The sequence below is a fragment of the Pongo abelii genome, chromosome 4 (genome assembly GCF_028885655.2).
Source record: "Pongo abelii isolate AG06213 chromosome 4, NHGRI_mPonAbe1-v2.0_pri, whole genome shotgun sequence".
NCBI lineage: Eukaryota > Metazoa > Chordata > Mammalia > Primates > Hominidae > Pongo > Pongo abelii.
In genome coordinates this window covers 170,708,982-170,853,160 of record NC_071989.2, presented here as the reverse complement: position 1 = coordinate 170,853,160, position 144,179 = coordinate 170,708,982, and the positions used below count along the sequence as shown (strand labels likewise).

At 34.6% G+C, this 144,179-nt stretch overlaps 1 long non-coding RNA gene across 1 annotated transcript; it reads left to right on the top strand.

The window, feature by feature from the left end:
* The first annotated feature begins 45,527 nt into the window (after window positions 1-45,527).
* On the top strand, window positions 45,528-135,389 carry LOC112133355 (uncharacterized). The gene is made up of 3 exons (XR_002915001.2): window positions 45,528-45,604; window positions 122,032-122,279; window positions 135,021-135,389. It is a non-coding gene; the product is annotated as an uncharacterized LOC112133355 (long non-coding RNA).
* The last annotated feature ends 8,790 nt before the right edge of the window (window positions 135,390-144,179 follow it).

Here is a 144,179-nt window from a genome sequence, read left to right as displayed (position 1 = left end):
GGCATTCAAATGGTTGTAATAGCCAGAATCATCCCACACATTTCCAAAATTGCCCCTTTGAAAAATACTCGCTGAGGATTATAATATCAGTTTTACCCCCTTTTTTTTTTCAGTATATTCTGCAAAGGAGGTCTGAAACTCTTCGTATTTTATCAGCTTTGGGACCTCAGCCAGTTTCAAGGAAGATGATTGCTCATATAATATTAACTAGCAAATCAAGGCATAAACCTGGAGTCATCTTTGATAACACTTTCCTTCATCCTTCACATTCAAACACAGTCTTCTCAATTATTGTTTTTAAATTTAACTTTAATCCATACTACTCTCCTTCCCTCTGCAAATCCCCTAATATGGATCCTCGTCATTTTTTCACCTATTATTGTTCAATATCCTTATATATTGACCACATACCCATTGCTGCTCTTAGAATACTTAGTGCGATCTTGTAAAAACACAAGTTGTATGAAATCACATACTTTGCTAAGCTAATTTAATACATCTCCTCTGCTATAGTAAGATAAAATTAAGGACTCTTAACATGCCCAAGTCCCGAATGAGCTAACCCTACCCATCTGTCTATTTTTAGACCTCTTTTGTAATGGCTTTCTCAGACCAATTTTGTAATGGCTTTCTAACCACACTGATACTTTACAGTACAAAAGGCTTTTCTAGGCCCTGGACCTTGGCTCATGCTGTTGTCTCTGCATTATAATGTTTTCCTATTTGCCTGGTTATCTCTTACACACTATGCAGATGTCATCTTAAACATATTTTCTTCAGTGCAGCCTTCCCTCACCCACAAATTAGGTTATGTCTCCATTAAACATGTTTCCTATCATCCTGGATTTATCATCATTTCAAATACAAATGATTATAATTCCATACTTAATTAAATGTTTATTTAATGCTTGTCTCTCCAGTTAAACCATACATTCTGCAAAGGATGGTCTAGTACTGTTTCCTTCGTGGCCTAATAGTTAAATGACTGCGTGACTCATGTCCAAATCTCACTGCTTGTGTTTTCCCCAATTTCTTGATTTTCTGCTCTTATTTGCATATTAAATAAGTTTCAAGTTGATTGCATTTAAAAGATAATGACAAAATATTGTACGATTTATGTGTAGTTATATAAAATAATCTTAAAACATGGAACATTTTAAACCAAGGAACATTATATATCATAGGGTTATAAGTTTTGTGGCAAAATAGTAGAAACTATTTTAATATTCAATTTCTAATAGAAAAACTTTTCAAATCTAGTTCTCCAAAACCTCGGCAAACCAGTATGCTTTCAAGTCAGGTTATCATTCATTCATTCATTCATTTATTCATTCATTTAACAAATACTGTTAATTGTCATTAAGGTGTCAGACACTGCCAGGTGCTACAGAATGCAGAGGTGAGTAAGTCATGATATTTGCCCTCAAGTCCCTTATAATTAAATGAGAAAAGCAGTGTGGTGACAAATTTTTTAGGGTACTGCATTTTATAAAAATGATTTAAGAAGATGAAATATTTATTGGCATTCTAAGAGATTATTCATGGCAGATTGTGGGGATTAGATATTAAATAGAATTGCAACTAAAATTTTTAAAGAAATTCTGGAGTCTATTAATGTAATTCCTATAGAATTTGATAGTTTATCAACTTTCTTACTTTCTGCTCATTTTCCTTAATCAATACCAAATGGATTACTCAGTGTGAAAGTTATCAAATGTAATTCCAGACCTGAACGTGACCTTAGGAAAATGCCTGACCAAAGTTTCTCTGAGAATAAAAAATATATAAATTTGGCCAAGAGAGGATAAATGACTGATTGAAAATTACCCAGATGACTCATAACAGAATTAAGATAGGAAATGCAAATTCACTACCAGGCCTCATTTTGTCTTCACATCCATGTAAACAACTTCAATTTATAGCTTAAGACAAAGGTGAATATTATGGTCATAAAGTATTTGTGATTCAATTCTTGTTACTAAATACTCTGAAATACATAAAATTGTTTCTTGTTTATTTAATTCAGTCTTTAAAGGATGATATGCTTTTAGTTAAGTCATGATATTTAATTATTCAATGTAACAATATTCCATTTATCATTTTACAGTATTGGGGATGAAGAACAAAGGATTGCTTATTAGTGCAATGCATAGGGTGGGGCTTTCAGTTTTGGAGTTTTGCTTGGCTAAGAATTAAGTTTAATGATGGAATTGGTTTTTACCATTGAGCTGGTAGCATTCTTTTACTCATCTCTTCAGAAAGATAGTCTTCATTTTATTTTCGTTTCTTGGAATGTTGATTGCATCTCTTGGAATCTTACTCAAGTGACAACCATTTTATTTTAGCCACATTTTAAACAGTTCTTTATATACCTGAAGTGTACGAAAATATAAGTGGTGATTATAAGTTTTATTTTCATTTGAGAAAAATATGCTTGTTTCAACTAGGCTGGCATAAAGCATTTAGTATGAGCAAAAAAAAAGAAAAACTAAAAAAAAGAAAGAAAAACAAAATGTTCCTTTTCAACACAAAAATTCATTTTTCCAAATATTTTTCATTTTTATTTAGACCATATTAGCCATGTCATCTCCAGTTGCCTTAGGGAGAACCCATTTAGTCATTTAGCATTTTATTTTAGACTTTTGGCTCCAGATTTTAAATGAATAAAAAATTGCTGGAGAATTCAAACTCCAAAGTGATATGTAGCTAATTGAATAGACTTTTTAAATAATAATTAACTCATGAGTACATAATTAAATTCAGGGACACATTTGACTTATTTTATGAAATATTCTTGAGTGAAATGCCATTTTTCTAGGATATTTTTAGGAAGCTAAAAGCTTAAGTTGTGTTAAGATATAGATTAAGTAGCAAGGAAATAAAGATCATTTTTTAAAGAAGGAGGTAGATAGTGTTAAAAACAGAGGGAAATATATGTGTCATTAAAACAATATTAAAATATTTAATGATGTAAAATATGTTGGTGATATATTGCTAAATAAGTAAGCAGGATTTAGAAGATATACCTTATATGATTTTAATTAAGTTACAGATTATAGATAAATGGACTGATGCAGACATAAAGAAGAGATGGATGGACGGGTGGATGGATAGATAGATGGATGGTAGACAGACTGATGCTTAGAATAAATTGTAGCTGCTAGAATTACACTGATTGTTTGAATATTGGCTGAAAATTTACTAGCTCTAGGTTAATTAATTGTGTTACAATTACATAAAGTCTCTCTGAGCCTTATTTTCCCCATTTGTAAAATGTAGGTAATACCAATAACTAGTTCATGGGCTATTATGAATAAAATAAGGTAATTCTAGTCAGGTGCTTAGCACACTGGCAGGTACATAACTAGCCGTATCATAGCAGTAAGTGTTCACTTGTGTATTATTATTACCATCTATATGTATACATGTATAGACATTTTATTTAATACGATTTATATATACATTTTTATACTACATATTTAATTGAGCCTCATTGTAAACATAAAATTTTAAATTTTAAATTTGATTGTTGTTTCAATAAACATCTATTAATCCCCAACTATGTGTAAGTTTGTGAGAGAGATACAGACATCTGCATGTATTGTGATACTTGTAAAGTTACAGAGGAAGGCAAGTTTAATTACAGTGGGTGAAAAGTGCAAACCAGAGAGGGTGAGTACAAATTCAAGAGCTAGATAGTGAAAGATCAAAGAAGAGAAGGTAGAGTCCGGGAGATTTTTCCCTTAATCTCTGCCATTGATCCCAAGAGGACGCAGAGAATGAATTAAGTGAATTGTTTACTGCCTTATTTATCTTCATTTCCCACATGCTGCTCACAATGTGGGCATTCTACCTGGTTTAATGTCAACATATATATCTAAATTTCATGGGCAATTTTGGTATTTTTAAGGTTATTTTAACCATTCTTAAAATTTAACTTACATGCAAAATTGAAAACCTATTATCCCCACAATTAAATAAAATGAATTGTAAAATGTGTACTTTTTTCTCGAATACACCCATACACGATTGTTTGTTGAAGGAATCCTAGTGACAGATAATTCATTTCGATCTTTTTTATTTTACTAAGAAACAACTTGAATTCTGAAAATGCCAAATGATTTGCCAAAGACTACACAATAAAAGCGTGATAGAAGCAAGCAACAGCCTTCTGATTTTTCTCTAATACCGTGCTTTGAGTACCTCTTCTTTGAAGCCATGCCTACTTCCTTCTCATAATTTTAAATTTTCCCTCTTCTGGGACTATACTGCCTCATGGCAGATATCATTCAGATCCCTTTGTCTGTCTGTCTCTCTCATATTAACCTATACATGGAAGTGAAAAATAAGTATCTCTGAACCCTACAGAAAATTCTATTTTATGCATATTTAAATACCTCAGTCTGTAAATCTTCAAGCGGTAATATCAAAGATAACTTTAAAATGTTAGTAATATTAAAAAATAATGTGCCGGGCAAGGTGGTTCACACCTATAATCCCAGGAATTTGAGAGGCCGAGGTGGGTGGATCACTTGAGGTTAGGAGTTCGAGACCAGCCTGACCAACGTGGTGAAAACCTGTCTCTACTAAAAATACAAAATTAGCCGGGTTTGGTGGCGCATGCCTGTAATTCCAGCTACTTGGGAAGCTGAGGCAGAAGAATCACTTGAACCCAGGGGGTGGAGGTTGCAGTGAGCTGAGATCATGCCATTATACTCCAGCCTGGGCAACAAGAATGAAACTTTGCCTCCAAATAATAATAATAATAATAATATGCTTCTGTGACTAGAGAGTTGTGTGTGTGTACATTTGTGTACACATGTGCATGTGTGTGTGAAACGTGAATACACTGTTAAAATTATTCTTAAGAAATACTACTGCATCAATATAGTTTCTCATCTTACTAAGGAAACTTTAAGCTCCTTAAAAATAGGGATTGTACCTTATAGTTTTTAACAATTTTTCATTGTGATAAGAATAGAATTCTCTTTCCTGTATTCAATGTATTTTATCTGAGGTGGTCACATTGCCAGTCATGAGCAAATAGTTCAATATGATACCTTGTTTGTGACCTCAACTATTCACAAGCAATTGTTGTCTTTTACTTAAGAGTATTAAGCCAAAAAAAAAAACACTAAAAATTGTAATTAAATAAAAGTAATAAATATAGATAATGATACTCCTAATCAACCACCACTTATAAAAAGCAAGAATCAGAATGACTCTATATTATACTCACACATTTTTCAGAAAAAATGAATATTATGAAATGTTTTCTCCTAGTGTTGCTGGACAAAATGATGGCAGAAAAAGATGAGCTCAGGGATTCAATTTCCCAGCTTGAGTGTCACATAACTAACCTGAAAGATTCTCTGAGTGCTCTAGAGGAGATCCTCATCTTCTATAGCCACAAGTCTGAGATGACTGAAAATTACATGCAGCATCTCATACTGTGGCTGGCACAGTTACAACTCTTAAGAATCTACTAACCCTCCAGCCCTATGTCCTAATTATTTCACAGAGATGTGGGTCACTTTTTCCTTCTGCAAGATATCACACTGGTCCTTTATATTGATAATATATGCAGATTGGACCTAGAGTGCAAGAAGTAGCAACTATTCTGGACTTATTGGTAAGACATCTGCATGTAAAGAGTAGAAAATAAATCAGACAAAAATTCAGGGGCTTTCTACCTCAGTAAAATTTCTTGGGGTCCAATGACATAGGGCATGCTGAGATAAAAAAAAAAAAAAAGGAACAATGCCTAGGGACCTCTTTGAATTTTTGAACATATTCTACATTTGGGTGTGTTACTCTGGTCAATTTACTAAGTAATCCAAAAAGGTGCTAGTTGTGAGTGGGACCCAGAACAAGAAAAGGCTCTGCAAGAGGTTCACGCTGCTGTGAAAGACGTGTTACTTCTTCGACCTTATGATCTAGCAAATCTAGTAATACTTGAAGTGTCAACGGCTACGGGGAGGCTGTTTTTTAGCAGGCCATTTGAGGCAAATTGCTGTGCATGCCCTTGGGGTTTTGGAAACAGGTAACTAATCTGGTTTCACAGGTTCATGGATGAAGAGGATCTTTGTCTATGGAAGAATTATATGAATTATACTTACCTATATCTGATTTAGATAGTATTTACAAGAGACTTTAGACTTATATCTGATTTAGATAGTATTTACAAGAGACTTTAGACTTTAGAGTTGATGCCGAAATGAGTTAAGACTTTGGGATTGTTGAGATGAAATGAGGGTATTTTGCATGTGAGAAGGAGAGGGTTTATGGATTTATAAGGGCCAGTGGTAAAACGCGATAAACCAAACGCATGTGTCCTCTCAAAATTCTTATGTTAAAGTTTGAATCCCCAATGTGATGGTATTAGGAGGTGGAAAGCTTTTTAAATTTTTTTTTATAAAGTTTTGATCATATTATACATATTGTTTTGTAGTTGTTTTTTTTTTGCCTTAAAAGCACTATTGCTTCATGACAAAATATAGATTTATCTTATTCTAGGTAAGTGCAGACTAATATCCCAAGGAATGGATATATCATAATTTATTTAACTCCTCTTCCCCTAGGTTGTTTTCTATTTTTCACTATGGTAAGCCTCCACAACACGGATATTTGAGTGTTGTCACATAAATATGCGGAGAAAAAAATTGCAAGTAGTTGTTATTTGCAATCTTTCCAAAAGGTATTTTTTTCTATAATCAGAGATAAGGAATAAAGAAATTAAAATACATTTAAAAAGAGATAATAATAGGTTAATAATAGTGCAGTAATTCTCAAATAATTTTTTTAAGCTATAAAGTTAAAAAACTTTTAAACCTTTATTTAAAAAGAATCTTTTTTTTTTCCTGTAGCTGCCAATTTGTTATAAATCCTCTAAGGTGAAAGGAATAAAAGTTTAAAAATAGCCATCTTTTATGTTATTTATTATTTATTCTTTACAAAGGAAAGAAAAGTGAAGGAAAAACATGCAATAGGGAATTAGCTGGGGGATGCATTTAGTCAATTCTCCAGCTTCTGAGATGTTGCTCTTCCAGAATTTTATTTTCATCCTCTTTCTTTCTCATGTCTCACTTCTCAATATCATGTTCTTTAAAACATTAATTTTGTTTGCCACTCTAGACAAAAATATAAATTTGAATATGCACGTGAGAACTGGAACATTTTCTTGGTCTTGTACTACTAGTTGATGTTCTTTTAGTTACAAGCTACAGTAACTAGCATGTACAGCAGTTTTATACTATTAATAATTGAGCCTCTTTGAGTTACAAACTCTTGTTATCTTACTTAAAACAAAATATTAGAAGATCTCTTCTTTTTTAAGAGTTGGGGTCTCTTTCTGTTGCTCAGGCTGGTGTACAATAGTGTGATAATAGCTCACTACAGCTTCCAACTTCTGGGCTCGAGTGACTCCCACCTCGGCCTCCTGAATAGCTGGCACTACAGGTACATGTCACCACACCTGGCCAATATTTTCATTTAATCTATTCACACTGTCTATGCATTAAATAAATGAAAGTTGTAAGATTAAGTGAAATCATCAAGGTGTTTTTGTTTTTTGTTTTGTTTTGTTCATTTTTGTTTTAGACGGAGTCTCGCTCTGTGGCACGATCTCAGCTCACTGCAACCTCCACCTCCCAGATTCAACCAATTCTCTGCCTCAGCCTCCTGAGCAGCTGGGATGACGGGTGCCTGCCACCACGCTCAGCTAATTTTTTTGTAATTTTAGTAGAGATGGGTTTCACCCTTTTGGCCAGGCTGGTCTTGAACTCCTGACCTCATGATCCACCTGCCTCAGCCTCCCAAAGTACTGGGGGGATTACAGGCGTGAGCCACAGCACCTGAACTTATCAAGGTATTTTTTTAATGCTAAGTATACTTAGTACTTTAGATACTTTGCTAGAAATTCCATAAATACTCTTTAGAAAGATACTCATGTGCAAAAGCATTCAGTCAAATAGTCTGATACTTAAGGGGTACCACACATTGTAACAGGGTATTATATTTGAACTCTCCAATCCATATAACAGAAAGACTGGTACACTTAAGATCTTTTACATTTTGACTTTGTGCCCTTTTCAATTAAAAACGTAAGGTCTATATTTGTATAACTACCTCTGCAATGTCTCAGAATGTTTATCTTTATATAAAGATTAACAAGTGTCAAAGATCATTGCTGCTTTACGTTGTTAGAGAATAGAAATAAATACTAGAAAGATACATTTCAGAAGTGAAAACAAAAGGAAGTTGGTCCAGTTCTGATTAGAGGCTTATACCTATGAAGGCCTTCCTTTGTGTTTGGTCTAATATTCACAAATCTTTTAAAATCTAAATAATTGTTTTTTATCTTTATTTTGTGCAAACAAAGGTGAGAAAAACGGAGACATAAATATAATACATATTTTAATTACCCAGAACTATGTGGAATATCTTGAAGAAAATTAATTAAGTGAGTGAAATGTTATTCTCCTTGCTTCTTGTGCCTGCATTTAGACAGGTCTTCATCTGTCTCTCTCTCTCCCTTTCCTTTATTAAATACAGTTATTGAAAGTAGGGTGATAAAAAATCTATATTAAATATCAACCAGATGTGAGAAACAATACCACTCACTGGTCTCACTGGTAGGAGGTTAGGGAGATTTGAGTGAACTGGATGTAGTTGAGTGGGTGGGTAGGAGTGGAAAACAATTACATATAATTCCCTGCTTTAGAGAAACCTGGCTATGCCAGTGTTATTTCTGAGAAATGTGTCTTCATATATTTTACAATATTTACTTTTTACTGATTACAAAAGGAACCCATGATCCAGGTGGAATATTTGGGAAATATAAGGAAAATAAAATTTAAAAATTTTATTATATGCAAACCTTTGATTGTCACTCTACTCATTCCCATAGGATAACTTATTGTTACCAAATTATTGAGTCAAAGGACAAAACCATTTTTATAATTCTCCATTTTTAAGCTGTACTGTCAAACTGCAACAATTTGGCAACTAGGTCTTAGAAAAGGCCTCTCCCAGGAGAATGGCGTGAACCTGGGAAGCGGAGCTTGTAGTGAGCCGAGATGGCGCCACTGCACTCCAGCCTGGCCAGAGTGCAAGACTCCATCTCAAAAAAAAAAAAACAAAAGGCCTCTCCACAGTAGTATCTCCATTCTTGCATTTGCTTGCAATGCAGGGTTCACTGTCCTTTCTTACCTTTCCTCACTTAATTTTCTTTCAATTAATTCATTTCATCACACTATTGAACATTTACTATGCGTTAGGCAACAATCCCTAGCTATCCTGAAGACTGAGCAATGAATAAAGCAAGGTAGTCATTTTCTTCTTTGGGCTAATTTTCTAGTTTGGGAGATAGATATTAAACAGAAAAACACACAGTAGTAAATAAATACGAGCTAAAAATTATTATAAGAACTGTAAATAAACTAAGTTGTAATGAAAACTAGTAACATGGTAGAAGACGTGTTTACATCGAGGTTGGGCTCAGGGAAGGCCTGATTAAATCCTGAACAAATCCTGCTTTCTAATCCTTTATATATCTTGATAAATAATTGCCTAATGCAACTTTCCTCAAATTTATCATAATACTTTTATGTCAAAAGAGATGAAGATCAAAAAATGAATAGCTTAGATTTTACTTGCCCAGTCACAGGAAAATATTTTTATAACTTATGGTTTCTTAAGCAAGACACATATCCGAAATTCATAAAGGAAAATGATGAGATAGAAATCTTCTTCATGAAAAAAAATGTAAAAGAAATCAAAGTCTAACTACAGACTATGAATTTTTGGCAAAATATTTAACACAAAAAGTCTTACAATATTATTCTTCAAAGAGCTCCTATTAATTGACAAGTGTTTCTTTTTAATATAATGATAAAGGGATACAAAAAGACTTTTAACTGAGAAGAATTTATAAAGTCCAATAAATACATGAAAAAAAGGCTCAACTACACTAGTAACCAGGGATATGCATATTAAAACATCTACCATTATGTCCATCATATAGTTATAAATCCTTTCCTCAGGACCAAAAATATCTCTTGAAGACATTGTTGTTTGCCTAACCACAACCAACTACATCATTGTTTCTAAAAACAACCAATTTTGTTCAGTTTTTTTCTCTTCTTAGTATACTCATACACTTTAGAATATGCTGGCCATAGATCTGAATCTGGGTTAAATCTTCATGAGTCATTCTCTTTCCCAGTAATTGGTTTAAGCATGGATTTTTGACATAATTCAGGGAAATGAGAGAGGAGAAATCTGCTAAAAAAAAATTCTGCAGAAGATTTGCACACTCTTAAAAAACAGGTCAAGATGCCCATTTCTGTCTCTGAATGGTGTCAGGCTTAGCATGGACACCAGGAAGAGCTGCAGCTGTCATCTTGAAATCACCTTGGAGAGCTCTATGAGAATAAGAATAACAGGAGGAAAAATAGGCCACAGCACAGTGCTCTTCATCCTCTGAACTTTCTGTTACATGACAAAGTGAATTTTCTCATTTAAATAAACTTAAATTGACATTTTCTTTTATTTGCAACCCAAAGTAACCTGATACAATACCTCAAACACTGGATGGTAATGTAAATTATTGCAACGTTTTTGGATAATTATCAGCAAATAAATATAAGTAAATTGAAGTGTTCATCTCTTTTGACCCAGCTACTAATACTAGGAATCTTAGGAATCTATCCAAATTAAATAGTGCATATAAATAGATAGATGAATATATCTATGTCATATATTTGATACATATACATATATTGCATATATATGGTCTAATTTCACACAACACATGCATACATCAGCCTTACTTGTAAAAGCAAAAAGCAAAAAAAAAAAAAAAACAGAAATAAAACACTGGAAATAATAATAAATACCCTTGTATGGAAGTATATCTAAATAAACTTGAGGCACTGTGGAATACCATGAAATTTTATGAAGCACTATGACATGTTTAAAATAGGTAAGACAGATCTATAATATATAACTTGGAAAGACTTATTTTAATGTCAATGCAAATTTATTTATTTATTTATTCATAGTATGATCCCATTTTACCAAAGAATTATGTATTAGAAGAGTTCTAAAATCATATTCTTAGGCATAAAGGAAAAATGATTATGGAATTTTGAACAGAGCTTAATATAAAAGGGACCTCAAAGATAATAGTTCCTGCCCTTTTATTTTATTAAGGCAGAAAATGAGTTCTGAAAGGGGTATATGACTTGCCCAGTTCTCACAGGTAGAAAAGAATCCAACATTCTGAATTTTACATCTATATATTGCTAAGTTGCTCTGCATTTTGAGATATGTGAGATAAAATGGGAGTGACACACAATTGTCTTTTCAGTTAGTACAAATTAGAATAATACAATTTCAGAGTTTCAGAAAAGTCCTCCTCTACATTATGTGAGGCTTCTCATTTATTTAGGGGCAAAAACCTTAGCACTTAAGACACTGAGATTGCAGCGATGTTCACAATACTCAAAATTTGAAAGCAACCTAGTCTATCAGCAGATGAATGAAAAAAGAAAACGTAGTACTTATACACAATAGAGTACTATTCAGCCATAGAAAAGAATAAGATCCAGTCACCTGCAACAACATGAATGGAACTGGAGGGCTTATTCTAAGTGAAATAAACCAGGCACAGAAAGACAAAAAGACAAATATCACATATTTTCACTTATTTGTGGGATCTAAAATTCAAAACAATTCAACTCATGAAGATAGAGAGTAACAGGATGGTTACTAGGGAGGGTAGTAGGAGGTGGGGGACAGATAGGTATAGTTAATGGGTACAAGAAGTAGCTAGAAAGAATGAATAAGACCTACTATTTTATCACACAACACGGTAGCTATAATCAATAATAACTTAATTGTGCATTTAAAAATAACTTAAAAAGTGTAATTGGATTTTTTGTAACTCAAGGGATAAATGCTTGAGGGGATGGATACCTCATTCTTCATGATGTGCTTATTTCACTGTGAGTGCTCATATCCAAACATTTCAGGTATCCCATAAATATATATACCTACTATGTACCCACATAAATTTTTAAAAAAAAGGTAGTGGGTGTTGTAGTAAGAAACATTTGAATTAGAATTCTGGATTTGCCATTTTTGGTTTGTAAATCTCAGCTACGTTACTTAACCTGTCTCAGATTCGGCTTCCTGTACTACACAATGGGAATAATAGCTTAGAACTGTTTTAAAGGCCTAAAAAACATAAACATATGAAAATATTGGAATGTATTATTCTCCATTTTTATTTTGGCAAAATCCACCCAATCTTTTTAAGAAACACACTTTGTAACCAAAGACTTGCTTCCAGTTTTCACTCTGCAGAGCAGTTTCTGAACAAGCTAAGAAATGGAAACATGTCAGTCCCCTATATTTTTTATACTTTTCTCATCTTGACACCTGATTGTCTGGTGCTCATCTGTACAGACAATTCAAGCAGAAATTGCAATAGACATTATCAAATATCCATGCCAATTGAGGTTAACAGGTGCCTGACATTACCAACAAACTTCATTTACTAAAGATTTTAGAGCACATATTTGGTCTGATGGTGGGTAAGTGACAAGGAGCAATTTTGAGTGTTAGTTTTCCAGTTCTACAAAGTTATCAGTCTTTCCCCATTGATATTCCAGAAATTATTGAATTAAACATTCCAGTTATTGAACCAAAGAAACCAAAAATATTTGCTTGTTTTACATATTGTGTATTTATTTAATCTATTAAGCACCTGCATGCCGTTGTATTTTCGTTCATGCACTGGTAACAGGCAGAATTCTACATACCACTATTGTAGACCAGCAGTGCTCTATCGTCTACCTGTTGCAGGCAAGTAGAGCAGAAGCAATGAACTCCAGCTCAGTCACCCATACTACCATATTTGACCCAAAGATGAATGGTTGATTTAGAAATTAATCAAGGTGTTGAGTGTGGTTAGTATCAAGACTATTCATGAGAAATAACCTTGATGTGTTTGCTGTTGTCATCCTCCTTGATGTTGCTGAAAGCAAGTTGTGACTGGAAGAAATATCTGCACATTATAGAATCCAATAGTGTTAGATCTTGATCAGCTCCTGATATAAATCTAATCCAACTCTCTCACTATATGAATGTCATAGTATTCCTTGTGACTTTATACAGGTAATCTAAATGTTTTGTGTTTTGACATTTCTCATCCCTATGTGGGAAAAATTATAATCCCATAAGTATATGTACAACTTACATAAAGTTTTGGAGGAAAGTGGTATGTGTGAATTAGCGTTGAAACTTCTAAAATCCTATAGGCAATCATAACAACATTATATGTTATGTTTCTCTCATTTTCACACTTAAGGAAAACTTAGTTCCATATGGAGTGTTAGACTCTTTTTATTACATTCCATTCAGAACATTCACCTGACTTTTCTCACCTTTTGGTCTTGTTCTTTTATGGAGACTAAGAATCTAAAAACAACCAAGTAGCATATGGGTCACATGATATTTGTAGAGAAACTTGAGTGAGACCTTCTTCTATAATTAAGGCAAAAATTCTTTGGCCTGATTAAAGAGAAGTTGAATCTAACTAGAATACCATTTTTTTAACCATTAGATGCCAGATTAAGTTTGGGGGATTTAGAACAGGGGAAAAAAGCTACAAGTAAATATTAAAGGCAAAGGCTGTCTTTAATAGTATCCTCAGAGATCATGGGGGAAATTATATTTTATAAAATACTTCTTAAATATTTTATATACTATATATTCAAAGTTTTATATATTTTATAGACTATATATATTTACATATTCAAAGTTTAAATATATATATATATATATAGAGAGAAACTTTTGCTTCAGCTTACTTCTGCTTACTTCTGTCTAAGTCTGTTTTGTGCTGCTATAACAGAATACTTGACACTGGGTAATTCATAATAAACACAAATTTGTTGGTTCATACTTCAGGAGTCTGGGAAGTTCAAGATCAAGATATCTGCATCTGGCTAAGACTTTCATGATGTGCCATCACTTGATGGAGGGCTGAAGGGCAAAAGCCCAAGAGGGGGTTGAACTTTTTTTAAATAATGACATTAATCTATTCATGAGGGTTCTGCCCTCATGACCTAAACACCTCCTCTTAGGCCTCACTTTCCAACACTATTACATTAGGGATTCAGTTTCCAACATATGATTATCTGTGGGACACATTAAAACAATAGCAGCTTCTGTGCCCATTCTGCTACTCCATGATATATGCTAATATTCTATTAACACATCCTGGATTTTCTAATTACTATACCTTTTTAGAGACAGGTACAGAATAGAATAGAATAACTTGTAGCAGCATTTCCCAAAGTCCATTCCACAAAATCACTAGTCCTATGAGGTAGATCTTCGAGGGAGGGGAATAACCATCAAAATCAAATGAATTTGAAAAAAAATGTGTATAATGTTCCCCATTTAATGAAGAATCAAAATACAGTTTATTATTTTACATCCTCTAAATCAGTCGTAAAAGAATCTGTTACCTGTGGTTGACAAGGTATTTCCAAAATTTGTTTGCCCCAGAAAACATGTCTGCAGAATTTGTGTTAGGTGAAATCGATTAGTTAATGAACTGAGCTTGGTTAAATCTCTAGCCTAGGCTAGACATGGAGTGTTGAAGACATAGTGAGGTGGACCTTGGTCATATGACATGTAATACAGAAAGGAGAAACATGAGCGTTTTTGACTTTAATGCTTTCTACTTCCCACAACTCTATTTTGGGGGCCTGTTGGCTTGACTCTTCTTGTGATTGATAATTTACAGTGCAATAGTAGTGATATATTATCAAATAATATGGTTATAATTTATCAAACACATTTCACAGCTTCTGAAGGAAAAAGTGATAGCTCAGATGGATAAAAGTATTGGGCCAATTTCAATGTTATTCCAAGTCCTTGGATGGTACTAGTAGGCAGGTCACATGTGTGCCTGCACAAACACACACATACACACACACACAGATGTGCATCTACTCCCAATGAAACACAGTTTTAGATTTGGCTGGGGATCTAGCTATGTGAGAATCAAAATGGCAGCAATTCTTCTTCTGAACAGGTTTTTAAATGCAGTATATGCCAGAAATAAAATCCAGAGTTAGCCAAATTTTTCTTCATGTCAACTACACTACAAGAGATAAATAGGTCATCGTAGTAGCTAATGCCAGGAGTCCAAAATTATTCTCTTTTTTTATTACTTCTAAAATTTTGTTTGGGGTTTAATTTTTAAATTTATTTTCTTTCTTTTTTATTTCTTCTTCAATGCTTAAGGAGCAATAATATGTTTTAATTTAATCATTATAAATACCTATTTAAAACACAAGTATTACACAATTACCTATCATTTTTCATTAAATGTTGAGTAGATACAAAAGGAAATTTATAAAATATGTGTAAAGGATTACGAATAAATATATGGTGATCCTCTGTGGGCACAACACTCAGTTTATTTAAAAAATTATTAGCTTAAAATTCTTTCTGTGCCCCATCCCTTTCCCATCTCCTTCTCTCCATCTTCAGGGTACTCATCATATTGAGCTATTTATTGTTCCTTTGCTTCTATTTACTTATATATATTTTTATCTCTAAAAGTTTCCTGTTTTATTTGAAATATGCATCAATAGAATTAAGCTGTATATTCTTCTTCAATTTTTCCTTTCGCTTGATTTACATCTTGCAGCTCATCCATGTCATTTCATATAGCTATTATTCAGTTGTTTTCTCTGTTATAGAATAGTCTGTGGAATTAATATGTCAAACATTACTTACCTTTTCTAATGTTGGTGGTCATGCACTATTTATTTAATTACAAACTGTTATTTTATATATAATTTTAAATATCTTAGAGTTCTCTAGAGGGACAGAACAAATAGAATATATATATGTATATAAATATATTTATATATAAAGGGGAGTTTATTTAGTATTAACTCACACTGTCACAAGGTCCCACAGTAGGCTGTCTGCAAGATGAGGAGCAAGGAAAGCCAGTTCAAGTTTCAAAGCTGAAGAACGTGGAGTCTAATACTTGAGGGCAGGAAGCATTCAGCATGGGAGAAAGATGTAGGCTAGGACAGTCTAGTCTTTTCATGTTTTTCTGCCTGCTTTATATTCTAGCCATGCTGGCAGCTGGTTAGATGGTGTCTCCCCAGATTAAGGGTGGATCTGCCTTTCCCAGACCACTGACTCAAATGTTAATCTCTTTTAGCAAGACCCTCACAGGCACACCTAGGATCAATACTTTGCATCCTTCAATCAAATCAAGTTGACACTCAGTATTAACCATTACAAGTCCACCCCTTGTGAACTTGAACCGATACACATCTCCTGAGATCATACATAGTCTTCAAATAAAGACAACAATAAGGTCATAATTACACCTAACATCATACAACTATCCTTTGTACAACTGGAAATGAACCAATCCCCAACCCAAATACTATTACATAAAGATAACAATACTTAAATGCTGATATGAAGTCAAAAATCTTATGTCACATGATAAAGGAGAAAGGAAATAAAATAAAGATATTTTCTTAGTACAAGTGTATACATGCTCAAAAATGTATTTAACAAAACAATGAGGAAATACTCATCACAATTACAGTCCTCATTTCTGCAGCTGGTCATGTGGTCATAGCTTGTATTGATGACTACCTTCTTCTACTACCCATTCTGTATTTCCTTTGCCTTCAGCAAGCACCTCATCAGATCGTGTTTTTTTTTTTGTTTTTTGTTTTTTTTGTTTTTTTTCCTGGTGGAGTGACCCAAGCCTTCATTCCTGAAGTGTCTGGACTATTTGTAGTCCTGCCTGGATTGAGCTGTTGTAGTTTCCCATTGACCTTAATCTCAGAGCATGGTAATAATAAGAGACAACCTAATGGATCTCCTATATTCCATGTATACTCTTCCTTACCTCTGTTGTGTACTAGTAGACTGATTTCATCTTAATAGTCAAGGTCAATCACTCCAGCCAACACTGTAACTTCCTCTTAGCCTGTTGACTGAAAGGTAGGAGGAGCCCAAAGTGTCCAGGTGGCAATCTTAACTTCCTTTAATGGGATCACTGTTGTGTCTCTTGGTGGCAGCGTTCCTCCCTCTGAAGCTAAGACCTCTAGGCCATCAGCACGTAATGTTACGGGAACATATCTCTTCCAGAAGGTTTGAGGATATATATTCATATGCTTAAGAATGAAATTGCTGGGCCATAAGCTGTGTGCAAATTCAACACTATCAGGTCATACTAAATTATTTTTTGAAGTCATTTTACCAATGTACTCTTTCAACCAGAAATATATTTCAGTAACTCCACACCATTCCTGACATTTGATATTACCTACTTAGGAATTTTTAAAAGACATAGTAAGATTACCTCATTAGTGTCTCAAATAATTATTTAAGTACGTAATATTTATAATTTCTGATTTATGATTAAGTACATAATCCTATCTACCATCATTTAGAAAATATTTACATTTGTCCTTTTACATTCCTCACAAATGATTCAAACATAAATAGTTGTGAGTGCAAGGGAGCTAGTTTCCTATAATATATGTATAATCTTTGTTAAATTAATTAATGCATTTATCACATATAATTGATAGCCATTCAGTTATCAATCACTAAATATTACTTGACAATCAGAAGACACAAAATGATGAGTCAAAATGCAAGGTCAACCAGTATGTATAGTTCACACAGAAAAATCACAATCCATAAATATTTCTTTCTATTTGCTGTTAAAATCTCTGCATTCAAATATATTGAAAATTATAATTAAAAAGAAAATACTTATCAAGTTTTAGCCAAAGATATATTTTTAAATGAATTCATGATTCAACTGTAGCTTGTATACATTGTGAATTATTGCATGTTAAGGGTCTCCCTCCCTCACTCCCTCCCTCCCTCCTTCACTCCCTTTCTTCCTTCCTTCCTTCTTTCCTTCCTTCCTCCTATTTTTCTTTCCTTACTTTGGTTAGGATTGCTTTTGCTTTTTTGGTTCCATAAATATTTTAGGTTTTTTTTTTCTAATTCTGTGAAAATGACATTGGTATTTTGATAGAGATTGCATTGAATCTATAGATTAACTTGGACAGTATGTTCATTTTAACAATATTAATTCTTCCAATACATGAACATGGAATGTCTTTCCATTTATTTACCTCCTCTTCAATTTCTTATAACAGTGTTTTGTAGTTTTCCTTGTAGAGATCTTTTATCTCCTTGGTTAAATTTATTCCTAGGTATTTTTTTTAATAACTATTGTGAATAGGTTTGTCTTCTTTGTTTCTTTTCAGCTATTTCATTATTGATGTATGAAATGCAGCTGAAGTTTGTGTGTTGATTTTGTGTTCTGCAACTTTACTGAATTTGTTCATCAGTCCTAAAAGTTTTTTTGTGAAGTCATTTGTTTTTTCCTAGACGTTTTACGTTTGCACCAACTTAATATAAAATTATGCCATCTGAGAAGATGAACAATTTGACTTCTGCTTTTCCAATTTGACTGTGTTTTATTTCTTTTTATTGCCTAATTATTCTTACTAGACTCCCTGTACTTGTTGAATAGGAGTGGTGACAGTGGGCATCCTGTGTTGTTCCAGTTTTTAGATGAAAGCTTTTCAACCTTCCCCTATTCAGTATGGTGTTCGTCATACATGGCCTTTATTACTTTGAGATGTGATTCTTCTATGCTGAGTGTCTTGAGAGTTTTTGTCATAAAGGGATTTTTATTTTTGTCAAATGCTTTTTTTTGCATCTATTGATGGTCATATGTTTTGTCCTTTATTCTGTTAATGTGATGCATCAAGTTTATTGATTTGCAAATATAGAGCCATCCTTGCAACCCTAAGATAAATCTCACTTTATCATGGTGTGTTATCTTTTCTTAACCTGTTGTTGGATTTGGTCTGCTAGTATTTGTTGAGGATTTTCACTTCTGTGTTCATCAGGGATATCAGCCTGTAGTTTTCTTTTTGTTGTGTCCTTCTCTCGTCTTGGTATTAGAGTCATGCTAGCCTCATAGAATGAGTTACAGAGAATTCCCTCCACTTCTGTTTTTTGGAATAGTTTGAGGAAGTTTGATGTTGGTTCTTTTTTACATCTTTAGGAGAATTCAGCAGTGAATTCATCTGGTCCTGAGTTTTTCTTTGTTGGCAGACTTTATTACTGCTTCTTGATACCTGTTATTGGTCTGCTCAGGTTTTCTATTTCTTGCTGATGTAATCTTGGTAGGTTGTAGGTTTCCAGGAAAACTTAATTATTAGAACATTCTCAGGAGGAAAAGCATCACTATTCAACAACATTTCAAAGAGACAGCCAGTTAGAAAAACAGGAAAAATTTATTATTTAAACAACTTTCCCTAATGGAGCTTACAAAGAAAGTCCTAGAGAAAGAGGACTGAACATCTGTGGAACAAAAATTTAGAAAGACATATTGATTGCTCAGACAAGATAACAATAAAAAGTTAACAAAATAAGAGTTTTGGTAACAGAATCTTGCTTTCAGCAAGAGTCCATCGAGTAGGACATCAGTTGTATCATGCCTCTTTTACAGATTCTGAGCTTTCTTTTGGAAATTAGCCCATTGAAAAACCATGTATACAAGCCACAAGGCACTCATATTTTGCCATGTTTAAACAACAGGACCTAGGCTCCAGTGCAGTGAAATTGTTTGCTATAAATCTCCAGTAACACCTTGTCAAAGCCAACACAAACTAATTAAAGGAAGAAGAAAGAGCAGATGGCTCCATTCTCGCATTTAGAGATTATATAGCTTCAATTAATAGGAGGCAAAGTAAAAAAAAAATGTGCTGTACCTTTTTGGTAACAAGAACATAAATATTCTTTTAATCATAGTTTGGCCATAGTGAAACAATATATAAATACAATTTACAATGCTATTTCAGAATTTTAATAGTTGTTGGCTATCTTGTCCTCTAAAAGAAGAATATTATTAAAGTCTTTCTCCTCGGTGATACATTTTCCCCAGTGAAGGATAAGTTTCTAATTGCCTCTATATACAGAGATTTTATTTTGGACTTTCAGATGCTATCAGGAAATATTACAAACAAAAATTTAATTCAGAGATTGCCTTAGTAAAGTGAACAAGCAATAAATATTGTGGTGTGTTATGAAAGTGATAAGAATTTTGTGATTAAAAAAAATTTAGCCTGAATTCTTTTTTGTTATATTTTAAGGTAAACATGAGGGAAGCATTTGGTTCATATGAGTAGTGACAGTTATTCGATTCAGGAAACTAAAAAAAAGATAGTGCCCAAATGACTATTGGATATTATCACTACATTTCCCTCATTCGCCTAGTTGGTTAATACTTTTTCTAACATTAGAAAAGAAAGAAACTCGCTACCATCTCATGAATTGATATGCCTCGTTTACTAAACCAGATTGTTCTTCGCTCACTTATTAGAGCCACCTTTAACAAGACTAACAATGGCAAAAGAGGCCCTTTGAATTGTTAAGTGACAAGTAATGGGAAAAATAATCACTTTTCCTCAAAGTTATACTATTGTAGAAGCTCATTCTTTTCAAAAAATGTTCTTACTATGAAGCAGTAAGTGTGATTAAAAAGAAGAATGTTAGCAACAGAAGGAGGCATTTCCATCTAAGGAGCTCTGTGACTTTTCATCTGAAGTAATTTTAAAGAAATGGAGAGAAAAAATTGAATTTGAATTAATCAAAATTAAGACGACAGAAGTGAAATCTTGTCTTCAAAATGCTGATGGAGGGTTGTGCATTTATAAACTCCAATGTTTCTTCTGCAAAAATGGTCTCACATTACCATTCTAGCTAAATGTAACCCATTTCTATCACATTTTATAATTTTCATAGAACTTAGCACTAACAGAAATTATCTTATTTATTTTTCTTAGTATGCTACTGTCTTCCTTAGTAGAATATAATTTTCATGATACAGGGATTATTTTCTGTCTTGTTTTAAATTTCTAATGCTCAGGGGATCTTCATTAAATAAACATTTGTTAAATGAATTAACAAATGAGTGAATAAAATAATCAACAGAAGTGCTCTCAGGCTTTCTGAGCTTATAGTTTAATTGACTAAAACCCAAAAGAACTAATTTTTCATAACTGTCATGTTAGCTCAGAGGCAAAATGTCAAAGGCATTGAGAGTCTCGGCTTTTAACTGAGAGACCTAGGGTGACACTGCTTTGACACTGACTAGTTTGCAGAATTGCGAGTCACTTGACCATCTTGGGCCCCTAGTCATTTGTACATAATGGACATAACAATTTATAATGTATTGGGAAAGCTAAAAATATAACTTATGTGTAGTGTTTGACACTGTTTTAAGGGTTCAGTAAGTGTTAGTTCTTAGGATTTTTAGAAATAATTCTTGGGGTTCCTGCTGCACAAAGAGAGTCTATCTGTCCATAGGTCATCAGTTGCAACAAACGTCAAATAGAGCTTTCCTCAACGCCTTTAATTTTTCATTCTATATGTTAAAATTTATATTTAGAAGCTGGGCAAGGTTGCTTGTGCCTGTAGTCTCAGCTACTCAGGAGGCTGAGGCAGGAGGATCATTAGAGGCTTGAGGCCAGGAGTTTGAGACAAGCCTGGGTAACATACTGAGACTATCTCTCTAAAAAACATATTAAAATATTTAAAAAGTTCATATTTAGAGTGAGAACGTTAGCTATATGATAAGTAAGGAGTTAGCACCATAATTAGAGAGATTTTAAGTACTTTCTATGGGCAATTTAACCACACTATATTTTGGAATTATTTCAAATCTTTCTTCTACACGCATATATACCTTGAGCAGTTACAGCAAAGAATGTGTCTTTGTAACAATTTAGAATTCTTTACTTCATGTTGGATTTAGTTAACTTGAGGTAAATATAAATCAAGGACATTTCTATGCAAAGAGGTTTGTGATTTTACAAATGCAGTGCTGGTCAATACAAACGACTTGGTGTTATTTTTAGTATTTGCAAACATCACTTCAGGTGGAGTGAAGGATTTGAGCTGAAATATGCTCAGAGTTTGAATACCTACATTACTTGAGACATTAAGTATTGCCTCTAAATAAGTTTTCTGAAGATTTTTCCCCAACTTTTCCTAGCTACTTAGGAAAAAGTATCACTTATTTTCATTTCTTTGGGTTTGAAAAATGTCTTCCTTGAAGAATTTAATTAATACTCAAGAAATTTGAGCCTCAGGTTAAAAACTTTATTAGGTAACTTTTCTTCTTAAGTGACATTATTATTTAAGCTCTAGAATACAACTTTCTCTGAAGGCATTTTGTAATGTATTCCCTTTCACTGTTTTTATTTTTAATTTTTGTGGGCACATAGTAGGTATATATATTTATGGGATACATGAAATGTTTTAATACAGACATGCAAAGTGAAATATGCACATCATGGAGAATAGGGTATCCATCTTCTCAAGCATTTATCCTTTGAGTTACAAACAATCCAATTACACTCTTTAAGTTATTTTAAAAAGCACAATTAAATTATTGTTAACTACAGTTATCCTGCTATGTGATCAAATAGTAGGTCTTATTAATTCTTTCTAATTATTTTTTGTTCCCATTAACTATACCTACTTCCCCGCCACTTTCCACTACCATTCTCAGCCTCTGGTAATTAGCCTTCTATTGTCTTTGTCCATGAGTTGAATTGTTTTGATTTTTAAATCCCACAAATAAGTGAGAACATGCGATGTTTGTCTTTCTGTGCCTGGCTAACTTCACTTAACATGATGATCTCCAGTTCCATCCATGTTGTTGCAAATTACTAAATCTCATCCCTTTTTATGGCTGAACTCCATTGTGTACTTCACTGTGTACGTGTACCACAATTTCTTTATCAATTCATGTGTTGATGGACACTTAGCTTGCTTCCAAATCTTAGCTATTGTAAACAGTGCTGCAACAAACACAGGAGTGCAGATATCTCTTCGATATACTGATTTCCTTTATTTTGGGTAGATACCCAGCAATGGGATTGCTAATTCATATGATAGTTCAGATTTAGTTTATTGAGGAACCTCCCGACTGTTCTTCATAGTGGTTGTACTAATTAACATTTCTACCAAATGTAGAAAAGGGTTCCCTTTTCTCCATATCCTCGCAAATATTTGTTATGGCCTGTCTTTTGTATATAAGTCATTTTACCTGCATGATATGATATATCTCATTGCAGTTTTTGTTTGCATTTCCCTGATGATCAATGATGCTGGGTACCTTTTCATATGGCTGTTTGCTATTTGTATGTCTTCCTTTTGAGACATGTCTATTCAAATCTTTTGCCCCCTTTTTGATCAGAGTGTTAGTTGTTTTTTTTTTTTTTTTTTTTTTTTCCTGTAGGGTTGTTAGAGCTCCTGTTATATTCTTGTTATTAATCCCTTGTCAGATGGGCAGTTTGCAAATATTTTCTCCCATTCTGTGGGTTTTCCCTTCACTTTATTTATTGTATCCTTTGCCATGTAGAAGCTTTTTAACTTGATGTGATCACACTTGTCCCCATTTTTGCTTCGATTGTCTGTATTTGTGGAGTATTGCCATAGAATTCTTGCCCAGACAAGTGTCCTGTAGATTTTCCTGAATATTTTCTTTTCATAGTTTCATAGTTTAAGGTCTTAGATTTAAGTCTTGAATCCATTTTGATTTGATTTTTGTATATGGTGATACATAAAAGTCTAGTTTAATTCTTCTGCCTATGAATATCAAGTTTTCCCAGCACAATTTATTAAAGAGACTGTCTCTTCCCCAGTGTATTTTTTGGTAGCTTTGTCAAAAATGAGTTCACTGTGGATGTGTGTATTGGTTTCTGAGTTCTCTATTCTGTTCCATTCGTCTATGTGTTTGTTTTTTATGTCAGTACCATGCTGTTTTGATTACTATAGCTCTGTAGGATATCTTGAGGTCAGATAATGTTATTCTTCCAGTATGTTTTTTTCTTTTTGCTTAGAAAAACTTTGGCTATTCTGGGTCTTTTGTGATTCCATATAAATTTTAGTATTTGTTTGTTTTTCTCTGAAGAATATGATAGATATTTTGATAGGGATTGCATCAAATCTGTAGATTGCCTTGGGTAGTATGAACATGTTAACAATATCAGTTCTGAAAATCCATGAACATGAAATATATTTCCGTTTTTTGGTGTTTTCTTCAATTTCTTTCATCAGTGTTTTATATGGTTAAGTTAACTCCTAGGTATTTAATTTTATGTGTGGCTATAATAAATGGGATTACTTTTTAAACTTCTTTTTCACATTGTTCATTGTTGGAATATAGTGATGCTACTGACTGTTGCATGTTGATTTTGTATCCTGCAACTTTACTAAATGAATCAGTTCTAAGAGTTTCCTTGTGGAGTCTTTAGGTTTTTCCAAATATAAGATCATTTCTTCTGCAAACAAGATAGTTTGACTTCTTCCTTTCCAACTTGGGTGCCCTTTATTCATTTCTCTTGTCTGATTGCTCTAATTAGGGCTTCCAGTACTATGTTGAATAACAATTGTGACACTGGGCGTCCTTGTCGTGTTCCAGATCTTAGAGGAAAGGCTTTCAGATTTTTCTCATTCAGTATGATACTAGCTGAATGGTCTGTCATATATGGTTTTTATTTTTTTATTAAGTTGAGGTATGTTCTTCCATCCCAGTTTTTTGAGGGCTGTTATAATGAAGGGATGTTGAATTCATGAAGGGATGTTGAATATGATGAAGGATGTTTATCATGAAGGGATGTTGATGTCCTGGAATCAGGGACTCCAAGAGCCTGCTTGGTGCTCTACCCACTGTAGGTCTCCTGATACCTAAGGTGCAAGACAAAGTCCCCTTTACTTTACCCTCTGCTTTTCTTAAGAAGAAGGAGATTTGCACCATTACCACTACAGCTGAGAATGTGCTGAGTCTCACCTGAAGCCAGCAAATCTCAGAGGCTCTTTCAAGGATCTTGATGTAATACCTAGGTATTGCTGCTGATTATTCAGGGCCCAAGAGCTCTCCAGTTAGCAACTGATGAATCCTTCCAGGACTGGGTCCTTCCCTTCAAGGCAGAGAGTTCCCTTCTGGCCAAGAGTGTGTCTCAAAATGTCATCTGCTGGCTAAGGTCTCGAATGGGAGCCTCATGCCTCTGATCATTGCCCTATCCTACTATTGCTGAGCTGGTATCCAAGATGCAAGATTAAATCCTCCCCACATTTCCCTCTCCTCTCCTCTCCTCTCCTGTCCTCTGTCTTCTCCTCTCCAAGTAGAAGGAAGGGGTCTGCTTTGGAGCCATGTGAGCTGTGCAGCCTGGGTTTAGGGAGGGGCAATGCCAGCACTTTCTCAATTGCCCCAGCTGGTGTCTCAGTATGTTGCATGTCACCCAGGTCCACTGTCTCTGGGCGTACTTCAGCCCTAGGACTCATCCAGGTTTTGCCGTCCTTGTGGTCTAGAATGCCTTTCAAATTTATTTGAAAACACAGAACACGGTAGCCCTAGGTGGCAAGGTTTGCTGGCACTCAAGTTTGAACCTCTAGAATCGGCGATTCACCTATCGCTTGGGCTGGTTTAAATGCTCCCTCTGTGGGCAGGCATCACCTCAGGTTGGTCCAGTTTTTCTTTCAGCTCTAACAGGACAGCACTGAGTTCAATCCCTCAAAATTGCTGTATTTTCCATCTCTCAGCATCCAGAGAAGCTCTCTGACCACACAAGTGATGCTGGAGTTCGGGGAGGTATGGTGTTGAGATTCAAGACCATTTTTTCTACCTTCTCAGTGCCTGTTTCAGTGATATGAAGTTAAAACCTAATACTATGAGTACTCACCTGATTTTTGGTTCTTATGAAAGTGTTGTGTGTGTGTGTGTGTAAATGCTTGTTAAATTTGTGTTTTTCTGGGGGTGGAGGTAGGTGATCAGTGGAGAGTTCTATTCCTCCATTTTGCTCTGCCTCGCTCTCTAATGTATTCTTAATGCAGACATTCTTTTATAAAAAAAGATGAAGAGATTCTAACAGCCTCTATCAGTTATATATGTTAATGGAAATGGGAAGTAGTTAAGAGAATTTCAAACTTCAAGCAAGCTTCATATTATCCACATATTGCTCTGAATATTTATGTTTAGCTCTGATCAGAGTATGTGTAAGATTGATGCTAATTAAATGAGAAATGATTCAAAACAAATAAAAGAGCTCTAAGAAAAAGGACATGGTACTTGCTTATATCTTCATCTTTTGAGGCAGGGGGACAGAACTGTACAACTTCTCTGGTTGATCAATACAATGTATGAAAAAGAGCTCACCCACCCTCCCATTGTTTTGTTTTGCCTTCATCCTCACCTTCTACCCTCTCTAAACTTTATGTCTTACATCTATCTTCCTTTGAAGTAATCAGAGAACATGTAGAATTACAGCAGGAGTCATATTTATCTTTTCTTATAATTTAACTACAAACTTTATGTGAAAATAATAAGACCACACAACTGGTTCTATAAAAGATGGCATAATATGACATCAGACCAAATCACTGTAAAACACACACACACACACACACACACACACACACACACACACTTTAAAAAACTATAGAATCCGGCCAGAATATTTCCAAGCAATTAGGTGTCTGTTTTGTATTTTCTGGATAATACGTAAAATTATTGAAATAAGGGAGGTACAAGAGTTGAACTTCACTTTTACTGTGGCTTTTGTCCTGAGAACCCATGAAAACAGGGATCAGCAAACTACATTCCCTAATAAAATATTTGTCAATCCCTGCTCTAAAATGTGGTGTAGGGAAATAGGTTGTTAAGCAGAGAACAGTGGTCTCTGCAGGCAGGGAACGTAGATTTAGTATTGAGAACTGGCCAGACAGTTGGGATCTGGGAAACCTGGTCCTAGAGAGAAGGAAGCAAGGAAGAGGTTCCAAAAATCTTTGTAAACAACCCTTCTTAATGTCTTTACCAACTCTTACACATATACAGAGGAAAACTTCAGGAGGTCTGGAAGGCAGAACCACTGGGAAGCTGGAGATCCAGCCAAACATTTCAGAGCTTATACAGTATTGGGGAGATAGAGCTTACGTTGTTGTTTTTTCTATTTATATGCCTCCATTTTGGATGAGAGAGCTTAAGTTTTGTGCCTAACTAAAGAGACATTGATAGACACTGTGGGGTTCAGTTGAAACTCCAATAAAGGCATAACCTAGGATTAGGATCATGCCATATTTTTAAGAAAAAAAAAATAAAATACTCAACAAAGCCTAAAACCAAAGTTTGATACAAATGATTCGCTTATAATTGTATTGCCTGACTGATCACTGTCCGACAGATCTCTTTTGGAGCCATGTGAGCTGTGCAGCCTGGGTTTAGGGATGGGTGATGCCACCGCTTCCTTGGCTGCCCCAGCTGGTGTCTCAGTATGTCGCACGTCCCGCAGGTCCACTGTCTCTTGGCGTACTTCAGAATGCTCCTTAAATAAAGGTTGTAAAATATATACCCACCACATATCTTCCATGATATCCAATGCAATCAAAAAAATACGAAAGAAATAACAAGCAGCAGGTAATCAAGACAAAAAAAGACAGTAAAATTATAACCCAAGATGTCCAAAACACTGGATATTGTAGACAAAGGCATCAGCATAACTATAATCCTATGTTAGAGACAACTGAGAATCCATTTAAAAAGTCATATGGACATTTTTGGGATGGCAAAATACAACATTTGAACTTAAGAACTTGGGTGGTTTTGAGAGGAGAGTGGAGATAGAAGAAAAAATGATTTGAAAAGTAAAAGACAAAGTAATGGAAGAGATCTAGAGTAGACAGAAAAGAACAAAAAAAAGTTTCTAAGAAATGTGAGGTATGGTCAAATCTATAATATACATTTATTTTTGAGTTCCTAAAAAAGAGAAGGTTAACCCTGAGCATAAATAACATTTGAAAAAATATTGTTCAGTCATTTTCCTAATATGATGAAAACATCAACACACAGATTCAAAAAATTTAGCAAGCCCTGTACAGAATAAATAAATACAAAGAAACCATACCCAAGCATATGATAGTCAAAAAGCTGACATCCTAAATGTAGCCAGATTAAAAAATTTTAAAAAAATGTAAAAGGAAGTAACAATAGACCAATGATAAACCTTTTAAAAAATCTAAAAAAATTCAGATAATCTTTAATGAGATAAAAGAAAAAAAATGCTGCCAACTCAGAATTATATGTGTATAAAATATTCTTTGGTAATTAAAGCTTTTGAAAGGAATTGTGTTTTTCATTAAAAAGCTCATATTTTTCAATAGTTTCTTGCCAGCAGGATGAAATTATTTAAATTAGTTAAAGGGAAAATTATCACAAATGAAAGCACAAAACTCTAAGGAAAAAACAAACACAGAAAGACTAGAAAGTTAAGTACAGTGATAAATATAATTGAATATTAGCTATTTATTAAAAGAAAAATAATAATATCCTATGAAGTTTATAATATATTAAAATTATATTTAGCACAAAGATTAGGAAGTGGTAAATGAAGTTATAATGTTGTAAGTTTCTTACATTCTCTGGGAAGCAGCAAATAAACGAATTTAATGAATAGTGTGAATAAACCTAGGACACATAATTTAATCTATAGAGTAACCATTAAAAGAATAAAATGAGTAACAAAATAAAATGTGATTAAAGAGCTAATAAAGAAATAAAATGAAACAATTAAAATACTTAATCTCAAAGAATGTGACAAAAATGAAAGAAATGAAAACACATATGGAAAAAAGAAAAAAAGAAAAATAGTAGACTTGATTGCAACTTGAGCAGTTGTCCTATTATGTGTATCTGGCAGAGAATTTCCAGTTTCAGTTCCAATATATAGAGTTGAAAGTTGTCACTGCTATCTTGAGAACAAGAAAAATCAAGAGAAACATTTAGCAATAATTTTCTTATGGCCATCACAGAACTAAGTTCACAGAGCAGACTGCCACCTCAAATCAGAGAAGAACAGCTGAGATATGCTCTCCTGGAGTCATAAATTTGTAATCACCTAAGTAGCAATTTTGATAAATGGCTGAAGGTTGAGTGTGAACAAGCTATACGGTGTGAAACTCCCATTGCAATCTTAAGGGACGTCCTACATTATGGTAAGTTTTATCATCAGGATTCCCACCAAGTTCTCATAGTGAAAAGCCAGAGATCCCCTCATATCTCTAGCAGGAAAGGTGACAAGTAACCACTGTAAAATATATCTAGGTAGCCTAACTCATTACTCACATTCAATGTTGTACTGGAAGTACTAACTAATGCGAGTTTAAAGAAGAACCAAGTTGGAAAAGTTACACCACTAGATTTCTGGACTTTACATAAACCTACAGTAATTAAGGCAGTATAAGATTAGGGTAAGGTAGCACAATTAGACCAATGGAATTAAGTAGAAATCCCAGAAATATACCTACATATATGCATACTTGATATCTCATAAATGAGACATTATTATATGTAAAGGGAAAATAACTGGATATTCAATAAATGTTGCTGGGGTAAATGAAAAAAATGGGAAAAATTAACTGATGCCTATCTTATACCATATACAAAAATAATCCAATATGAATTGAAAATGTATATGTGAAAGCTAAAATCTTAAATCTTCTAGGTGAAAATGTTAGAGAATATCTTCACTACTTTGCAAATAAAAATATTTTTATTACACATAACATTAAAAAATAATAACTGTACTAAAGAAGAGAGAAAAATGACAAAGCACTTGTAGCCAGAGATAAAAACATAAAAAAAAAACAAAACCCACTACTTAACAAAAAACAGACAACTCATTTAAAAAAAATTGCCAAAGCCACAAATGGGTTATCATACCAAGTTCATCAGCTGAACAACAAATAAAAAATGAGCAGCATTAATCACCAGAGATACAAATAATTAACAGAATGCCATAAAACTATGCATCAACAGAGTAACTAATATTAAAAAGATTGACAACACCAAGGGTTACCAATATGGTGTCAATTACATCACTAGTACATTTGTACCGTCATTTTGGAAGACAATTGGAAAATTTCTAAGAAAGCTAAAATATGTATACTGTATACTGTATGATTTCATTAACATGGATTTTATAGAGGGAAAACTAAGCTGTTGTGTTAGTGGCCAGAATAGTGATTACATTTAAAAAGGGGATAATATTTCAAAGAGGAATAATAGATACTTTTTGGTCTTGAAAGATGTTTGAAATCTTAATCAAAATAGTAGTTACAGGTACTAATCATATGTAAAAGTTTATAAAGCTATACATCTGAGGTATACACACATTATATGTTATTGCTTAATTTAAAAACAATAAGAAAAACAGTAGCAATTGTAATATAGGTAAGCTGTGTAGGTGATGATAAAAATTGAAATGTGAATTAATGTATGTAAATATCAACGTATATAAGTCAGCTGCTAATGATTCTTTCTATACCTAGGTCTCTGCTTTTATCTCTCATGATTAACTTTTCAGTATAGATACACAGAAGAAAAATAAGGTGAAATGATAAGCATATAGTCACATAAGTAAATTTCTAATTTTGTTCCTTTTATTTTTAGGTGACACATAATAATTGTACATATTCATGGTATACAGTGATATGTTGATAGATGCATACAGTGTATAATGATGAAATCAGGGTAAGTAACATATCCGTCACCTCAAATATTTATCAATCCTTTGTGTTGTGAACATTCAATATCCTCTCTTCTAGCTTTTGAACATATACATTATTGTTCACTATATTCACCATGCAGTGCTATAGAGCACTAGAAATTATTCCTTTCATCTAGCTATAATTTTGTTCCTATTAACCAACCTCTGTCTCTACTCATCATTTTTATGCTTCCCAGCCTACAGTAACCATAATTCTAATCTCCACTTCCATAAACTCAACTTTTTTTTAGTTCTCACATATGAATTATAATATGCAGTATTTTTCTTTTTGTGCTTGACTTCTTTCACTTAACACGATGTCCTTCAGGGTTATCCATGTTGCCATGAATGACTACATTTTATTTTTATTATGACTCAATAGTATTCAATTGTGTATGTATACCACATTTTTTATCTATTCATCTGTTGGTGAACTTTTCGGTTGATTTCATATATTAACTATTGTGAATAGTGTTGCAACAAACATAGGGTTGCAGATATTGCATCAATATACTGATTTTCTTTCCTTTGAATAAATACCCAGCAGTGGGATTGCTGCATCATTTGGTAGTCTGAGTTTTTCAAGAAATCTCCGTACTGTTTTCCATACTGGTTGTACTAATTTACATTCCCACCAACAGTGTGTAAGAATTCCCTTTTCTCTACATCCTCTGCATCATTTGTTATTTTGTCTTATTGATAATAGCCAGTCTAACTGGAGTGATATAAGATCTCTTTGTTTTGATTCTCATTTACTTGATGATTAATTATGGTGAAGATTATTTCATAAATGTGTTGGCCATTTCCATATCTTTTCTTTGAGAAATTCTATGCAAATTCTTTGCCCACTTTTAAATCAGGTTATTCATTTTTTTTCCTGTTAAGTTGTTGGAATTTCTCGCATATGTTGGATATTACTCTCTTGTTGAATGTATAGCCTGCAAACATTTTCTCTTATTCTGTGGGTTGTCTCTTTACTCTGTTGATTGCTTCCTTTGCTATGTAGAAGCTTCTTAGCTTAATATAGTCCCATTTGTTTGTTTTTGCTTTTGTTGCCTGTACTTCTGAAATCTTAGCCATAAAATATTTGCCTAGACCTATGTCTTGAAGAGTTTTTTTCATTTCCCTCTTGTAGTTTTATAGTTCTAAGTTTGACATTTAAGTCTTTAATTCATGTTGAGTTGACTTTTGTATACGATAAGAGAGATAGGTTCAGTTTTATTCTTCAACATATGGTTAGTCAGTTTTCTCAGCACCATTTACTAAAGAAGCTGCTGTTTCTTTAATGTAGGTTCTTGGCAGCTTTGTCAAAAATAATAGGCTGTAAATATGTGGATTTATTTCTGGGCTTTTTATTCTGTTCCACTTGTCTACGTGCCTACTTTTATAGTAATACCACTCTGTTCTGGTTACTATTGCCTTGTAATAAGTTTTGATGTCAGGAGTGTGATCCCTCCAGCTTTGTTCTTTTTGCTCAGTATTGCTTTGACTATTTGGGGTCTTGTGTGGCTCCATACAAATTTTAGGGTTATTTTTTCTAATTCTGGGAAGACTGTCATTGATATTTTGATAAGTATTTCAATGAATTGGTAGATTACTTCGGGTAGAATAGTCATTTTCATGATATTAATTCTTCCAATCCATGAACATGAGATTTTTTGTTGTTGTTTTTGTGTGTGTTCTTCAATTTCTTTCATCAGTATTTTATACTTTTCGTTTTAAAGATTTTTCACCTCCTTGTTTGAATATTTTATTCTATTTGTCTGTAACTACTGTAAATGGCATTGCTTTCTTGATTTCTTTTTCTGTTGGTTTTTTATCTGCACATTGAAATGCTACTGATTTTTTGATGTTGCTTTAGTATCATGCAAATTTACTGTATTAGTCCATTCTCAAGCTGCTAATAAAGACATACCCAAGACTGGGTAATTGATAAAGGAAAGATGTTTAATTGACTCACTGTTCAGCATGACTGGGGAAGCCTCGGGAAACTTACAATCATGGCAGAAGGGGAAGAAAACACATCTTTCTTCACATGGCAGCAGCAAGGGGAAATGTTGATGAAAAGGGAGAAAGCCTGTTATAAAACCATCAGCTCTTTTGAGAACTCACTCACTATCATGAGAACAGCATGAGGGTAATTGCTCCATAATTACATTACCTTCCACTGGGTCCATCCCACAACACGTGGGGATTATGAGAACTACAATTCAAGATGAGATCTGAGTGGGGACACAGCCAAACCATGTCATTTACTGAAATGGTTTTATCAGTTCTGAGAGTTTGTTGGTGGAGTCTTTAGGTTTCTCTATGTATAAGATCATGTCCCTGCGAAGAGAAACAATATTACTATAGCTTTTCCAATTTGGATGCCCTTTTTTTCTTTATCTTCCCTTATTGCTCTGGATAGAACTTTCAATACTGTATTGAATAAGAGTGTTGAAAGTGAGCATTCTTGTCTTGTTCCAATTTAGTATGATGTTAGCCATACATTTGTCTTATATGGCCTTTATTATAATAAAGTATGTTCTTTCATTACCTAATTGGCTGAAACTTTTCATCATGAAGGGATGTTGAATAATAATTTTTTCAATTTACTGATATGATCATGTGGGTTTTGTTCTTCATTTTGTTGACGTTATGGATCACATATATTGATTTGCTTATGTTGAACCATCCTTACATCCCTGTGGTTAATCCCAGTTGATCATGGTGTATTATCTTTTTGATGCGTTTTTGAATTTGGTAAACTTCTTTTTGGGCTCTAGTATCAGAATGTCAGAATTCAAATAAAAGTTCTGCTTCATTTTGGATGAGTGATTTTCTAAGCTGCAGTTTTTCCTTTATCTGTTAAATAGCAACAACAGAGGATAGACTTCCTAAAAATTACTGAAACATTTATTTAGCTTAGACCTGTAACATGTTTGACAAATAGAAAAGTTCCATGCAGATTAACTGTAATTATAATTTGCTAAAAAGAGATCACAATTATCATGCTTTTGATTTGGATAGTAATTTGTTAAATGAATCATTGCTTTTATTTTTTTCTCTGAACAAAGCAACAAATTGAGTAGAAAACTCGATGTCTGAAGTAATTTTCCATTTGATTTGGCTTATCACAAATGCAGAAAAGGGACAATTTTTCCTACTCTGACATCCATCTTTATTCAAAGCATTCTTATATTTCTATTTTATGAATGTTGGTGTATTTATTTATTTATTTGAGACGAAGTCTCACTCTTTATCCCAGTCTGGAGTACAGTGAGTGGTGCAATCTAAGCTTACTACAACCTCCATCTCCCCGGTTCAAGTAATTCTCCTGTCTCAGCTCCCCCAGTAGCTGGGATTGAAGACATGTGCCACACCTGGCTAATTTTTGTATTTGTATTAGACACAGGGTTTTACCATGTTGGCCAGGCCAGTCTTGAACTCCTGACCTCAGGTGATCTGCCAGCCTTGGTCCCCCAAAGTGCTGGGATTATAGGCATGAGCCACTGTTCCTGGCCAGTGTATTCATTATTAATGTATGTTTTGCTAAGTTATGCTTTGTCTTATTCCCTTATTTTGGTAAAAATAAGTGGCATGCAGATTTGATCACAATATCAATATAATATGTCCTGTTTCATAGCAATTTTACTTTTAGTTAGTTATGTGGAAATTAATGAACAGAGATGTAAGCTAATATTTATATATGATAATTGCAGAAAATTTTATGATAACATAAATTGAAAAACTATAACTTAACTATGTAAAAGCATGAGATCGTTTAACTCATTTCCCTGTAACTAAATATTATGAAACTGTTAAAAATCAGAATGTATGAGAATATTTACCACTCAATAAGCTGATTTACCATGTTTAATTAAGAGGGATAAAAAGCAGGCTGGAAAACAGAATTTGCGATATGAATAGATAGATAGATAGATAGATAGATATATAGATAGATAACTTGTATATACACACATACATCTGACAGTGAAAACATCAAAATGTGAATGGTGGCTTATGAATGATTTATGAAAATTAAATTTCAGTATTTTTCCTGTGTTTCTTAAGTTTTCTACAATGAGCAAGTATTACTCTTAAAAATTTGAAAGACACATACAATCCAAAAGATGCTGTTAAAAACAAACAAAAACAATGAAGTGATGTTTTCCTTAGCAAACACTTGACTTGATCAGTTTTCAGAAGAAGACTTTAGGAAACAAGAAATGACACCAAAAAATCACACTTACCCTTACCTTTTAAGACATACAATTGCTGTTTAACTTTGGACAAAATAAAAGACCTGAAAAAATTTTAATACAGATCCTTTCTTTCCTGAAGATAGAAATCCTCAAACCCATTGAATGCTGAGGTATTGATGTCAAGCTATAGTCACCCTAAGTTAGTTTAGATCCATTATTAATCGGTAACTACCAAAATTAGAATCTTTCCTTTGGAGATGACACAGTGACAGCCTGACATGATTTGGCTATGTTCCCACCCAAATCTTATCTTGCACTGTAAGTCCCATAATTCCCATGTGTCACGAGAGGGACCCAGTGGGAGGTAATTGAATCATGGGGCAGGTCTTTCTGTGTTGTTCTTATGGTAGTGAATAAGTCTTATGAGATCTGGTGGTTTTATAAAGGGGAGTTCCCCTGCACACATTCTCTCTTGCCTTCTGCCATGTAAGACATGTCTTTGCCTCCCCTTTGCCTTCCACCAAGATTTTGAGGCCTCCCCAGCCACGTGGAACTGTGAGTTCATTAAACCTCTTTTAGTTATAAATTACCCATTTTTGGGGTATGTCTTACTAGTAGTGTGAGAACAGACTAATACACAGCTTAAGTAAATTTTCCTCCTTCTTGAGAATATTCTGGGCACAAGGTGCCACCTGTTAAGTGTGTATACACATGTCAATGTAGAAGATTTCATCATGTCCTTTTGAGAACAATTAAGTGGCTGCAAAATCAAAAGTTCAAGTTTTAAACAGTGTCTTTCACGTGTCTATTGACTTTACACCAAATGCTCTTAATACTTTCTGGAATTAGCATTAGTCCAACAGGAAGATTTTACAATCCTAAATTTCTATGCACCTAACACTGGAGCTCCCAAACTTATAAAACATATACAAATAATTATAAACATATAAAAATTATTATAAAATTACTACTAGACCTAAGTAATGAGATAGACAGCTACACTCTAATAGTCGGAAACTTTAATACCCCACTGACAACACTAGACAGATCATCAAGACAGGAAGTCAACAAAGAAACAATGGACTTAAACTATACCCTAGAACAAATGAACTTAACAGAAGTTCACAGAACATTCTTTCCAACAAGTGCAGAATGTACATTCTTCTCATCAGTACGTAGAACATTCTCCAAGGTATACCACATTATAGACCACAAAACAAGTCTCAATCAATTTAAGAAAACTGAAATCAGATCAAGTATCTTCTCAGACCACAGTGGAATAAAACTGGAAATCAACTCCAGAAGAAACCCTCAAAACTATACAAATACATGAAAATTAAATAATCTGCTCTTGAATGATTTTTGGGTTAACCATGAAATCAAGATGAGAATTTAAAGTTTTTGAAATGAATGATAATAGTGACACAACCTATTAAAATCTCTGGGATACAGCAAAAGGAGTGCTAAGAGGAAAGTTCATAGCATTAAATGCCTACATCAAGAAGTCTGAAAGAGCACAGATAGACACATAAACAGAATTAAAAACAAAAATCATATGATGATCTCAATAGATGCAGAAAAAGCATTTGATAAAATCCAGCATCCTTTTATGATAAAAACCCTCAACTAAACAGGCATAGAAAGGACATACTTCAATGTAATAAAAGTCATGGCCAGGTGCGGTGGGGCTCACGTACTCGTAATCCCAGCACTTTGGCAGGCCGAGGTGGATGGATCACGAGGTCAGGAGTTCAAGACCAGCCTGGCCAAGATGGTGAAACCCTGTCTCTACCAAAAATACAAAAATTAGCCAGGCATGGTAGTGGGTGCCTGTAATCCCAGCTACTCGGGAGCCTGAGGCAGAGAAATGCTTGGACCTGGTAGACGGAGGTTGCAGTGAGTTGAGATCGCACGCTGTACTCCAGCCTGGGCAACAGAGTGAGACTCCAACTCAAAATAAAAATAATAATAAAATAGAAAATAAAAGTCAAACCCACAGCCAACATCCTACTGAATGGGGAAAAGTTGAAAGCATTCCCCCTGAGAGCTGGTACGAGACAAGAAATGCTCACTTTTACCACTTTGATTCAACATAGTACTGGAAGTCCTGGCCAGAGTAATTAGACAAGATAAAGAAATAAAGTTCATCCAAATTGGAAAAGAGGAAGTCGAATTGTCGCTGTTCACAGATCACATGATCATATAACTAGGAAACCCTAAAGACTCATCCAAAAACCTCCTAGATCTGATAAATGAATTCAGAAAAGTCCCAGGATACAAAATCAATGTGCAAAAATCAGTAGCAGTGCTATACACCAACAATGACCAAGCAGATAATCAAATCAAGAACTCAATCCCTTTTATAACAGCTATGAAAAGAAAAAAGTACTTAGAAATATAATTAACCAAGGAGGCAAAAAATTTCTACAAGGAAAATGACAAAACACTACTGTTAGATATTATAGACAACACAGACAAATGGAAACACATCCCATGCTCATGGATGGGTAGAATCAATATTGTGAAAATGACCATACTGCCCAAAGCAATCCACAGATTCAATGAAATTCCCATCATAATACCATCATTATTCTTCACAAAACTACAAGAAACAATCCAAAATTCATATGGAACCAAAAAAGAACTTGCATTGCCAAAGCAATACTAAGCAAAAAGAACAAATCTGGAGGCATCACATTACCCAACTTCAAATTATGCTACAAGGCTGTAAGTTACCCAAACAGCATAGTACTGGAATAAAAATAGGCATGTAGACCATTGGAGTAAAATAGAGAACCCAGAAATAAAGCCAAGTACTTATAGCTAACTGATCTTTGACAAAGCACACAAAAAGATAAAGTGGGGAAAGGACATACTATTCAATAAATGGTGCTGGGATACTTGGGAAGCCCCGTGTAGAAAAATGAAACTGGATCCTCATCTCTCACCTTATACAAAAATCAACTCAAGATGGATCAAATACTTAAATCTAAGACCTGAAATGATAAAAATTCTAGAAGATAACATCAGAAAAACTCTTCTAGACGTTGGCTTAGGGAAATAATTCATGACTAAGACCTCAAAAGCAAATGCAACAAAAACAAAAATAAGTAAATGGGACCAAATTAAACTAAAGAGCTTCTACACAGAAATATAAATCACCAGAAGAGTAAACAGACAACCCACAAAGTGGGAGAAAATCTTTGTAAACTATGCATCCAACAGAGGAATAATATCCAGAATCTACAAGGAACTAACTCAAACAATTCAGCAAGAAAAAAACAAATAATCCCATCAAAATATGGGCTAAGGACATGAATAAACATTTCTTAAAAGAAGATATACAAACAGCCAACAAACATATAAAAAATGCTCAGCATCACTATTATCAGGGAAATGCAAATGAAAACTATAGGGAGATACCACCTTACTCCTGCAAGAATGGCCATAATTAAAAAGTAATGACAGATATTGGCACCAATGTGGTGAAAGGCAAACACTTTTATACTGATGTTGGGAACGTAAACTAGTACAGCCACTATGGAGAACAGTATGGAGATTTGTAGAACTACCATTCGATCTGGCAATCTCACTACTGGGGTATCTATCCAAAGAAAAAGAAATCATTTATGAAAAAGACCCATACACACGCATGTTTATAGCAGCACGATGTGCAATTGCAAAAATTTGGAACTAACCTAAATGCCCTTCGAACAACAAGTAGATAAAGAAAATGTGGTATATATACACCATAGAATACTACTCAGCCATAAAAAGGAACAAAATAGTGTCTTCTACAGCAACTTGGATGGAGCTGGAGGCCATTATTCTAAGTGAAGCAACTCAGAAATGGAAAATGCGAATATTGTATGTTCTCACTTATAAGTGGGAGCCAAGTTATGAGGACACAAAGGCATAAGAATGATATAATGGAGGCCAAGGAGGGCAGATCAATTGAGCCCAGAAGTTTGAGACCAGCCTGGCCAAAATAGCAAATCCCTGTCTTTACTAAAAATACAAAATATTAGCACAGTGAGGTGGCGCACACCTGTAATCTCACCTACTCAGGAGGCTGAGGCACGAGAATCACTTGAACCTGGGAGGTGGAGGTTGCAGTGGGCCGAGATCATGTCACTGCACTCCAGCCTGAGTGACAGAGCAAGATTCTGTCTCATAATAATAATAATGATGATGAAATTTGCCAACTCAGACGATAAGGGTTGGGAGTGAGTGAGGGATGAAAGACTACATATTGGGCACAGTGTACACTGCTTAAGTGACAGATGCTCCAAAATCTTAGAAATCACCACTAAAGAATTTATCCCTGTAACCAAAAACCTCTGTATCCCCAAAACTATTGAAATTAAAATAAAATTTTAAAAAGACAATAGGCTATAGATTTTACAACATTCTGATCAACCATCATGGTAAATTTGAGTGGAAGTTATCCACATCTTAGTTAAATATTAAATGGAGTTTCTTTATATGGGTAGCTGCACTAGCTTCCCAAAAATGTTTAATTGACACTTTGTATAGCAAGGTGATAAAGAGTGATATATGAGTTTTAAAATTATTTATGTTCCATAGAAAAGTAAGAAAAATGTTTACTTTTATATGGAGATAATTTAGATAGTATTTGGCTACATCTATTTTTTCAACTTGATCTCCAAGGTACTCATAAAAATCACTTGCTGTTATACTTTTGCTTTTTGAAGCAGGAGAGCTTGGACTGCTGTTCAGGATGTCCTTATTAAGTATATAGAGGGGAAAAGATAAATGAAGAAATTTACAGCCTGCTTGATACCTGTCTTTCGAATATCTTTAGAGTTACGCCACCTGGAATATCTTGCAAATTTTCATAGAGAACTCTTTAGATAGAGTATGAAATATTGGCCTGAGCTGAAATGAGCTCATTTGTTTTAAGAAAAGATATATAAACTACAAGGAATTTAAAAGAATATTAACTCATGCCAAATCAAATTTTAGTTTTCTTTCTTCCTACTATTATTGTTAATGTTTTATGTAAATATCTGGGTTTACCTGGAAAATGTATAATAGTATTAGAAAAGAAACAAGTAAAACATTGCATAACATGTTTTTTTAAAATTTTAAAGTTATGAAAATATAGAAAAGGTTTACAATTCCTGATAGTTTGAAGACATTTGCTTATCTTGAGATATGAGATTGTTTTGTTTTTTGTCAATGCAGTTTTGAAAAGAAAAGCAATTGGTAAGAAACTCCTAAGGTGCCCCTCAATGTTTGCTGCCTCTTGTTACATATTCCCCTTTTTCTCAGGATGGGCTGGATTTAGGAATGCTCTTATGCAATAGCATATGATAAAAGTGATGGATTTTTACATCCAAGATTGGGTTACCAAGTACACTTGCAGCTTACACAAGTTTCATATTTGCTGGCTCACCTTGGCATGGGGTGCAATCAGCCTGCAGCTGCCTCTTCTGTCCATTCCCCCTTCACCATTTTCCTTCAGCTATTCCAACAACTGGGAAAAATGCATGTTTAACTCCATGATGCAGGGTGTTGGTTTGTCTTGCAGGACATCCATATCTGCTGAAGTTAAAGGAGGTGGAAGGCAGAAAGATTGAAACATCTTAGTGCATCCTCATTGGGTCCACCTTCTACTTATGGGTTTCAGCTTACCCTCATTTTTTCTGGTCATACATCAATCTTTCCTTCCTGATTTCCTACTCTGCAATTTAAAGCTCTAGTGCAGGACAAAAATACAGCATCCTTACAGAAACTGTTTGTTTAATCAACTCATATGATTGCATAACACCAAATCCATATAATCACACACACAAACATGCACACACACAAAGTCAACAACTTAAAATAATAGATAATAAGCAAGTTACAGAAATCCTGGGAAGGCCAGGGAGGTGGACTAACATTAAACAAACATATATGTTTAATATGTCTAATGTTTATGTTTTATGAGTGGACTCCGGCTAATATAAATTAAAAAAGTAATAAATAAATGAAAAACAATTAATCAAAAATAAATTTTATAAAGTGCAAACGAGAAAAATGCTTGAGAAAAACAAGCCCAAATAGTTAATAACAAGAATTAAAACAAGACACACTACAGAAATTGCAGGTTTTAAAAATATAAAATAACAGGACATAATTAATGCACATAAATTTGGAAATTAAAGAATACATACAAAATATTTTAAAGTATATGTTAGCAAATCTTATTCAGAATAAATATAATAGAAAAAAATGAATGAGATCTACTATTTGATAGCACAGCAGGGTGACTATAGTCAATAATAATTTAATTGTACATTTTAAAATACTAGAAGAGAATAATTCGATTGTTTTAACAAAAAGAATAAATGCTCAATGGGATGGATGCTCCATTTTCCATGATGTGGTTATTACACATTGCATGCCCATATGAAAACATCTCATGTACCTTATAAACATATGTACCTACAATGTACCCACAAAAATAAAAAAGTAAAAAACGAAGAAATAGGTAAACCTAAATTATCACATAACCATTAATAAAATTGAGTAAGTAGTGAAACATCTTCCCACAAAGAAAACTCCTGGCTCAAGTGGCTTTGCTCATAGCTTCTACCGAATGTTAAAAAAAAAAAAAATCAGTTAAACAAAAATGCTTCTAGATAATATAAAAAGAAGAAAAAAATCTTAGCTTATTTTATAAAGCTAGCATATTTGTGATTCAAACCTCAAAACTGAACAGCATGAAAAAGAAAAATATATATATATACACGCACATATATATGTACACATAAGAATACAGATAACTATATATATACATACACTATGTATGTATATATATATGTATATATATTTCTTTTTTTCATGCTGCCCTATTTTGAATTTTTGTATCAAGCATATTCTAGCTTCATACATATATTCATTCCAAGTTCCTTTATGAATGTAGCTGTATCCTAACAAAATAGTAGCAAACTAAAACTACTTTAAAATGGATAACAAGGAAGTTACAGGCATCACAGAAGGCAAGGGATGTTGTTTAACACCACAAAAATTAATTCATGTGATCCGCCAAATTAAGAGATTAAAATAGAAAAATCCCCTGATGTAACAGATTCAGAACAACAATTTGACAAAATTCAGCATATTTTGTGATTATTTTTTAATAAAGTTGTAAATGAGGAAAGTTCTGATACAATCTGTTCACAAAATTTTCATCAAATTGTTGCATCCAGGGAGAATGTAATTGCTATAGGCCAGAGCTCTTGCTGTTTCAGGAAGATATAGCTAAATATTATACAAATACAATGTTTTGAAAGGCACTGGAGGGCAGATGCAATGAACTAAAGATGGGGATGTAATGAGAACAAGTAAAACAGATAAATACTAATTTTTAAAAAGTAAAAATAAAACAAATAATGTAGGTTATAATAAAAATTAGAAATATAATCAATCTTAAGTCACTTCCATAACAATTTCAGAAAACTTATAGATAACAGGAAATAATGTTAGAATTTATGTGAATTCTTAGAATTTTACAGATAAAAACTCAAATTTGTGGTTTCACAATACTCTGACTTACATTTTCTCTTCCAAAATTACTTTAAAAAAATAACACAAACTAAGAACCATACTGTAATATCACTTAATTATATACTAGAAAAAATAAATATAAAATTAACATTCAGAAGAGGTAGTTTCTAATTGTCATCAGCCTAACTGTGCCTTTTCTAAGTAGCCTAAGGTTACTTGGTATTAGCAAGTGTATTAGTCTGTTCAGGCTGCAATAACCAAATACCACAGGCTGGGTGGCTTAGGCAACAGAATTTTCTTTTCACAGTTATGGACGCTGGAAGTCCCAGATCAAGATCTGGACACTGATTTTTGTTGAGAGCTCTTCCTGGCTTGCAGATGGCCAATCTCTTCTCATATGGTAAGAGAGCTCTTTGGTGTCTCTTTTTTTTTTTGAGACAAAGTCTCGCTCTGTCACCCAGGCTGGAGTGCAGTGGTGTGATTTCGGCTCACTGCAACCTCCACCTCTCAGGTTCAAGAGATTTTCCTGCCTCAGCCTCCTGAGTAGCTGGGATTACAGGTGCATGCCACCAAGCCCGGCTAATTTTTTTCTGTTTTTAATAGAGACGGAGTTTCACCGTGTTGGTCAGGCTGGTCTCGAACTCCTGACCTCATGATCCACCGGCCTCCACCTTCCAAAGTGCTGGGATTACAGGCATGAGCCACCATGCCCAGCCTGGTGTCTCTTTTTATAGGGACACTAATTCTATCAGATCAAGGTCCTACTTTTATTACCTTATTTAACCTAAATTAATTCTTAGAGACCCCATCTACAAATACAGCCACACTGGGGGTTAAGTCTTCAACCTATGAATTCTATAAGAGACACAACATTCAGTGTGTAACAGCAAGATACATATTTTTTCTTTGAGAAAATTAGTACACAAATAAAAGATGAAAACAGTCCTTAAACCAAAGTATTGGTCTATACTTTATGAACAACTAGATGCATGTCTGTCTTGAGGAAAGATGAGTGATATTCTTCCTTTGGTTAGAAGTATGCCTGTCTTGTGCTTTTAGTACACATATCTCCATAAATATATTAGGGAGATAGTCCATGGGGATTTAAAATACTATAAAAAATAAACTGTAATTGGATTTCATTATGGAGTCATAGTTCAAACAATGGGATTGCAGTGCAGTAGAACCTGCCAGTCTCAGATGAGAGGCTTTGGCAATCTGTTTTTCGCATGCACAAATGCAGTGCACCTGTGAGGTTCTTAATCTTCCAGAAAATTGAAGCTGTCCACCTTCAAGCAGAGATTTAAAACCTATAACAGTAATCAGTGGAAATAAAGTAGGCATTGCAATTGGTAAGGCATAGGTGTCATGTAAACCTTTTGTCCGTTCTGTCATATGGAGTCCTAAAATTTCTGTCTCTCTGTGATTAAAATGAATGATCAATGTATGATCTAATTTAGAGCAAGAAGGCCTCCTCATTGTTAAATTGTCTCAATAATAAAAGTGAATTCTGAATATTTTCCTGGGATTTAGTGTTAATCTTTTATTTTTTAAATTTCCATGCTTCTTTTTACTGTTCAAGATGAATGAAGAGGAAGATTATAAATTTCGTGTAATACTAAAATGGTTTTATTTCATATCTTGTGTTTTTTTTTCTGTGGGAGAAAGGGGTAGTAAATTGTGACTTTATGATGAAATGAACAGTGGACCCTCTTAAAAAATCATTTTTCCCCTCCAAACTTTCAACTACTTTGGAATTTCCAATTCAATTTTTAAAACGTGAAAAATGCCGTAGGTAATTTCGTTTGAGTCAACAAAACTCTGGTATTTTCTTTCTTTTTTTTTTTTTTTTTTTGAGATGAGTTTCACTCTTGTGGCCCAGAATGGAGTGCAATGGTGTCATCTGGGCTCACTGCAGCCCCCGCCTCCCAGGTTCAAGAGATTCTCCTGCCTCAGCCTCCCAAATAGCTGGGATTACAGGCACCCGCCACCACGCCCAGCTAATTTTTGTATTTTTAGTAGAGACGAGGTTTCACCAAGTTTGCCAGGCTGGTCTCGAACTCCTGGCCTCAAGAGATCCACCCACCTTGGCCGCCCAAAGTGCTGGGATTACAGGCGTGAGCCACTGTGCTGGGCCAACACTGGCATTTTCAAATGATGTTTAGAAGCCTCGATAGCTTGTGACTTTAAAAATGAACCATCAGTTATAGTCTTGATTTTTCAGAGCTGCAGTTAAACATGCCATATGTTGACTAATCTGCAAATAATACATCTGTGATCTTTTGTGGAATTTCCCTCCTCCAGACTTCTATTCCAAGCTCCACATGAGTTAAGAAGTGTCTTGTAAGTTATAGTTACTGTGCTTTCCTTCTATGGGCTGAAGATTTTGAAGGCCTCTCTGTAGCCACATGTGATTCACATTTTGCATAAAGGAATTAGGTTCAGCAACAGGCAAAAAAATAGCCTTTGTTACGTATCTACAATCTATTAAATTGCTTTCTTAGGAATAATAAGTAAATGTATATTACATTTACATGGGAGATAAGTCAGGGTTGGAAGAGTGAAGAGAAGCAAAAAGTCAAGAGTGGCGGCTCATACCTATAGTCTGTACTTTGGGAGGCCAAGGCAGCAGGATTGCTTGAGGCCAAGAGTTAGAGTCCAGCTAGTGTAACATAGTGAGACTCCATCGCTACAGAAACAAATTAAAAAATAAATAAATATTACCCCGTTGTGGTAGTGTGGAGCTGTAGTCCCAGCTACTCAGAAAGGAGAGGTAGGAGGATCACTTGAGCCCAGAAGTTCAAGGCTGCAGTGAACTATGATCATGCCACTGCACTCCAGCCTGGGTGACAGAGTAAGATCCTGTCTCAGAGAGAGAGAGAGAGAGAGAGATTGAGAAGAGAGAAGTGCGAGATCACACTTTTGCAGCTCTTTTTTTCTCCTTCTGGCACATTTTTCATTTTCAAGACCCCACGTCCTCCATATATGCTTTCCTGGCCCACCCATTTCCCTCCTCCCCTTACACAGATGGAGAACTTCCTTTCTGGTGTTCTCTCAGCACTCAGCACAGATTGCTAGTGCTTTTATGTGCTGAGCCTTTCCCTTCAACCTGGACTGAAAGAGGATGGCAATCTCGCTGAAGCTGTTTCTTTTTCTTCACAACATATAGGAAAGTGTTGCCCCTTTTTGGAGGTAAGCCTTTTGTTCTTAAAAATTCTATAAGAAAGAATGAGGGGAAAAGGAAAAGAAGTTATTAAACCAAATTGAGGAAGGGATATGTATCTCTCTCCATGCTTAAAAATTAAAAGGAAATATTAGAAAATTTGCTAGACAGTTAATGATTTGGACCATCTGTAGTGGCCTCCGTAACATATAAAAGAAGAGAATCTCCTTTTAATTAATTTTCAGTTGTAAATCATGCTGCAAAATAGCAACCATCCTTAGAGACTAAATCTTATGAGTCATGGCTTCATAATAATGTGACCCAGGTGTCACAGACATACAACACTGAAATATTATACTTTTTCCAATACTTTGAAATAATCTATTTAAATTTCTAGTGAGGGAATATTTTGATATACTAACTACTGGGGATTTATTTCCCTGTCAACTACTACCACTTATTTTACATTGCTATTCACATTAAAATAGATCAGAGTGATAAATCATATGCACAGAACAGAAGTAAAAATAAAAACAAACTTCTTTAACTTTTTGGAGAGAATTTAAGCTTGAAAGCATAAGGTTTTGGCTTGTACAAGCTTGTTAACTCAGAATTTAAATGGCTAAGCCCCAAAAGGAGAAGCTTATATTAGAAAGAATACATTTGAAAGAAAATAAAAACAGATAAATCTGACTCCGCTACTACAGACTAGAAACAGGTCCCAAAAGATTAGAAAATTTTGTGAGACCCTGGGGAAAACAAACAAACAAACAAAATACACACACACACACACACACACACACACACAGACTGTCCAGGACCATGATCAGCAATGACTGATTGCCTCAAAGAGTGAGTGGGAGCTATGGCACAATCACAGACATATCACTGAGTGCTACCTTTGTGGAGGTTATAGTCCATATCTGGCTGACATTAACAGGTTCAGCAGAAAGGATGTGCCATCTGCCAAGAACATCACTCAACCCTGTTCAAATTATTGCTTGCAAATAAAATCCCTCTTTTTGCCCGGAATCCAGGACATTAAAATATAAAACAGGTGCAGTTTTGTCTGCTCGTCTTGGAAACATTTGACAACTTCTGGAGACAATTTTGATTGTCAGACCTTCGAGGGAGGGACGGTGTTGATATCTAGTGTGTAAACGCCAGCATTGCTGCTAAATATCCTACAATCCACCATACAACTCTCCTACAACAAATAATTAGCCAGTTTTCTGGCCTAAAATGTCAGTAGTGCTGAGGTTAAAAACTCTGACCTAAAGCATGGCCCATAGTGAAGCAACTTTTGTTATGCTTACTCTATATGAAGACCATGATACACTAACATAAGACTTACAAAAAAGATAAATAAGACATTTCAGTAGTCTTTATCTAGAAATTAAAGTGGAAAGAGGAGTATGCTCTGCAAATGAGAGATAAAATTCCCAGAAATAATTTTATGTTAATTATTTTTAATAAAAACATTTTTGTTTCTTTTTCTTTTTCTTTTTATATATGTATTTTTTAAGAGGGAGGATCTCACTCTGTCATCCAGCCTGGAGTGTAGCGGTGCAATCTTGGCTCACTGCAGCCTTGAATACCTGGGTTCAAGCTGTTTTATTAAAATAAATACCTATGAGGAGATACTTATACCTCTATGTAATACAATTAAACTACATTTTGCTGAATAACAAATTACTCCAAAACTTAACGACTGAAAACAACCAAGATTTATATTCTCACACTTTCTGTGGTCAGAAATTTGGAAGTGGTTTGCCTGGATTTCTATGGCTCAAAGTCTCTAATGAGGTTTCACATAAGCTGTTAGCGAGAGCTGCAGACATATCAAGATTTAAATGAGTCCAAAGGATCCGCTAAGGTCACACACATGATTATTAGGCTTCAGTTTTTTTACTGGCTGCTGAACTGACAGCTTCAGATCTCAGCCATGAAGTATGGGCTTCTCCACAGGGCTGCTCAGGATATAGCAGCTGGCTTCTTCTTCATGGCAACGGAGCCAAGGAGAATGAGGGAGGGAGGGAGGGAGGGAAGGAGAGAAAGAGCGAGAGAGAAAGAGCAGGCAAGTGAAAGATGGTAATGATGGTCTTTTATAACCTAATATTGGAAGATGATCTTATTTAGGTGATTGTTGCTGTAGTTGTTGCTAACTAAAGCTCATTTCTTAGATTTTGGCTTCTCTACATATACAAATGCAGATATAAATTAGAACAGAATAGAAACAATAATTTCAGTCTGTACTCAAGGGGAGGAATACACAAGAGAACGAAGGCCAGGAGATAGAGATCAATGTGGGAACTGCACACCCTATTATATTGAATAAGACACTGAGATTCAATAGATGCAGTAAATTCATGCTGCTGTGAAAGGTGGATTTGATATTGGAAGCTAGGATCCCCAGGACTGAAGAATTAGCTCTTTCTTTTTACAAATAACTTATGTAAATTGTTTGTGTGCTGATTTATGTGATCATAAATTGTATTACTTTAAATTATTAACAACATTATGATGATTTATTTTTTACCTCCCTGCATTAGTTAGGTTTAGGCTTCTCTGCATGTACAACAAGCAATAACTAGAGCAATGATCACCTAAACAAGGTCAACTTTATTTTCCATCTCTGGAAAAAGAGAAGTGAAGTCTGGAGATAGATAAGCTGAAGCAGATAAGAAGGCTCCACGCTATGATTCAGGGCCCCAGGCTCCATTGTTCTGCTCCATCACTCTCTTTAGTGCTTCTATTTTCAAGTTCACTTTATGATCCAAGATGGTTGTGGGAATTCTAAAATATCATTACTTGACAAGGAAAGATGGAAGATAGAAGAAAAAGATCTCTTTTTTTCCAGCCAATTTTAGCTCCAAATGATCCAACTTTCTCAAAATTGTATATACTATTTCCCTTTACATCTCATTGGCCATAACTAAGTCACATGGCCATATCTAACTGTAAAGTAAATGGGAAAACACGGTTATTTATTCTGTGCAGCAACATGTTCAAATATTTTTAAAAATTCCAACACTAAGATGGAAGACAGTAGATAGCAAAGTAAGAAAATGGCTGTTTTTTCTTTTCTGTGCTATAAAAGAAATGCGTTCCCACTAAAAACTGTAAACAGTAGAGAAAAGTAGAAAAATGATATAAAATGATACCTACACTCCGTTTTCCCCAAGATAAGCATTTTTTCTTTCTTTTTGTAAAAATTTCTATTTTCAATTTTTGTGGGTTCATAGGAGGTGTGTGTATTTATGGAGGTGTATGTATTTATGGAGTAAATGAGATATTTTGATACAGTTATGCAATGTGTAATAATCATATCAGGGTAAATGTGGCATTCGTCACCTCAAGCATTTATATTTTGTGTTACAAACCATCCAATTATACTGTTTTAGTTATGTTGAAATTCACAATTAAATTATTATTATTGACTGTTGCGCTTTCAAATACTAGATCATATTAATTCTATATAACTACTTTTTGTACCCATTAACCATCCCCACTTTCCCTCTAAACCTCCAACTACCTTTCCCAGCCTCTGGTAATCATTGTCCTCTCTCTATCTCCATGAGTTCAATTGTTTTAATTTTTAGTTCCCGCAGATCAGTAAGAACATGTGAAGTTTATCTTTCTGTGCCTGGCTTAAGTTAACATAATGGCCAGAAGTTCCATCCATGTTTTTGTAAATAACAGTATCTCATATATTTTATGGATGAATAGTGCACCATTGTGTATATGTGCCACACTTTCTTTATCCATTCATTTGTTGATGGACACTTAGGTTGCTTCCAAATCCTGGCTATTGTGAACAGAGCTACAATGAATATGGGAGTGTAGATATCTCTTCAATATACTGATTTCCTTTTTTTGGGGTATATACCCAGCAGTGGGATTGCTGGATCGTATGGTAGCTCTTTTTAGTTTTTCGAAGAACCTCAAAACTGTTCTGCATAGTAGTTTTACTAATTTACATTTTCATCAACAGTGTACAAGGGTTCCCTTTTCTCCATATCCTCACTAGCATGTATTATTGCCTGTCTTTTGGATACAAGACATTTTAACTGTAGTGAGATGATATCACATTGTAATTTTGATTTGCATTTCTCAGATTGTTGTATCAATGATGTTGAGCACTTTCTCTTATACCTGTTTGCCATTTATATGTCTTATTTTGAGAAATGTCTATTCAGATATTGGAGAAAGGACAATCTCTTCAATAAATGGTGCTGGGAAAATGTTATCCACATGCAGAAGCATGAAACTAGATGCCTATGTCTTGCCATATACAAAATAAACTCGAAATGGATTAAATACTTAAATCTGAGACCTCAGACTGAAACTACAAAAAGGAAACATTTGGCAAATTCCCCAGGACATTGCTTTGGGAAAAGATTTCTTGAGTAATACCCCACAAGCACAGGCAACCAAAGCAAAAATGGACAGATAGAATCACATCAAATTAAAAAGCTCTGCTCAGCAAAAGAAACAATCAACAAAGTGAAGAGACAACCCACAGAATGGGAGAAAATATATGCAAACTATTCATCTGACAAGGGATTGATAGCCAGAATACATAAAGAGCTCAAACAACTTTAGAGAAAAAAATTTAACTTATGAGATAAAGACAGGTCAAGTATCTGAACAGACATTTCTCAAAAGAAAACATACAAATGGCAAACAGGTATAGGAAAAGGTGCTCAACATCACTGATCATCAGATAAATGAAAATCAAAACTACAATAAGATATCATCTCACTGCAGTTAAAACAACTTTTATCCAAAACATGGGCAATAGCAAATGTTGGCAAGGATGTTTAGAAAAGGGAATCTTCATTCACTGTTAGTGGGAATGTAAATTAGTACAACCACTATGGAAAACAGTTTAGAAGCTCCTCAATAAACGATAAATAGAGCTACCATATAAGTCAGCAATCCCACTGCTAGGTATACACCCAAAAGAAAGGAAATCAGTATATTGAAGAGGTATCCGTACTCCCATGTTTATTGCAGCACTATTTTGAAGTTAAGCACTTTGTAACTTCACTATGTATTTTCTTCCCTCGCTTTCCTCAATACAAACTTGAGGGTTATTTCTTTTTATGTTTAATATGAGAGGATGTGCTGGATTTACAAAAAAAATGAGAATAAAATAAAAAAGTGTGGAGCGAAGACAGGAAAGCTAGACTCATTTTGAGGATTTATATGAGAATAAAGATGGCCAATTATGTCCTAGAATAAAGGAACTTGAAAGTAAATAGGATTGTTTGTTGCAGTCAGCAGGGTGTTTTAGTATCTTTTTAACAATATATACGTTATGATATATTCCGGGAATTTCATTTGGATGATTAGAATATTATACAAAAGGAGAAGACTAAAATAAAGTTTAATGACCGACTAATGTTGGCTATCCAGTCATGAGATAATGACATCCTAGAGAAGTGTGGGTAAAGTGAAATGGAAGGAAAGGATGCAACAAGGTAATTTTGCAAAAGTTGGAAATGATGGGATGTGTGTAAGCTAGATAAATAATTGACTATAAGATTTGTTTTCCTTATTTGAGGGTATGGATAAAATCAAATGATAAGTAGTAAAGTAGGGATGAGAGAGTAAGCTATAAATAATGTTTAAGGAGATTTGAGGTTCATATAGATGAGAGTCAGGATCCCCACTAGAGATGGGTATGCACTAGAGCCGTGTGTGTTTGCTTGAGTGGTTTTGTTTAGGTTTTTGCTCTCAGCTTCAACTTTATTGTTGCTTCAGTACTCTGTGTTTATGAAAGGACTAGTTCCATGATGAAGACCGCTTGAAAAGTGACTGCAGCAATTTTGGTAGTAAGACAATTGGTGTCAGTTGCTGGTAGGATCCAGGGTGAGAAACTGAGTTAGCGGGTATATTACTTCATCTATGCAGAATACTAGCTTCGTGGTTTGTAATGTTCTTCAGATTCCTAACATTTCCCAAGAGTTATGTGAATGAATTTTTCTTCTCTTGCCAAATGCCAAATGGTCAGTGTCTCATGTGGAATTAAAAATAATTGAGTAAATTACACTCAGATTGTTTTACCCATCTCTTAACTCAGAAGTTGTTCTAGGTGTTGTTGTTGTTGGTTTTTTTTCCCTCCAACAATGAATAGATAAACAAATGCTAAAGTTTTGTTTTTGTTTTTTGAAACAGAATCTCAATATGTTGCCCAGGCTGGAGTGCAGTGGTCCTCCAATCTCGGCTCACTTCGACCTGCACTTCTGGGGTTCCAGCCATTCTCGTGCCTCAACCCCACGAGGTGGGATTACAGGCACGCACCACCACCCCCAGCTGATATTTGTATTTTTAGTAGAGACTGGGTTTCACCACGTTGCCCCTGCTAATCATTTTTTTCTGATTTCAGAGTTTTCTTTTTTTTTATTATTATACTTTAAGTTTTAGGGTACATGTGCACAATGTGCAGGTTAGTTACATATGTATACATGTGCCATGCTGGTGTGCTGCACCCATTAACTCGTCATTTAGCATTAGGTATATCTCCTAATGCTATCCCTCCTCCCTCCCCCCACCCCACAACAGTCCCCAGAGTGTGATGTTCCCCTTCCTGTGTCCATGTGTTCTCATTGTTCAGTTCCCACCTATGAGTGAGAATACGTGGTGTTTGGTTTTTTGTTCTTGCGATAGTTTACTGAGAATGATGATTTCCAATTTCATCCATGTCCCTACAAAGGACATGCACTCATCATTTTTTATGGCTGCATAGTATTCCATGGTGTATATGTGCCACATTTTCTTAATCCAGTCTATCATTGTTGGACATTTGGATTGGTTCCAAGTCTTTGATATTGTGAATAGTGCCGCAATAAACACACGTGTGCATGTGTCTTTATAGCAGCATGATTTATGGTCCTTTGGGTATATACCCAGTAATGGGATGGCTGAGTCAAATGGTATTTCTAGTTCTAGATCCCTGAGGAATCGCCACACTGACTTCCACAAGGGTTGAACTAGTTTACAGTCCCACCAACAGTGTAAAAGTGTTCCTATTTCTCCACATCCTCTGTGGCACCTGTTGTTTCCTGACTTTTTAATGATCGCCATTGTAACTGGTGTGAGATGGTATCTCATTGTGGTTTTGATTTCCATTTCTCTGATGGCCAGTGATGATGAACATTTTTTCATGTGTCTTTTGGCTGCATAAATGTCTTCTTTTGAGAAGTGTCTGTTCATATCCTTTGCCCACTTTTTGATGGGGTTGTTTGTTTTTTTCTTGTAAATTTGTTGGAGTTCATTGTAGATTCTGGATATTAGCCCTTTGTCAGATGAGTAGGTTGTGAAAACTTTCTCCCATTTTGTAGGTTGCCTGTTCACTCTGATGGTAGTTTCTTTTGCTGTGCAGAAGCTCTTTACTTGAATTAGATCCCATTTCCCAATTTTGGCTTTTGTTGACATTGCTTTTGGTGTTTTAGACAAGAAATCCTTGCCCATGCCTATGTCCTGAATGGTAATGCCTAGGTTTTCTTCTAGGGTTTTTATGGTTTTAGGTCTAACATTTAAGTCTTTAATTCATCTTGAATTAATTTTTGTATAAGGTGTAAGGAAGGGATCCAGTTTCAGCTTTCTACATATGGCTAGCCAGTTTTCCCAGCACCATTTATTAAATAGGGAATCCTTTCCCCGTTGCTTGTTTTTCTCAGGTTTGTCAAAGATCAGATAGTTGTAGATATGCGGCATTATTTCTGAGGGCTCTGTTCTGTTCCATTGATCTATATCTCTGTTTTGGTACCAGTACCATGCTGTTTTGGTTACTGTAGCCTTGTAGTATAGTTTGAAGTCAGGTAGCGTGATGCCTCCAGCTTTGTTCTTTTGGCTTAGGATTGACTTGGCGATGAGGGCTCTTTTTTGGTTCCATATGAACTTTAAAGTAGTTTTTTCCAATTCTGTGAAGAAGGTCATTGGTAGCTTGATGGGGATGGCATTGAATCTATAAATTTCCTTGGGCAGTATGGCCATTTTCACAATATTGATTCTTCCTACCCATGAGTATGGAATGTTCTTCCATTTCTTTATACCCTCTTTTATTTCATTGAGCAGTGGTTTGTAGTTCTCCTTGAAGAGGTCCTTCATGTCCCTTGTAAGTTGGATTCCTAAGTATTTTATTGTCTTTGAAGCAATTGTGAATGGGAGTTCACTCATGATTTGGCTCTCTGTTTGTCTGTTATTGGTGTATAAGAATGCTTGTGATTTTTGCACATTGACTTTGTATCCTGAGACTTTGCTGAAGTTGCTTATCAGCTTAAGGAGATTTTGGGCTGAGATAATGGGGTTTTCTAGATATACAATCATGTCATCTGCAAACAGGGACAATTTTACTTCCTCTTTTCCTAATTGAATACCCTTTATTTCCTTCTCCTGCCTAATTGCCATGGCCAGAACTTCCAACAGTATGTTGAATAGGAGTGGTGAGAGAGGGCATCCCTGTCTTGTGCCAGTTTTCAAAGGGAATGCTTCCAGTTTTTGCCCATTCAGTATGATATTGGCTGTGGGTTTGTCATAGATAGCTCTTAAAAAAGAGAGAAGAATCAAATAGATGCAATAAAAAATGATAAAGGGGATATCACCACTGATCCCACAGAAATACAAACTACCATCAGAGAATAATACAAACACCTCTATGCAAATAAACTAGAAAATCTAGAAGAAATGGATAAATTCCTCGACACATACACTCTCCCAAGACTAAACCAGGAAGAAGTTGAATCTCTGAATAAACCAATAACAGGATCTGAAATTGTGGCAATAATCAATAGCTTACCAACCAAAAAGGGTCCAGGACCAGATGGATTCACAGCCGAATTCTACCAGAGGTACAAGGAGGAACTGGCACCATTCCTTCTGAAACTATTCCAGTCAATAGAAAAAGAGGGAATCCTCCCTAACTCATTTTATGAGGCCAGCATCATCCCGATACCAAAGCTGGGCAGAGACACAACCAAAAAAGAGAATTTTAGACCAATATCCTTGATGAACATTGATGCAAAAATCCTCAATAAAATACTGGCAAACCGAATCCAGCAGCACATCAAAAAGCTTATCCACTATGATCAAGTGAGCTTCATCCCTGGGATGCAAGGCTGGTTCAATATATGCAAATCAATAAATGTAATCCAGCATATAAACAGAACCAAAGACAAAAACCATATGATTATCTCAATAGATGCAGAAAAGGCCTTTGACAAAATTCAACAACCCTTCATGCTAAAAACTCTCAATAAATTAGGTATTGATGAGATGTATTTCAAAATAATAAGAGCTATCTATGACAAGCCCCTGCTAATCTTGAACTCCTGACCTCGGTGATCTGCCCACCTCAGTCTCCCAAAATGTTGAGATTATAGGCATGAGCGATCACGCCCAACCACAAATGCTGAAGTTTTGCCTGTCCTTGTTAAAACTCCAGAACTCAAATTCATCCTGCAATCGGAATTTGCAAGTTTTCCAAAAAGTCATTAAATGGCTGCCATAGATCTGGTCTTCTCCAATACTACAGGCGGCGAGGGACCACAGTATGATTATTTCACTATTAGAGATGTAACTCTTTTAAAGTTGTATATTCTAGAAGTCTGAAAAAAACTGAGTTTGAGTCCCACTTCTCAAATAGAAAATTATATTGCTGTCTAACACATGGAGCTTTGGGAAGAATTAAAGAAAAACATGTATAAATAACCAAGATATCTTTTACATCTGGAAGGAGATATACATACAGATATTCATTGCAAGATTATTTACAATAGAAAAAAATATGGTAAAATTCTAAAGTTAAATAGAAAGGCAAAGGGTAATTATGTTTGATTAATTCTTTGGAATAGTTTGGAGCAGTTACAAAGATGAGGAAGATTTATACAGAAAAAATGCTAAGATATTGTTGAGATAAGAAAGTCTCAGAAAAAGTACTGTGCCAACATTTGTTTGAAAACCAGAGTAATGTATTTTAACTTCCCCCATTTGCAAAAGACGAAACTATCTGCATAGAGAGGTTAAATAAATTTCCAAGGGTCACACAGATACTTGAATTCAAACTTAGATCTATCTGATAACTACAGACCATACTTCACTAAAAAGGAATCAGAGTTATTAGAAATGCAAAGAATATCAGACATTGTTTAGTTCAGTGGCTTGTTCCCTGTACATCTAAGGGCCTGAGAAGGAGTTCCTTTGGTTTTTGCCCTTTCCCCCACAACCTCTTTCTACTTTAACCAGAGAAGTTGCACATTTTTATTGCTTTGTATTTAAGAGTTTGATGAAAAAAATATTTCAAGTGTTCTATTGCTAACTGAAATCCAGTACTTCAAATTAAAAATAAGGGCCTTGAAGCCCGGAGAGAGTGAAACAAGTTTCCCAGAGTTACAAAATGAAGAACTAGAAATCAGCACTTTGTCCTCCAAAGCCAGGGTGACTTCTAGGGTACACTTCTGACTCTATACATTCTTAGATCTTAGCCTAGGTGCCTCTGTGGATAATAATAATAAGATTATTACTAGAAAAACAATGACATGTAGGGAGCCATCGGGGACCAAACAAGGGGAAGTTGGGCCTAAAGAGGGAAAACTGAAATGCCAGATGGTTAAGAAAGGGTGAGGAGACTTTCTTCAAAACATTTTTGCTTTCAACATCCATTTTCAGAGGTTCTGCTATTCTCTTGGAGCAGGAATACATTTTCAAAGGGGACTAATTGCACTCTCTTAGGGGGAAATATATTAAGTGCATCATAGTTTAATTGAATGTAGATAGATTAGTTTCTGTCCATGGTGTACTTGTCTTCTTTTAGTAATGGAGACTCACGGAAAATGAGCAGCCAATGAGCAGAGGAAACCGGCTCTTAGATCCCAAACTGATGGGTGCTTGGAATGTAAACACTGGTCTCATGTCCCTTATTACAATTTCAAGACGTATCTGTTTTCTTTATTCATGCCTCATTATTAGTTCCTGTGACCTTTGCTGGCCACCAATAAGTTTAAATTCAGAAATACTTCATTACAGCATTGTATGAAAATACTGAACTAGAAAATAGGACACCTGCTTTAAATCTGGGGGAAAATATCTTATAAGCCCACAGCATCTCCATTTTGTCATCAGTAATGAGTTCACGAAAAAATTATTCAAAGAATATTTATTGATTTCGTATTTAGGAGATGTCACTACTTTCTCTCTTGAGACACTTCTTTCCAGGTGAAAGGAGGTCAGTTAATGTACCTATTGGCTTCTCTCCACCTCTTGACATACTGACCCTCTAGGACAGCAGAGTGATCTCATCTGATACCAGGAGAATGAACTGGTCAGTCTCGGTATAGCTCCTTCTTTTTTCATTGCAAGTCATGAATTCTCATTTGATCCTCCAGCAGTATATTTTTCTGCATCAGGCCTGACCCAGCTGATATTGACTGAGACAGGTACAGAGAGTCAGCCTAATTATTGTGTTAATTAGTTGACCTATTTGTTTATCACACTATACTACAGCCAGTGATGTAGATAATATTTTGACCTTTATCTTCCACTCCTTTTTTCTCTTTTTTTCCCCCATCTCTGTTTCTCAAACACTTATGGAGAAGATGTAAAGATGTGGACCTTTGCAACACCAATGTGTCAGTCACTCTTCTAGATTTGGGGTGCCATTGACAGATAAGAACTTTTCAAATACAGCTTTCCATCTTGTGGAAGAGACAAACAACAAAAGCAATAAATCTATAGGATAATTGTTTTAAGATAATATTAGGGACAGAATCATTGACTGGACTTATCATCTGCCACTCCTTTTTTCTCTTTTTTTTCCCCCTCTCTGTTTCTCGAACACTTACGGAGAAGATGTAAAGATGTGGCCCCTCCAAGACCTTTGCACCACCAGTGTGTCAATCGTTCTTCTAGATTTGGGGATGCTATGGTGCCATTGACAGATAAGAACTTTTCAAACAGAGCTTTCCATCTTGTGGAAGAGACAAACAACAGAAGCAATAAATCTATAGGATGATTGTTTTAAGATAATATTAGGGACAGAATCTTTGACTGGACTTACTTCAGATTGAATAGTAACGGGCATTTCAGCTGGTGTCTGAATAGGGAGAAATAGTCAGGCCTGTGAAATTTTAAGGAAAGAACATTTCAGGCAGTAAAAAGAGCAAGTGAAAAATAATTTGGCATGTTCCAGGAACAAAAAGAGAAAGGCTAATATGACTGTGATAAAAGTGATGTGTGGGAGAAAATGTAGGGAAATTGAAACCAAGTTGTAGGCAAAACCTTCCTACTCAAATGAAAGAAATGAAAAATAAATTATTTGAGAAAATATTACAGGCATGTTCCTGTTTTAGGTGATCAAAGAAAGGGAGGGAGGTAGAGAGATAGAAAGATAGACTGATAGACAGGCATTCAGATCTTTCCTTAAAGTACTTTTGGAATGTTTAGAAGAACAATGAATTTTATTACTGAAAGAATGAAATCTATTCTTTTTGGTTTTGTTTTACTTATGTTTTATGCTCAACATCAATTCTCCTTTCCACATTTTAATATTTTCATATGATCAGGACAAATATAAGCAGCATGTCTCTATCTGTTTGTTACCTCACTGTGTAATACACACACACACACGTTCACAGAGAGAGAGAAAGAGTGAGAGAGAGAGAAACTAAAAGAGAGAGAGAACCTGAGTATCTCTGGGGATTTGAAAGAGATAGACAACTGATAACTGGAAATCACAACAATGTCTGGGTTGTTCCAGGTACATCTCTGTCATCAATCAGGGATTTGAACAAGCCCTCCTGACCTTAATATTTTTATGAAGTAAAAATCAGGGAAATCCCTGTGATATGGTTTGGCTGTGTCCCTACCCAGATCTCATCTTGAATTCCCATGTGTTGTGACAGGGACCCAGTAAGAGATAATTCAATCATTGGAGTAGATCTTTCCCATGCTGTTCTCATGAGAGTGGGTAAGTCTCACAAATCTGATAGTTATTGTAAGGGGGACTTTTCCTGCACAAGCTCTCTTTGCCTGCCACCATCCAGGTAAGCTGTGACTGGCTCCTCCTTGCTTTCCTCCAAGATTGGGAGGCTTCCCCAGCCATGTGGAACCATAAGACCAATTAAACCTCTTTGTTTTGTAAATTGCCCAGTCTTGGATATGTCTATCAGCAGCGTGAAAATGGACTAATACAGTAAATTGGTACCAGTAGAGTGGGGTGCTGCTGAAAAGATACCCAAAAATGTGGAAGTGACTTTGGAACTAGGTAACAGGCAGGGGTTGGAAGAGTTTGGAGGATTCAGAAAGACAGGATGATATGGGAAAATTTGGAACCTCCTAGAAAATTATTGAATGGCTTTGCCCAAAATGCTGATAGTGATATGCAAAATAAAGTCTAGGCTGAGGTGGTCTGGGCACTGGAGCAAAGGTGACTCTTTTTATATTTTAGCAAACAGACTGGCCACATTTTCCCCCTGCCCTAGAGATTTTTGGAACTTTGAACTTGAGTGAGATGATTTAGGATATCTAGTGGAAGAACTTTCTAAGCAGCAAAGCATTCAAGAGGTGACTTGGGTGCTGTTAAAGGCACTCAGTTTTGTAAGGGAATCAGAACATAAACGTTCAGAAAATTTACAGCCTGACAATGTGATAGAAAAGAAAATTCCATTTTCTGAGGAGAAGGTCAAGCTGGCTGCAGAAATTTGCATAAGTAATGAGAGGCAGAATGTTAATCTCCAAAACAACATGGAAAATGTCCCCAGGGCATGTCAAAGGTCTTCACAGCACAAGGCCTGCCATCACAAGCTTGGAGGCCTAGGAGAAAATGGTTTCTTGTACCCAGCCCAGGGTCCCCGTGCTGTGTACAGTCTAGGGACTTGGTGCCCTGCATCCCAGCCACTCCAGCCATGACTAAAAGGGGCCAAGGTACAGCTTGGGCTGTTGCTTCAGAGGGTGGAAGTCCCAAACTCTGGCAGCTTCCATGTGGTGTTGAGCCTGCAAGTTCACAGAAGTCAAGGAATGGGGTTTGGTAACCTCCATCTAGATTTCACCTGATAAAAACATGCCTGAGACTGGGCAATATGGAAATGCATGGATGCCCAGGCAGAAGTTTGCTGCAGGGGCAGGGCCCTCGTGGAGAACCTCTGTGAGGGCAGTGTGGAAAGGAAATGTGGGGTGGGAGCCCCAACACAGAGTCCCTACTGGAGCACTGCCTAGTGCAGCTGTGAGAAGAGGGCCACAGTCCTCCAGACACCAGAATGGTAGATCTGGTGTCTACCAGCTTGCACTCTGCTCCTGGAAAAGCCACAGACCTCAATGCCAGCTATGAAAGCAGCCAGCAGCGGGGGTTATACCCTGCAAAACCACAGGGAGCTGCCCACGACCACGGGAACCCACCTGTTGCATCGCTGTGATGTGGATATGAGACATGGAGTCAGAGGAGATCATTTTGGATCTTTAAGATTTGACTGTCCCACTGGATTTTGGACTTGCGTAGGGCCTGTAGCCCCTTTGTTTTGCCCAATGGCTCCCATTTGGAATGGCTGTATTTATTCAATGCCTGTACCTCCATTGTATCTAGGAAGTAACTAAGTTGCTTTTGATATTACAGGCTCATAGGCAGAAGAGACTTGCCTTGTCTCAGATGAGACTTTGGACTTGTGGACTTTAGAATTAATGCTGAAATGAGTTAAGACTTTGGGGGAATTTTGGGAAGGCATGATTCATTTTTAAATGTGAGTACATAAGATTTGAGAGGGCCAGGGCAGAATGATATGGTTGGGCTGTGTCCCCACTTTAATCTCGTCTTGAATTCCCACATCTTGTGGAAGAGACCCTGTGGGAGGTAATTGAATCATATGGGCAGGTCTTTCCCATGTTGTTCTCATAATAGAGAGTAAGTCTCATGACATCTGATGGTTATTATAAGGGGGGAATTTCCTGTACAAGCTCTCTTTTCCTGCTGCCATCCACGTAAGATGTGACTTGCTCCTCCTTGCCTTCCACCATGATTGTGAGGCCTCCTCAGCCTTGTGGAACCATAAGTCCAGTTAAACCTCTTTTTTTTTTTCTTGTAAATTGCCCAGTCTCAGCTATGTCTTTATCAGCAGTGTGAAAATAGATAAATACACCCTACTATTCCTTTCTCTTAATTATCCAAAGGACTTAAATACTTTTGATTCTATCTCTGAAACTTTTTTTTTCAAATTATTGCCCTCTTTTATCTCCATATTAACTAGATGGAGTCTTTCTGATCATCTTCCTAATTTTTTCTATACTATCTGCCTCTTCTTCCACTTTAATCCATAATTTTTGGAGATATAATAACAATGCAGCAAAGAAAGTGGAGGACAAAGAAAAATGAACAAGAACAAGATTAATGTATGCAGCTCATTTAGCCAACAAACAGCACAATGCTCCTGTGAATTTATTCATTCTCAGAACAGTAGGTTGAGAAAGGTGGTGTAAACATACTTAATTCTGCAGTGTTGACATTGAGTGGGAGCCAGAGTCTTGAGCTATTGGAAATAGCAGGCCATATATGGATGGCATGAGAAATATTTTTTTGTGGCCCACAGAGTTGCATTTTGTTTTTTAATAAATTAGATTTTGAGTTTTAAACATGAGGAAATTTCACACAACCATCAGACAGTCAGCCTGTTTTTAAAAAATGAGAAGATCAGGCACACACGGACTGAATTTTTGCATGGTAACAACTATTTGGCACTGAATAGAAGCTGTCCCCTTTGGAGAAGATATGCAGACTCATGACTTTGTTCATCACTACTCTGCTCACTCCATGAATTTATATTATCTTCTTGCTCTTATAGGACATGGACTTTATGACTTATGACTTAAGAGAATGCTGAATGATTTCATTAAGTTGGTAAACATGGCTTAGTATACTTTTTCCTCATTCTATTTGCCCTATAGCCATTCACAAACCTCAGATATGCTCCAGTTTCCTCATCTGCAGTATGAAGATTATAATATTTACCTAAGTAGTTTAAAGTATTGAAAGCTCACTGGAAAGCAATTTAGAGTTTAGTTACTAAGTAGCTGTTGCTGAAGAAGATTTGACTGAAATTATTGGAATAGTGCTAGGGTTTCTACAATAAGAACTGGTAATCTGGAGTCAAACCTGCCTTCATCAGTATAATGGGTATCTGTTTTGGAAGATTCCAGCATCTATATAACGTTCTTTTGATACAATAGTGATTTTTTCATTGGAGAAGAAACCTTTCCTTCATAAGAATTCACTTGGTTTATTTGTGGTGGTGCTGAATTCACCTCTAGCGTTAGGAATATCAGACTTGACCAATTAAGGCATTGTAGCCCTCTCTCATTGCCCTCCCTCATACACACAGTGTGCTTACTTCAGGCATGGTCATGTAGGTACACAAACCAGAACTAATGATACAGATAACTTACTCATGGGATTTTTGTTGAGATGGTTAAAAAATCATTTGTCTCTGATTCCTCTTTGTCCTTGAGGTAGTGAGGATGTAACTTTGGACTGCCAGGGGCCACCTCATAGAGAAAGCCTGCAAGAAAGTGCATCTAACACAAGTCAGGGAAAGCCAGCTGAATGATGGATAGGTATAAAGAAAAGAGGGAGAAACCCACAATATTGTTTGAACATGGATTAAGCTGTTTCTGAATTTAGTGCTTACCCTGCACATTCCAGTATCAATCCTTCTCTCCCACTTTGCTTGATGAATATATTTAAAATTTGTTTCTGTGAATTGTAAAGTATAGATTGCAGATTAATCCTTATCTATGCTGCTGTCTGTCTATCTATCTATCTATCCATCTATGCATTTATCTATCCATCTATCTGCAGGGTCCAAATTTAGTCATTTCAACATTATTGTCTGTTAAACTGGGTTATTTGAAGAACCCACATTTTATCTATTTCTGAATATGTTTTGTTTCCCCAAAATAAGATGTAGGAATTTTCATGTCATTTATTATTCATCTGAACTATTGGAGAAAGGAATAATTCATAGGTATTAAATAGTCTAGGTCATTCTAGGAACTTTCAATGCCTTTGATTCAGAGAATAACACAAAATGACGCAAATCTTTGAAGACATCTCAGTCTTCACCACCTCAACCTCAGTAAACTTCATCACAAATCATCCCATTTTCTGAATACTTGAGAAAATTTCAATATGAGCTCTGTATTAGATGATATGGAATTATTATTAATATGTTAGACTTGGTAACAGAATGTTGAGTAGAAAATGATTTTGATTACTAGGCAATGCATGCTGAAGCATTTAGAAGAGAAGTGTCATGATGTCTGCAAATTATTTTCAAGTTTGTTTGTTTAAAGTACACATATATGTACTGATATTAGTACAAAAATTTTGTTTTAGAAAATGACTTCTCCACCATGATAAATGCTTATGTTCAGTTCTTCAGTTCTAGAAGGGCATGGAAGAGACCTGATGATATACCATTATCTCCCTGTCCACAGTGGTTGTTTCAGGATTGGCATGAGACTTGAGAGCAATGAGATACATTTTGACTTTTACTTGCTATATTTTGAGTCTGTGAGTCAAGAGAGGGCAACAATTTTGCCAGTTTACAATGAGGACCTCCATGAAAATGAAGTTAGCAAAGAAGAAAATGGAATGGAGAAATAGAAAGAAACTGTTAACTGATGAAATTGTTTGACTCCCAGGAATCAGCCAAGTCTAAAATTTGCCCGGAATCTTTAATTTATACAAGCTAATACTTTCATATTTCTGTTTCATCTAATTTGAGTTGATGCTGCTTGCAGTTGGAGGACTTCTTGCCCATACACTACCACATCCACACTTTTGCTATGATATTTAGCCTTTCAGTTGATAGTCCATTATGTTGTGTATGAAAGACCTGTAGGAATTAGTCTTCTTTAATTCAGCCAAAATATAAATTATTTAAGAACATAGACCATCCATGCCTTATACTACTAAAATGTTACCCACTGGCTCTTTATATATTATACAGTAGATACTATATAGATGACAGTTGCTAATAAATATTTGTATATTAACAGGGAATAATTGTGGATGGTTGAACTTTGTTGAATTGTATTTGATGAATGAACTAGTGACACAAGAGGAGAAAGTTGTCCTCCACCCCCAACACACGCAAATACCTGTTATCTGTACCAGCAGTATTCAGAAGTCCAATTTGTTTATCTTTGTGGTAATCACTAACATTCACAACAACTGCCTAAGTGTAATAGTAATACCAATAATAGCTAACAAATGTTAATGAACACTTTCTATGCACCAGGTACTGTGCTGGGTACTTTATGTGCATCATCTCATAACTACCTATGAGATAGTCAAATAACTACCCTTTAATCAAATAACTACCCTATGATGTATATAATGTATTATTGTCCTCATTTTGCAGGTGAGAAAACTTGAGGCTAATTGTAATTAAAGGATTTTCCTGGTAATTTAGAGTGGTGATATAGGGACTCAAACCCAGGTCAAACCCTATATTCCAAAGTCTGTGTTTTGAAACAAGACAATGAATAATTTTACAATAAACATAAATCCAACCACCAAAGATTTAATACTTTATCAAATAAGATATGCATTTAAGTCAGACCATTCCAATTGTTCTTCCAACTTGGGCAAAAATATATCTAATATATTATGCCTAACCTAGTAACAGAGAACTACTAAAATTTAATTTTTATTTATGTAGATTTGGTTCTTTGAAAGTCTGAAAACTAAATCTCTCTGGTTTTGGATTCTGTTTTTGTAAGAATTAGACAGTGTTATATAAAACAGTGTCTTGGTTAAATTATCCAGAGTAACTGATACTAATTTCTTCAGAGGTCCACATTAGCTCTAAGTCTCTTATAGTTTATGAAATTATCTAACATGAGAGTTCTTTATTTTTTAAACAAATTAGAAATATCCATGAGGGTGATAGAATGCTTATCTAGAAAGGACAAAATAAAACAGCACCGATTTTTTATAAAGGAAAAAGAAGTATTAACAGTCCCAGAAAAGCAGATGTATTTATCAATCTAAGAGATGACTTATGTTCACCAAATGCATTGAATGCTATTTCTTATGTGATATTTAAATTATGGCTCTATGATTGACTTTTTAAACATAAAACAAATATTTTGTTTCATTTATTAACCACTAAGTATACATTCTTTTTATGGGAATTCTAGTTCATTTTCAACTATTAGGCAGTGTATATCAGCTTTTTGACCTTAAGGAATGAATACATATAACGATTACACCAAAATTAAAAATATTTTGAAATACCTAAAAGGAAAACAAAAAAGTAAAAATAAATAGAATTTTAAACCCAGGAAAGTTTGCTCTGAAGTATTTTAAGAGTTAAATCTTATTTTCCATTTTTTAAAGAACAGTTGGTTTCTGAAAGAGAAATAAAAAGATGCCATAAAACCCCTATGAATATTAAAAGGTCAAACTTGATTGTATGAAGTTATTTTTAGCCATTGTTAGAAATATCTTTAGCAATCAAGAAGACAGGAGATTTATGCTTCTACTTTTATCTCAGATGATACAAAACCAACAACTGGCATTAAGTTTTTGTTATTAATTACAGTGTAATGTGTATTTATAAAGTTCTTCTCTAAGAATTATCCATAATGAAAATAATTTCCAGAGCCCAATAAAAAAGTAGAAAGTGAAAAATTATAGAAGAAATGATTCTATTATCTCTTTAGCTTGTTATCATAAATTGACTTTCCTGTTTTAATACCGAAGCAGAGAATTTCTTTACAAAGTCTAGGCAGATTATGGATTCTTCAACTATGTAATTAAACCAATTTCATAGTCTAAAGTTTGAATGACAAAGCTAGACTCTAGTACAATGTAAAGCGGCCAACATTTTTGTTAAGGATAAAGGCCATAGAAAATCTGATTAAAGGAGGCTTTTAAATATTGATTTTAAAACTTTATGGGACATGAAGCAAATGCCAAAAGAAAATGAGTCCTGTGAGTGTAAGCCTTGGACGAAAGGATTATGACTTACATGTCATCTGTATTTCTCATTTGGGTAGGTGTTTATGAACATGATAGAACAGTATTATTTCTTTACAGGAATATGGATTACAAAGAGAGCCATGTTCTTTCAAAAGGCCTTGTGAATATCTTCATGAGCTGACTAGGCCCCAGATTCATTATCTCCAATGTAAATATAAGAAAACCTAATTCAAAGAAGGACCAAAAAAAGAGAAGGAGGCTGTCAGATATCCATGCTGAGAATATGTATGAGAGCAGGTGTAGAAATTGTCCAGAGGCAGACAAGAAAAATCAGTGATTCCAACCAGTGGATCATATGAATCCTGCAGGATTTAAATTATGAAATTTTTGGTGCACATTTCTTTTATTTAAGATGGATATTTGAAACCTAATATATTTGAAACAAAGAGAGATAAAGAAATAGATGCAAAGCACTTGCTTTATAGAATTATTTAATAGTTAATTTTCCTAATATCACAACATAGACTACAATTAACACATAAACATGTATACAATTTTCAAAACCAAATCTACTTTACTAGCTAATCAAGACTGCTAGTACAGAGCAATTCACATGCAAAATGCACTGTTTTAAGCATGCAACATGCATTAAGTAATGTAATCATTATTCTCTCAAGTGGTCACTATTATTTCCCCAGTTTATAGGTTTAGACACTGTGAGATTAACTGTACCAAACATTCAGTTCATAAGTGGCAGGAATGAGCTTGAACTCAGGCATGTTCCAGAGCCTGTGTTCTTTTTTTTTTTGAGACGGAGTCTCGCTCTGTTGCCCAGGCTGGCGTGCAGTGGCACGATCTTGGCTCACTGCAAGCTCTGTTTCCTGGGTTCACGCCATTCTCCTGCCTCAGCCTCCCGAGTAGCTGGGACTACAGGTGCCCGCCACCACGGCCAGCTAATTTTTGTGTATTTTTTAGTAGAGACGAGGTTTCACTGTGTTAGCCAGGATGGTCTCAATCTCCTGACCTCGTGATCCGCCCTCCTCGGCCTCCCAAAATGCTGGGATTACAGGCGTGAGCCACCGCGCCCAGCCCAGAGCCTGTGTTCTTAACCACGATACTTCACTGCTTTGCTCATAAATGGGAAACACTATTTTAAAAATATTATTTACAGGGTTGCTTCTACCTATCTAGTGTTTGCTAGGAACGAAAATGTCATAGTGAAACTTGTAGAATTTATATACATTTAGCATGTTTTTAAGATGACTATGAAAGGATCTGCCATTAGAATATTCACTCTAAAACCAAAATTGAGATGAGGAATTACAAAAAGAATGTAGGCATATACTAAAAATTTTCTGAATACACACACACACACACACACACACATATTCTATACATATATATGTTTTTAGGTGCACATTTCTTCTATTTAAAATGGATATCTGAAATCCTAATATATTTGAAACAAAGATAAAGAAATAGATGAAAAGCACTTGCTTTATAGAATTATTTAATAGTTAAATCCCGTGTGTATATGGAATATATATAGATGAATTTCAAAAGCATCCTATTAAGTGAAAGAAGCCAGATGCAAATGACTACATACTATGTGATTCCATTTATTTGAACGAATAGAGAAGTCAAGGCTATAGTAACAAATGCAGATCAATGACTGCCAGGAGACTGACATATGGAAGAAGACTGACTGAGAATGAACAGGAGGAAACCTTTGGGGGTGATGGTAGTGCTCTCTATGTTGAGTGTGATTCTCTCTCCTTCTGTATGTAATATATACATACACACATACATGCACATATATGCTCATTGAAATATTTATGGGCCAAGCACACTGATTCATGCCTGCAATCCCAGCACTCTGGGAGGCTGAGGTGTGCAGATCCATTGAGCCCAGGAATTCATTTTCTGCCATTTTTATATTCTGATTCCTTCTGATCCTTCATTATATTTTGTTCTTTTATTTTCTGAAATGTAGAAAATAAAAGGACATTTTGGATGCAAATCACCTTTTTTAAATTATTATTATTATTATTATACTTTAGGTTTTATGGTACATGTGCTATGATGAAGCAGCTTATCGAATCTTCATAAACTAAGAAATAACAGGGTGCGACTTGTTACAAAAGAAGACATTTATGCAACCAACAAACATAAGAAAAAAGCTCACCATCACTGGTCATTAGAGAAACGCAAATCAAAACCACAATGAGATACCATCTCACGCCACTTAGAATGGCAATCATTAAAAAATCAAGAAACAACAGAAGCTGGAGAAGATGTGGAGAAATGGGAACGCTTTTACACTGTTGGTGGGAGTGGAAATTAGTTCAACCATTGTGGAAGACAGTGTGGCAATTCCTCAAGGATCTAGAACTAGAAATATCATTTGACTCAGCCATCCCAAGGATCTAGAACTAGAAATATCATTTGACTCAGCCATCCCATTACTGGGTATATACCCAAAGGATTATAAATCATTCTACTATAAAGACACATGCACACGTATGTTTATTGCTGCACTATTCACAATAGCAAAGGCTTGGAACTAACCCAAATGCCCATCAATGATAGACTGGATAAAGAAAATGTGGCACATATACACCATGGAATACTATGCAGCCATAAAAAAGAATGAGTTCACGTCCTTTGTAGGGATATGCATGAAGCTGGAAACCATCATTCTCAGCAAACTAACACAAGAATAGAAAACCAAACACTGCATGTTCTCACTTGTAAGTGGGAGTTGAACAACGAGAACACACAGGCACAGGGAGGGGAACATCACACACCGAGGCCTGTCAGGGGGTTGGGGGCTAGGGGAGGGATAGCATTAGGAAAAATACCTAATGTAGATGATGGGTTGAAGGGTGCAGCAAACCACCATGGCACGTGTACACCTATGTAGCAAACCTGCACCTTCTGCACATGTATCCTAGAACTTAAAGTATAGTTAAAAAAAAAAAAAAGTAAATTGTAATGCTTTTCCTAGAGCTTCTGGGTACTACTTCAAGTTTGGAGCAATTTTGCAACCCTAATCTGACATTACACTTGTCTTGCCTATTCTGTCACTTCACATCAGTTGACCTTAAGGTCACTGTGGCATAATTAAGGCTTACAAAATCTTTTTCAAAAGAAGGATTCTAAACAGCAAATTTAAGATAACTTTAAGCCAGGTTTGAATGTTAGTTAATAGTATTGCGTACTTAGGATACAGATCTCCTCATTCTTAGTCCAGGGAAGTTTTTATTATCTCCTATGTACTTTTAATTTTACTGAAACAAAAGTAAAGAAATATTATTAAAATTTTGTCAAGAAGACAGAAAAACCAACGTCTTCAGTAAAAATTATATATTTAGCTAACTGAAAGCTTATACTCACCATGTTTTGAATACTTACTCTGACGCATAATTTAATTTCTGCTGTCAATGGCTTTTTGTTAATGCAATAAGCATTTCACTTATCAACACCCAACAATTCATATATTTACAGGGGTTTAGTTCATTTCTATTCTAATATGTAACAGTTGGGTGGCCTGGAAAAATAATGGTGCCCTAAACCTTAAAAGGTCAAACTTGATGGTAAGAAGTAATTTTTATCAATGAAAACAAAACAAAACAAAATAAAATGAGAGAAAAATTATGTATCTTAAAATGAGATAAATTAATATTTAAAATAAAAAGTAACATATAATGAACCTAATGGAAAAAAAGTATTGTGAGTAGTTTCAACAAGTGAAACCATGATTCCATTGACTATCAAATATTCAAGCAGTTTCATTAAAATGACCTATTAGAGCAGAATTAAAAGACTTAAATTTGTAGAGTTATATATTATAGATAGGTATTATATGTATACATAACTTATTATACATATAATAAATGATATTATAAACAATATTTGGGATTTGGGGCCATTCAAATTAGGGGCTTTTCAATATCTACATCAATATAATTGAATATTTTACTGATATTTTAAAGTTTCTAAAGAGATGCATTCATTCACCATAAAGTGTTAAAATGACAGATGGAAGTCACTGAAATACTTAAGTGTATCTGTCATTTTCATCACCACTGAAATAATATGTTGCTCATTTATGACTGAAGAAACTTTAAAAGATGTAAATACCATGGATTTTTCCAGTCATTTTCTCAGATTTTCTTCCTCCATGTTAAGCTTATATCAATTTTATTTAAGTTAGACAGACATCTTTTCTTTTTTAAGAAATTGATATTTAATATAATGAATAAAAATAATTTGCCTTAATCGTAAAAGGTTAGTAGATTTTTAAGAACAAGTACATCTAGAAAATTCCATCCAGATGAAGACAAAAATTATTTCTAGCACGATGAAAGCCTTCCTTATCCCCTATCAAAATCAATACACCTCATCCACTGCCCCAAAAAGGCAGCACAATTCTGAATTTTTAAATTAAATATTAATATCACTGCATTAAAATTTTACATTGATGATATCATATAAATCTTTTATATCTGGCTATTAATAGTCAATTTTTATCAATTTCCAAAAAGAAAATCTATTTGCCTAATGATTATGATTTTATATGAATATGGTATATCTCTCCACTTATTTTGATTTCTTTAAATTTTAAGAATAAAAATCAATATTTTAGATTAAATTTATTTCTACACATTTACTGTTTTGATATTACTACAACTAAAGCATTTTAATATTTGCTAATACATAGAAATATATACTATTACCCAGGTAACTAATCGATATTGACTTAGTTCTAAAAGTTTTTCATTAGATTCCTATAGAACTTTTTCCAGCCCCAATATGATATGTGAATAAATGACAATTTTATTTCTACTTTTCAAATCCTCTACGCAGGTATTTTTTCTTACATTATTGCTTTGCCTAGGACTTCATCATGTTGAATTCAGCAGAGACTGAGTATTGAACTCAGTAAAAATGTTCTCAACAATGTGTCAATGTATATGATGTTTACAATAGGCATTTTATAAATAGTCTTTATTAGATAATTTTTGTTTCCTATGTTTCTAGTTTTCTGAATTGTGAGATATTATTTTTTCTATAGGGCTGGATTCAATTAGCAAATATTTAGTTTTGCACCCTTAGGTCTGTATTTATAAGAGAGATTAACATATAATTATCTTTTCTTACAATGTCCTGGCCTTATAAAATAAGATAACATATATACTTAATGTTTTCATTGTGTGAAAAAAATTTTTAAAGATGGTTTTATTTTTCTCTAAAACATCTAGAACAATTCACCAGTGAAACCATTTGTGCCTGGAGGTCCCTTTCTAAAAATGCTTTTGATTAAAAATTTACTTTTTTTTTTGACTTATAAACAATCAACGTTTATTTCTTTTCTTTTTTTTTCAAAGAAAAATTAGTCATATTTATTTGGCTTAAGATGGTTAAACTTTTTTTATTTTTTATTTTTTATTTTTATTTTATTTTTATTATACTTTAAGTTTTAGGGTACATGTGCACAATGTGCAGGTTTGTTACAAATGTATACATGTACCATGTTGGTGTGCTGCACCCATTAACTTGTCATTTAACATCAGGTATATCTCCTAATGCTATCCTTCCCCCCTCCTCCCACCCCACAATAGTCCCCGGAGTGTGATGTTCCCATTCCTGTGTCCATGTGTTCTCATTGTTCAATTCCCACCTATGAGTGAGAACATGCGGTGTTTGGTTTTTTGTCCTTGCGATAGTTTGCTGAGAATGATGGTTTCCAGTTTCATCCATGTCCCTACAAAGGACACGCACTCATCATTTTTTATGGCTGCATAGTATTCCATGGTGTACATGTGCCACATTTTCTTAATCCAGTCTATCATTGTTGGACATTTGGGTTGGTTCCAAGTCTTTGCTATTGTGAATAGTGCCGCAATAAACATACGTGTGCATGTGTCTTTATAGCAGCATGATTTATAATCCTTTGGGTATATACCCAGTAATGGGATGGCTGGGTCAAATGGTATTTCTAGTTCTTGATCCCTGAGGAATCGCCACACTGACTTCCACAATGGTTGAACTAGTTTACAGTCCCACCAACAGTGTAAAAGTGTTCCTATTTCTCCACATCCTCTGTGGCACCTGTTGTTTCCTGACTTTTTAATGATCGCCATTGTAACTGGTGTGAGATGGTATCTCATTGTGGTTTTGATTTGCATTTCTCTGATGGCCAGTGATGATGAGCATTTTTTCATGTGTCATTTGGCTGCATAAATATCTTCTTTTGAGAAGTGTCTCTTCATATCCTTTGCCCACTTTTTGATGGGGTTGTTTTTTTCTTGTAAATTTGTTGGAGTTCATTGTAGATTCTGGATATTAGCCCTTTGTCAGATGAGTAGGTTGTGGAAATTTTCTACCGTTTTGTAGGTTGCCTGTTCACTCTGATGGTAGTTTCTTTTGCTGTGCAGAAGCTCTTTAGTTTAATTAGATCCCATTTGTCAATTATAGCTTTTGTTGCCATTGCTTTTGGGGAACTGACAGAATTTTTTTTCTTCCAAGTTTGATAAATTTCCTTTTTCAAGAAAGGTATGCATTTTAGTTATTAATCAAGTTTTGGCACTTTAAGTTGTTCATCATATGCTTTTATTATTTTTCTATTATGTGTAAGATTTACAGTGATACCATTCTTTTCATTCCAATATTGGCATTTGTGTTTTCTCTCTTTTTTCTTGATGAGTGTTTTGAAATATACAAATGTTTAATATCTTCAAAGTAATTAGGACTGTTTGATTTTCTATAATGTATTTGCTATTTCATTAATATTTTTGCTTTTATTCATATGTACACTGCTTATAAATTTCTTTATGGTTTATTGAAATACATATTTAAATAATTGATCTTCAGACTTTTAAATTTTTGTCTAATTTGACAGATACAAGGCTATACATTTTCATTAAATATAGCTTTGATTCTATTCCGAGCATTTTAATATATAGTATTTACATTATGATTTAGTTTAAAATATTTTCTAATTTCCCATGTTACTTCTTTAATGCTTGGCTTACATAATTTGGTGTTGCCTATTTCCCAATCATTTAATGGAATTTTTTAGTTATCTTTCTGTTGCATATTTTTACCTAAATTTCTCTATGGATAGAGAATATACTCTGCATAATTACTAATCATAATTATTTTGAGAATTTGAGAATTCTTTATTGTCTAGAATACGGTATATTTTATCTAGTATTTTATAGACACTAAAATTGTATTTATTCTGCATTGGGCAGGTACAGCACTATGTTTGTCATACAGATCAAGTTTTTAAGTCATGTTGTTTAGATAATCTATTCTTGCTGCTTTTTAATGCCTCCTTGATTTTTATTTGCTTGTTTTTTAGTTGCTGAGAGAAACGAGTTGACATCTCCAATTGTGGCTGTGTATTGATCTACCTTTCATTTTAGTTCTAATGAATTTTACTTCATATATTTTGAAACTACATTGTCAGGTGCTTTGAAACTATGTTGTCAGATGCATAAACATTTTGCATTTTTGCATTTCTCTGTTGAATTTAGTCCCATTTTAGTATGGAAAAAATCCTTATGCTTTTAATATTAACTTGTCTTAAATTCTATTTTTAATAGTGTTATAATAGTTAAGCAACTTTCCAGTTTGCATATGTTGAGAATGTTGTCGCACCATCCTCTCTCCTCTGCCTTCCGTCCTTTCAGAGTGCCACCATGGTAGTCCCTTTGAAGGTTATATGTCCTTTACTTTCCCTCTATCTACTTAAAATGTATCTTTCCTTTTAGATCTCAAGAATTTTAACATAATATGACCCAGGTGCTTTTTTATTATTCTTTCTTATATTGTTTTGTTTTTTCACATAGGGTTATTTAGAGATAAATTATGTGGGTTATATCTCACCAGTTTTAGAAAATATTTAGCCAGTAGCTCTTCAAATTGTCTGGACTAATGCTCTCTCTTCTCACTTTATGGGATTCCAACATAAATCATGGAATTTTATGCAGCCATAAAAAAGAACAAGGTCATGTCCTTTACAGGGTCATGTATGGAGCTGGAGACCATAATCCTTAGCAACTAACACAAGAACAGAAAACCAAATGCCACATATTCTCACTTAGAAGTGAGAGCTAAATGATAAGAACATAAGGATATATAGAGGGAACAACACACACTGGGAATTTTCTGAGGGTAAAGGATGGGAGGAGGGAGAGGATCAGGAAAAATAATGATGGGTACTAGGCTTAATACCTGGGTGATGAAATAATCTGTACAACAAACTCTGATGCCACAAATTTACCTATGTAACAAAGCTGCACTTGTTCTCCTAAACTTAAAATAAAAAGGTTTAAAGGCATATGGAATCCATAATTATTTTGAAGTTTAAAAAGTACATGATATATTTTCACTACTTTATGAAACACATTTAATTTATTTCTTGTATTTTCCATTTTTATATTTTTCTCTCAGCCTCAATCTGGATACTTTCTATGTGCTTAACTTCCAGACAATTTGTTCTTTTTCTGCCATGTCTAAATAACTATTTAATTTCATGATAACTATTCTTTAAGTATTTTCTTCTAACTATTTTATAATAGTGGGTATTTACACAGATTTTTAACAGTTTTGGCTTCCAAAGCTATTCATTCTCATAAAATGGAAAGTAAAAAATGTTTTATTTTAAGCTATCAGTTCTAAAAATCTAGTTATTAAGAAAACTGAATTAATATAAGTAGATTGGTGACCATTTCATTATCAACAGAATACATTTCCTTTAAATTCTAGCAGGAATTTTACATAATTCTAGTGTACATATGGATAAAAGGTAAGCTTCTCTTACTGATGAATGTAAGCTCCAGAGGGTAGAGATATCTCTTTTGCTTTTTATGGCTGTATTTTCAGTACCAAGAACAGAGACTGGCACAGACTATGTCTCCTTTATTGAATGAATTAAATGAATTAGGGATTCAACGTGGACGTGAAGAAGCAACTCATTTTTTTGTATCCTCTCACAACATAAAATCTCACAATATATTAATTTCTGGGAGCCACTAATCTTATACAAATAGCAACATTTAAAAAATAGTGTAATATATGAGTGGTCTTGATTATAAAGTAATATTAATAACATAATGTTTTCAAGATACATTTTATGATAAAGAACATTACTGAAAATTAAAATGTCATTTCATAATGATAAAAAGAATTCATCTCAAAGACATAAGGTTGAATATATATGTACTAGAACAGATGAAAAATATATGATTTGAAAACTGAAAAAACTAAAGGAGAAAATAGAAAAATAGGGAATCATAGCTAGAAATTTTAATACCATTTCTTAATATTTGATAAAATAAACATACAAAAATCCAAAAGAATTGAAGATTTGAAAACCACCATCAATGACTTTTTCTAATCCACATTTTAGAACATGACATCCAACAGCTGCTTGATAGGTGTTCTATTCAAAAACATGCGGTAATATTTATTAATGTAGGCTATATAGTGGGCAATAAAAATGTCTTAATATATTTCAAAGGGTTAAAATAGAGTATATTCTCTTGCCAAAATAATATTAAATTAGAAACCAATAACAATTAGATAACTTTAAAAGTCTCCATATATTTAAACATCATGTTTCTGAATAATCTATGGTTATGTGAAGAAATCACAAAGACCATTGATAATTGTTATTTATTTATTGCTGATCCAGATATAACAGAGCCCTAGTATTAAACAGCTATCAGTGTGGAACTATGTGTGTGTGTTCCTTTCAAGTCTTTTACTATTAAATAAATACAGCCACCTCCTCGGGTACATAATAATAAAAAAAAACCAGAAAGAAGGTGTGAAAAAAAAAAGCATTGCACAGTTTTGTTTTGTTTTTTAAAGAACCAGGGTGTCACATGAATAGGATGAAGCACAAATAAGGGAAGTTGCTATTTGACTATCACACATCCCAGCAGAAAGGGGTCATGACTACTCAGTTTCAGCCAAAATATGTTTACCTTTTAGGAAACTTTATTTTGTTGTTATTATTATTATTATTATTTTGAGATGGTGTTTTGCTCTGTTGCCCAAGCTGGAGTGCAGTGGGGCAATCTTGGGCTCACTGCAACTCCTCTGACTCCCAGGTTCAAGAGATTCTCCTGCCTCAGCCTCCCGAGCAGCTGGGACTACAGGCGTCCACTGCCACGCCCAGCTAATTTTTGTATTTTTAGTAGAGATGGGGTTTCATCATGCTAGCCAGGCTGGTCTTGAACTCCTGAGCCCAGGCAATTTGCCTGCCTCCCAACGTGCTGGGCTTACAGGCGTGAGCTACCGCTCACGGTCCTTTTAGGAAACTTTGACAGAAACTTTCCAATTGCAGTGCTAAGAGTACTGTGGAGAGTAAACCATACACATAGAGTGGCTTTTCAGACTGTGATTTGTAATAAGAGCACTTCATCATCATTCATCAACATAAAAATTTTCACAAAATGCATTGATATTAAATTAATGCATTGATAGTAAATAAATGCATTGATATTAAATACTTTTTTTAACTTTAATCTGTATTATTGGAAACTTATAAGAGTGCCTTATGGGCTAAAGATATTTTTAACTGAGGTTAATATGTAATTATTTTCGAGATGATTAGTTTTTTTTTCCTTCAATTAAATCAGTGGATTTCACTTCTGTCCCACCTGCTTCATTAACCTGGCCATTGTTTTCTGGTAGTCCAAGGTTATTTAAAGTACCACCTTTTTACAAGCTCCTTCCTGATTTCACTAATAGTATTGGTGGTTACTTCTCTTATGTTTAATAAATGCTTTTCTCTAATATACTTCATTTCACTAAATACTAAATACAAGTCTTTGTTAAAAACATTAGCTGAATTTTCACTTAATCCTCCCAGTAACCCACATGATAGGTAGTATTATAGTATTAGCACTCTTATCTTCCCAAGAAGAAAAAGTGAATCACATCGAGATTAAATTACCTCTGAAATTCCAGTGAACAATAAGTACCACAGGGAGGATTTCAAATCAGACGGACTGAGTTCAGAGCTGATGTTCTTGTTCACCCTACATGTACCATCTACTCGTCTATAGTTAGAAAAAATATACAAATAGTTACGCTAATTATAAAATACAAAAATAAAAAAGTATATACTTCCTCCTATCACACGCACCCATCCAAACTATCTCCAAATTCTCTCTGTGTTTAACATCCAATCCTCCAAACCTCTAATCTTAATAGTGTAGGTCAAAATACCATCAAGTCCCACCAAGAGAACCTCTGTTAATATTACCCTAAATGATACCCTTGCTTTCAATCTTGCTCACAGATAATCCACACAGCAGCAGAAAAGGATCTTCTAAAATGTAAATTATATCATGTCATCCCAAGTTGAAGAATTTCAATGAGCTTTCCACTGCATGTAGTGTAAGATCTGACCTGGTTTTCCCTTCCAACCTCATTCTATACCACTTTAACCCTCATTGACTGTTGTCTTGGAATACCAGCCCCCTTTTTTTTCCTCAGAATTTCCAAGATCCCCCCATCCCTTAACTTACTGCTGTTTTTTTCCGCCTGAAACATTCTCACATTCAAACTGATGTACTCCTCTAACTCACAATCATATCCAAACCCAAACATGATTTTCTTTCTCAGCTTTCAGATCTCAAATCAAATGTCTCTTCTAAGAAGCCTTTATTGTTTTTCTCTATCACACTACTCTCCTCCTTTCCTCTCTACAATTTTCTTATTTTACAATTATAAATTTACTTGTTTCTGTCTGCCTTCTACATTGATCCACACATTTATTAAAACAAGTATCCGCGTAGTAACATATTGGTAAATGTTTGTAAGTACTGGTAAATGTTTTACAATGGGCCTCAAAAATTTTTTGATTTGTGGTGTGTTAGTCCCATCTTGCATTGCTATAAAAACATGCATGAGACTGGGTCGTTTATAAATAAAAGAGATTAAATTGGTTCAGGGTTCTGTAAGCTGTACAGGAAGCATGAGGCTGACATCTGCGTGGCTTCTGGGGAGGCCTTCAGAAACTTAGAATCATGACAGAAAGCCATGACGGAGAAGTCAGCATGTCTTAACTGGCAGGAGCTGGAGCAAGAGAGAGATGGGGGAGGTGCCACACACTTTTAAACAGCCAGATCTCATGATAACTCACTCACTAGAACAGCACCAAGGAGACCAAGGGGATGGTGTTAAATCATTCATGAAGGCCCACCCCCAAGATCCAATCACCTCTCACCAGGCTCCATATCCAACACTGGGAATTACAACTGGACATGAGATTTGGGCAGGAACACAGATCCAAACCATATCATGGTGCTTGCCAATTTACATGCTGTTAATACTGTCATCTTGGCTAAAATGAAGCTACTAACATGATGTCAGCTCCTCGCAAAATGTTTGAAAGGTAGTAATCAATTCTCACAAGCAGATATTAGCTGGCTTACCACTTGGCCCGTGTCTATTCCATTCACCACGGTGGTAGCACTACTTAGCATGATAAAGTATATTACCTTATACTTAATGGTGAAAGACTGAATGCTTCTGCCCTCAGATTGGGAACATTTAGGGATGCCCACTTTCACCACTGCTATTCAACATAGTAGTAGAAGTTCTAGTCCATGTATTCAGATCATAAAAACGAAAGAAAACAGTCCCTAATTCCCAATGGTCTGAGTACAATAACCCCAAAAATCTAAAAACAGCAACAGAAAACCCTCTTAAAATTAAAAACTCAGTTCAGCAAGGTGGCAGGATACACGATTACTATAGAAAAATCATGTACTAGCAATGAAAATGAGGACATATAGATTATAACTATAATACCATTTAAAATTACTCAAAAATAAAATAATTAGGTGTACATCTAACAAACATGTAGAGGATTACATGTTGAAGACTACAAAAATGCTAATCAAAAGAACCACAGAAGATATAAATAAAAGATTATCCATGCTCATTGTTTCAAAAATTCAACATAGTTACGAAGCAAATGCTCCTTACGTTGATATACAGATTTATCACAGTTCCTTTCAACATCTCAGGGAAATTTGTGTAGATATAGAAAAGATTCTTCTAAAATTTATTTAAAATAAAAAATGACGTCACTGAAACATTTCTAAGTTAAAAGAAAATCAAATGAATCAGTCTATTCCATTTCCAGGCTTATATAGCTGGAGTAATCAAGACTATATAATATTGTCAGAGATGAACACATTGAACAAAACAACAAAATAGAGAACCCAGAAGTATTTTCACACAAGTACAACCAACTGAATGTTTTACAAAGTTGCAAAAGCAATTCAGTGAAACAATATGTTTTCAACAAATTGCACCTGGCTAATTGTATATCCATAGGCAAGAAAAAAAAAAAAATGAGATCCAGGCGGGGTGGCTCACGCCTGTAATCCCAGCTCTTTGGAAGGCCGAAGGCCGAGGCGGGTGGATCACCTGAGGTCAGAAGTTCGAGACCAGCCTGGCCAACATGGCGAAACCCCGTCTTTACTAAAATTACAAAAATTAGCCGGGCCTGATGGTGTGCACCTGTAATCCCAGCTACTCAGGGGCCGGAGGCAGGAGAATTGCTTGAACCCAGGAGGCGGAGGTTGCAGTGAGCCAAGATCACTCCACTGTACTCCAGCCTGGGTGACAAGAGCAAGACTCCATCTAAAATAAATAAATAAATAATAATAAAAATGAAAATAAAAAACTATAAAAGTTTAAAAGATTGTGCTGTAGAAAAACTTTGGGACATAGGGCTTAATTAGGCTTAACTTAGGGACATAGGATGTAATCATGACACTGAAAACATGATTTCTAAAAGAAGAAATCAATAAGTTGGAATTTATCAAAATTAAAACCTTTTGCTGTGCAAAAAAAATTCTAATCACAGGATAAAAAGACAAATTACAGATTGAGAGAAGATATTTGCAAACCAGATGTCTGGCAAAGGACTAGGAACCAAAGTATATAAAATACTCTTAAGACTCAATAATTTAAAAAAAAAATCCAATTACAAAATGAGCAAAAGACATGAAAAGGCATTTCACTGAAGAGGATATATAGATGTCAAAAATGTACATAAGATGTTCAACATCACTAGCCATTAGGATAATGCAAATTAAAAATACAAAGTGGTATTACTGAAAGATACGGAACAGCAAAAAATAAAGCATAATGAAAATACCAAATGCTGGATAGGTTACAAAGAAAATAGATACGACATACATTGCTGTGGGAATGTAAAATTGTACAGTCACTCTAGGAAATAATTTGGGAGTTTCTTATAAAAATAAACATACTTACCATAAAACCCAGCAATAGCACTCTTGGGCATTTATCCTAGAAAAATAAAAACCAGGATAAATGCCCTAGAAGATACAAAGCAGATTAAAAAAAAATTATATACACTCAAAATTCTGTAGAAGCCTGTCATAGCAGCTTTATTTGTAATAGTAACAACCTGAAAATAACCAAAATGCCTCTCAATGGGCAAATGTTTAAACAAACTTTGATGAATCCATACTTTGAAAACTGTTGAGCAAGAAAAAAGAACAAACTTGATTCAAACAAATTGATAGATCTCAAGGGCATCATGCTGATGAAAAAAAAAAAGACACTCTCAAAAGGTCAAATACTCTATAATTTCATTACATAACATTCTCAGAATAACAAAATTATATAGAGGGAAACTGATTAGCAATTGCCATAGTTCAGGGATGGGTAGGGAGAGGGCTTGAGTGTGTACAAAATGGTAGTACCAGGGACATCTTTGTGGTGATGAAATAGCTTTGTGTGTTGATTGTAGTGATGGCTACACAAATTACAAATGATAAAATAATAAAGAATTGTATATACAAATTATACGAATGTGAACTTCCTTATTTTTATATGATATAAGATGTAACCATTGGGTGAAACTGGGTGAAAGGTACGTAAGAATTTTCTGTGCTTTATTTCAATTATTTATGAATCTATACTTATTTAGATAAAATGTTTAAAAATAATTTGAGTACATGTAGTAGACTAAAAATGCTGAAATATTTAAAATGCAAGTTGAAAATATTTGGGGGTACAGGGTCATAGTGTTATGACTAATATGATTTTCATAACTAAGAAATACTATGGTGTCTTTTAGCACAGACTTTCTACCAAAAGCAACCTAGAGCTGCTTAAATTTATCGTATATTTCAATGAAACATTCCCTGAGAATTTGAAACATGGGATTCTTTGTACTTGATATTCATCGATCAATCTTTACACTTTACTAATTTCAGACACCAATAATTTCTTCTAACAATATTTAGTGTTCTGAAAAAAGGCAACCTAGAGTTGCTTTTTACAAAATCATGGTGGTTGTGTTATATTTACATGTATGAGTAGAAGTGTTGGAATTTGAATGCTATTTTCTTTGCAAATATACTTCAGTTTAATAAATTCAAATGGCCTACATTGTTTCTCCCACATGTTTGATTTTTTAATGAAACCTAGAGGTGCATGTCTATTAAACTTTTAAGTCAATGATACAGTAATCCCCTCTTATCCATGGTTTCACCTTCCACAGTTTCAGATTCCTAGTCACCTGTGATCCAAAAAATAAGTGAGCGTGGTTAATAAGATCTTTTGAGAGAGAGAGAAAACGACCACATTCACATAACTTTTATCACATTATGTTGTTATAATTGTTCTATTTTATTGTTATTGTTGTTAATCTCTTGCTGTGCCTAATATATAAACTAAACTTTATCATAGTTATGTATGTATAAGACAAAAAAGAATAGTATGACATTACCTGTCCTTTCAGGCACCCACTGGGGACCTTGGACTGTATCCTCCATAAATAAGAGGACTACTGTACTTAAAGATCTTCAGTAACATAAACTTGTTAAATTTGAAATTAACACCACAAGATGCATTTTAAGTTATTGTGTTGTAGTTAATAGGTCGCATGAAATTTTGGTGAAAAAAAAAGGTGAGAGAAGAAGACAAATTAGGTTATTATCAGACGAGGAAAACAAAACCTAATTAAAGTTAAAATCTATTGTACCAAAAGTAGTTTAATTAATACTAATTTATCTACTGTGTTGCTTTTAGGTCCAAGTAAATTTCCAATGATATGGAACAAATTTTTTAATGCGCCGTTTTTCTAGCTCAATAACTCTTCCACGTGTGCTTACATTTATCATATACCTTGATCAAACCTCTGGGAATTTGAAATACGAAATTCTTTGCACTTGATATTCTTTGATGAATCTTTACACTTTACTAACTTAGGACATCATTAGTTTTTTCAAACAATATTTAGTGTGTCTACCAGGCACTGGGGCCAAAATCAGTAAATAAGAAAGGTGTGGCTCCTGCACTCAAGGGTCTTACAGCCTAATGGAGAAAGAGAGAGGGGTACAAAGACAGTTGCAATGCAGGGTGGCAAGAACGAGGATGAGAAAATATAGACTACCACAGGATCACATAGAAAGTCACATAAAATTTGGCAGCAGAGGAAAAAAGGAAATGATACTCGGGCTAATATAAAAAAATAAGTAAAGTTTTCCATCTGGAAGCAATTGCAGAAAGTGTTTCAGGCTGATAGAACACACGTGATAGTCCAGAGTAAAAACAGTATCAACGGCAATTTGTTGTAGTGTTCTAAAGGAAGTAAAGGGTAATTCACTAAGTTCCCAATTTCAGAACCGCCTTAATCAGCTATACTGTGAAGCGTAGTATCTTTAATAGGCAGTGTTTAATTTAGTAGAGGATATTAGGTATGTTGTTCAATTTTTTGATTTTTTTTCTTTTGTGGCAACTTTAATTTCTTTTTTTCTTTTTAATAGAGATGGGGTTGTGCCATGTTGCCCATGCTGGTCTGGAACTCCTGGACTCAAGCAATCCACCTGCCTCAGCCTCCCAAACCCTGTGATTACAGGTGTTAGCCACTGTGCCCAGCCCTAGGGAACTTTAATTTCTACTGTTTTATTCATCCCCTTTGCCTCCTAGTTTCCAAGGTATGCCTGGTCCTCCTTCAGAAGCAGTCCTCTCTCAAGACTGTCACTTCTTGTTCTGAACAATTTCAAATCTCTTTCTGTCAATTTCCCTGCAGCCAGTGTTCTGATCCCCCAGGTTTTGGACCAAGTATTATGTCTTCACTCATGTGAGACTTTTTTTACTTAACTTTCTGAATTTTAGGTACATCATAAATTACTTAGAAATAAGTAAGTTACAGCAAATTCTTAGAACAGTTTCAGTACATGATGAGTTCAAAATATGGTATTAATTATTGCATTATATGAAAATCAGAACTAAATTTGAAAATGTATTTGCCTACAATTATTGTAAGTTGTCCCCTGCTTAGCTTGCTTCTTAGATTTCTTGTGCTTCTTTTTAAGCTGTGATTTTCCAACACCATCTCGAAGTGCTCTTCAAAAGTAGACTTAGTACTTTGTTGAGCTGAATGTGCTTGAAGAAGCCCTCTTAGCATGTTTCAACGGAACCAAAGAAGTGTGTAGACTCTGAGGTAAACACTTTGCAGTTACATGGAGAAAGAAATGACAGAAAATGTGTGTGTTTCGGGTTTTAAAATTCAGTATGTTTTGCAGCACTGTGAAAATGAGTAGCTTCTAATGCTTGCCAAGTTAAACCCAGCTAGGCCAAATTGTTAGAGCTCCTCCTAATGGAGGTAACTGATGAAGGAGGGACACGTTTGCCAGCATATTCTCCTTCTCTGAGTAATAAATAGTAGAAACTTACTCTACCTGTTTGCAGTTAGTGCAGTGGTTCAGAGCAAGATAAACATTTCTTTTGTAACGTTAGAGAAAACAGTTCCAGTTCTCATGATGAGGAAAATTGCCCTGTTATTTCTCTGGATGTAGAAACACAAATGCTTTTTGTTGAAAGAGAGCTGACACAATTGAGTGACATGTTAAGATAATCATGGACACTTTTCTCAACTGTCTAAATCATCCCATAGCAATTGATGCATAAACTATTCGTTTGCAATGTCATAAAAGAAAAAAAATGCCTGTATTCAAAAAGCATTCAAATCTTATTTACGCCATGCACGACTGTCCTATTAAATTCAATATGGGGCTTATAATAACATTTTTGGGTTTCCTGTCCTACTTCATCTCTAATGTGGCACATGTATCTCTACTTGTCTCTATAAGAGAGGCAAACATAATCTTAAATTCGTGAACAATTTCCTTTCCAGACAAATCACAGAGACATAATTTACAGTGAATGAAATGGCATATCTAAATCTCCATTTTTGTAGATAATGATTATGTAGCCCTCTAATTCATTCAGATGCTTTTGAGTTTCTCCTTTTGAAAAGAAGACCCACTTGAAATACTTTCTAAAATAAATTTCTTTAAGGAAATGAAAAGAACGGTTAATTACAATCTTCTAAAATGTTCTTAAATGGCTACTCCTGTCAGATGAGGGCAAAAGGACATTTTCAAAAGGTGACACTTATAGATGATGACAACAGGAGTATTTTACCCAGCATATCATATTAACTGCTGTTTTCTTTTATGTGCATAAGGAGAAAATGTTGGCTTCAGTGTAGAAGCCAAAAGAACATTGTAATTTAGGAGCAAGGACTTTATCTAGAAAATTCTATTGAGCAGTTTGTAATGTTAATGCATGCATTTAGCCATACTTCACCTTGGAAATGACTTATCTGATAGCTTCTAATTGAGAATAAGGTTTTCTTCTAAAGGGTAAAACAACTACCCTTACAAAAGAAGAGACACTCAATTCATTTCCCCATTAGCCAAGAATTATATAATTAACTGGTAATAACTCCTGATTCTAAACATAAGGAAGGTCAAACTACTGATACCAAGTTTTTAAGCGTCTATTTGTTAACCTGAAAGAGGGATAATTTTATTAAAAAGTCAATGGATTTAACTTTATATAATCTTTTTTAAAGAAGAATAAATATTATTTAAAGATTAACTGATACCAACCAATAAATACTTTGACCATTGCTAGTTGAATTAAGCATAATTGGATATTAGGTAAAGTGAGCATTTGAATTTTAGATTTATAAAATAGTGGAAATATAATTGTTACTTCAGAGCAGGTGCTTTTTTTTATTTTTCTGTGTATTGCTAGTGTCCAACATACACCTGACACGTAATCAGTTACATAAAGATTTTTTTGTTTGAGTGAGTGGATATATAGATAAGCAGATTCAAGTTAGATGTGCTCTATTTCTTTTTTTTCTGTTCTTTTTTTTTTTTTTTTTTGAGTGGGAGTCTCAATCTCTCCACCCCAGCTGGAGTGCAGTGGCATGATCTCGGCTCACTGCAACCTCTGCCTCCTGGGTTCCAGCGATTCTCCTGACTCAGCCTCCTGAGTAGCTGGATCTATAGGCACGTGCCACCATGCCTGGCTAATTTTTGTATTTTTTAGTAGAGATGGGGTTTCACCATACTGGACAGGCTGGTCTCGAACTCCTGATCTGTAAGAAAGGCTATCATTATATTCTTTCCTCGTTATTAAAAGCATGTTAACTGTTAGTGTACTTCTTGAATTATTTTTATTTCTTCCCAGCAAACTGGGAATACATCTTTTGCCATTGGGTATGGCATTCACATCCACGGTCAGGCACTTGGTAAAGCCAACATTGACAATATTTCATAAAATTTAGTTACATTTGAAATGTACTAGGCTTGATAGTTCTTAGAGTTTTAAGCAATACATAACATAATTTATCTACCTTCTGTGATACTTAATAAACCCCAGGCTTTACCTGACTTCTGAATTAAACTGTAGGAAAAAAAATAGAGAGGCAATCAATCCATAAATCTGTGGATCTTGATATAATGTGTGAAAGACAGGCTTATGAGGTTATAGGGTGGCTTAGAAAATAAATTATACCTGATAATGTTGATATAAAACTTAGTGAAGTTTAAGATTTTATTTGCATGATAAGTAACTTACTTTATTTTTTCTCATCAAATTTCAGCTGACTTTTTTTGTTGCATTGAATTCGTTAAGGAGTCTTAAAATAAGGGAGAAAAGAAAAAGTGACAACAAAATCAGTTGAGAACATCTTATTGCTGAAATCATCAAATGGTTCATTTGTCTGACAGGTCAAATTTTTCTAATTGGAGACTCCGATTTCTTCTTGAAAAGTAAGCCACATCTCTGAAAGCTATAAGCAGCAGAGATAAGGCATCTCTTAAAATTCCCCTTTAGCTAAAACTAATCTCTGAATATCTTAAATCTAAACAATGAAACACAGAAAGAAAAAATAACAAAACACATAAATTAATAATTTAATTTTAAAACTTAATATTCAAATTGATCTATAGGCAGTCAAATGATCAGTTTGCTCTTGTATTCAGGAGTGATTTTATATTAAAAAAAGATTTCTTTGATCATACATCTGTGAAAGTGTGCATAACCACAGTGAATGATTGCAGAGCCTGCCGTTCTTCAGGAAGCAGTGTAAAACAATATTGTAATAGATACTCTTACTGGACATTATCAATCATTCTAGGCATTCTTCTAAAGTCTCTTAAAAAGTAACTTATTAATGCATAAAACAACCCTACACAGCAAGTGTTTTACTACTTATTTTTTTGTAGATGAAGAAATTGATTCATAGGAGGGCTGAGAAATTTTACAGGCTGGCACAGTTAATAAGCAGACGAGTTGAGATGTGAACACTGCCAGTCTGGCTTCAGAATGTTCAGAGCTACTTTCTCATAGTTGTAGAACACAGGAGTTGAGGTCCATTAAAATCATGCGCTTTTAACTGGACCTATTAATCTTGGGCTTTTAACTGAGTTCCTAAATTTTAGAACTTTCTGTACTTCGTAATGTTGGGCTTTTAATTGAGTTCTTAAATCTTAGAATGGAGATACTATGTATTTCTTATGGCCTAATGTGATGTTTGAGAGCTGAGATTCTAGAACATGACTGGGTTTCAACCCAGGTTCTGCCATTTACCAGCTGTATCATTTGAACGAGTTAGTAGCATCTTTCTATTTTTGGGCCTTGGTTTTGCCATAATAACACACATACTTTATAGATATTCTGAAGATTAAATGAGTTTCTGTCTCTGTCTCACAAGATAGACTGCTGTTTTACAAGTTCTTAACTATAATAAAAGTGTAAGAATGAAATTAATTTAAATTAAGAATGGCTGTAGTGCCATGTAGAAACTAAATAGAAAGTACTCATTGCTATCTTCAGCAAATTCAGTCATGTCTCTGTTCTCACATCTCATCAATCCTATTCTGGGATTCTGTGCTTTATAATAAACTAGGTTACTGTAAAACTCCAGTGTAATTCTCAGTGCTTGGTCTCACTACTTGTTACCAATATCTGAACAATCTTTTCTTCTCTGCATCTTTTCCCTCCTTCCTGATTGCTACTGTCATCATAATCATAGTCATTATTGTCATCATAACTTAGCTTTTAACTTGGCCCTCACTTTATCTGGGAACCCTTCACTCGATCCTTTAATCAAAATGGTAGTCCTTACTCTCTGCTTATAGCACCCTATGTTGACAATGACATAGACTTAACATTATTCTGTATTGCAATTGATTTTCAGTTTGCCTGTCTGTTACTTCTCCCCAGTTAAGCATATCTTATCAACATCTCCATCCCTCTAGCACCTATCACAATTCCTGACATAGCTTTTTCAGGATGTGTTTTGAGCGAATGGAATGTTTCTTTTTCAGTTGACTGACAACAAAGTCTAGATCAGTAATTGCCAAAAAATGGTTTATGGAAATATTTTCTTGAGTCAATGAAAAATAAATAAACAATTGTGATTAGTTTTCATAAAGGTGAATTTGTGTATGTTTTCATGTTCTGAGATTGTTTTTCTATTTTTTAATAAAAAATATTTATTTCATTAAATGAAAGCAATCATAATTGAGTTGATTTATTTTTATTCTCTTAAAAAATACAAAGCTGGCAACTTATTGTTATTGGTATCTCTATTATTTTTAAATTTAATTAGTTTATGAGATCCAAAATTCTGGCATAAAGTAAACAAGGCATAGAAATTCGAACATAAGTAGGTGATGCAAAAAAGTAAGATGGTAAAGAGGCCTGGAACAGGATATGTGCTATTATTATTTTCTCATAATTTTGCTTAGAACTAGTGAAAATGTTATTATGACAAAATAATGGATGTTAAGCTATTTATTGTCATCTAAATGTTAATTACAATAACACATTGATTATTATTAATTACAATAATCTATTTATTTATTGCACCTATCCCCAAACAGATTTCATAGATTAGAAGCCATAGTGCTTCCGTATGTCAGGAAGGTATTTGACAGAGTGCCCAGAAATGTTATTGAACCAGGCATAGAAATATTTCCTAGTAGAGATGGATGCAATCACAGTCTATAAGTGTTGGATATATGTTAATGTCAACTTTGGAATATGATGGCTTTTTATTTGGCTATGGCACATCAAAAATTTTATTAATGACTCAGATGAAGACACTGATAGCGTGTCTATCTAATTTCAAGGTGACGAATATTGTAAATAAATGATGATGGAATACAATATCAAATGCAAAAAAAGTTTGAGTGGTTGAGATAATTTTCCATTTTAAGGAGATAAAATATCAGGTAATAATACAAAGTCTTATGTTGGCTTGCCAAAAAGAAATAACAGCAACAATAAGTTAATTGTGTATTTAAGTAAAGATGGGAGAGATATAGGAATTTTAGTTCAACATGAGCTAACTGTAGAAAATGCCTAAAAAATTGTTGTGATCTCCTTTTGAATTAACAAATGAAAGGATAGAGTCAGCGCAAAGGAAAATAATGCTTTGCTTTTTAGTAGTATATACCACATTCCAAGATGGTTTGATGAGAACAATGCACATATAAATGAGTTACTTCATGTGAAAGGAGAGAAGATTCAGATTTTTGTCTATATTTCAAATATTTATTCGATTTGACCATTTCATTCGAGGGAGTATGTGGCTGTGTGTGTGTGTGCATGTGTGTGTACCTGTGTGTGTGTATATTGCCCAAACTTAGACTTTCTAGAAAGATATCTATGAAGGAAAACTGTTTGTATTTCTCTGTAAAAATGTTTCAGATTATGTAATGTCAAAGTACAGACTGTAGGAAACAAAGGAAAGTAGTAATAAAGTCAATTTTTTCCTGCAGTTAGAGATCAGAAGAAACAATATTTTATTTCCTCCCAAGGGACTGTTGAAAAATACAATTACTGTTCAAACTTATTTAAACATTGGGAGCTGCAAAATATATGTCTATTGTAATAAGCTTGCATTTGATTTTTGCATATAAGTAATGTCATAAGTGAAGGTGTGGACCATACTCAGAATACAAGAATTCAGACTTGAATACCTTTTATACATTTCTGCCTTTAAAATGCATTTTGTTGGTGATAAGTAAATAAAGCAAATAATGGGGAGGTGAGAAAATGTCTTTATAATGCATGTTTGCATTTTGTTAATGTCGGTCAGAAATTAGTCTGGAGAGTGAAGTGGGGTGGAGTTGGAGTCTGAAATTCATTTGCCATTCTAGATGCTGTCCTTACCCCAAATATTGTTCTTACATCTTCTTCCCACTTATTGTATCAGGCTTGTGGGAAGAAACAGGTATACTGGTAAATTTGGAGTTACCGGAAAAGAGGTATCCTCTTAACTTGAATAAGTGGATTTTTCTTTTTTTGTTTTCTTTTACTACTTCTCTTTTATTATGAATGCCAAACTACAATGGTCTAGCCTAAGGGTAATATGTCACCATGATGAATGCTACTCACTTCTTTCAGACAATGTAGTCTAGTAAAATGAGGACTCTATTATGAGCCATACTTCATTTCTGATTTTAACACAGACTGGTTGAGTGACCTTGAATAAATTGGGTCATGTCAGCATATTGAAGCTTTTTGGCTGCGTCTTTGTCTGTCTCATGTATAATGAATGTATTACATATGGTAACTTTTCAATATGAATATTCAAAATTATCAATAAGACAGCTCCAATTCTGCACTATAACTAGCATCGCTAATTTCCCACCTTCATCTCAAGAGCTAGTTTCTTTAGCAAGATTATAGAAATGTTTTTCTTTCTGTCTGCATATTATTTATCTTTTCTGTTGTTTTGGTAGAAGTTTTTTGAGATGTTCATCTTAGGAAGTTCTTCTAAATATGATTTTCAGAAGTAACTGAAATATAACTGATAGTATACTTCCCCAAAGGGCTTACATACAAATGTTTGTTTTTAGCCAGATATTTTCTCTCTAAAAGAATGCATATTTACTCTGTGTAAAGATAAAAAATTAAAAGTTACAAAAGTACACAAAGTGAAAAAAAGTTTCCTGCCCCCCTGCCACCAACTCCTCTTCTTAGAGAAATTCTTTTACCATATATTAATATCCAATGTCTCTACAAATGTGTATGTATACTCCTTTATTAATTTCAATGGTATTTTGCTCTACTGCGGATGTACAACTTGCTTACTATTACTTAATAATATATGTTTAGATTGTTTCACCTCACAATCATGTAGAGATGCTTTATTCTATTAATGGCTACATAGTCTGTCATTATAACTATGTATCATAATTTATTTACTCAATTCCATATTGGTGGACATTCAGATTTTTCCAATATTTTATGATTACAAACTATGGTGCAAATAATATGCTTGTATACATACTATTTTAAGAAACTTTTCTAGAAGTGGGATTCCTCAATCAATATGTTCTCTGTCCATAGTAATACCCTAAAGCAATATTATGTTGTGAAAAATATTGCAAATTGTTTTCTAAAGAGATATATAAATTCATCTCCTATCAACAACTTCGAAAGATGCCTATTTCTCTTACCTTCGCTAATACATATTAAAGATGCAAATTCAAGACATATGATTTTATCAAAAAATCTTACTGAGCAATTGTCTCTTCATTTTACTGTACAAAACAAATTTTGTTTGAAAAATAAATAATACAGATAATATCAAGAACTGTAAAAACTTAGGGACAGAATCCCTCTTTGGAATAGTGCTACAATAGTAAATACAAAAGCATCTATATTACTTTTATATTTAATACTTTAAAATTGTGAAGCATTAAGTGATTTTTAGATTGAGACTTTCAGAATCAATGAACCTGCAAAATAAAGAGGTAGAGAATGCTATATTGACATTTGTGTCAAACAAAGTACGTGTTGAGATTCTGTGAAAATCAAGTTAAGAATAAAAATATCTTCAATTCTAAAGATATTTAGGCTTAAATGTACTATGACTACTAACTATATGCCAAGATAGAAGCTAGGAAAAAGTATTTTGCTATTGTTATTTTCCCACATCTTTTTTGACCTTCCACCAAGTAAGAAAATAAGCCTTGTTCGGTAATGTTGATTATAGCCGTACCTTGATGTTAAAGATGTTTTTGATGAGATCTGTGCATATCATTGATATCTTCAGGAACTGCTTAATTTTAGAGGTTGCATCTGAAGATAAACCTGAAAATTCATCATAATTTCTAAATGATACTCTGCTGTTTTTTATAAATGAACAATCTTAAAAACAAAGCAATTGAAAATTAAACACCATTTTCTATTCTGTCAAACTTTTAAATAAAAAATACATATACCTTTACATAAATTGCTGGTAAAATACATTTAACATTATATATTCCCAAGTCCAATTACTTCAGAAAATAATAGTATTCTTGCTATATTTTTTGACACTATTTCTGTTCTAACACTGCTTTTCACTTGTTTGAGCATAGTTTGTTTTAGATTACATAATAATAATTCCTGAATGTTTTACATATTCTGCATTTGGAAATCTTGAAAATGTAATTTTTCAATATTTCGAATTCAGGCTAAAAAATAGTGATACTTTTTTTATTAAGTTTATTCTTTAATGTGAATCTGAGCAAATCTAGCCATGGTTAAGTGTAATTAGACTTAGTTATCTTGGAAAATGTGTAAAAACAAGCAAAAGACACACAGAGGAGTACAGATATCACTTCAAATAGAACGGGTGTTGTGCACACATATCTCTATAATATGTCATCTATTTTTGCACATTGGCATACAAACACAGAAAAATAAATCATTTCTCATCAATTGTCTTGCACTGGTATAAAAACAGTGCTGATAGTGGAGGTTATGTTTCACTTCATTTGATAACCATTGTCTTCTAGAAGACTTTTTTTTTCCTGAACTGCCTTAAATTGAGTTAATTACTAAAGCCTTTGGAAAATGTTACAAAATATGTCCAGATGGTATTTTATCATCATACAAATAATTTAGCATTTGCATGGCAATTTTGTGTTCCTTTTATAAAGGGTGACTTTAGAATTGTTTTATATTTACTCCCAGTGCTTCAGCTGTTTGGTTGTTAAGTTCCTAGTTGAAACCCACCCCAAGGGAAAGGCCTTGTATGGATTTAGGCATTAATCCTAATTTTATTACAAATAATGATAATAATAATAACTCAAAATTTCTTACACATGTAGCATGTATTAAATACTAACCTGGTGCTGAGTAATTTTAAGAATTATGTCCTTGTTCCACACAGAACCATAAAAGATACAGTAATATTACTCCTAAATTTTACATTGAGGAAACCATGAGCTATAAGAATTAAGTAACTTAAAAAAGATCCTGCTTCTAAAAAATGGCAGAACCCGGCTTGAGTTCTGGTCTGTCTGGAGTCTTGAATGGCCACAAATGGAAGAAATGTATCAGAAGTATGTTGTATGTTTGGTTTATAACAAGTTATGAGAATGTGATCAGAGAAGGGAACATAGAGTTTCGATTCCATTAGTTACGGTTTCTTCCTTAAGCTATAAGGGATTCTTATTTTTTAAGATGTAAAGTATGACAAAATTTTACCTAAAAACTTTCAGTCTAGAATAAGGATGATTAGAGGTACAATATATCAGCTTTGTAATTACATGTAACAATATTTATCTATTTATAACTGTTAAATAAAGAAAATTGGAGAACAAATGGATTACATGCATTTGTAACATATGGATTACCAATGGATTACGACATGATACTTTCAAATCAATGTGAGGGGGAAACAGTTTCTATATGAAATTTTGACCCTACCATTTAGTTTCTGCTTTTTTGACCCAGAATATTTTAACTTCCACTTTGTTGGTGAAGATTTTAACTGAATTATGCCAATATTGATGAATTTTTCTCAAAAGGTATTTTCTGATACTAACCCAATTAAGCAAATGTAGTCCTTTGATCAATATTATAATAAGGACAGTTTAAGCATTATTTTTGGCAGGAAGAGTTATTTTCTGATACATTTAACAATAAAAATTTGCTTAATTGACCACATTTATTTATTTTCAATTTTGCTGATTGTACTTTCTGTGGTTTTGTTTCTTTACACCAAATTGTGTCATAAATTCCAAAAGTAAAATTGACGATAACAGTCTCATAGACCACAGAAAATAGTTTTTCAGATATGTTTTGTCAATAAGAATAGATTTTTGTTTCAATTTTAGTTAATAAAAATTTTACACATTTTTCTAGTTTTAGATATTCTGTTGGTTACTTCCGTAGTCAATTTTACTGTGTCAATTAGTGTAATGATTAAATGATATTGAGATTGGTTTTCTAATTTATGTAAAATATTACTTCCTTCAGTGAGAGCTACTCTCTATTTTATTTTAGGTTAATGTTCTTAATTAATGATATGTCCCATGAATTTTATAAAATATTTGTTTCATATTTTATTTCCTAGATAATGTGCAGCATTTTTAAGCAAATTACCTCACAGATTGCAGCATTGAATTGTGACTGAAGAAGGGCAGATGATTTTACTAATCTAGTTTTCCTGCATATTACTGACCACGAAGAATTCTATACTTGAAACTTCCATGCTATTTTCAAAGCAAAAAGCAAATGAATGATGAGAGCAATATGTCTTCATGATAAATAGGCCCTTTTGACCAAATCAGTGTAGGTAGCAGAAAAGCAAATTCAGAACTTTGCTGGGAAAATGCATGCCAAACTGTTTAAAGTGATTCACCTCCATCTGAGGGGTGCTAATATAGGTAATTTTATTTTCTTCTTTTTGGCAACCTGTCTTTCTATATTTCTCTGTAATTAAAATGTATTACTTTTGAAATAAGGAACAGAAATGAAGCAAGAAAGCAAACAAACAAGCAGAGACAAACGATAAATGGACTTAGAATGGCCTTCTGGGTGATTTGAAAATGGTAGTCAGTATCTCACAGTTGCAGATACAGATTCAGGTCTTGAATGAATCAATAGCTACAGAACGCAAAGTCTTCAGAAATGATAATTCTAGTGGCAGAAAGCCCAGGTAAGGAAGCTATCATAAAGTTGTATGTGAGGAATGATGACAGCCTGAACTAAGCAGGGTTTGGGGATGGGGAAAAGTTAGCAGGCCAAGCAACAGCTACAACAGGAGAAAGACTTCAACCAGTTGAAGAAAAGACAATGCACGTTCAAAAGGAAGGGGTTTCAGCCTGAGGCTTTCATTCAGCTCTCAATGTCAAGAAATAAACAAATAACACCAAAACCAAACCCTCCCACCCCAAAAAAGAGAGAAATGAATATCCATGTTTAAAGAATGTTATAAAAATGGTGTCTCTAGATTTTTTACTGGAGTTATTGAATTTCTCTAAAGAAAAGTTTCCAATCCACTATCTGAAGTGGCCTGGAAGTAGGGGTTTAGGGTGCTACTCCATGCTGGGCGCCAGCCTGGTGGGAAATGAACAGCAGAAAGAGGCTGAGTGTGTCTCATGGTTCAGTACTTTTCCTTCTATGTAATCTGCCTTGTTGTGGGTGGATTTCCCTGGAAAGGAGTGTTTTATGGCTTATCTCCCCACTGCTACCTAATGAATAAGTATATCAAAGGGAACTGGGTATGCTCAGCACCACTCCTTCTTCCCATCTTTGATGAGCCAGCCTGACCACATGCAACCTGAGGTTCTCTGTGCCATACTTTTCCAGTGGAGAAGTCTACAGAGGAAGCCTAAAGTTTCACAGTTCTGACTAACGGAGTTGATAAGTCAATGTGATTCTTAGGAGAATTAGCAAGCCTCTTTATGTTTCAAATCTAAAGGCACATCTTACCAATTAAAGTTGACCCTTGCACAACACGATTTCGAACTTAGCAGGTCCACTTATACATGGATATTTTTATCAATAAATATATTAAAAATTTTTAGAGATTTGAAAAAACTTTTATATGAACTCAGTACCCTAGAAACATTGAAAGAATTAAGGAAAAATTAATTATGTTACAAATGCATAAAATATATGTTGATACTATCTAGTTTATCATTTACTACCATAAAACATATATACATCTATTATAAACAGTTAAAATGTATTAAAACTTACACAAATACAGACCATACATGGCGCCATTCACAGTCAAGAGAAATGTAAACAAACATAAGGATGCAGTGTTAAATTATAACTTTGTAACATTTACTGTAGTCTATACTGTAGTATTGTAATAATTTCATAGCTACCTACTGTTGTTATTGCAGTGAACGTAAGCGTTGTGAGTGTCCACTTAAAATGATGTAGATTGCTAATCATCTCTGTGTGAGCATTTCACATCTCCAGTAAATTGCATATAGCAGCATAAAGTGATCTGTTGTGGTGCGTATTTTTCATCGTATTTTGGGCAATACCATAAATCTTGAATAACACCATGGTACCCATGTGGAATGCCACTAGTGATACTGGGAGTGCTCCCAAGATGCAGACAAAACTCACGACACTACAAGAAAAAAGTTGAATTGCTTCATATATATCTTAGATTGAGATCTGCAGCTGTGATTGCCCACCATTTCAGACAGGATTCATCTTGTAAACAGATGAGGTAAACTTATGGTATCGATCAATACAGTACAGTACTGTTAATGTATTTTCTTTTCCTTACAATTTCCTTAATAACATTTCCCCTTTCTAGCTTTCTTTATCGTAACATAAATAATATATAAAACATACAAAATATGTTTTAATCGACTGTATATTATTATTAAGGCCTCCAGACGTCAATAGGTTATTAATAGTTAAGTTTTCAGGGAGTCAAAATTTATACATGTATTTACAACTGTGTGGAAGGTCAGAACCCCAACCATTATGTTGTTCAAAGATCACCTGTAGTCTGGGTTCATCTATACTCATCATAAAGCTTGTATTTTAATTTCCATCTGTCTATATCTCAGATGGTTCTAAAATCAGACAGGAAAGCCAGTTGGTTTTTATTAGGACTACTCATATCCCCAAAACACTGTTGTTAGAATGTAGCCACACCTCCTCTTTTGTGCCCTAGCCTGTAGCTTACCAAGTTCAGTGTATCCAGAGAATAAAATTGCTATCTTCCATTTGTTTGGAGAGCTGACTTTAAACTGCACATGTATGAGGATATATTTTATTAAATAGATTTTCATGAATTTCTAATCTTCGTGCTATTCCTCAAGTCCTACTGTCATAAGTGTATGTATCTCCAATTCATGGAATTTTTGTTCCTTGTGCATACTTGATTGCTTCTTGTAAAAGTCATAGCATACGAACTCGGCTTTATCTGCTCCATTATGTCAGTTATTTTCTCTATCTTCCAAATTTCTGTTGGCATGGGTAGTCAATAGCTGTCTTCTCTCCCATTCATTTGTCTTTGTGAATATGTGCCTATATTATTTGTTGATTGACATTTTAATGAGAGTGTGGAGAGGTAGTAGTGTGGTTAACCCAGTGCTGAATCTGCCATATTTTCTGGGCAGTCCCAAAGTGTCATCACCAAGTGGTTAGTCAACTAGAAATTCTTCTATAAATGAAGATTAATTAATAATAAATAATATCGATCAATTGAAGAATTTTATACTTGCAGAATTGGTGCTCGTATGAATTATTGGTCATTTAGTGCTCTAAAATACATTCTTAGAAGGGTGTTGTGATCTATGACACATTAAAAAAAGAATCTAAAGACAAATAAGAGAAGTTTTGTGGTAAGAATGCTGACCCTGGGATAAGAATCTCACATTGCATCCTGACCTATTCACTGACTTTTTGTGTAGTTGTGAAATGTTGGACCATAATTGTGTTGTAATTGTAAAATGAATGTAGCGAGGTGGTGAAAATAAATTGTTTCCCCGTTTTCAGTTTTAAATTTTTTAGTTTCCCTCCCCGTTTAACATTTTAGTAAATGTGCTTAAATAAAACTTTTGAATGCAAATTACATGTTTATCAATGAAAAATCTAAATAATATAAAGTAATATTTATTTAGCAATTACTAACTTCGTATTAGTTTACTATGCTTGTTACATTGGGTAATTTATTAGTTCTCATACCAAACCTATGGGAGTAAGTAAAAACTTTAAAAATCTCCCATTAGAAGATAGAGAAATTGACGCACAGAAAGGCATAGTAATTTGCTTTAGATCACTCAGCTAGGATACTTGGCACCCAGAAATGCAAACTATAAAACCCATATTCTTAACCACTGTGTTGTACAATTGTGATTGAATGTACTTTGTAACTATTCAGCCAAATACATTATATCTGTATATTTAACATGGAAGTTATCCATGAAATATTCTTTATAGAATATAAAAGAACTCTTACTATTTTATTCCCTCCAACAACTGGCAAGTTTTAGGAACTAGAAGGATCTGTTTTTTATTTTTGAGTTGAGTATACCGTAAAAATGGAATCTGATTTTATTCTAAACTTTGTGTTATTTTAAGATATTAGGTACATTTTAACAATAAAATTTTCCAAGAGTACTGCATACTATTGTTAAATCTAAAGCTCAAAAATTACAAACCTCACCAATAATGCTGCCATCTAGAAAAAAAATACTATATATGTGGGTGAAATTACTTTGAAGAAAGTAACTTACGGGTAGCTTAATAACATTCCACCTGAGTTTACAGTGTAGGAAATGTCAATAGATATATTTTCATTTTAAATCTATTTAGCAACTATTTGTTCTTATTTCTTGCTGCATCCCTTCTCATTTCAGTGATAAATGTAAATGCTCTAAAGCTCAACTTCATTAAAGAGTTTACATCAGAAAAATCTCTCCTTTTTTTTTGGTAAACTAATATTTTATTAGTTCCAACCTATTCTCTTTCTCTCTCTCTCAAAACTACTTTAAATTTTGAATTCCCAGATCATTTAGTTTGACAACTCAATTTACCTTTAAGAAAAATGTTTAAATTACATGATTTTGTCCATCGATTTTTGGAAAATGTTTCAGAAGTGATTTATGATATAATGATAAAATGCTTTTTCAAAACATTATAACAAATAATGGAATCTGGGACACAAGAATAAGAAGGAAAATATATAGAAATTTGATGAGAATATAAATAATGAGCAAATCAACATTTAAACTCTTATAAAAGAAGCAACTTATCTCCAGATTCTTGAGTCTAGGCTATTCATCCTTAACCGTGGCTAAAACACTGGGTAATTAAGCAAAACAAAAAAGTCTACAAAAAATAATGAAGGCAAAATTCTTGTAAAATAAATTGATGCTAAATACTATCAAAGAACTAAACATTTTATATTAATGTTTAAGTAATGTAAATTTGGTTTTAATATTCACAGCTGATAAAATAAATATAAGATATACACATGTATGTAAACTAAGGCTGTTCTTGTGAAATATGCTTTAAACCTATGCTGAAATTGTTTTATTCTTTTAGAGGTGGGACAATATATACAAGTAGTACCAGGGTCAGAAGAAAACAAAAGTAAACAGATTAGGACTAGTATAGAAAAACTGCAGTTTATATATTAAGCCATTCAAATAAAACAACATGAACACTTGTGATGAAACACATGCTTGACAAAATTTAACATGATCCTATTTAATTCAGATATTGTTCAAAGAAACAAAGCAAAAATAAAATGTTTTATAAAAAGTGGAATCTCCTGTGTAACCTTCGCTGATTAAACCAGGCATTGTATTAAGCACTTTACAGATACTACATATATTAGCTAACCTAGTGCCCATAAGATTGTTATGAAATAGCTTTAATGATTATTCTCAGTTTGCAAATAAAGAAATTAAGGCAAGATCTTATATTAAGTAAATGAGCGGGGTTTGAACCCAGCAGGTTGACTGCATGTGACCTTGTGCATGCAGCTTGTCCAAATCCTACCAGCTCTGCCCACAGCTATTGAACCAATTAACTTCCCCATGAGCCAAGTATGTGAGTTTATGATCTCCACATTCATGTGCACAATTGCTATTTTCAGACATTTTAATCTTTGCCAATTTGGTTATGGTACACTATTGTATTTTTCTAAATACGAATAATATACTTTGGACATTTGTCCTCTCCAAATCTCATGTTGAAATCTCTCCAGTGTTGGAGGTGGAGCCCAGCGGGAGGTGTTCAGGTCATGGGGGTGGATCCCTCATGAATGGCTTGGTGCCCTCCCTGCAGTAATGAGTTCACAGGAGATCTGATTGTTAAAAAGACTGGGACTTCCCTCCTCTCTCTTAGCTCGCTCTCTCACCATATGACTAGTTGGCTACTATTCCCTTTCTCCATGACTAAAAGTTTCTTGAGGCCTTACCACAAGCAGATGCTTGTGATATATTCTGAAGAACCAAAAGACAAAACAAATCTCATTTCTTATAAATTACTCACTCTCTGGTATTTACAGCAATGCAAAACAGACTTACACACCTAGTAAAGTGGAGTATCTTTTCATGTGCCTAATATCTATGTAATGTTTCTTTAGATTTTTCATTATCACATTTTATTTAGCTATATCATGGTATAATTTACAAATAACAAAATGCCCAAAATGTGAGTATATAGTTTCAACGAACTGTGGGAGATTACTCTCTTGTATAACCTCAATAAAGCCCCTTTTCTATCAATCCTTGCATTCACCAGCCCAGGTAAACATTGATCCGCTTTCTGGTACTACCAACTAGAATCTCATACAAATGAATCCATAAAGTATGTAGTCTATTCTGCCTGGCTTCTTTCACCCAGGATATTTTTTAGTTTCATTTATAATTTTATATATAGTAAACTTTATCAATAGGTAAACAATAGATTAACCTTACATTGAGGAAATAAAACTTAAAAGGCATAGAGGCATTATCAGACAGCTGGCTGTGAAGTAAGACTCATCTAATTCAAACTCTATCTGTATTATCTCTGACCTGTGAGACCTTAATTAAATAATGTAAACTCTGTATGGCTTTTCTTCTCACCTGAAAATTAAGGATGCTGTTAACATCTTTCAGAACTGCTGTGTGGACTTAGTAAGGTGCTGAATGCAAAGTTCTGATTACAAAAGCAGGCACATAGAAACCAATTCATTAATATTCTTTAACTGTTATTTTTAATATTTATATAATTGAACTTTATACCCCTAATTGGAGCTTGAGAAATGATGATGAAAGTCAATAAGGGTGTTAGCTAAGTCAGAATTTTTCCCCTTTTATTAAAAGAAACTCTTTATTATGATGGAAATTATGGCATTTAATTTAAGCCATCAAAACCACTTGCTTTATTTAGATTTCCCTTAAAAAGAGTAATCATTGTCTGTCAAAATTCTAGATTCTTGATTTTTGCAGGGCTTGGAAGTCATCACTCCCCTGTTACAACAAGAAAAAAATCTAAACACACTGAAAAGGAACAACTATTCTTAGATTTATCAGAGAATTGGAGTGTCAGTGCAAACTGATGACCTGAAAAATTGAAAAAGAAGCAGAAATAGAGAATCACACCTTGCCAGGAGCAGAAGCCCAATGCCAGAACCAATGCAACCGTGAATACCAACACCCTAACTAATGAGTTACTGGAAGCTCACTATGAACTAACTTGAGAGTTAAAAACTATGGAGGGTACAGTCCTAGGTAGTTCCCACACGTTCACGAGTTTTACTATCAGGACCCCCATCAGGTTCTCACTGTGAGCATCTGAGAAAAATCTGATCACACTTTTTGTAAGAAGATGGGAAAAGGTAACCATTGTAACATATGCAAAGAAGAAAAGTCATCATTTTGAAATCCATCCAGAGCGTCTGTTCTTTTTATTTATTTATTTATTTTTAATAAAGGCTAACTCTCAAAGAACTACATTTAGAATGCCATATTTAACTGCAAAAGATCAATTAGTGAACTTTTATCTCTCCTGTTTTACACAAGGAGAGGGGGAAAAAAAAAACTAAGAAACTATTATGAAAGTCACAGCACAAGAACTGTGACTCACCAATAATAAATAAATAGCATAGATTATAGAATGTTTTCCTTTCCTGGTATCTTAGCACCACATCAACAGAGCTTCATATACTGAGTAACAGTAAATAACAACTTAGAGAGCTGCCAGATACACATTCCATTTAAGGACTTTCTAGGAGAGCCCAAAGTCAATAGCAGAGACAAAACAAGGACACTAGAAGAAGTGGAAGCCCTTGACACCTACAGCTGACGCACACATTGCACTAGGCCTAAATTCCATTCAAATAAATAAATTAAAAAATCTCACTGTAAAGACCTATGGACTTCAAGTTCCTCTTACCCAAAATGTCATGTCCAGCATTCAAAAAAGTTATGCTAAAAGGCAAGAAAGAAACCGCTATCTAAATAAACAAAGTAAACATAAAATTAGACTTGCATATGGCAAAAATATTGGAGTAATCAAATAGAAATTTAAAATTACTATAATTGGCTGGCCATGGAGCCTCAAGCCTGTAATTCCAGCACTTTGGGAGGCCAAGGTGGGCAGATCACTTGAGGTCAGGAGTTCGAGACCAGCCTGACTAACATGGGGAAACCCCTTCTCTACCAAAAATACAAAAAAACCTGGCTGGGCATGGTGGTGCATGCCTGTAATCCCAGCTACTCAGGAGGCTGAAGCACGAGAATTGCTTGAACCCAGGAGAAGGAGGTAGCAGTGAACCAAGATCACGCCACTGCACCCCAGCCTGGGAGACACAGCAAGACTCTATCTCAAAAAAATAAATAAAATAAGATAACTATGATTAATATGCTTAGGTCTGTCATGGAAAAGGTAGACAACATGCAAGAACATATGGGTAATCTAATAAGTGGAAGAAAAACACTAATAAAGAATCAAAACAAATTGAAAAAATAGAAATAATGTATCAAAAATGAAGAATGTTTTTGATCAGCTTACCAGTAGATTGTACATGGACAAGGAAAGAATCAGTAAGCTTGCAGATATGTCAATAGAAACATTGTAAACTGAAATGTAAAAAGGAAAATAACAAGAGTAAAAAACAACAAAGACATAATATCCAAGAACTATGGAACAATTATAAAAGATACAACATGTGTAATGGAACTACCAAAAGAAAGAGAAAAACAGAAAGAAGTAGTAAAGCAGTATGAATGAAAATTTCTCTAAATTGGTGATAGACTGTATGCCACAGATACAGCAAACTCAGAAAACACCAAGCAGGATAAATACCGAAAAATCCACACCTGAGTACATCATACTCAAAATGCGGATAATTAAAGACAGAGAGAAAACGTTGAAAGGTTTTAAAGGAAATAACAAATTTTACCTACAGAACATAAGAAGAATTACATCAGAATTTTTCAAAAACATTCAAGCAAGGCAAAGGGTGGAATGAAATATTTATAGTGCTAAAGGAAACAAACTACCAGCCTACAATTCCATATCCAACAGTCATTCTTCCGAAGTGAAAGAAAAGTAAGAATTTTCTCAGACAAATAAAAACTGAGAATTTGTTACCAATAGACCTGCTTTGCAAAAAAATGGTAGAGAAATTCTTCAGAGAGAAGGAAAATAATATGTGTCATAAAATTTGGATTTACATAAAAACAAAAATCATTAGATAAGGCATAAATAAAAGTAAAATAGAACATTTACTTTCTCTTACTCAACAAATTGAATAAATAACTGTTCAAAATAGTAATGGCAGGATATGTGGGGTAATTACAGCTTATGAGTACATAAAATAAATAGTAGTAATGTTATAAGGAAAAGGGTAGAATTGGGGACAGTTATAAGTTACTTGTATTATCTGTTAAGTGGTATAATGTTATTTGAAAGTGAGCTTAAAATAGTCTTAAATGCATACTTCAAACCTAGGATAGTCAATAAAGGAAAATAAAAAGGAAACACAATTACCTGTTAAGAGACAAGTAGCCTGGACAATATATTAAGACCCTATCTATAAATAATTTTTTTCTAAAAAAAAAATTAGCTGGGTATGGTGGCCTGTAGTCCCAGCTACTTGAGAGGCTGAGGTGCAAGAATCACTTGAGGCCAAGAGTTCAAGACAAGCCTAGGGAACATAGTGAGACTATATATATATATATATGTGCACACACACACACTATGTATATATACACACATATATATATACACTATATATATATACACACACATATATATAAAATATTAATTTAAAACAAAAATAAAGACAAAAATGAAATGATATAAATGATATAAGACAAAAATAAAATGATATAAATGATATATAAAGCTCAATTAAATCCAAAGAAGGCAGAAAAAGAGGACAAGATTTAGAAAGTAAGCAAATATTAAGTGCAATCAATTGAAGTTACTAATATAGTAGATATTATTCAATTATGTATATATCAATAATCACATTAGAAGTGAATGTTCTAAATACACTAATTAAAATACAGACTGACAGAATGGATAAAAAAAGAGGGCCCAACTTTATATTGTCTATAAGAAATCTATTTTAAATATAAAGATACAAATTAAAAGAACATTTATGATGAAGGGTATACCATATTAACACAAAAGTAGAGAAAGCTGGAGTAGCTTATTAATTTCAGGTACATTGAGTGGCCTCAGTATCTGAAATTTACAGAGGGAATTAGAAAGAATTACAAAGAACTACAAAATATTACAAAGATAATTATGAGGATATAGAGGTGGATTGCATAAAAGAGTTGATTTTCCAAGGTGACACACTAATCATTAATTTGCATTCATCTAAGATGGAGCATCAAAATACATGAAGGAAAAACTGTTATAATTCCAAAGAAGAGTAAATAAACTCATTTTTATAGTTGGAGATTTCACTACCTATTGGTAATTGAAAGATTCAACAGGTAGTAAATGAACAAATACGCAGTTTAAATAAATAGTATCGTCAAACAATGATATCTAATTGATGTATATAAAATACAGCAACAGACAGAATACATATTTTGCTCAAGCTCAGACAAAACTTCATCAAAACGATCATATTCTTGGCATAGAACTTACCTACAAATTTAAAAGAACAAAAATCATACAAAGTATGTTCTGGGACTGCAATGAAATTAATCTAGAAATCAATAACAAAAAGATAGTTAGGAATTTCCAAAATATGTAGAGATTAAACCACAAATTCTAATACCAAATGTGTCACAGACAAAGTCACAAGAGACATTTTAAAAAATTGTACTGAATGAAAATTTAAAAAACAATATTTGAAAATGTATGGATACAATGAGAACAGTACTTAGGGAAACATTTGTGGCATTGAACGCATATTATGGAAAATTAAAAAAAATCTAAAATCAATGCTTAAGCTTCTACCACAGGAAACTAGAGAAAGAAAGAACAACATAAACATAGATCAAGCGGGAAAATACATTTTTTTAAAGTAGCAGAAATCAATGAAATTGATAACAGAAAAGCAAAAGAGATTTTTTTCTTTGAAAACTTTTCTCGAAAAGATTAATAAATTGATTAAATGCATACAAGGAGAAAAAGACCATCTAAATGTAACTATATTATTAAAAAATGAATCATTAACTCTTATTGTTACAGAATAGAAAGGACTAGGGCCTATTGTTTTTATTGGTGAATTCCACAAACAAGACACAAGTCATATTTCTGCAATCATGTAAAAAAAAAAAAGCAGAGGAAACTTATAACTAATTCTTTCTTCCTAACTCACTTGATAAAGCCAACATTACCTTAATACAATAGCAAAACCAGGTAAAAACAGTCAAAAAACAAAATTATAAACCAATATCTCTCATGAGCTTAGATGTAACAATTCTCAATAAAACATTAACAAATCAAATAAAAATGTATAAAAAGAATTATACTTCACAACTAAGTGGGATTTATTTCATGTATGCAAGGCTGGTTCAACATTCAAAAATCAAGTAATATAATCCATAATATCAATGCACTAAAGAAGAAAAATTATATGATCATATCAATAGATGCAGAAGAAGCACTTGACAAAATACAGCACCTATTCATAATAAAAATTGTCAGCAACCTAGGAATAGAGAGAAAGTCACTCAAATTCATAAAGAACACTTACATAAAACCTGCAGCTGGCATCATACCTAAAGGTGAGAAACTGAATATTTTTCCCTTAAGATCAGGAACAGGACAAGGAAGTCACCTCTGACCACTCCTATTCACATCATATTGGAAATTGTAGCCAATACTAAGACAACATCAACAAAAAAAGTAAAATAAAATGTTTAAAAGGGGAAATAAAGATAGACAGATTGGTAAAGTAGAAATAAAACTGTCCTTGTTCACAAATGACATGATGATTGTCTGTGTAGAATATCCCAAAGAATTAACAGAAGAAAACTCTTGGATTTAATAAGCGATTATAGCACGGTTGAAGAATAAAGATTAATATATGAAAGTTGGAAGTCCTATCCAGAGCAATCAGGCAAAAGAAAGAAATAAAAGGTATCCAAATAGAAAAATAAGTCAAACTAACTTTCTTCACTGACAATATGATTCTGTACCTAGAAAACCATAAAGATTCTGCCAAAGGTTCCTAGAACTGATAAATGACTTCAGAAAAGTTTCAGGACACAAAAGTCAATGTACAAAAATAAGTAGTATTTCTATACAATAACATTCAAGCTGAGAGTCAAATCAAGAATGCAATCCTATGTACAATAGCTACAAAAAAAATAAAATAGTTAGGAATGCATCTAATAAAGGAGGTGAAAGAGCCCTACAAGGAGAACTACAAAAACCTACTCAAAGATATCAGAGATTACACAAACAAATGAATAAACATCCCATGGTCATAAATTGGAAGAATCATTATCATTAAAATGGCTATACTGCCCAAAGCAATTTGCAGATACAGGGCTACTCTTATCAGCTGCCAATGTCATTTTTCTCAGAACTAAAAGAAACCATTCTAAAACTCATATGGAACCAAAAAAAGAGCCAGAATAGCCCAAGCAATTCTAAGGAAAAAGAACAAGCCAGAGGCATCACGTGTTCTGACTTCAAACTATATTATAATACTACAATAACAAAAATAGCATGGTACTAGTAAAGAAACATAACATCAACCAACGGAACAGAAGAGAGAACCTAGAAATAAAGTCACATACCTATAGCCACTTGATCTTTAACAACATCCACAAAAATAAGCAATGAGGAAAAGAATCTCTAGTCAACAAATTGTGCTGGGATAGCTGACTAGCGATATGCAGAAGAATGAAACTAGACCACTATCTTTCACCATGAATAGAAGTTAACTCAGGATGGAATTAAAGATATAAATGTAAAACTTCATGCTATAAGAATCCTAGAAGAAAACCTAGGAAACACCATTCTGGAGATCGTCCTTGTGAAATATTTTATGACTAAGTCCTCAGAAGAAAACACAAAAAGACAAATGGGACATAATAAACAAAAGAGCTTACACACAGCAAAAGAAACTATCAACAGAGTAAACAGACTGTCCTACAGAATGGGAGAAAATATTTGCAAACTATGCATCTGACAAAGGACTAATATCCAGAATCTATAAGATACATAACAATTGAACAAGCAAAAAACAAATAACTTCATTTTAATAAAAGGCAAAAGATACCAGAAAGACACATGCATACGTTATGTTAATCACAACACTATTCACAATGGCAAAGACATGGAGTCAACATAAATGCCCATCGACAGTGGATTGGATAAAGAAAATTTGGCACATATACACCATGAAATACTATGCCACTATAAAAAAAGAATGAAGTTGTGTTCTTTGCAGCAACATGGATGGAGCTGGAGGCCATGAGACTAAATGAACTAATGCAGGAACAGAAAACCAAATACCTTATGTTCTCACTTATAAGTGAGAGCTAAACACTGATTACACGTGGAGGCAAAAAAGAGAAAAATAGACACCAGGGGCTACTTGAAGAAGGTAGAGGGGAGGGTGAGGTTTGAAAAACTACCTATGAGGTACCGTGCTTATTACCTAGCAATGAAATAATCTGAAATAATCTGTACACTAAACCCATGAGTCATGAAATTTACCTATATAACAAACCTGCACAGGTACCCCTGAAACTAAAAGTCTTTTTTTTTTTTTTTTTTTTTGTGACATGAATCAGTACTTTATTCCTTTTTGTGGCCAAATAATATTCCATTGTGTGAATGTGCCATATTATTTTATCCATTTATTAGTTGATGGACATTTGGGTTGTTTCCAACTTTTGGTTATTGCATATAATGTTGCTCCGAACAGTGGTGTACAAATATTTGTTTGAGTCCCTCCTTTGAATTCCTTTGGGTATATTCCCAGAAGTAGAATTACTGGGTTATCTTATAACTATGTGTTTAACTATTTAAGGAACTGCCAATCTGCTTTCCACAGTGTCTGCACCGTTTTACATTCTCACCAAAAATATATGGGGGTTTTAATTGCTCCACACCCTTGATAACACTTGTTATTGTCTGACATTGTGGTTATAGCTATCCTGATGGGAATGAGGTGGTGTCTCACTGTGGTTTTGATTTTCTTTTCTCTGATGACTAATGATGTTGAGCATCATTTCATGTTCTTGTTAGCCATTTGTGTATCTTCCTTGGGAAAATGTCTATTCAAATTCTTTGTACATTTTAAAATTGTTCTGTTTGTCTTTTTATTATTGAATTGTAAGAGTTCTTATATATTCTAGATACAGTTTCCTTATCAGATATATGATTTGCAAATATTGATCAGCAAGCATCTTTCAATAAAGGAATTCTAAAATTTCAAAAAAAAGAGCCAAAGACATGAACAGACTTTTCTCAAAAGAAGATATACAAGTGGCCAAAAAACATGAAAAAAAGCTCCACATGACTAATCATCAGAGAAACGCAAATCAAAACGAGAGTGAGATACCATCTCAAATCAGTCAGAATGGCTATTATTAAATAGTTTTTTTTTTAAAAAAGATGCTGGTGAGGCTGCAGAGAAAAGGGAACATTTATACACTGTTGGTGGGAATGTAAATCAGTTCAGCCACAGTACAAAGCAGTTTGGAGGTTTCTCAAAGAACTTAGAACAACAATTTGACCTGCGATCCCATTACTGAGTATATATACAAAATAATATACATTGCTCTACAGAAAAGACATATCCACTTGCATGTTTATCACAGCATTATTCATGATAGCAAAGACATGGAATCAAAATAGGTGCCTATCAATGGTATATTAAATAAAGAAAATGTAATTCATATACAGCATGGAATACTACACCACCCTAAAAAAGGATGAAATAATGTCTTTTGCAGCAGCATGGTTGCAGCTGGAGACTATTATTCTAAGCAAATTAATGTGGGAACAAAAAACCACATACCATATACTCTCATTTATAAGTGGGAGCTAAACATTGGGCACTCATGGACATAAAGACGATAACAGTAGACACTGGAGACTACTAGACAGGAGAGGTAGGGAAAGGGAGAGTCAAGGGTTGAAAACTAACTATTGGGTAATATGCTCGGTACCTTGTGATCAGATCGATCATACCCCAAACCTCAGCATCATGCAAATATACCCATGTAATAAGTCTGCATGTGTATCCCCTGAATCTAAAATAAAAGTTTAAATTATTAAAGAAAATAACCAACAAACAAAAGGTCAGCTACTTGCCAGCAATGAGCAATTTTCATTTGAAATTAAGACACACTACTATTAAATGAGCTCCACCCGGTGCTTTGGGAGGCCTAGACAAGAGGATTGCCTGAGGACAGGATTTTGAGACAAGCTTGGCAAGATAGGAAGACTTCATCTCTAGAAAAAAATTTTAAAAATTAGCCAGACATGGTGGCACATGCCTATAGTCCTAGCTAACTGGGAGGCTGAGATGGGAGAATCACTTGAGCCCAAGATTTCCAGGTTGCAGTGAGCTATAATGATGCCACTGTACTCTAGCCTGGGTGACCAAGCTAGACTTACCTCTGTAATAATAATAATAATAATAATAATAATAATGAACTCCAAAATTGAAGGACTGAGGAAAAAAATTCAAGCTGATTTATTTGAGAAAATTCAATATTTATTTGAGAAAATCTACAAAACACCAATGACAGAAATCAAAGAACTAAATAAATGGAGAGGCATTTTATGTTCATCGATAGGAAATCTCAATGCCAGATCTTTCCAACCTTGTCTATAAATTCAATGCAGTCCTGACCAAATCACAGCAAGTTAATTTATGAATATAGATGAATTGATTCTCAAATTTTTATAGAAAGGCAAAAGTACCAGAAGAGGTGATACAATACTGAAGAAGAATAAGAAAGTCAGCCTGACACTACCTAACTTCAAGAATCATTATTAACTTACTATTATTATAGTGTGATATTAGATAAAGAATAGAAAAATAAATCATGCATCATGGAATAGAGAGCCTAAAAACAGATCCCCACAAATAATAGTCAACTGATCTTTGACAAAGAAGAAGGATATTCAATGGCAAAAAAGATGTTATTTTTAATAAATTTCTTTTAAATAAACAACTAAACATCACATGCCTCCGCTCACAAAAATTGTACTCCCTTCAAAAGAAACATTTAGCATTGGCCTTACTCCTTTCTCAAAAATTAACTCAAAATGAATCTAAGACCTAAATGTGAGATATGAGACTCAAAAACTTCTGAAATATAATATAGGAGAAATTCTAGATGACCTTGACTTGGTGATGAATTTTAGATGCAAAACTAGAAGCACCATACATGAAAGAAAAAAAATGATACTTTTGATTTCATTAAAATTATTATTATTATTTGCTTTGTGAAAGATACTGTTAAGAGATAGAAAAGACAAGCCACAAATTTGGAGAAAATAATATTCTAATAGTGGATACTGACATAATTCATTTTTCAAAACCCACAGACTGTACAAAACAAAAAGTGAATCTTAATGCAAAATATAAGCTTTAGATAATAACAGTGTATCAATATTTTGTCTCTCATTAATTGTTAAAAATATACTACACCCACACAAGATGTTAATTATATGGGAAACTGAGGAAGGGGGAGGAAAGATATAGGAACTCTGGACCTCAATTTTCAATATGCCTAAAAGTACTGTAAAAATAACATCCATTAATTAATTATTTCAGACAAAAATTTGAAGTTTTTGATATACATCAGCATTTTCAATTACATGTCATAGTAGAATCCTATCTAAACTAGTGACTCGGCCGTTCATTAGAGGATTCTATTTTAATTCACTGCAGAACATGTTTTTTCAGTTATTTTCTTATTTTTATTTTAATTTATTTTATTTTTGAGACAGGGTCACCCAGGCTGGAGTGCAGTGGGACAATCACAGCTCACTGCAGCTTTGACCTCCTGGGCCCATGCAATCCGCCCACTTCAGCCTCCCAAGCAGCTGAGACCACAGGTGCACACCACCATGCCTGCCTAATTTTTTCATTGTTTATAGAGATGGGCTCTTACTATGTTGCACAAACTGGTCTCAAACTCCTGAGCTCAAGCAATCCTTCCACCTTAACCTCTCAAAGTGCTGAGATTATAGCTGTGAGCCACTGTGGTGGACTATTTTTTTGTATATTTGTTTATATGGGTTGTTTCTTTTTTTATCCCTACAAGTATTTAAGATCTCTGTATTTACGTAATATAAAATAGTGCCTATAGTAGAGTATACCAGGGATTGAAGCCATCTTTAGGGTCTCAGTAATTTTTTTCAGAGCACTCTTAAGCAAAAAATGTGTGTGTTTGTGTGTTTGTGTGTGTGTGCGTATACACATATGTATAAGTAAAATAAAGGCATACCTTTGAGATATTGGGGTATGCTTCCAGACCACTGCAATGAAGTGAATATTGCAATAAAGTGAGTAATAATTTTTTTGTATCCCAGTGCATATAAAATTATGTTTATGCTATACTGTAGTCTATTAAGTGTGTTATAGCATTATGTCTAAAACAACAATGTACATACCTTAATTAAAAATACTTTATTGCTAAACAATGTTAACAATCATCTGAGCTTTCAATGAGTCGTAATATTTTTGTTGGTGGAAGGTATTGCCTCGATGTTGTTGGAAACTGACTGATCAGGGTGGTGGTTACTGAAGGCTGGATTAGCTGTAGCAAATTCTTTAAATAAGACAGCAGTAAAATTTGCTACATTAATTGACATTTTCACACCCACAAAAAATACCATTAGCAGGTGATACTGTTTGATAGCATTTTACCCACAATTGAACATCTTTAAAATAGGAGTCAATTCTCTCAAACCCCTGCTGCTGCTTTATCAACTAAGTTTATGTAATTCTAATTTTTTGTTGTTGTTGTTATTTCAGCAACAGCATCTTTGGCAGGAGTAGATACCACAAGGTAGATACCACCTCAAGAAACCACTTTCTATTTTAATCCGTAAGAAGCAACTCCTCATTCATTCAAGTGTTATCATGAGATTGCAGCAATTCAATTATATCTTCAGGGTCCACTTCTACTTCTAGTTTTCTTGCTGTTTTCACCACATATGTAATGACTTTCTCCACTGAAGTCTTGGACCCCTCTGAGTCATACATTAGGATTGAAATAAACTTCTTACAACCTCCTGTTAATATTGCTATTTTGACCTCCTCCTATGAATCACAAATGTTCTTAATGGCCTCTAGAATGGTGAATCCTTTCCAGAAGGTTTTCATTTTACTTTTCCCAGATCCATGAGACAACATGCTATCTATAGCAGCAGTAGCCTTGTGAAATGTATTTCTTGAATAATAAAACTTGAAAGTCAAGATCACTGCTTGGTCCATGGGCTGTAGAATGGATGGCATATTAGCAGGCATGTAAACATTAATCTCCTTGTCCATCTCCATCAGAGTTCTTGGGTGATCAGGTGCATTGTCAATGAACAGTAATTTTAAAAGGGCTCTTTTGCTTTGCTGAGCAGTAGGTGTCAACAGTGGACTGAACGTACTCAGCATACTGTGCTGTAAACAGATGTGCTTTCACTCAAGCTTTGTCACTGCTTTTATACAACACAGGCAGAGTAAATTCAGCAAAATTCTTAAGGGCTGTATGACTTTCAGAATGGTAAATAAGCATTGGTTTTAACTTAAAGTTACCAGGTACACTAGCCCCTAATAAGATTGAGTCACTCTGTCCTTTGAAGTGTTGAAGCCAGGAATTAAAGTCTCTCTAGCTTCCAAAGTCCTCATTGCATCTTCTTCCAACAGAAGGCTCTTGTGTCTGTTGAAACTCCATTGTGTATTGTAACCACCTTCATCAATTAATTTACCTAGATCTTTAGATAACTTGTTGCAGCTTTTCCATCAACACTTGTTGCTTCACCTTGCACTTTTATGTTATGGAGATGCCTTCTTTCCTTAAACCTCATGAACAAACCTCTGCTAGCATTACATTTTTATTCCACAACTTCCTCCCTTCTCTCAGCCTTCATAGAATTCAAGAGAGTTAGGGTCTTGCTCTGGATTAGGCTTTGGCTTAAGGGAATATAGTGGTTGGTTTGGTCTATCCAGACCATTCAAAGTTTCTCCATATCAGCAGCAAAGATGTTTCACTTTCTTATTATTTATACTTTCACTGGAGTAGCACCTTTCATTTCTTCAAGATTTTTTTTTTTCAGTCACAACCTGTTTTGTGCATGAGGCCCAGCTTTTGGTCTATCTTAGCTTTCGATATGTCTTCTTCACTAAGTGTAATCATTACTAGTTCTTGTATAAAGTGAAAAATGTTTAACTGTCTTTCACTTGAACACTTAGAGGCCATTATAGAATTATAAATTGGCTTAATTTCAGTATATTTGTGTCTCAGGGAATAGGGAGGCCCAAGGAGAAAAAGAGAGAGACCAATCAGTGGAGCAATCAGAACACACACAACATTTATCAATGAAGTTTGTTGTTTTATGTGGGTGTGGTTAGTGGTGTTTCAAAACAATTAAAATAGTAACATCAAAGATCATAGATCATTACAACAGATATAATAATAATGAAAACGTCTAAAATATTCTCCGAATTACCCTAACGTGACACAGAGATATGATGTGAGTTCATGTTGTTGGATAAATGGCCCCGAAAGCCTTGCTTGATATAAGGTTGTCACAAACCTCCAATTTGTATAAAACACAGTATCTGCAGAGCACAATAAAGCAAAGTGCAAAAAAAACAAGATATATCATATATTTGTATATTCATATACATGAATAAGATATATATGTGTATTTCATTTATTATGTAGATTCTCTCAAATACATTAAATATTTATGTACTAACACCAGGTGAAGTTGGGCACTGAACAAGTTCTCGAATTTTGTAATCGGATTGGACATTCCTACTCTCATTTTCTGTTACACATAGATTTTACATACTACCAACTTTTATCACAACAACTACTGAAATCCAAGCTTTCCAAAGAAATGACATCATTGAAGGGATGTAGCAATCTAATATTGAAACTATATTCTTCATCAGGCTGAGAGTTTGCACACTCACAGTTGTGCAAAATTGTATATCTGTGTCTACCTAAAAATTGTAAAATATCCCACAGCACTCAAGTAAATTTTCTGTGACACCCCAGTGTGTTTCAGTGCACTGTTTGGGAACAGCAGGAGTGGACTTGTCATATATTAAATAATATGAAATATTATGGAAATTACTTATACCAAAAATTACATATTATGCTATTGTTCAGTTCAAAGGATAAAAGTGAAATGAATTCCTGTGTGCTCACTACACAGCACAGTAATGGGAAATTAACGGTACTTTGAAGCCCTCTATATGACTCTCTCTGAATATATTCTTCTTTCTCTTTCCCATAAAAGAAACTTGTCAAGTATGCTGCCGGGACAAACACCACAAACACAGGCAGTGACGGTTTAAATTAGACACGTAGAAGCAGAGGACTAGGCCGGGCATGGTGGCTCATGCCTATAATCCCAGCACTTTGGGAGGCAGAGGCAGACAGATCACCTGAGGTCAGGAGTTTGAGATCAGCCTCATCAACATGGAGAAACCACATCTCTAATAAAAATACAAAATTAGCTGGGCGTGGCGGTGCATGCCTGTAATTCCAACTACTCAGGAGGCTGAGGCAGGAGAATCGCTTGAACCTGGGAGGCGGACGTTGGGATGAGCTGAGATCGTGCCATCGCACTCCAGCCTGGGCAACAAGAGTGAAACTCCATCTCAAAAAAAAAAAAAAAAAGAAGGAAAGGACTATTAGGATGCATAAGAGTCTCCAGACTTTCACAATCACAGAATAAGAATCTCCAGACTTTCACAATCCCAGGGAAATGTAACTGAATGCATAGGTTTTGCTGGCAGAAAGGATTTTTCCTCTAGATGTGGAACCCTCTCTGGGCAGGTACATGTGTGACAATACGATCAGCTTGTTGCTAAATATTTGCATCTGTTCCCATAGTTAGTCAACACATGTGGTCATTCCTTAAACAATACATATCTGGGTAGTCCAGGAGCCTGTACACCAATCTGGTCTTTTAACAATGAATCCGGCATTTATATAAATGTAGGAACAGCATTTTCTGTGGCCAGCACATTGCTGTCAGTTCAGCCCATTTTGCTGAGTGGTCAATACAGCAGGCTGTCAGTCAGTATGATGATGGCAGCAGCACCTCACTGGATTTTTCTGTCTTAAAGTCAGACAATTCCATGCCTTATTTCCGAAGCCATTAAAACAGGAGATGCATTATATAGCACCTGCAGAAGCTTTAAATCCCACATATAAGTATGATTATTTATTTTTACCATTTTAGTGTGTGGTAATGCTTTAACTGCAGGCTGTTGGCAGGCTTTAAGAATTTAGGTAGCTTGCAGAAATGTACTTGAACCCACCAATGTGGGAAATACTTCCAGGGATTGGAGTGAATGAGGTCAAACCAACCAGTAGGCATGCTGGTGTTGGAGAAAAATAAACTAAAATATTTGCACTGAGTAGCAGTCTGAATAATTACTAACAATCACACTCCAGTCGTAGATGTCAAAACCTGAATGTATTGGCCATCAGTGACCATGCTCTATTAGAACCCAAGTTACAGTCCACTAGGGAGATACTCTCAAGACAAATGAAGGTTTGTGTTCACTTACCTCTCCAGTGAACTGACTTCCAAGCCTTTCCTGATTACTCAGTTACACATGTAAAACAGAATTTCATATTTTTAGGCGACCTGTAAAAGGACAGTTTCTCAAGACAATGAGGATGATATATTTCTGACAAAGAAGTATTTAAATGAATACTTTCTCTTTAAAATCATGTTCAAATGAATGAATGAGTGACCTATATATGCTACAGTTTGAATGGAAATATTTTATATCACAGACATATCAAGAATGTGAGAAATATAACAAACTTGCTGAAAAAGCCCATGAATACTAGTAATCATATTTCTTTTTTCTTTTTTTAATAAAAAAAAGAAAGAGCAATGCCTTCAATGATGGTACTTTATCTCAGTAATGCAATATTGCACTTGTTTAAATGTTGCTACTAATTAGTACATATCCTAATCTACCTGCCTAAATACTAGTGTAATACTAGCAAAAAATGGTTACTGTATTTACCTGCCTAAATACTAGTGAAATACTAGTAGAAAATGGTTACTGTATTAGTCAGGGTTCTCTTAAAGGGACAGAACTAGTAGGATTATATATATCCTAATATACATAATATATATGAATATATAAAAATTATATATATTACTATATATAATATATAATATAATATATATAATCTTTAATATATATAATATATTTTATAATATATATTATATATATAGTAGTCCAGGAGCCTGTACACCCATCTGGTCTTTTAACAATGAATCCAACATTTATATAAATGTAGGAACAGCATCACATATATCTCATATAAATATATGGGAGTTTATTAAGTATTAATTCATGAGGTCCCACAATAGGCTGTCTGCAAGCTGAGGAACAAGGAGAGCCAGTCTGAGTCCCAAAACTGAAGAACCTGGAGTCCAATGTTCGACGGCAGGAAGCATCCTGCACGGGAGAAAGACGTAGGCTGGGAGGCTAGGCCTGTCTTTCTCCTTTTTCAGGTTTTTCTGCCTGCTTTATATTTCCTGGAAGTTGATTAGATTGTGCCCAGCAAATTAAGGGTGGATGTGCCTTCCCCAGCCCACTGACTCAAATGTTAATCTCTTTTGGCAACACCCACACAGACACGCCCAGGATTAATACTTAGTATCCCTCCACTCAATCAACTTGACACTCAGTATTAACCATCATAGTTATATATGAGAATATTTTTTTCACTTTTATTAAGCATAGCATATTTTGATTTTTTTAACTAGAATATTTCTGAAGTAGTTGTATAAGGTATACAAAATTATTTACTATATTATGTATACACAAATTGATTTTTTATTATTGACTCATGTATTTTTGAATATAGTATATTATAGTATGAAATTTAGTTCTCTTGTTGCACATTGCATCTTCAGATAGGTTCATCTTACATAATTACAATTTGTACCTCTTGACCTACACCTTCCCATTTTCTCCTCCTCACACTGATAACTACTTTTCTACTCTCTCCACTTCTATGTATTTATCATTTTTTAGATTCCATATATAAATGAAGTCATGCAGTATTTTTCTTTCTGTGTTTGGTTTATTTCACTTTGCATAATGTCTTCCAGGTTCATCTATACTGTCACAAATGGAAGCCTCCTCTTATCTTTTAAGTCTGAATAATATTCCTTTGCACTACAATTTCTTTTTTATTGTATATATCTAGAATGTATGTGACTATATATATATATACCCATATATATACATATGTGTGTAAATTATATGTAACATATAGGTTATATAATGTAATATATAAGATTCAGGACCCTCAAACTTCCCTGGGAGGGTGGAAGAAATCGTCATTCTCTAGTGCTTGATGCTCACCAGCTATTAACTCCATGTATACACAAGGCATGTGAGTTCATATTACAATCTATTTAGGTGTTGTAATTGGAGAATGGTGATTTTTTTTTTTTCCTAAATAATTGCAATTGTACTTTGGAGCATAGGGCATGATTACATACACTGTTCTTAAAATCATCACTGGAAAACTTGTTTTCAATCAATTGTGAATCATTTCTTTTTTAATGTTTTATTCCTCCAAATTCAAATTTTGGATCTTATATTTCCAGAGTTCAAAAAGACAAGGGGATAGGAGAGGAAGAAAAAAAAAAGGAGACGATTGATCAATGATATTCTTTCAAACGAACAGTTCGTTTGAATTGCAACACTGTGCCAACTATGCCCTTAAAATCACATTTCTTTACTCAAGAGTATGTTTCAATTGTGAAAATAGATCATTTTATTTTCTCTTTTGAGGTCAGCTTGTTACAGATGGAACAGCCCGTTGCCGTGTTTATGCTGAAATGGGGTTTTGAGCTGTGCAGGTGCATAGGTGGTAATACACTGCATGATTACATTTAATTTCTATTTCAATTCTAACTCTCCTGAGCCCTGACTCTACTTTCTCATTTTCTTCTTTTGTGACAGTGGCGCATAGGGCGATGACTGTAGATTTGCATCTGTAACTCCTAAAACCTTACTCAGGTTGGTATGCTAAAGCATCCTTTTTTTCTACAATGTTTTTCTTTTGGTTTTGTTTTACACATTTTGGTGACAATTTTTTTTCCTTGCTTATCTTACTTTGTTCCAGAAGCAAGGAATTGTCTAAAATGTGGGCTGTCATTACACAAGCTTATCAACTAAAATGATTTAATTCACGTAAATTAGATTATATCAAATCTTATTAACATCCATATCTCCAATTAATCACTGTGAAATTCCACGTGCCAAGAAAATTGTTTTATTTTCTCAAAATGGGTGAAAAATACTGTATTTGTCACAGTTGCAGAGGAGAAAAAAGCTGAAATCTGAGCTTTGTAAAGGCTATCATCATTAACAAATGTAAAATTTTGGAAGATTTATTAGAGTTACTCTTACATGTCCACCTACTAAGGTTTTCTATCTTCTTGCATTTTAAGCAACAGGTGCCTGTTTGAAACTATTTATTCTAAATGTTCAATTTAATTCTCACATAAAGATTCTTCTTCAAATGAAACAACTGCATTTTCCCTAAAAATGCAAGCATCCTTACTTACAATTAGGCAATACAACTATGAAGATTGAGGGATTAAAGAAATTATTATGAATTATGTAAAAAAAATGAAGAGCAACTTGAAAAAATTCAGGTGTTGTAATGCATAGAATGTCTGTAAATGCCAAAATTTACTAAGCACCTTCTAAGACATAGGGTTCTGTGTTTATGTCATATCAATAGATATTTGCTGAGTTATTGCTTTGTTCCTGAAAATATGCTAGCTGCTCTAATACATATGGCTTCTCCTTGCCTTTTTCCTTCTACAGGTTAATATCTCTTGAACAAGTTTTCTTCTCTCTGTTCCTCCTACTACTATCTTATTCGGATCTCCATACATAATCTCTCACTTTTACAACTTTAGGCCTTCAGGATGATCTACCTGTAATCCATACCTCATTGTGTCTATCTTTAGTACAGACCTGCTCATGTCATTCTCCTGTATGAATTGCCCAGTGTCACTCTATTTTCTTCAGTTTAGCATCCAGATTTCTCATGATGATGTGGTATGCATGTCTTGAGTCTGTTGCTCTTTGTCCTTTGTAGCTCCTTTTGCCTACGTAGTGCACCTATGCATATTTGTTTCAGAAGAAATTACCTCTCCCATTTCATAGTGTTCTGTTAGGACTGTCAACAACCGTGTTGCTCTAGAGAATGAGGACATGAACCAAATGAGATCAATCGATCTTTTCCAAGAATTGAATACATAGTAGAGTGCCAAAAAGGACCAAAGTTGGTCAGAACTGAGTCAATGCAATGCAATGACTGTACCCTAAAGAAGATGTCATGAATCTCTGCTACTGAGATCTCTGGGAACCTCTTTGTTTCTACATTTCTTGTGATCGGACTACACAGCTTCTATTTCAATTATGTGGTTTAGCCAGTGTATTAGTCTGTTCCCATGCTGCTAATAAAGACATACCCAAGACTGGGTAATTTATAAAGAAAGGAAGTTTAATTGATTCACAGTTCCAAATGGCTGGGGAGGCCTCATAATCGTGGCGGAGGTTGAAGGGGAAGCAAGACAAGTCTTACATGGTGGCAGGCAAGAGGACATGTGCAGGGGAACTCCCCTTTATAAAACCATCAGATCACATGAGACTTATTCACAATCGCGAGAACAGCATGGGAGAGACCCACCCCATGACTCAATTACCTCCCACTGGGTCCCTCTCACAACACATAAGAATTATGGGAGCTACAATTCAAGATGCGATATGGATGGAGACACTGCCAAACCATATCAGTCCACCCCTGGACCTTCTCAAATCTCATGTTCTCACATTTAAAAACCAATTATGCCTTCCCAACAGTCCCCCAAAGTCTTAACTCATTTCAACATTAACTCAAGAGTCCACAGTCCAAAGGCTCATCTGAGACAAGGCAAGTCCCTTCCACTTATGAGCCTGTAAAATCAGAAGGAAGTTAGTTATTTCCTAGATACAATTGGTGTACTGGTATTGGGTAAATATACCCATTCCAAATGTGAGAAATTGGCCAAAACAAAGGGGTACAGGCCCCATGCAAGTCTGAAATCCAGCAGGGCAATCAAATCTTAAAGCTCCAAAATGATCTCATTTGACTCCATATCTCACATCCAGTTCACGCTGATGCAAGAGGTGGGTTCCCATAGTCTTGGGCAGCTCCGCCCACATGGCTTTGCAGGATACAGCCTCCCTTCTGGCTCCTTTCACAGGCTGTTATTGAGTGTCTGCGGCTTTTCCAGGTGCATGGTGCGAGCTGTCAGTGGATCAACCATTCTAGGGTCTGGAGGATGGTGGCCCTCTCTCACAGCTCCACTAGGGGGTGCCCCAGTAGGGAATCTGTGTGGGGACTCCAACTCGACATTTCCCTTCCACACTGCCCTAGCAGAGGCTTGCCATGAGGACCCTGTCCCTGCAGCAAACTTGTACCTGGACATCCAGGCGTTTCAGTACCTCCTCTGAAATCCAGGTGGAGGTTCCCAAACTTGAATTCTTGACCTCTGTGCACCTGCAGGCTCAACATGTAGAAGCTGCCAAGGATTGGGGCTTACACCCTCTGGAGCCATGGCCTGAGCTGTACCTTGGCCCCTTTTAGCCACTGCTAGAGCAGCTGTGATGCAGAGCACTGAGTCACTAGACTGCACACAGCAAGCGGGGCCTGGGCCCAGCCCACAGCCCAACCATATCAGCCAGTTTAAATTATGTTTATTTCTAAAAAGTTATCCATAGTTGAATTTGTCTCTTTCCAAGAACATTTATTAATAGATCCCTTTATTGTTCTTCAACTTTGTCTCTTACCATTTTTCACTTTGTACCTGAGACTTCTGAATTCTCCCTCCTTCACTAATTTATCATCCTTTCATTTGGCTCTAGACATTTGTTCCTCATGTCCCCTTATCATGGAATCCCATTGCTTTTATCTGTATTTCTCTAATTACTACACATCCTCTAGAACTCAACTTCATGTTTTCCAGGAAGACTTCCTTCATGCCTCAGACACTCCTACTTTGTGTTCCTATAACTCTTTAATTACCTTTTACAGTTTTTGCCTATCTACTGTAAAAAAGGAACTTCAGCTGCAGAATCTGTGTCTATCATCTTCATTATTTTATTATTGTGCCTAGATCACTGCCTCATCTATAAAAACAAATTAGCTAATATTTGTTGAATAATGAATGAATACATGTAAGAAAAACTCATTTAACTCTATAAGACATTATATAATCATGCTCCAAATTGAATATATTCAAGGCCCAGGAAGCCCGTCCTCTGGTTACTAAACAAAATGAGAGGTATTAGTGTTAGGTTAGATAACAGGAAAGGCTGTAAGAAGTACATGGTGCTTGATTTCGTTGATGGCCGGCAGAATTCAAGGAGTTGTAAAAAAAATAAGGAGCGTATTTTGGTCCCAGCATAGCAAACTTTGTATTCAAAACGGTTCTTGTGAAATCTAGAGTTTTTTTTTTTTTTCTTGCTAGCATTTCATCACTATGCAGATGTCTTGACAAATAAGTTTTACTTCATCTGTCATTTCTGATTTCACTGAGATAATCAGGCCTCATCCAGTCTTGGCAAGAATGAGTGTGGTGATTGATTTGCAATGCCTGCCTGGGAAAAGAAGTGAGGAAGTGTGAATAAGAATGTTAGGAATTTTTCATTCTATGATGGGTTAATGCACTAACTTCTAGTAGCTTTTTGAATTAAATTGTTTCAGAAATTTCCCAAGAAGATATAGAAAAGGCCAGCTTGACTGATAAATCTGACAGAAAGCTAACATAAAATTACAGAAAAATAAAATTTTTAGCATGCCTCAAACATATCTATTCACTTTACAGATGCGGAAGACAAGGGCTGGAGAGGGTGAAAGAGCTTGTCCAAGATTGCCACCAATCAATCAACACTAAAATTTACATTTTCTTCCTATTTTTTATGCAAGAGCTTTCAGCTTACATAATCCAATTCAAACTTTCCTTTTAAATCAAACACTGAATTCATAAATTATTGATTATTTATGATGACTTGACTAATTTACTTTAGTCCTCTTTTTAAATTTGTAAAGTATGGTTGATATTTGGATAACATAGTAACTATATACCTGACACATAGTGAGAAACTAATAAATGCTATCTCATATTAACATTGTGACATCTTAGTTCAAGTATAAGGTTTAAGTGACTCAACTTTCAAATTACTTGAAAGAATTTTGTGTCCTTGGTAAAACCAGCTATGTTTACAGGAGTAGGGCCACATGTTATAAAGGGCCACCCCTTTCATTGTGACTTCTCTAACAAAGCCTTTTCCATTAATAAAATAATCAGTGGTAAGTGGGGCTAACAAATATAGAATCTGGGTTATAGGCCAGGCACTGAGCTAATTGTTTTGTTAACATTACCTTATTTAATCACCATTATAATTCCATGGGGAAAATGTCCCCATTTTTTTGATAAGGAAGATGAGATTTGCACCAGTTAACTTACCTGGAGCTATGAAGGTAACAACCATGTTTAAAAATACAAAGCCTCCCTGTCTCCAAAGCCAATGCTTTTAATCATCATAACAGACTCTATGAAGTCACTAGCCTTCCTTCTTTTTTTCTTGTGATTTTCATGCAGAAAGTAACAACCTCCACCGACACTACTTGAATCAGTATTGGACAAATGTCAGGTACTTGGGAAACTCTCCAGCCCTATCCCCTGTCCTGGCCGGGTGTGCTCCAAGTGCACCATTTGGCTAAGTCAATTTGAAATATTTGGGAGACCTTTGTACCTACGATTCCTTCTGCTTGGAAGATCCTTTCTGTTTTGTCAGCTCTTACTTCCCTGTTGTGGAAAACTGATCTGACCTCCTAGTCCTGAATCAGGTATTGCTCCTTAGCACCGACAACCCTTTGGCCTCAGGTGTTACTCCACTGCATCAGGGTGAGACCTTTTGTATTTACCTTCAACACATTACATATGATGTGGTATTAAAACTATTGGTTAACTTCTCTCTTTCTTCACAGATGATGAGATGAGTCCAGGAACTCAGTGTTACTCATCCTTCTAGTACTTGTGTCAAGCACAGCAAATATAACCAAATAGATGATTCAAAAATATCAAATTATTGAATAATTAATGATATAATTATTGAATAATTCTATGTGCAAGATATTTTATTTAATTTTTCCATGCATTACCTCATTCAATTTACCCAATCTGTCTAGAAACTAAATAATAATATTCCTACTCTAAATAGTAGGAAAATAAGGCATAGACAGGATATAGGATTTAACCTTGTTCACATCGAGAGTTAATATCAGTGGACATTTCAAATTTGTCTCTTTAAAGTAGAATTCATACTCCTAAGCACTGCACTTTAGTAGATGTTTTTGTGAATGGGAATAATGCATACATTAAGACATGTGATTTTAGAACATGGTCTTAGCTTCTACAGCTGCTCTCCTGTTGGAAACAAAATGGCTTAAACAGACCATTTCCTCATTGTTCTCACAATGTGCCCCAGTAGATTCTAAACTGCCACCTTTGTCTTTTTGTTCTCCATCCCAGGATACTCACTACTTCCGGACTTTATATTCAAACTTTACCTGTCCATTTGGGGTACACGGAGGAGCATTTTTTCTTGATTTTCAAGCTCATGAGGGTGCATTCACCTCTGAACTCACCAGTGCATTCTGTCCCTTCCATTCACCCCCTTTCTTGTGGATTTAGTAAAATTTTTATTGCTATTAAGAGTACAGTCCTTGGAGTGAATCAAAGCTAGGTTTGTAAGTGACTCAACACCATATTAATTTTGCCTCTAACGCGATGTTGATTTTATGTTTGACACATGTCTCTCTGCTGAACCACTTGACCAGTGAGAGTCTTGAGAGCCAGTGATGGGTGTGAGAAGGGGCAGATAGGACCTGAGACTGTGGGTACCAAGCAAGGCAAATGAGGCCCTGGTTGCCAGTGAAGAGAATAAGGGGAATAAGGAAAGATAAACCTTCAATTTAATGGAGGCACTAAGAATTAGAAATCAGCCTCAAATGGGAATTCTAGAGTTTGCAAAAGACATTGGGGTGACTGAAGTGTACCCCTAAGGCAGACATTCAGAGGGAGCCTAGTTTTAGTCCAGGGACCTGACCTAGTTCATGCAGGGGACAATCATCTGAAGTATAATAAGAGGTTAAAATCATACATTCTATTTGAAGTGCCTTTAGAAATCTTTAGACTTGTGGCTATTTCTGCCCTTTTCTGTGTCTGATAAACAGGTTCTTCTCGTGTTGTTGTTGTTGTTTTGTTTTGCTTTTTCTTAGATTTGTAATTTCTTTGTACTCTCATAGATTAACAGAGGATATTTGGCCCCTCCTTAAAAGCAGGTCTCCTTTGCCCCCAAGGATTTTGTATTGAGTGAAGAAGAGCCAAAAGGAACAGTTGGGAAGGGAATATTCACTATTTTTTTCTGCATTATTCTAAGGGGCCCGAACTCCATGCCACCTGGATCATTTAGCAGTCCTGATTAAAGAGCACAGGGCCTGGCAGTCTGTGGAAGTTTGCTCCCTGGTGCTGCCTGGACTGCCTTTGGCTGCTAGCAGCCTTATGGTCTCCAGACAATCTGTCATTTCTGCTGTGTCCCAATAACCTTTGGCAACAACAAAAGCAAACAGGTACCTAAAGGCTGAGGGATTCCAAGATAGAGAAATTGTCTTTTGTTTAAAAAAATTGTGTCATCTGTACCATAAGAAGTTATTGAGAAGTTTCATTTAGAATCAAGATCATCTATGGGCTTGTAATTTTTCTGCATCGAAGAATGTGTGGTTGCTGTTTTTGCTATGCTTTTTACTCTGTCTGAGCCAGGTTCTGAGTGTAGAAGGCAACATTTAAATATTTGAGGAGATAACTACATAATTATGTGTAAGTATATGCTTCTTTCTCTCTCCCTCTCACTGTATGTATTGAGAGAGAGAGAGAAATACACACATACACACATACATACGTAGTTTCATAAATGCGTAGTTATTTCCTCAAGTATAAGAAAGTTAAAGAGTCAAATATCCAGATACATGAAGAAGGCACTAGGTAAGATATCCTAACTGTTTAGTTTCCATTGAGATCTGCCTAATGTTACAGACTCAGGGGCTCCAAATGCCTGCAAGGTTCAGAAAGATTATATCAATAAATGAAGCCAGACCTGGCTGCTGGGTTTTGGGGCCCAACAAGGGTGTTGAGGCCCATCAGGGGTGTTGGGAAAGAAACAAGAAGAGCAGAGACATTCATGCCCAATCTGGAAGGGGAAGTAGCCACTATTTTCTTGCAGAATGTAGGTCTAATGTTGCCAGCTTTTCTTTTGATTCCAAAGAAGCCCACTAACCGCAGTGTATACAATTTCTCCTGAGTTAGAAATAGTGATTCTATTTTGTTTTTAACAAAAACACACCAGAAGGCTGAAGCTTGCCGATGGGTCTTATTATAGCCTGTGCCTTCATGGCCAAATTGTTCAAGTGACTCTAACTCTTTTCCATTTCTCTTCTACAGTAAGAATCTCTAAAATTTTAAAACTAATTATTTTTAATATGCCTTCAGTTATTACTTTAGTATAGAGATAGATTAAAACAAGCATAATATTAAAAGATATGAGTGTTTATACATTTTCTCTCAATTCAAGGGTCAATACATTTAGAAAATATATTTTAGAGTGATAATTACTCTCTGTGATGGAAGAATAATATTTTTTATTCATTGTCTCTTTAAAGTGTATATAATAGAGTGTTTATGTATTCGTCAACTCTGAATCTGGGTTTTCTCTCTTATAATTCCAAAACCTATTTACTGAGGTTTAACTATCTTCTTCATCTGTTATAAACAAAATTTTCCCTTTTTGGGGGGTTCAGCTGAAGCTACTTGGTAGAAAAAATCTGTATGCCAACTTCTGAAACTCCCTTACAAAGCTCATTTCATTTTTATGCAATCTCTCTTTTAGGGTATTGGAATTTATAGTTTTCAGACTATCTTGGGGAGTGGGAGAATCCTGATACTATTTATTTAAATTAAAAAAAATACGGTTGTCTAATTTTCCAAGCCCAACATCAGCTTTATCTATTTCTCATTCAATTGGCCCTTTCTAATTTTCTGGTTGTAGTTTTTCTTTATATATCCATTGCAAGTTTACAACAAATTCCAAATTTGTACTTGCAATTGTCTACATTACCATTTCCCCCCAGGCATTAGTCAATCAATAGGAAATGAATAAAACTCATATGTGAATACATAATCGAAGAGAAGATACACTGTTTTGGTTCCTGGAAATGAGATTTCACTTGGTTGACTCACTAAGCTCATTGTTGGGTTTTCCAACTTCTACCATTTAGAGAAATAGGTTTTATTTTCCTTCTTCTAAAAACTACCTGGGATGTACAAATATTTTTGTTCCTACAAAGCAATTCTTATCTATTTTAAAATCAACTCTATCTCTCTGGCTCTCTTTTGAAACAGTTATGATGTTACAGTTATTGGCAGAGTTGAAAAAAACATGAATTTTTAATTCATGTTAAAAAAGCAGCAGAGCATCCTGGCCACTAGCATTTGATTAACTATAAGGGCTTCTACTAAAACTTAGCATTAAATCCAATCTTTCAACTGTGGTCTAAAATACCCTCCAGGATATCCCCTGAATATCTATCCAGCATTTCCTGCAATTCTCTATCTCAGCCACAACACTTCAGCTATGTGTGCTTTATTTCTTTTCCAGAACTTTAACAAATGTATCCCAGCCACAGGCCCTTTGCTCTTACTTTTCTCTCTGGCTCATGTATATTGCCAGTTGCTGGCTTTCATATCTTAGAACTTGTGCTGATTTCCCAATGAGCTCATCTTTGAGCATCATAGCTGCTATTTATAAATAGGTTTATATTATTCGTTGTACTTAATGATTTAATTACATTTCTATCCTGTCTAAACCACTGGAATGTAAAGTCTATGAGATCAGGAACCTGTATGGTCTTGTTCACTTTGACATTTCCAGTGCTTAAGACAGTGTCTGTCTCTTAGAGAAAAATATTCCCTTTCTCTCTCTCTCTCATATAAGAAACATGACGACTGATAAAATAATTCTGAGTTTCTTTTATAAAAAATTCCTAACAAGCATAAATAGTTCTAAATTCATGAAGTTGTAAGAGTTAGTGAGGTCATGCATGTGAAGCACTTACCAGAGTGTCTGACAGTGCATTAGGTAAATAAGTAATAGCTGCTGTAGTTATTTTCAACATGCTGCCAAAGATATGAATGAAAGACCTCCAGAAAATTTCTGGTCAATGTCTTTAAAACCTATAGGAACATGTAGCAAATTCTAAGTAAGAAAACAGAGTTTCTCATTCTTAGATTTTGGAGATAGTATTCAGCATTTTTCTTTTTCATCTTTTTTTTTTTTTAGTCTTTTTAGAAATTTATTTTAGATTCAGCTAGGTACATGTGCTTGTCTGTTGCATGGGATTACATGTCTAACTGTGGGAATTGGGCTTCTAGTATATCCATCACTCAAATACTAGATATTGTACCCAGTGGGTAATTTTTCAACTCTTACCGCCTTTCCACCCTTCCCCTTCTGGAGTCCCCATAGTCTATTTTTGTATTGGGCATGTCTCTAACGCAGCATATAATCAAAGTAACTGGTGTTTGGTATCTTATACCACTAGTTCTCAAATATTTTAGTTTCATGACCCTTTTGCAGTATAATAAATTATTGAGGACCCCAAAGACTTTTGTATATTTTTTTGTGCCTATCAGTATTTGCTGTTTTAAAATTTGAAAGATAATTTTGGGAGGCCGAGGTGGACGGATCACCTGAGGTCAGGAGTTTGAGATTAGCCTGGCCAAAATGGTGAAACCCCATCACTACTAAAAATACAAAAGGTAGCCAGGCGTGGTGGCTCATGCCTGTAATCCCAGCTACTTGGGAGACTGAGGCAGGAGAATCGCTTGAAATCAGGCAGCGGAGGTTGCAGTGAGCCAAGATATCACAACACTGCACTCCATCCAGCCTGGGTAACAGAATGAGACTCCGTCACCGCCCCCCAACACACACAAATTAAAAGGTAAACATGCATGTTATTTAAACATAAAATAATTAAACTGATTAAATACAAAAAATAATATTTCAATGAAAATTATTTGTACAAAAAAAGAGTGATACTGATTTATATTTTTGCCAACTTCCTTAATGTCCAGCTTAATAGAAGACAGCTAGATTCTTATATCTCATTCTTGTTCATTCTGCTGCAATACATTGTTTTGGTTTGAATATATGAATAAAAGCTGGTCTCAAATAAATATGTAGTTGAAAGCGGAGAAATATTTAAATATTCTTTTAAGATAATCATGAATATTATCTGATATTACACAAAAATTTGACAAATGATTGTTTCTTAAAGGGTAGTGTTAATATAGAAGCTGAAATTCTATTTATAAAATTTTCTTACTGTGTTACAATAAAATCCAATGGTCCATCTGGGACATGAATGGATATTTTACCCATACACATTTAAAAAAATTATTCACCAGTCATTTAGAAAATGTTGTTTCAATCACTGAGTTATATAAATCTTTACTTGAAAGCTCAAATCCTATTACTGGCAAAAAATACTATTCATTGTTTTCTTCAAAGTGATAAGATTACTTCATTCATTTTGAGAAAGTGTCTGGCCAATACCCAAATTTGATAGTGCCAATGGTTTTTGAAGTACAGATGGTATTCTGTGAAACAATGCCCCAGATAAGAATTCATGCAATTGTTTAAGAACTTCTCCTTAAAATAACATAATCATTCAGCTTTCAGCAAAAGTGTTTTATCAATACTTTCCATTTCATCACACAGAATACCAAGGAGTTGTAGACTTAATGGTTGAGATGTAATAAGATCAATAGTTTTACTTCTTCATTGTGTATACTGTTAAGTAAAACCGACTTTTTTTGTTTTTGTTTTTGTTTTCCTGTGATGGCTGGGTGGTAAACAACATAATGACTACTGTAATTTTGGGTTTGAGTGACTTGATCTATTCTAACATTCAAGACGTTTTACCCACAATGCTATTGTCCCATCAGTGCAAATGGCAATTGAGTGAAACAAACAAAAGGTCTTAATATCATTAGAAAAAAATAGACTTGACCGTATGGATCCCCTATAAAGATCACAAGGATACAAGAGGTCTACGTAGCACATTATATTATTGCCAAACATTTGAACATATATCCAGACAGACAGCTTAATCCTCAGTTCACTTTTACTCATTCAAACAAAGCTTGATTTCCCATTGGAATACATAAAATTATAATATGAAAGAAACAAGAATAATCATATCCGAATGCAGCTTATCTTCCAAATAAAATGTCACTTTATTAATTCAGTTAGGCCATATTGAAGAAAGTGAACAAGCAGTTCTTCAACACTATCTACCATATTAACTACCTAAAATTTTGAGGTAATAAAGTATCTTGATTCTGGAATGCTGGATGTGAATGTTTAATATTTTATGGGTAAACCTACATTTATGGCTATACTAAGAGGTAGTCATGCCACCCATCTCTGTAAAAGGGAACATTATCTTTTACATAATTCACATGAAAACCAGTGTTCTTGAAACAATTTTTAATCATGTTATGAAACTTCATAAAAATTTCTTGTCCCAATTTCTCAACTTACAATCAAACTAGTGAAACAAGACCCTTCAGGTAAAGGTAAATGTGAGTCAAGACTGAGTCACTGAATTTGTGCAAGTTAAAAAAGAAATCTAGGCCACTTGCTTATTGCAAAAATGAATGTAAGTTTCAAATATAAGTTCTACTTTTTGTCAAAATAAATATTCACCTATATATATAAAACATTTAAAAATGTTTGAGGTATGTATTCATTGGAGAAAATAGTTTGCCAAAAAAAAGAGTGCTTGAATTGTGAGTCTGAACTATTTAGACAATAAACTGTCTCCTGAATATTGCTATGCAAATAGCAAAGCTAGGTGGCATCCTCTGTATTGTCTGATTGGAGTGGAAAAACCTGCTTCTTTACGATTTTTTTTTTTTTTTGCATGAGTCATTTACATTTAATACTTATTATCTCTGTATTTTCAGCTGTAAACACACCCTGCCCTAATCAAACAAAAGCAAATAATCTTCAATGAGTAACTCTAATTTAATGTAAAATCATGAGGGAGACTCGAAGTCTAAAGAATGAGAGACACCTGGAATAGGTTAGGCATAAGAAAACGGAGTTAAAAGCATTCATCTGTTAGGCAGGTTGCCTTTCTGCCTGATTGCCCCAATAATCTGCTTCTGCACATCTTTTAGAAAGCTTTTGGCTTTGACAAAAAACTTCTACGTCAAAATGGCTTAAATAATAAGGGCATATGTTATCTTACCTAACAAGAAACCCAGGAGTAGCAGAGCCATGCATTTCATTAATTCAGCAGATCATCTATGTTAAGGTCTTCAGGTTCTTTCCATCACCCCTTTCTACATCTGCATTGTCAATTTTCTCCTGAGGTTAGTTTCTTATCAGCGTCCCAAGATAGCTGCTGCAATTCTAGGAAACACAGTCTTACACAACCATATCCAGGGAGAAAAGAGCCTGCCTTTTCCTCTGTGCCTCTTCAAGGGAATAAGAAATCTTTTCCATAGCCCAATAGGAAACTTCACCTTCACCTCATGTTCAAAGTTATGTCACAAGCTCATGCCTAATGACTCACTGGCAAAGATAACGGGAGAAGAAAATAAGGTAGGTATTAGTTACGTGAGACTTAACTGTTTGCACAGTCCGTTTCAAATAATCACCAGAAACCATCCCTTTACCCAAAAGAAAAAAAAAAGGCATTTGTTCTGTTTTAGCTGCATTAAAGTATAATTGATATACAAATATTGTACACATTTGGCCGGGCCTGGTGGCTCAGGCCTGTAATCCTAGCACTTTAGGAGGCCAAGGCAGGTGTATCATTTGAGGTCAGGAGTTTGAGACCAGCCTAGCCAACATGGCGAAACCTCGTCTGTACTAAAAATACAAAAATTAGCTGGATGTGGTGGCATGTGCCTGCAATCCCAGCTACTTGGGAGGTGGGGGCAGGATAATCCCTTGAACCTGGGAAGCGGAGGTTGCAGTGAGCCAAGATCGCGCCATTGCACTCCAGCCTTGGGGACAAGAGCAAAACTCTATCTCAAAAAAAAAAAAAAAAATTGTACACATTTAACATACGCATCTTGATGAATTACTTCATATGCATATACCAGTGATAGCATCACCACAACCAAGATACTAAATATATTCATCACCTCCAAAATATTTCCATGCTTCATTTTTGTAAGAACACTTCACATGAGATTTATCCTTTTAAGATATATTACAGTGTACAATATTGTGTTGTTATCTATAGGTACTATGTTGTACAGTAGGTCTCTAGAACGAACGCATTTTGCAAAACAGAAGCTTTTTACCCATTGAGGAGCAGTTCTCCATTTCCATCAACCTTCACCCCAAGTCTCGGGCAACCATCATTCTATTCTTTGCTTCTATGAGTTTGATTGTGTTCAATACCACACATAAGTGGAATAAGGAAGAGAAATTTATTTCTTTTAATTTAGTCTGTCCCTCCTACCACCTGCTCTAGTAAACTGACCTTACATGAGGAAAATAGCCTAATCGTGTCTATGGATGAGTGTAATATTTATATCCTAACAAGTGTAGTTTATTTTGGTTAAATGTTAAGGTTATTGTTAGAATTGCAACTTTTACTTTTGTCAGAGTGTATAAAAGAATTATAAACATCTGAATGCCTTGAAAAGCCTGTGTGGTTTAAATAAATAATCTCATAATAGCCTGGCAGGCATTTGAGGTGTAGGGCTTTCGAGTAGAAACCCTTCTAAAAGCTTTCAATGGGTAAAGGTAGGAATTTAGTAATATCTGAATGCCACCTGTTAGACTATATTACTTATTGAGACAACATATGTTTTAAGGCAACAAAATAACAGTTCGTGATCATTAAATCTAAGTTGGGTTACTCTTTGTGTGGGAAGTATAATTATATGAAATTTATTGATGTTCATACAATAGAATGATTATCTCAAGCTTCTTCTTCTCCCTAATCCAACACCTACCTACAAAAAACCCTTCACTTGTCTTGGTAACATTGATAGTAATGCATTATTTAGATATAAAAATGTGAATAAGGAATCTTGGAAATAGCATTGGCTAGAGAATTGAGATCACATTTCAGATATCACCTTTGCCACAGACTGTGCAAAGTGGGTAATTCACTTCTCTGTGATGTAGTGACCTCATCTATGATGTGAAGTTACTTCCCTGGATGTACTTTTCAAGTTCCATAACCTGAATTTTCATTCAGAAAATAAGTGATTCTGATTCCTAGTATTTAAATGTTTACAAATGATCCATTTGGGTTCATTTTAAACCTTCATCTTTTTTCCTTTCAAGTAAACAGTACTTTTGTGTTTTGGTATTTTTATTCAACACCATTTATGACCTAGTATTTTAGTAGATGCAGGCTTTTTGGATGAAGATTAAATTATGAAGATGAGTAGGATGATGACGGTGCTAGTTTGGTCCAAAGATTATATTTTACCCCAGTGAGACACAGTTTTTTAAAGAAAATAGTGCTTTTATTTCTGCTGCATGCTTGTTAAATGTTCAAATTCATGATAAATAATACTTGCTTATGTTTTCAAACTTGTGAGAATTAATTATTTGGTTCCAAATGTGGAAGACCTGTTGAATACCATTAAATAGATTATTAAACTATTATGTAGTACAGTGGGAAAATTTAAGAAATATACCATGTTTTCTAGTCACAGACTTTAGTACTTCAAGACTCAGAGCCTCTTGTTTAATAAATAAGATAATTAGTAAATTTCTTAAATTCAAAGTTGTTTTTTATTTATTTATTTATTTATTTATTTATTTATTTATTTTGAGATGGAGTCTTACTCTGTTGCCAAGGCTGGAGTGCAGTGGTGGGATCTTGGCTCACTGCAACCTCCTCCACCCAGGTTCAAGCGATTCTCATGCCTCAGCCTCCCAAGTAGCTGGGATTACAGATGCCTGCCACCACACCTGGCTAATTTTTGTATTTTAGTAGAGGCGGGATTTCACCATGCTGGCAAGGCAGGTCTTGAACTCCTGACCTCAGGTGATCCACCCACCTCCGCCTCCCAAAGTGCTGGGATTACAGGCATGAGCCACAATGCCAGACCCAAAGTTTTAACTCTTAATTGCTTATTATAGGAAACTTCCTTGATATAGATATTTAACATAAATATCTGTTGCTATTTAGGTCACTGCCACATTAGAGGAAGCTTAATGACAGATCTATTTCAAAAACTGTTGCTTAGAACACCTCTTCTTCTAGGGCTAGGAAAATCCATATATGTTCCTATATTTGTTTCTTAGGACTGTTGTATCAAATTATCACAACTTCCTGGCTTAAAACAACAGAAATTTATTTTCTCAATTTTCCGGGGGCCAATGGTCAAAAGTTAAGGTGTTGGTTAAAAGTTAAGCCTCCCTCTGAAGGCTTAAAAGTTAAGCCTCCCTCAGTTAAGCCTCCCTCCGAAGGCTCCATGGGGAGGGTCTTTGCTTGTCTCTTCCATATTCTAGTGGCATCAGGAATCTCCTATGGCTGCATCACTCTGCTCTTCAGGGCCTTCTCTTCTGTGTGTGTTGTCTCCGGTCTGTGTTATCTCTCTCTTCCTTCTTACAATGACTTTTAAGGGTTTGGCATTTAATTTAGGGCCAGATAATTCGGGACGATCTCATCTCAAAATCCTTAATTACATCTGCAAACATCCTTTTTCCAAATAAGGTCACATTCACAGGTTACGAGGTTAGAACATGGACATATATTTTGAAGGGCTACCATTCAACCCACTATAGTTCTGCTCATACATGTCCCAAAGAACCTTCTTTGGCCTATTATGCTACCTGTGTTTTCTTAAAGGGAGAGGTATTCTGAGAAAGAGAGGCCAAATTATAATCATATTTGTATTCCTAGTGTCTAGAACATTTCCTGACACATAAGCAATTCATTAACATGTATCTACTCAGTGAATTAATTTATTGTAGTACCCATAGCCTGAAAGTTACATCTTGGGTTATCTCTCTTTCTCTGTCTCTCTCTCTCTCTTTCTCTCTCTCTTCCCCCCACACCCGGTTCTCTGTCTGTCTGTAGAGTGTAATAGTTAAGGGGTAAGACAACACAGTATAAAGTTTAATGTAAAGGAACCAATTCATATTTTTATTTGTTGTTAGAATTTGGGAAATGTGTATTAGTGTATTATAATCCTGAATCTACCTTTAGCTGGGGGCTTATCCATTGTGGCTTTTTATTTTATTTATAAAATAAAAGAATTAATCTAGATAACCTCTTCAATCCACTTAAACTCATAAAAAATGACCTAGTTTCAATTCTAAGTTTCTAAGACTGGTTTGGCACTTTTAATCTACATAACAATGGGCAAGTTTTATAACCTTTATAAGACTCAGTTTTCTCATCCATAAAATGGAGACTGTCATCCACATGAAGTAGGGATGTAAGAATTAAATAATATATATATAAAATATGTAGCGTAATTCCTGACACTAAGAAAGCAACACATTATCATAAGCTTCTAATAATGATTGTTATCACTGTAATACATTAGCTTATTTTCTGATAGAAAGTTATATTTAGGATGCATGGAGTTCAGAGATATATTGTACATCAATATTTAACTTCTTTCTGGTCACTAGCTAAAATTTGTTAAGGAGATAAAGTCCCCTTTTTTGGGCCACATATCAAAACTTTATTTGAATTAATTTTGAAATGTTTAATTGACAAAATATTATATAGATTTAAGGTATGCAATGTGATGATTTAATATACTTTGTGTAATGATGCATATCAAATTAATTACCACATCACTACCTATGCTGTTTGTCAGATCCCCTGAACTTGTTCATCTTATGCTTAAAGATTGTACCCTTTGACCAACATCTCCCCATTTTCCTCACCCCCATCTTACCTTTATATAGTGCCTTCTTCAAGAAAATAGTTTTTGAATCAAAGTACGTTCCTGATTCTTTAATAAGTATTACCTAAGGTTTGATAAAAGAAAAACTTCAGCTGAATTAAATTTAAAGGTGTTTAATTGAGGAATGAACGGTTTGTGAATTGGGCAGCCCCCAGAATCACAGCAGATTCACAGAGACTCCAGCACAGCCACGTGGTAGAAGAAGATTTATAGACAAATGGAAATGAAGTACAGAAATCAGCAGTGACGTACAGAAACAGGTGGATTGGTTACAGGTTGGCATTTGCCTTATTTGAACACAGTTTGAACACAGTTTGAACACCTAACAGTCTATGAATGGTTGAAGTATGGCCATTGGGATTGCCCAAAACTCAGCTATTGTTACAGATACCCATTCCTAAATTAGGTTTTCAATTTTGTCTATTAAACTAGGTTACAGTTCATCCACAAGGACTCAAATATAGAAGAACGGAATCCTTCTCAGGCCATATTTAGCTTGCTTTAACAGTTTGAATTGGAAAACAGTTTTGGTATGTTATGTTTTGTTATTTCTATTTTTGCAGGGGCCATAAAGAAAACTGATGAGGACAACTGGCCTCCCAGTATGTGGATTCAGTTTCCGTATGTCAATTTATCAACTCCCACTGGTAGTCTGAAGAGTTATGGCTACTGGAGAACAGAAAATCACCAGTATTAATAAAAGCAATTTTAAGTGTTTACCTTTTAGTATTTGAATAGCTTTGTTAAAGAGACATACTCAAGAATACTATGAAGAGACTTATTGTACTCCTTACCTGGAGATAATTGTGATGCCAGAAATTCAAATTTATATTCAACAATATGGTTTTTCACCATCAATATTATAAACATCTAGGCAGTGTTTATTGTTTACGCATTTGCCATCCTCTAAAATGAGATTATTCTAAGCATAAATTATACTTCATCATTCAAGATTATAAACATTTATAATAATCATAATATTCACGGACATTTCCCTGCTCTCAAATCACTAGAGCTAATAGGCAAAGTAGATACAGCTACAAACAGCGGGAGAAAATGTTTCTGGCTGACCTACAAATAGCTGTGCAATAATGTAGAGAGGAAAATATAGTCTCACTTGTAGTGTCTGAAATTGAGTTTCCCTCTTTAAAGGACAAAGTAATTTTCAAAAATATTTGAGTATTATTCTGTGTAAAAAATCTCTGTTTTAACTGGCTTATTGAATTGTATTTCTTTATTGCGTTTGTATTCACTTTTCCATTTGTGGGTGGAATTTATTATAATTACCAGTTTTATACTGAATGAAACAAAAATCTCATAGATTTAATAAAACTTTAAATTCCTTGTCATTAATAATAAAATGTATATGCTTTCTCTAATAAGGCCATACTTTATTGTTTAAAACTTGTTTTTCCTCTTTCTCAAGCCCATGGATTGTTAATTTAAATTCTGAAATAAAACCAATTAATCCATAAACATGGACTGTGGGTAATGTTGATATTATGTGTAAATTTCTCAGTGTGTGTTTCGTGGACCCAATAGCATCAGCATTAGCTGGGGACTTACAAGGTGGCATGTGCCTGTAGTCCCAGCTACTCAGGAGGCTGAGGCAGGAGAATCGCTTGAACCCGGGAGGTGGAGGTTGGAGTGACCGAGATCGTGCCACTGCCCTCCGGCCTGGGCAAAAGAGCGAGACTCTGTCTTAAAAATAATAATAAAAATAAAATAAAATAAAATTTGCAAATGTATCCCACCCCAGGCCTATTGAAACAAAAAGTCTATAGGTATGGTTTAGCAATCTGTCTTTCAACAAGCCCTTCTGGGCAACTCTAATGCATGCTAAAGTTTGAGAACCACTGGTCTGTGACTTTCCAGGATACTCAGGTGCTGTATTATCTTATTCCCTACAGGGAATACCTTTGTTCAAGTGTGGAAGTATGCACACAGTGTGTAAGGAGGTGGGTTGAATCTTTCTACAAATGTTTTAAATAAGTCACCTGCCTCATATATGTGGACTAGATTATTTAGATATTTGGATCCATACTGACCCTTAACCCTACTTCTGATTTACAGATAAGAAATCCCTACCCTATTTTATTATGTGTTGTGTTTGGCTCATTGGTAATTTTTTTTCTCTCCTTAGACTCAGTTTTAACTATTTGCTGCAATCTAAAAATGGAGGACTTATCTTTATAGTTAATTTAATTTTGCAAGATATACTATAGGACAGGAAGTATGCCTGATTCTTTTACATAAATTTGATATCAGTGATGCCTCAAAACAGTTCTTCACATTAACTATCATTATTTTTGTAGCTTTAATGCATTAAAACTTAGTATAAAAGTCACCTACTTAAAATGTACAACTCAAAAATTTTCAGTAAATTAATAAAGTTGTGAAGCCATGACCACAGTGCAATTTTAACACATTTCCATTGTGCCAAAAAGATCCCTCATGCTCAATTCCAACCAGTTCCCACTGCCACCCCCAGTATCAGACATGACAATCTGCTGTCTCTACATTTCAGGACATTTAGTGTAAATACAATTATACAATATGTGGTCTTTGTGTCTGGCTTCTTTCACTTATTATGTTTTTGAAGTTTATCCATGTAGATTGTATCAACCTTTTGTTCCTTCTTTTTTGTTGAATAACATTTTATTTATCCATTAATTGATATACAGACATTTGGGATATTTTCAGTTTTAGGTTCTTATGGATAATGTATCTATGAATATTTACATACAATTCTGTAAGAATACATAATTTTTAATTGTTTTGAATAGTAGAGCTGTTGAGATATATGGTAAGTTTATGTCTAACTTCATAATAAACTGCCAAACCATTTTCCAAGGTGGCTGTACATTCTCACCAGCAATGTATATATGTTTCAATTTCTCCATATTGTCTTCAACACTTTTTATAGTCTATCATTTGATTATAACCATTCTATGGATATAAAGTTATCATGGTGGCTTTAATTTGCATTTTCCTAACGACTAATGGCAATGAACATTTCATAGGTTCATTAGTCATTTGCTTATACCTACTTAAATATTTAGCCTATTTTTACTCGGGAGGCTGAGGCGGGAGAATGGCATGAACCCAGGAGGCGGAGCTTGCAGAGAGCGGAGATCACGCCACTGCCCTCCAGCCTGGGCGACAGAGCCAGACTCTGTCTCAAAAACAAAAAACAAATATTTAGCCTATTTTTAGAATGGGTTATTGTTTATCTCATTATATAGTTCTATAAGTTATTTATGCAGTTTGGATAAATGTTCATTATCAGATATAATTTTTACAAATATTTTCTATCAGATTGTGTTATTTTTAATTTTCCAATGTGGTCTTTAGAAGCACCAGAGTTTTTAATTTTGATAAAATGTAATTTAACCATGACCATTCTTTTATAGATTTTGATTTTAGTGTGTCCAAAAACCGTTGGCTAACCCCAAATCATGAAGATTTCCCTTCATGTTTTCTTCTGGAAAGTTTATAGTTTGGGTGCTTATATTTGGATCTATGATTTAATTTGACTTATTTTTGTATATGCTGCCAGGTGACAGTCTATTTGCTTTCTGTGTGTCTAAGTCTTTTGTAATCTTCTAGTCTTGTTTTATTATTTCTTGTGGGTTAAGTAGAATTTTTCTAGTGTACTATTTTTAATTCCTTTGATGTTTTCTTGTTTCATTGTTTTGATTTGTTTTGTGTTTAATATTTTAAGTTATATCCTTTTTAAAAGTTATTTTTAATAGAAATAAAATTGTATATACTTATCATGTACAGTATGTTGTTTTTTGAAATACATATATGTTGTTGATATGTATACAATGGCTAAATTGAGCTAATTAACATAGGTGTTACCTCACATATCACTTTTTCTGGTAAGAATATTTAAAACTCCTCTCAGCATTTTTTCAAGAATACAATACCCTGTTATTAACTATTGTCACCACATTGTACAATAAATATGTTGAATTTATTTTTTCTAACTGAAATTTTATATTCACTTGGCCAACATCTCCCCAACCACACCCACCTCCCCAGCTCCTGGTAATCATCATTCACCCTCTACTTCGATGAGTTCAGCTTTTGTAGGTTTCACATACAAGTGAGATCACGTGGTATTTGTATTTCTGTGCCTGGCTTATTTCATGTAACACAGTGTTCTCCAGGATCATTGATGTTTTCATAAATGAAAAAATTTCCTTTTAAGAAAAAGTAAAATACTATTCTAACATTGTATTTATGTCACATTTTGTTTATAAATTCACTTTTTGGTGTACACCTAGGTTGGTTAACATTACCTTTTAATAAAGGCTCTATTTCTTATCATCAACTGCCATCTCCATCACCAAAGTGTCTGATAAGTGTCTAATCATCCTTCAAATCCTAGCTTGAAGCATGGTAAGGCAGACTTTATTAAGCACTATCACAACAGTTGTAGGGACCACTGCCATGGGGTCTTGCAGTGGGAGTAAGAGGCTGGGCTCAACAGTAAACATAGCATGGGTCAATGGGGGTTTGCAGCCAAGAAGCTGGATGGGGTCAGAGGATGGAAATTGCTAAAAGGAAGTATTGGGGGAGAGGGGAAGTCTTGCTAAACCAGCTGGACTGGATTCAGGCCAGGGTGATCAGACCTGGGAGATGGTGGAGGTTTAGAAACCTGATAAGATAAGTCAAGGGTTGGAGTTCTTTATACTTACTTAGCAGTGTTCTTTGTTAATAAACTGATTTAGCAGTGTTCTTTGTTAAATCTAGCTCTTACAAGGAAGTGCACTGATGGGCCTAGAAGAAGGCTCACTAACCTGATGACAATTTAGTCAAGCAAAGAATCTTTGTCAGCCCTCATCCTTGTTCAAGGAAAGAAGATACATTCTTGTTTCCTTTGAAAAATATAAGTCTGTGTTCTTGTTGGGTTGTCTTTTGTTTATAAAGAACCAGTTGAGTCATCTGTTGGAACTTGGTAGTAGAGGATACTTTGATGGAAAAAATAAAATTTAAATTTAAAAAATTGAAAAAAAATTAAAACTTTTTTGCTGAAGGAAGCAGTACATCTCGGTGATAAATGTCCCAAAGTATTGCTGAGAATAAGACTGATTTTGTGGGAAAATTAAGCAATGTGTCCCAGTTTTTAAAACCTGGATCTGAAATCTATGTTGAAAATTCTGTTTCCGGATCTAGTTTGAGGCACTAAGAAGGATAACATCAATTGTGCTAAAATTGAAGCAAGAACAAACATCAAATTTATGGTGAAGCTTGTGTGGAAGAATGGTTAAATCACTGATATGTTACAGAAATTTTATGGGGACAATGTCCCAAAGAAATCAGTAGCACTTTACAAATGGATAACTATTTTTTATTATTATTATACTTTAAGTTCTAGGGTACATGTGCACAAGGTGCAGGTTTGTTACATAGGTATACATGTGCCATTTTGGTTTTCTGCACCCATCAATTCGTCATTTACATTAGGTATTTCTCCTAATGCTATCCCTCCTCCAGACCCCCACCCCCCGACATGCCCCAGTGCATGATGTTCCCCACCCTGTGCCCAAGTATTCTCATTGTTTAGTTCCCACCTATGAGTGAGAACATGCAGTGTTTGGTTTTCTGTCCTTGTGATAGTTTGCTGAGAATGATGGTTTCCAGCTTCATCCATGTCCCTGCAAAGGACATGAACTCATCCTATTTTATGGCTGCATATAATTCCATGGTGTATATGTGCCACATTTTCTTAATCCAATCTATCATTGATGGATATTTGGGTTGGTTCCAAGTCTTTGCTATTGTGAATAGTGCCGCAGAAAACATACGTGTGCAAGTGTCTTTATAGTAGCATGATCCTTTGGGTGCATATCCAGTAATGGGATCGCTGGGTCAAATGGTATTTATGGTTCTCTAGATCCTTGAGGAATCACCACACTGTCTTCCCCAATGGTTGAATTAATTTACACTCCCACCAACAGTGTAAACACGTTCCTATTTCCCCACATACTCTTCAGCATCTTTTGTTTCCTGACTTTTTAATGATTGCCATTCTAACAGGCACGAGATGGTATTTCATTGTGGTTTTGATTTGCATTTCTCTGATGACCCGTGATGATGAGCATTTTTTCATGTGTCTGTTGGCTGCACAAATGCAGAAATAAAGATGTTTTTTGAAACCAGTGAGAATAAATACACAACGTACCAGAATCTCTGGAACACATTTAAAGCAATGTGTAGAGGGAAATGTGTACCACTAAATGCCCACAAGAGAAAGCAGGAAAGCTCTAAAATTGACACCCTAACATCACAATTAAAAGAACTAGAGAAGCAAGAGCAAACACATTCAAAAGCTAGCAGAAGGCAAGAAATAACTAAGATCAGAGCAGAACTGAAGGAGATAGAGACACACAAAAAAACTCTTCAAAAAAATCAATGAATCCAGGAACTGGTTTTTTGAAAAGATCAACAAAATTGATAGACCACTAGCAAGACTAAAAAAGAAGAAAAGAGAGAAGAATCAAGTGGATGCAATAAAAACTTTTAAAGGGAATATCACCACCATTCCCACAGAAATACAAAACTACCTTCAGGGAATACTATAAACACCCCTACGCAAATAAACTAGAAAATCTAGAAGAAATGGATACATTCCTGGACACATAAACCCTCCCAAGACTAAACCAGAAAGAAGTCGAATCTGTGAATAGACCAAAAACAGGCTCTGAAATTGAGGCAATAATTAATATCCTACGAACCAAAAAAAGTCCAGGAGCAGACGGATTCAGAGCCAAATTCAACCAGAGTTACAAACAGGAGCTGGTACCATTCCTTCTGAAACTATTCCAATCAATACAAAAAGAGGGAATCCTCCCTAACTCATTTTATGAGGCCAGCATCATCCTGATACCAAAGCCTGGCAGAGACACAAAAGAAAAAGAAAATTTTAGACCAATATCCCTGATGAACATCGATGCGAAAATCCTCAATAAAAGAGTGGCAAACCAAATCCAGCAGCACATCAAAAAGCTTATCCACCACGATCAAGTCGGGTTCATCCCTGGAATGCAAGGCTGGTTCAATATACACAAATCAATAAACATAATCCATCACATAAACAGAACCAACGACAAAAGCCACATGATTATCTCGACAGATGCAGGAAAGGCCTTCGACAAAATTCAACAGCCTTCATGCTAAAAACTCTCAATAAACTAGGTATTGATGGAATGTATCTCAAAATAATAAGAGATATTTATGACATACCCACAGCCAATATCATACAGAATGGGCAAAAACTGGAAGCATTCCCTTTGAAAACCAGCACAAGACAAGAATACTCTCTCTCACTACTCCTGTTCAACATAGTGTTGGAAGTTCTGGCCAGGACAATCAGGCAAGAGAAAGAAATAAAGGGTATTCAATTAGGAAAAGAGCAAGTCAAATTGTGTCTGTTTGCAGATGACATGATTGTATATTTAGACAAACCCATTGTTTCAGCCCAAAATCTCCTTAAGCTGATAAGCAACTTCAGCATAGTCTCAGGATACAAAATCAATGTGCAACAATCACAAGCATTCCTATACACCAATAACAGAAAGAGAACCCAATCATGAGTGAACTCCCATTCACAATTGCTACAAAGAGAATAAAATACCTAGGAATCCAACTTACAAGGGATGTGAAGGACCTCTTCAAGGAGAACTACAAACCACTGCTCAACAAAATAAAAGAGGACACAAACAAATGAAAGAATATTCCATGCTCATAGATAGGAAGAATCAATATTGTGAAAATGGCCATACTGCCCAAGGTAATTTGTAGATTCAATGCCATCCCCATCAAGCTACCAATGACTTTCTTCACAGAATTGGAAAAAACTACTTTAAAGTTCATGTGGAACCAAAAAAGAGCCCGCATCACCAAGACAATCCTAAGCAAAAAGAACAAAGCGGGAGGCATCATGCTACCTGACTTCAAACTGTAGTATAAGGCTACAGTAACCAAAACAGTATGGTAATGGTACCAAAACAGATATATAGACCAATGGAACAGAACAGAGGCCTCAGAAACAACACCACACATCTACAACCATCTGATCTTTGACAAACCTGACAAAAACAAGCAATGGGGAAAGGATTCCCTATTTAATAAATGGTGCTGGGAAAATTGGCTAGCCATCTGTAGGAAACTGAAACTGGATCCCTTCCTTACACCTTATACAAAAATTAACTCAAGATGGATTAAAGACTTAACATAAGACCTAAAACCATAAAAACTAAAAGAAAACCTAGGCAATACCATTCAGGACATAGGCATGGGCAAAGACTTCATGACTAAAACACCAAAAGCAATGTCAACAAAAGCCAAAATAGACCAATGGGATCTAATTAAACTAAAGAGCTTCTGCACAGCAAAAGAAGCTACCATCAGCATGAACAGGCAACCTACAGAATGGGAGAAAATTTTCACAATCTACCCATCTGACAAAGGGCTAATATCCAGAATCTACAAAGAACTTAAATAAATTTACAAGAAAAAAACAAACAAGCCCATCAAAAAGTGGGCAGAGTATATGAACAGACACTTCACAAATGGATAACTATTTTTAAGAAGGGCTAAGATAATGTTGAAGATGAAGCCCACAGCAGCAAACCACCAACATCAATTTGCAAATATAAAATTTTTAATCTTGTTCATGCTCTAATTGAAGACAACTAACAGCAGAACAAACAGCCAACATCATAGACATTTCAACTGGTTCAGCTTACACAATTTTACTGAAAATCAAAGTTGAGCAAAGTTTCCACTTAATAGGTGTCAAAAATATTATGTGCAGATCAGTTGCAGACAAGAGCAAACCTTTCAGCAGAAATTTAAATAAGTGTGACCAAGATCCTGAAGCATTTCTTCTAAGAATTGTAACAGAAGATGGAATGGGCTCTACCAGCACAATCCTGAAAACAATGCTACCAAGATATCAAAGTGGTCCAATCAAAGCAAAAGTGGACTGGTCAAAGGCAAAGGTCATGACAACAGTTTTTTTGCGATACTAAAACAATGTGCTTGTTGACTTTCTGGAAGGCCAAGGAATGATAACATCTGCTTATATTGGAGTATTTTGAAAAAGTTAGCCAAAGCTTTTGCAGAAAATGCCCAAGAAACCTTCACCAGAGAGTCCTTCTCCACCCAACAATGCTGCTTGGGCATCTCATCAAATTAGGGCAATTTTGCAAGAGTTTTGATTGGAAATCATTACAGTCCTGATTTGTCTCTTTCTGACATTTTTTGTTTTCCGATCTTAACAATTTTTAAGAGACACTCATTTTCTTCACTTAATGTGAAAAATACCTCATTTACTTGGTTATATTCCCAGGACCCTCAGTTATTTAGGAATGGACTGAATGGCTGGTATCATTGCTTACAGAAGTGTCTTGAATTGATGGAGCTTGTATTGAAAAAATTAAGTTTATATTCCTAAAGCAAAACAAAAGCTAGCTTGGCTAACACTTTCATTTAAAGACTTCCCTCATACCACTCCCCAGGTAAGTCTCCTACACTTGCACATTTTTCAGTAATTATATGTAATATAGGAAGTATTCTAATTTTAGATTCATTCTGAATCTCTATGAACTTATGAGCTTTCCAAGGTTATATTGTCATCTTCATCTCTGCAAGCTCAGTATCTATCCCAGTAGCTAAAGGGATCTTAGAGGTTTCAAATGTTTGGTTTG